The sequence below is a fragment of the Poecile atricapillus genome, chromosome 22 (assembly GCF_030490865.1).
Source record: "Poecile atricapillus isolate bPoeAtr1 chromosome 22, bPoeAtr1.hap1, whole genome shotgun sequence".
Lineage (NCBI taxonomy): Eukaryota > Metazoa > Chordata > Aves > Passeriformes > Paridae > Poecile > Poecile atricapillus.
The window spans coordinates 125,720-265,854 of record NC_081270.1 but is presented as its reverse complement, the minus strand read 5'-3'; the positions used below and the strand labels follow the sequence as shown (position 1 = coordinate 265,854).

Here is a 140,135-nt window from a genome sequence, read left to right as displayed (position 1 = left end):
CTGTGGCTTCCCCTGGGTGTAATGGTCTAATCTGTATCTTGTTGTGCACTGTAGAGGGGAGGGGGAATCAGTGCTACTTGGGAGAGATTCCTCTTCCCCTGTGTCCTCCTCTTATGCAAAACACCTTTATTCTTGCCAGTAATGGCAGCCCCAGATGTCCTGATGCCCTCCCTGTATCATCCGTATTCCTCCAGCCTCCTAATTTAATCCTTTCCTGGCTCGGACAGACTTTCCTCATTACAGTGAGCTGGATCCAATTCTACTCCCTCCCCTCCATCTCCCAGTCTCTCATTGTGAAACACTGGGAAGACCCCACAGAGCTTCTGTGGGTGGATGACCGCACCAGTGAACTGTTCTTGCAGCTACTGGAACGCTGCTCACGGTAACAGAACAGGAAAGCTCCAGACAGGTACAAAGTGGCAAAGGTATCTGTTCCGCCAGGGTTCTGGCAACATCAAGATGAAATTTAGTTCCAAGAAGTAATATCTAGTTCTTTTAATCTATGGCTCTCAAAGCCATTTATCTAAACCATCAGTGTTTTGCAGCTGGTGAAATAGCCTAAGAATATGTACAAGAGCAGTGGCAGAGCCCAGGAGTTTAATAGGTCTCTTGCACTCTCATTCATTAGGATCCTCTCTGTAGGAGGGCAGTACCCATGAGTGATGTTTCACTCATGCTAGGAACAATGCAGGGCAACATACACAGAACAAATTCTCTTTTTTTACTCTCACTCATCCACTGAAAATCTCAATACTGATGCAAAGAGTTCAGTCCTTTTCTTCACCTTGTTTATCACCTTATTTACCCTTTCTCCTCTTAATCTGAGCTACATTATCCCATGCTGCCCCTTATAGCACATAGTAATCAGCATTTTCTTTGCAGGCCCCATTCTGGAGCAATGCTCCAGTGTTACCACGCTTAAGATGACCCTGTAATACATTAAGTTGCACTAGTTCAGACACAGCATCACACTATACCTTGGGTTTGATACTTAAATTGTTTGTTCAAAGTTAGTTAACTTATTATATGAACTGCCTCAGGGTATGCAGGAACAGCCAGGCTTGTGTTGAGGCAAGTAAATTCAGGTAAACTGAGGTGCAAATCTATTAGGTGCATGGATTTCAAGGCAAGTTCTCATAAGTGCTAGGAGAAGACCCAGCACACCAAATTCCCCTAAGTGCCATCACTTTAACTACTAACCCACACTCTTCTGCTGCACTAAGTGCATCTGGATTCCATCAGAGCCTGAGTATTATTTTTTAAAATAATCAGATCTTTGGAAAACAAAATACCTCAAAGCACCAGAACAAATGCTCTGATCCAGAGGCTTTTCAGCATCTTAGGGAATGCGAGATGCTATTATTGTTACTAGAAAGGCAACAGTACAAGGAATGATCTACAGGGCACAAGTATGTTTGTTATGAAATGATTTGGATCCACAGAGAAATTCCATATGTGGTTTCCCCTCTGGTGACTAGAGGTTGCCACCTTGGCAGTGATCCTGGAGTCCCATGCCTACAGGCTCAGCAGCATGGAAAGGGAGGGTGGACGCTGGAGGAGTAATGGGATCATCAGGCGCTGAGGCTGCTGCTTGGCACGCCGACAATGTTTGTTTGCACCTCTTTGAAGATGAGAGATGAAAGTGGCGCCCACATGGGCTGCCTTTGATTAGCTTCTTATTTTTAACATTGCAGCTGCGATTATTTTTCTTTTTCTTGAAACATTTCTTCCCCAGCACCAGAAACTCTGAGGTTCCCTTCTCCAGGGAGGCTCAACTTCAAGGAAACATAACAAAGAGAAGTGTGAATGTAAAGGAGACTGGACAACTCAGGGCCAGTAGGGAATTATGTCATTTTATTTTTAATTTTACTTCCATTTTCCCCCCAATCCCCCATCCTCAGTGGGTCTCAGAAAGAAAATACTTGTTTACTTCTTTTTTTTTTTAATAGAGAAAATAAATGAGTCCTGGGATTGTACAGAGCTGTCATGAAGAGGGAAATGTCTAATGGTTCAATTCCCAGCTCTGTCACTGAACCACTCTGGGACTTGGGGAAAAGTCAGTTCGCCCATCTGTAAAATGGGATTTATAATGCGTTGCTTCTCAGGGGTATTGAAGGAGTATGAGTAGCATTGATGGAATGCTTCATGCACCTTGGATAGAAGGGGCAAGAGCCCTGTGAACTGGTGTCGTTAATAGATACTTAGAGGAGATTCCTTCACTGTGGTACTTATCTGACCACAGCAGCTGAGTGCCTCACAGCCACTGATGGATTTTTTTTTCTATTACCTCTCTGTATCATAGGATTGTTGCAGAGGAAAGCAAGGCAAATGGAAAATGGAATGGAATGGACCCCAGTCACACAGAGAATATCAGAACTAATAATTTATTTCCTAAATTTCTGCCACAGCCATTTCACTTTCATCCTAGTTGTATGGATTTTGTGATCTGAAGGCATGAGAGAAAGCCACCTTCCCACTTCCTCTGACATTGGCCAGTTACATCATGGCTGTTTTCCTGCTGGATGAGGGGCAAGTGGTCTGGAAAGGGAGTCACTGTGGCCCATTACTCTAGTCCTATAATTTTGGGGTTTGTTTCTTTCATCTGCTGGAGTAGTTTTCAGCCAAGAATTTAATGTTAATCCAGTCATCTGTAGCAAATGTTCTAGCTTTAAGAGGATGATGGCAGAAAAACATCTAGATTTGCTGTTCCTTATTTTCAGGACTAATTTCTAGGGATAGTAAAGAGTCATATATACACGTGAAATCAGAGAAAACTACTGGTAATGGATACTTCCTAAAAAATAGCTTCACAAACTGCTGCTGCTTGGTCAGTCAGAGGGCCTTAAAAATGCAAGGCAGAGCATGATAGCAACAATATCAATTAACATGATGTAAAAATCATGAGTGGAGATAAGAGGAACAGCTAAGGATAAGTAACAATCAAGCTCTCAATACTCACACACTTCAAAAGAAAAAATACAACTATGCGTGTTTATATTTATTTATTTATTTGTGCTATCTATCAAGATATTTACCAGCCAAAGAGAAATGGAGGCACACTAATTGAGTAAAAACTTGTAAGATGCTTATGCAAATCCAGCCAACTCTAAGAGTAAAATCTGGTTTTACCAAATATAATACCTGCTAAACCCTCTAAAAGACACTTCAGCCTTACTTTGATCAAATAAGTTTAGACTAATCCACATATATACCTTAACCAGGTTCCCTTGCGTTTATGGCATTTCTCCTGCTCCCCAGAAATGAGGCAGACAGCTGTTCCAGCTCAGTGCAACATCCAGGTAATCCCAATACCCAAACACGGTCCTGCTCAGCCCACCTCCTCATGAAGAAATTAACCAGTCTTGCAGGCTCCTCTCCAGGATATTTGGAAGAGATATACTGTACATGACAGCTTATAAAGTATACCTGCTACAGATTCACTCCAGAGAAAGAACATATTCCAGTCCTACTCCACCCACTCACCCAGACTCCAGGACATTAAATTAACCCCCTGTCAAATTTACTGCAGGCCATCTGACCATACCATTTAGCCCACAGTAAAGACAAGATCTATACCTAGCTACAGTGAGGAAAGCAGGCAACTCTGTGGAAAACCTAGTTATATCATTCAAGGAGATCAACAGAGAGCCCAAGCCTGGAGGCCAGTGACCTTGGATTAACACAAAACTTAAAGAAAAAAATTAATGGTCTCAGTTCAAGAGACCATAGCTGTTATTCCAGAGAATTCCAAAGCCAGCCCTGCAGCTTAATGCCCAAGGAAAAGTGCTTAATTTTGGAAATAGAGCAAATACTCACCCATTGCTGGTACAGGAACAGAGGTACAGAGCTGCTTTCCCAGGACTCCCAGGATGGCGGCCTGTGCAGCACAGACAGGTTCTTGGTGGCACCAGGTGTACACTTCGTAGTGGCTTTTCTGGAAGAAGCTACTACTCACCATAGAGAGCTTTCCATGGATTGTCTCCAGAAAGTGCTCCCTTGGGGGTCTCCCTCCCAGACCACTGTGAGGAGGTGGAAGGGGAGTGAGGCACCTGCTGAGGTCTCTGGAGGCCACACACACTGGCAAGATGAATTTTAAGGCCTCAGGTTCCTTCTTTTCTGCCTAAGCCTTTTCTCAACTTCCTCAACTGCCCCAGCTCCTCCTTAACCCCCTCAGGTCAGCCTAAACCACCTCAGATCAGCCTCAACTGCCACAGGTCAGCCTTAACGGCCCCAGCCCCGTCTCAACTGCCCCAGCTCAGAGCAGCAACAGCCCCTGAGGGCTGGTCAGGGGGCTCCGACCGTCACAATATGGAGGCATGGAGAGGGTGCCCAGTGCTCAGCTTCCTGAGGAACCAGCACAGCTCTATGTAGATGACACAGCCAGAGAGCACTGCATAGACCGTGATGAAAGGTAGCCATGGCAGGGCTATGCCATGGTCATCGTCATGGCAGGGTAGCCATGACTCCTGCGCCTCCTGAGGCACTGCATGATGGCCTAGGAAAAATGACAAAAAATGGCAGGAAATGGTGGCTGCCTCAGGGGCCCATAAACTGGCCTCAGTCTCCCACAGACATGGGCCCTGCTGACCCACCAGCCACAGCACTGGCTGCTTAAAACCTTCTCTCCAGTGTAAACTCCAGCCATACCCTCAGAACGCTCTCAGGAAGGGATTTCAGAGGTACAAAAAAGTCTTTACCCTGTCCCAGCTGACCATAACTTAGAGTGGACAGCTGAAAATGGGACCTGCCCTACCTGGCATGGCTGTGAGTTAAGTCCTAGAGAAAGTTAAGATCTGATTGTGTTTCATTATTTTTTAATTAAAATGGCCATAATTAGACCCTGGAAAGACCAGGTTATAGGGACAGTGAAGCTCAGTGGAAGTTGTGAAGTCAGGTTTTATTTTTGGAGTAGCTAGTGACTGCTGGTGCAGTGCTGGACATGTTAATGAACTTCTGCTGCCTTTAACTCCTTTTGCTTTGTTTCAATTTAACCACTTTTAGGCAAGAACATATTTTTGGGTGTACAGGTTATGCACAGTAGGGCTGTGTTCTGTCATGTGGCTATACAGGATACTGGTATGCAAGTCACAAGCCATAGTAATGCTGGCTATACTCATGATCTATAACTTTCCTGAGGATTTTTCTAATTTTTTTTTTTTTTTCTGGGTGAGAGATTCAGGAGGCTGACCCCTCAACTGGGAACTAGTAGGTCCCATTTGATGTCCAGCTTTTGCAGCAGAGCTGGCTGCCACATTGTGGCCTGTTTCACCGAACGTCACATCTGGCTGATGTAAAACACACATGTTTTGACTGAAGCTTTTTCTTTAAAATGCCAACATTAAAGGAAGGTTTGCTTTGTAAAACTGAAACTGTAAAACTCTTCTGAAACCCAGTCTGGGGGATTAAAAGAACCACATGAAAAGGGATAAATATGACCTGGACATTTACTTCCTGTGCAGAAGTTCGCTGAACATGTGCCTCCCAGCCTGTCAGTGCAAAAGAAGATCTTCTGCTTTTATTCTCAGAAGGAAAAGCAAAAAGGGAGAAGAGAGGAAGACATGACAACTCTTTTCTATGTCATGGCTTATGTCAGATACACTGATTTCTTTACAGTGGCATCTCCTGCATCTTAAAACCAGAAAGATGCACAACTAGTAATAAGAAATTAAGTATTAACAAACCATTCTTATTTGTACTATATGGTAAAATTGAACTTGATCCATTTTTAATTGGCCATCAGGGACAGAACTCCTTTGGGTTTCAGTGGGAGTAAGATCAGACCTAAAGATACAATGGACTGAGTCCAAGGATTCTCTGATGATGTACAGAAGATACACATGGATAGACAGAGCTTCAGTTAGTCAGAAAAGGGATCACTTTCAAGCAAACTAATGCAAGATGTCTATATTGGTATTGTCCATTTCAAGTATTAAAAGTAATTTTTGGGTTCCAAAAATAACTTTACTTAAATATTATGAGACTTGAAAGAAAAAAAAACAAAACAGTTATAGATTCTCTGTATTTCTTTCCTAGGTTTTGAATCTTCAAGAAGATATCACATTTTTTCTGGTTTCCTTTATCAATAATGAACTTCTAGAAGCTTGATTATTTTTAAAACTGAAACTGACATTGTGATTTATTATTGTATGATTTCAGAAGACAAGAGTCGAGAGGAAAAAGTCATATAAAAGCAGGCAATACATTAAAGTTACGACTGTTCTCAAAATAACTTTCTGATCTCAGGTCCCAGTACACTAATTGCAGAGGACAAAATGCAATAAAACGTAAAATTTGGCACTGCCATTCTGTTTTGGCAGAAAAAAGTCCCTTTATCCCAGTGAAGTTCCCTAAAAGCCAGTTACACATTAATTTGGGACTGTATTTCCCTCATGGTCAATGGTGTTAAATTACACTGAAAGTGGTGTTAGTTGCCCAGCAGTCATAATTTGGAGAAACACAACTTTATATACAGAGAGAAGACAGCACTTTCCATATAAAGACAGACTTCCAACAGAAAATGTTTGGCTCTGAACATGGAGTGTTGTGAATTACCTGCCTTGTAACTACTGCAATAGCTCACCCTGTGGATGCACAGATGGGATCCTAGTTGGAGCTGAGCTGAAAATTTGTCTGTTGTTTGGGGTACTTGAGTCTGTAGTTTGTCAGTACAGCCCTCCCATTGTTTTACTTCTTTGCTTGTTTATTTTGTTTGTTTTTTAATTTTAGGGTGATTAAGTTTGGATTGGCATTCTTGGATAATGTTCCCTGTCCCATATAGGAGATATAAACACCCAATAACCCCACACCATACTAGACTTTTCCCAAATGCTCTCCCAACTGGGCTTCATCTTTGAGACAGACTCATCTCTTCTACTTGCAGCCTTAGTTTCTAATTCCATGGAAGCCTTTCCCATTGTCTGCTACTGTATAGAGCTGTTAAAGAAATCTTCTTTCTGTCTAATCTTGACACAATTAAAAAAAAAACAAAAACAAAAACCAAGCAACAACAAACTTTTATTTTCAAGCCAGAACCAAGCAAAACAAAAATGTTTCAAAGTCACTGTTCAATGGAGAAAAATCCTTTCCCAATCCAAAGTGGACAGTTCCTCAGCCATTTCCAAGATGGAAAGAGGCCATTTTATGATCCAGAAAGCATCCATTTTCTGTCAGTCCTGAGCCAGGGAGGCTTGTGCCTGTGTCAGTTCTAGGCGGGGAATGGCTGGCATTTCTCCAAGCTTGGGAGTGTTGCTATCACAGCAATTGTTTGGTGATGCCATCCCAATAAAGCTTCATTATGGTGTTCCTCTTTCTATAAACCTCAGTGCCCTCCAGTGTCCCCAGCAATCACTTATCTAATATTAGGATATTAAAAAATATGGAAAGATTTTAAAGAGACTTATTAAAATGCAATTAGCAGCATGTACGACTTAAGCAGTGAGATTATTTTAAAAAATGACTTGATTGTGTGGAATGCCATGCACCTTATAGAGATAATAAAGCTGCCAATCAAGTCCATTTTCAAATTAGGAAATTTTCATTCTTTTTTTACAGCCCCCTAAGTGAATATTAAAACTGATTATTAACCTCGAAGTGTAGCAGCGGGCCCTGAGCCTGTGAGCTCTGAAAGGGAGGTTTCATAACCGACGGTAGCCTGGGTTTCAGTTCCCATTTGGACTGAGATCTCTGTGTTTATTTAAAGGGACAGTGCTCACCCTTTGAATAACGAAATCTGGTAAGCCTGCATGGGTTCCTTGTTTAGAAAGGGGCAAAGCTCCAGAGCTTGCCATGGGAGCCCAAAGCGCAACGGCTGCAGTGGCCCCGCGGTGCAAGGCTGTGATAACCTGCAGGTAAGGCTGCCCCCGTATGTCCGATCACAGTATCTCCACGAATCCTCCACTCCCAGCATAGAACCTGCCTTTTCTTCAAACAAAAATGTGTACGTTAAATGAATGTTTCTGTGGGAACACACCCCTTTGACATACTCAGGTTGCTGTGCATAGATTTTCAGTGGATGTTATTATTCTCAGTTTATTTTATTACTTCCCTCGTTAAATGTAAAACCCTGTCGTTTACCTTGCCTTCTTTTTATTTAATTTCTGTCCTACTGAGAGACAATCAAGTGTGACATTTCCTGCTATTTCACTTTGCTGGTATTTTTTTTTCATTTATAAAAAAAGGATCTTTCTCTAAGAATTAAGTCACGTTACCTTGACAGGTTACTCATTTTTCAGCTCTTTACTCCACTGTCAAAATAGATTTATTGGTGCTTCCTGGATTTCTCTTTTCAAACTGGAAATGATGAATTCTCTGGAAGGCAGCAAGTTATCCTTAAGTTGAACATTTTATTTCTGGAAAAATGCAAAGATTCAGAGGGAGTCACTTAGGAAGGGGTAGTCAAAGATTCCAACTCCAAAGCAAGAGAATGTCCTTAACTTTAAATATGTGCTTATATTTACCTTTGCTGATCTCTTTGGGAGCACACTCAGGTCTGAAGGTATGAATGGGGACACTTCCCCATACTGGTGCCAAGCTGCTTTGCAGGAATGAGAGTCCAGACAATATCTAAACAGAGAGAAAGTCACTGAGTTTGGAAGCATCTAGGATAGAAGTTATTTTATCAGCACACGTCTCGTGACTGTAACCCCCTATAGAATGTAGCTGTGGCAACTGGCTCTACTTAGAATTTGCATGGAAGCTATCTATACATCTTTTCAAAGTAAATAATCTGCCTGGGTTGGATAACAGGGGTTAGGAGGATGACAAATTGGGTTAATAAAATGTCAGCAAGAGCCAGGTTTTAAGTCTGGAATGAATCACAAGTGAAACAAGTTTAGTGGCCAGGGTTCACCCTTGATCTTGAATTGCTATTTGCCCACATCACTGAGTAACCACAAGTCATCCAGTGTAACTCAGCACAACTGACAATCCAGCACTGGCAATATTGTCTGGGTGGGGAGGGGAGAAAGATGTTACTGCCTAGTTAGTCATGGCACAGTTAATAAGAAGCACTGAAAAAACAGTATGCCACAGAGATGGCATTAGACCTCCACATCTCTGCTGAAAAGCAGCATCTCCAGCACACCCCATGTCCTGTGCTGCTCCTGAAGCTTTCAATGTGCCTCTCTTCTGCTCCCCAGAATGAAGCAAGTGTTTTCATGGCTCACCCTTTAGGCTAGTCTGGGTGGAGAATGTTTGTAGTGGTTTAGTATGCTCATCGGGATGAACTGAGCATCACTGATATTTTGGGAGTCAGAAGGCTAGAAGGGAAAGAAATGCAATCAGTCAGTATCGAGGTACACCAGAGAAGAGACGTGGAGACTTGGGGAGCTATACTGCAGGTGGAATAATAGAACTGCATAAAAGAGTTCTGAAAATAACTGTTGCTTGTTGCTTTTTGTTGGTTTATTTTTCCCATTTCCATAAGCAACTACTCACTGATAAGCGAATATTATGATTGGAACCACACTGGAAATGACAAAGAGAATAAAGGATATGCAATGGACATCTAATCTTTGAGTCCGTGAGCTACTAAATGTATGGTAATGCCAAACCAGTAAATAACTGAGTTATTAACATATTCTACAATTAGATCAAGCAAAACAAGCATTCACTAATACTGAGACATTTCCTGGCAGCAAGGAGAGATTACTCAAAAGATTTGAACAAGTGTTATGTATGAAAGCATGACTGCCAGGCTGGAAAGCCAACTTTGAAAAGCATGAAGACTTTGTCCCACAAACTACCTTGCTTTCCTTAATTAGGATCAGCTTCAGGAAGAGCTTTACCATGGATGCTGGCAGAACCAGACAGTGAAAAGAACAAACTTTACCTAATGCCAAATCTTCCAGCTGCAACTCGGACAGAAGCACTTGCTCTGCAAGTCTGTGTTTCAGAAACTCAACACAGAGTTAAACAAATGGCAAAGCAGTGGGAAGTCTGATATGTGGCAATTCAAATATATTAGACCAAACAACTGAAAAAATAACCCTGCATTATTTGTAGCAGCTTATTGACCATGATAAGTTTTGATCCAAGTGTATTTCTGAGCGTGGAATAATTGACACAGACACGGCTCCTGTGTTTCTTCTCTAGTCCTAAAAATAGGCATGGAAAATCTGAAATAGAAATCTGTATTTTTCTTTATTGTTGGAAATGGGGAGATAGAAAACACACTTTCAAATCCTGGGATCTGCCACCCCCTCAGAGCTTTCCCCTCTCAGCTGTGCTGCAGGATATGTGGGTGCTCCAGGCTCTCTGTCTGCCTTCTGCAGCCCCTCCAGGTGTCAGCCTTGCACTTTGCATGAGGCTTTCTTCCCTTAGCCATATCTGGAATGAAGCGCTGGGTTCAGTGGAGATTCCTGACAGAAGAGCATCAGAGATCTTAAAATATAGAATGCATTCCCTAATTTCATTTCAGAAAAAAGTGCTAAATTATCAGACTGCCACGAGGCCTCCCTCAGAATGGTCAAACTGATGCCATGGTGTATGGGAGAGGATCTAATTGGATCCATTATCTTTCAGCAGGATCTGCCTATAAAACTGTGAACATTTGCCAGCCCAGAAACAGTCCAGGAGCCAGGACTTTCACATGGATTTTCTTTTTTTAGGATGTAATTGACATGACTGGCCTCTCCTTGGCCTTAATCCCTAACTACTTCCCAAGATCCTAAAAGCTTTTGCTCTCCTCTGCACTCTTGCACATAAATCAGGACTACACTGAGATTTTCTCACTGGATCTCATCATGGTAAAGCCACTGGAAACTCGAATGCAGGAAAGCATATGCAGGCCCACCACAACATCTGACCCTGCTCTGACTTCAGGGTTAAGACTGCTGGCAGTGCTGGTTTTTGGTTAAGGACGAGCACTTTAGGAAAGACAGCAAAGAAACATAAATGGGCCTTGTCAGACACTCCTATACCTAGAGGACTACACATACAGCCTGGATGTCAGCAGTAGGATTCCCCTTAGGATGTTGCTGTAATTTATGATATGGCTCAGAATTACTACAATACTTCAGCAGGTCAAATTTCAGAGGTACACTTAAAACTACATGCATGAGTAATAATGCATGAAACTGTGAAAACAGAAATCCATCCTTTGAACAGAGCAGGAAGGGGGTCGTGTCAAGCCCAAGTGGTGTGGGAAGTTTGCAAAAATACAATGTTTGTTTCATATTTAAGTGTCTTTCAGTTTCACAAGTAGAAATTAGAGGCATGGCAGAGTCTTGATGTTATAGGTTTTGAGATGACATCCATGGATGAGAAACTGTGTTGAATTCAGGGTTTAATTCTTGTAGTGTAATCACTGCTTGAAGAAGAGCTGCTTGGTGCCAGCAATTTTCAGTAACCACTGAGTTGGGAAGACTTCAAATATAGACTGTGATGGATCCAAAGGTATACATTAACTGTCATAGGACAACTTGCAAACATGATAATGAATGTAGTTTTCACAAGGTCTTTCAGAAAGTCTGAGCATTTCAAAATTTTTATGGTTGTTAGGAGCAAGTTTGTCATGACAGCACAATTCTAGGTGTCAGGTGTCACTAAGATTTTTCACTATGGGCTTGCAGAATGACCTTGGGGAGCCTGGCTTATCCTAATACCTCAATCTTCCAAACAGTTACATGTAACATTACTGGCCAGAACTGGATTAATTAATTGCATTATAAATTCAATTTTATATATATATATATATATAAAATAAAAAGAATACATGTAAAAATTCAGAAAGAGAAGGATAGAAGTCGATCACCTCTGGCAGTTTCAACTACACAAAAAATCCATTTGGTCACGTTTGGTTGATCGGTAGCTCTCGCCACCCTCATCAAGGATGACTTTCACTTCTACGAACATTAGTTCTCCCCTTTCTGTGGATGTCAACTATTTCTCACGTAAAGGTCTTGCTCCTCTTTCAAAATTACCTGTATTAAGGCAAATTATGTGTTCCCTTCCTTTCCTTGTTGAAAATCATTTACATGAGGAATCACAGATCTGAGATTATAGATAGTGGGGCAGGGAATGCAGAAATACAGCTAAGGTTGGAAATTTGGGTGGGCCTCAATTTATAGTGGACAGCCAAAGAACAAAGGTCTGATGTCATCGTAAATCATTTATATTGTGAATGATTTAAAATAATGAAAACCCATATGCATTAAATTTTGACCTGTACATCCATTTTGAGATATTTTAAGTAGACAAAAGATAGATTTTACATAAATCTTCAGTAAATGTACTTCAAAGAAATATCACCAGGCAGTAAAGCCTAAGTATTTTAAAAACAGTCTTTGTCTTATCCTTCAGCTCTTGCTTCAATGTGCATCGTTGAAAACCAGCAAAAAAATACTCAGACTGTCTGCCCTGTCCTTGAGAGAAAAGCAGAAAAGATAAAAACATAGAAAGGGAACTAGACAAAACAGCTTGTGAACAGATCCTGGCAAAGCTGTCCTTCACACTATTCCAGGTGTTACAGGAATACTTAGTACACCTTACCCAAGCCACATGTGGTTTTTGAAGGAATCTATTTCCAACCTCCTGTGTAAATTCCAGTATTTGTATTCAGTATTTAGAACCTGTCACACACCAACACATGCTGTTTTATGAACCAGTTCCCAGTCTGTGGGTTTCATCCTTTTCATCACCAAAGGATGAACTTCCATCAGCATAGGTTGGCATTATGCCAACCTATGCTGATGGAAGTTCATGCTCTTCCATGCTAGGAGTTACTATAGAATCTAGCCAAAAGGACTCTGAATCCCAGCTCCAATACACTGCACAAGGCATCAAATTCCTTTGGAAGATGCCTGACACATCAGCACTGGGAACTGAACTCTGGGAACTGACTAGATATGTCTGTGAATCACAGGGAGAAATTCTTCCCAGTCTCTGCTATTGGATGCTCTAGAAAGGCAACAGACATGACTTGAAGATGGCTTGATCTCACTCTGCCAAACAAAACAGAGCAAAGTGAATTTTGCGCTCCCTGTGCAAGATGAAAATGTTTGACAACTCCCACAGGTACCACTCAAACAAGAGGGTGGAGATGGGCAGACAATCCCCACCGTTCTGAACTATTCACGGCTCGCAAAGGTAGGAGCCAGCAGGCCAATGCCAGCAGTGGCTTTGGAGCTCAGAGGGGCCTTTTTGTCACCATTTGGGTTTCCAGTAACTGCAGAAGATACTTAGTTCCCACCACAGCTCTCAGCCAGGCTAGTCCTTTTATATGCTGGGGCTGGGTTTGCAGAGTAGCAGCCAGGACACCACCACACCTGGCTAGTGAGCCCTGGAGTTCCAGTGACACGGACTCCAACCAGCCTCACCCAATAGCTACTAGGGCTGGAAGGACTCAGACTTAGCCACTGAGCTCTTCTGGAACTTTAGAAGAGCCAAATCTATAAAAAAATCTGAGTTTCATTGTGTTTGCTGAGAGATTAAAAAACACATCACCTCTTCTAATCAGTTTGGAAGACTTAAGTAAATAAGGATATGAACCAAAAGGAAAGCAAAAACTTCCTCTTTATGAAACAGGACTAAACTGTCTCAGGTGGATTAGAAATGAGATAATTGGAATAATCGTTTCATAGGGTCATGGTAAAGTTGCCTAAAATATTTCAGGCACTAAAGTGAAGCTTTAAGTGTTGTTTTAACTAAGGGAATTAGGAAGAGTGTAAGTACCATGGACTAAATCATCTTTCCAGGTACTTTATGTGGGTGAAAGCTACTTACTTTGTTTCAGGGAAACTTTAGTAATTGTTTTAGACTGCGGGGCATGAGTAAATTTTTATATTGTTAAATTGCTTGTGAGTAGAAAGCTCTAATCATGGCAGATATTTATTGAGAAACTGTTAATCCTCCTTATATTCCTGCATTACTCTGAGACACTTGATATTGTGGGGGAAAATAAAGACTCCCAGCAAGTAAAGAAGAAAGGTCGGATTTATTAACTAATGACAAAATCGGGCTCTCTACAATCTGATTACACTGATACACCATTATTTGTTAAATTCTCCTGTCTTTTACTGCTCTGTGATTAGAAATAAGCGTAGGCTCTTAACATTTTTCAGTACCCACAGTTGCGTGGGTTTTTTTTGTATCAAGAGCTTATATTTAGGTGCCTATTGATGTTGTTTTTCATCCCAAGTGCTTTTGGGAGGGTGAACAGCTGATCATTACACTGAGTTTGCTTGCACCCATGAGCACACTTAACCTAGAGCAGCAAATAGTTATTGTATTGCATTTTGTTTTGTGCCTGTGGGCACACTTAAGTCAATATACATGATGGCTAGTACCACATATTGTATTTGTCTGCACCCATGGGCCCTTGGAATCGCCAGTGTGAGGGAATTGGTGAATTAACTAGTGGTATGCCCACTGGTGTACTTACTTCAAGAGCAATGCTATTATTAATTGCTTAACTTAAACCTAATCATAATGCATAATAACAGAACAACAAAAGCGCTGCAAGAATCCCGATTCACACAGAAAGGGGATAGCGACATCTGCTAATTCTAAGCTTGTTTGTTGCCAAAACTGAGGAAGAAGTTTTTGGGGCAGAAGTCTCTTATGGCTAATTGTCCTTCTTTTCCTCCCTGTTTCACAGCCAGCACAGAGCTCCCTGCTCTTGTCAAGCTTTTACCTGCATGAAATCTAGTCCAAGGCTGGTGCTTATTCTGCTCATTAGTGAAATTACCACCAGATGCTGTGTGAGATGGAGGTTGCTCTGGCTCAGCACAACAGCTTTTTCAACAGTGCAACTGCTAAACTCTGAGTGGAAATGGTGCAGCAGGTAATGCTGACACACTGCAAACACCATTCCATCCTCACAGCATGTTCAAATAATAGTGGCTGTCTATTATTATAGTAAATAATGTTCAAATAATAGTGTCAGTCTAATGCTGACTTGGCAACACCACAAGTGGCTTTGGGATGTACACTGTGGATCACCAAAACATGTAGGCATTTCAGGAGCATTACCTTCTCTTGTTAGCCTGTGTCTCGTCAGGTCCTTCTTTCAACTATGTTAAAAAATTGTAATTCAGTGGTAAGACTGAGTCTCAAGTCACACTGTCATAGATGAGATGAGCTTCAGTGGTGCTGGAAGCCAATTTTTGCACTTGAAGAAATCTAAAGTGGGAGTCTTAAATACTCTCAGCAGAAGCCATTAATGCAAGGTATTGGATTAACCTTTTCTAGCTGTAGAGTCATCTGTCCTTACAAATAGCCCTTTATTTTTATGGGTTTTTGGGGGGTTTGTTTGTTTGTTTTAGGTTTTTTTGGTTGGTTGGTTTTTTGATTTTTATTTTTTTGGAGACCAGTGCAAAGAAGATCAAGCTAGAAGGATACCAGGTACACAGATTGGATGAGTGCCACAAAGGAGGAGAAAAAGGTGGTAAAATTATTTTCCTAATAGTAGTATGGTACAGTCCACAGGTTAAGCTGCTGAAGTGGTTAGAGAAAGCTCTGCAGTGCATTATTTTCTATGCACTTTTGCTATGATGATAGCAGGCAGGACTTCACAGCTCTGCTAATGCCAATCGTGTGTGGCTTCTTGATCATATAGATCTTGTAATAAATACTGATTGCATTACAGATGTCTCTGGTGTGACTCCTGGCTAATATGACTGACACACCAGACAAGTCCATTAGTAAAGCACCAGAATAAAGTAAGATGGAGATGTGGAATGGCAATCATCCAGATGGAAAATGACAGATTAAAACCATAGATCAGTTATTAATGTATAGCTTTTTAGTATTATCACTGCAAAGAAAAAAAAAAAAAATTAGTGTTTACCTAGAGGGTGATGCTACTGAAAGCAGATGGTTAACCTTATAAAAGAGACAAGACCAGATGGAAAATACGAGCAGGGCAGTAAATGGGGGAGTGGCACAAAAAACCCCCAAACACCCTGAGGAATTAATGAAGACATTGATTCTGGGCAATGAACCAGTTGTTGGGGACAGCATCAGACTAGACAAGTATGAGATACAGAAATGAGTGACCACGAAACTCTGCATTAGTCAGCCTGGTGAATCTAGTTCTTCCCAAGAAAAAGAGAATACCTGCATAAGATCTGCAGAGGCATGTTGGATCAATTCTTCCTACCCAGTGCAGACTGATGCTGTTCAAGGGCCAAGATGTCTCAGCCAGTATTGCTCACATGCCTCTGTTGGCAAGAGGGTTTTTGTCCTTTTCCAACTTACAGAGAACGTTCAACACCAGCACTGCCAGGGTGCTGCTGATAACAAATGACTGCATCTCTAATGTTTCCATGCTCTTCTGTCCAGTTCTGTGATAAAGGGATCTTCAAGTACATGTGGAGTCTCCTCCTGCACAACTGGAAGAGCCCTGGGTTCACTTCAGATGATTCACAGGAAAGTTCTCTCCAGGGGTGGAGACTCCTCATCTTCCCTGGAAACACAGCTCCACTACTCAGGCCTTGTTAGAAAAGTCTTTGGGGACTGTGATTGGTTTGTTTCTAGCCTTAAGTTATTGAAGGGGTTTTTGGTTATTTTTTGTTTGTTTGGGTTTTTGCTTGTTTTATTTAGTTAGTTTTTGCTGTTGTATTTTTCCAGAAATCACAGAATCTTCTGAGTAGGAGGGGACCCATAGTATCATCCAGTCCAAATCCTGCACAGCACACACCCCAACAATCCCACCCTGTCCCTAAGAGCCTTGTCTAAACACTCCTTGAGCTCTAGCAGCCTTGGTACCCTGACCACTGCCCTGGGAACCTGTTTAGTGCCCAACCATCCTCCGGGCTAAGCATCTTTTCCTGAGGTATTTGCCTAAATCTCCCCTGACACACCTCCAGCCGTTCCCTCGGGTCCTGTCACTGGTCGCAGAGAGCAGATATCGGAGCTACCCCTCCGCTGCCCCTCACGAGGAAGTTGTACGATGCGATGAGGTTTCCCCTCGTTCTTCTCCATGCTGAACACGCCAGATGACCAAGTTTGGGTTTTGGTGTTTTGTTTTTCAGTTTTGTTTTTTTTTTTAATGAGGTGCGCTTGTTCTTCCGGGTAGCGGAGACAGGAGAGAGGCATCGCGGAGCTTTGGCAAGGCTGTCTTTAACGGCTGCTCCGGGCGAGCTACTCCGGCCGCGCCCCGGGGTAAATTTCGACGTCGGAGCTCTTCCGTTACCGCCCTCACGGACAGCTCCCGGACGGCGCCGGCTCCGGGCAGCTCCCGCTGTCGCGCAGGCGCGGACAGGGCCGCACCATCGGCCCCGCGCTTGGGGGAGCACGGCTCGGATCGCCGCCGTCGCCGCCGGTTCCGAGAAAGCCGCCCGACCTTCGGCTGCGAGGAGGCGGCCGGCGCTGGGGCACGGCCGGGGCTCCACGCTCTCCCGCCTACGGAGCGCCCCGCCGCAGTACGCCCCCCCTCGGCCGCCTGGAATGGTTCGGCCCGCGGCCCGGCCCGGCCTCTGAGGGGCCGCGGCCGCCATTTTGTGCGGCGGCGAGTAGAGCGCGGTGGAGTTGTCGAGGGGTTCTTGGGACGTCGTTCCCTTCCCTGGCCGGTGAGCGGGGCGCGGGGCTGGGTGGGGCCCGGCCCGGCTGCCCGCGGTGCTGAGGCGGGTGGAGCCGCATTCGGAGGTTTCGGGCTCGGGCGGACCCGGCAGGCGGCGAGGCCGAGGGGGGCTGTGCTCCCGGCTCCGCGAGGGGAGCCTGTGGCGCTCCTGGGAATTTCCGCCGTGCTCGGGGACCGGTCGGTGTTGGTATCTCCATAGCTTCAGGACGGACCGAGGTGTACGGCAGGGCCGGAGGCTTAAAGGTTTATAAATGGCCCCTCTTGTGTAATAAACACAGAGATACCCGTGCCTCAGGGCGAAGAAGATGAAAGCTAAGTCAGGGGGTATAGGGTGATCGCTTACGCCTGCTCTATCCGTTTTGTACTTCAGTAACTTCCAGCGAAGATGTCGGAGTATATCCGGGTGACGGAGGACGAGAACGATGAGCCCATCGAAATCCCGTCGGAGGACGACGGCACGGTTCTGTTGTCCACGGTGACGGCGCAGTTCCCCGGGGCGTGCGGGCTGCGTTACCGGAACCCGGTGTCGCAGTGCATGCGGGGAGTCCGGCTGGTCGAGGGCATCCTGCACGCCCCCGAGGCCGGCTGGGGGAACCTCGTATACGTCGTGAATTACCCCAAAGGTTTGTCCTCGTGGCTTCGGTTCTCTGTACAAGCCTGTTTTCTTTAAGGTCCTAGTCGCTGCTGATCTAACATGGCAACACTGTTACTCTAACTCTCGGATTCACAAGAGATTACTGGTTTATTCAGGTGTCTGTTTTGCCCAGTTGATTTGACCCCATTGAGATTTTAATTTTTTTAATATTACCCAAACGAGTACTTTAATGACAAAGTCTTGTGTTATCCTTGAAGGATAGCCTCATATAGGCCTTGAAAGACTATAGTGCACTGTAATCTGTCTGTAGTCACAGACACTTCTCAAGGCATGGGTTGGTCAGAGGTACCATTTGGAAGTGCTCAGGAAAGGAGAAACCTGGCCACTCTGCTCCACCTCCAAAAAAAAGAGGGGAAGGAAGTGAATTGCTAGTGAAGTAATCTTGTTAAAAATTCATGTTTTCTCCACGTTATAGGACTCTGAGTGTTGCTAGATAACACTTAAACTAATGCAGAACTAACTGGGTCAAATTGCATTTTGGAGGAGGACTCTGTTGTGGACTGGCTTTGGTTCAGGGTAGTGAGATATGTGTTCCAGTCAGCTCTCAACAGCTGGTGTGTGTCTCTTGCAATCTGTACTCTTTCTCATCATGGGTTATAATTTAATACCATGAAGTTCATAGTCAGCGGGTCAATTTCCAGAGCTCGGGATGTCTAATGTACTTTTTTATATTCAGATAATAAGAGAAAAATGGATGAAACCGATGCGTCATCAGCTGTGAAAGTGAAGCGAGCAGTACAGAAGACTTCAGATTTAATAGTCCTGGGTCTTCCCTGGAAAACCACTGAACAAGACTTAAAGGAATATTTCAGTACCTTTGGAGAAGTTCTGATGGTGCAGGTAAAATCCATTTGCAGCTCAAGTAAGGAGGGACATTGAGTAGATATCAGGCTTCTGAGAAAACGAGTAGAAACAACGGAGCTTTATAAACTTGGACAAGATCAGAAGCTGTGTCTCATCCTAAGGGTGTCTTTTCTTTCAATGAGCCTGTTAATTTTGGGAGAAGATGTTAAGGAATTAGAGGTTGCTGTGATAAGAATGGTTATAAGACTGATGAACTCTCAGACAGATTTTTACCAAATTCATTCAGTAACAACACGCTTTATACTAGTGGTTACTTCTGGGTTTTGGGTTTTTTTTCCACCTAGGTTAAGAAGGATATTAAAACGGGCCATTCAAAAGGTTTTGGGTTTGTTCGGTTCACGGATTACGAAACCCAAGTGAAAGTAATGTCTCAGCGGCACATGATCGATGGAAGATGGTGTGACTGTAAACTTCCCAACTCTAAGGTACTTTGGGATTTACTACTTTTATTTGTAACAAACACTCCAAGTGCACCTCTTTGTCAGCTGTGTTAGGGCAGAGCAGCTGCACAGATTTAACTATCCACTCTGGGACGTGGCTTTACTGGGAATGAGCAGAACAAGTGAGAGTAAGGAAGTACAACAGGGGGGAGGTGGGTGAGCTGGAAGTAACTGAAATGTTGGGAAAATAGCTCATTGTGTGAGGGAATGAAATATAGATAGAAATCTGTGTTTGATGTCCAGCAGTACCTGCCTAACTTGCCTATTGCATGAATAAATGCAGAATAAAGCAGATGGAATAACTAATTTGGGGAAGAGCAGAACAGGTCTTTGAGTTCCAAACAGAACCTGTAGCTTCTATACTTGTCTATGTATGCAATTATTACAAAAAAGTGTTCTTCTGCAGTGTCCTTGTTGCCATCCCTGTGTGTTGCTCTTGTGCTCATTTTCTTGTGGCTCTTCTTCCCCGCCTGTACCAAGGTGCAGCTATGTTCTTGGAATAGAATTTTTTAAAATTTATTTATTTATTTTAAGTCTTAAATTTGCAATCTCAAAGTTTTTTCCGTCAGCACCCTTCAGAACAGGCTAGATTATAAGAGTGTCATTTACCTTGAGAACTCAGTTCTCAAGGACTATAGTTGTGATAGGTTTTTCTTTCAATTCTCCCCAGCAAAGTCCGGATGAACCTTTGCGCAGCAGGAAGGTGTTTGTTGGACGCTGCACTGAGGACATGACGGCAGATGAACTCCGACAGTTCTTTGCCCAGTATGGGGAAGTGGTAGATGTCTTCATTCCTAAACCCTTCCGAGCTTTTGCTTTTGTTACATTTGCAGATGATCAGGTAAGTCTTAAAATATTTTAACTTATGCTACATTTTTAGTAGCATGATAAATAGTAGCATCATTTCTGGAACTATACATGAAATGCTTACTTGTCCGCCGTCTTGAGAATTAGAGTGGTATCAGGTTGATCTGATTTATTGAACGGACTGAGATTACGCTTTTAGACGCAACTGTGCAGACAGGAGTTTGTAACCAGCAGTTAGTGTAGTGATGAATGCGAAGCTAAATCACTTCAAATTGAATTCAGTACATGCATATGTTTTCTTTACAGGATAAATATCTACCCAGAATCGTAGGGGATGTTTTGTGTTTTGCCTTGTACTTATAACATTTTTGAAAAAAAGGGCATCTAACATACATTTAATCAATCCCTTATTTCTTATAGGTTGCCCAGTCTCTTTGTGGAGAGGACTTGATCATTAAAGGAATCAGCGTACATATATCCAATGCTGAACCTAAGCACAATAGCAGTAGACAACTAGAGAGAGGTGGAAGATTTGGTGGTAACCCGGGAGGCTTTGGGAATCAGGGTGGGTTTGGTAACAGCAGAGGAGGTGGGGGAGGACTGGGCAACAACCAGGGCAGCAACATGGGCGGGGGTATGAACTTTGGGGCCTTTAGCATCAACCCTGCCATGATGGCAGCGGCTCAGGCGGCCCTGCAGAGCAGCTGGGGGATGATGGGCATGCTGGCCAGCCAGCAGAACCAGTCAGGGCCCTCGGGAAACAACCAGCCTCAAGGCAACATGCAGCGGGAACAGAACCAGGGTTTTAGTTCAGGCAACAACTCGTACGGAGGGTCCAACTCGGGGGCAGCGATAGGCTGGGGCTCGGCCTCAAACACAGGCTCCAGCAGTGGGTTTAATGGAGGCTTTGGTTCAAGCATGGATTCTAAGTCATCAGGCTGGGGAATGTAGACACAGTGGGCTCTGATAGTGACTCTATGGTGGGAAATCAAATTTTTCTAACTCATGGTAAGTATACTGTAAATTACGTATATACTAAAGTTTTCCAAATGAATTTGTTCAGTGTGCAGTATATTCAGCAGTATTTTTGACATTTTTCTTTTCTAAAAAAAAAAAAAAAAAAAAAGAAAAAGAAAAGAAAGGTAAAAGGAATTTTCTAAGTTTTGTTACATATCTAGTTGGAATTCTGAATGCTTGGAAGTGGACTGCTGTTTGCCTGATAGGTGAACTAACACTACAGTCGATAGGAAAGGTTTCTCCTGTAATACTTTATCCCTTGTTTCCCGGCTACCTGAATTCTTTGCATGTTCAAAATGGAACCATTGGTCAGAAACAGCATTCTCTCCCTCTTGTTTTTAATTTGATCCCACCATAAGACTCTCCAAGCGCCCCGTTGGACAACACAGTGTCGTTTTTGTTTGTGTTCGTTTTTTTCTTAACACTGTCTCCCCTCCATACTAAAGTACGATATGAAGGCTTCATTTAATCTCTGCAGTTCATCTCATTTCAAATGTGTATAGAAGAAGCACTTCATTGAAAGCAGTGCTGTAAATATTCTGCCTTAGGAATACTTCTGTCTACATGCTTTCTCATCCAAGAATACTTCATCACACCGCGCATGCTGCGTCTTAGACGGTGGGTGTTCCATTTTTATCCGCTACTCTTTATTTCATGGAGTCGTATCAACGCTGTGAACGCAAGGCTGTGAGATGGAACCAGAAGGCTGTTTGAACTTTTGAAACCATGTGTGGGATTGGTGGTGGTGCCGAGGCATGAGAGGGCTGGTATGTGCGAGATAAAGGAGCGAGCGCATGCAGAGACCTGGTGGTGCATTAATGGGATTTTATTTGACTTGGCGAGATGTCTCTCAATCCTGTGGCTTTGGTGAGAGAGTGTGCGGAGAGCAATGATAGCAGATAATGTACGAGTGTTTATTGCATTCAAAGGACATCCACATGTGGAAGACTTTAAGTGGGCTCTACTTAGTTAATCAATTAGTTGAATGTGTTACGTGAAATGGAATATTTGTATTTCTTTTCCCTTATGTCAACTGCTGTGAATGCTGTATGGTGTGTGGTTTTTTTTCTGTTAATGATCTGTAAGTGTGGTAATGTGACTTGAAGACGCTGGGGGTTTGTGATGAGAACATTGAGCTTGTGGTGTGCTTTGTAATACCTCTTTTAGCAGAGATCACTAGAGCTCAGTGTGCCTCTCCAGGGTGGAAGTTCCACTGTCTGTAAGATACCCATAAGAATGCTGTTTGCTGCAGTTTCGTGTTTGGATGCTTTTTATAAGATTTGTCACTGTAGGAAATTCTTAAATAAAACTGATTTAAGTAATATGTGTCTTTGTTTTGCAGCCCTGAATGCAAAGAATTCATAGCAGTTAATTAATTTTACCCTTTTGCGATGAACTTCTGTAAAGCTTTTTGCAGCCACTCGGTTTGTTTCAGATAAGCAGGTTCTAAAGGAGCCACCGCTCAGCACGTATCGATACCCGACACCCACCTCTAAGCCACTGTACCCTTGCACTGTGCAGTGACATAGATCTAAAATCCAGGTCCCACATCTTGGGGTGCCCGCACCTAGACTGGTAAGCAGTTCCCTCCAGATTTCATCTGTGCCAAGGAACATTACTTGTTCTTTTAGCAGTTGAAGTTCCTTATCAGAAGTGGGTTGGGGGAAACAGAACTGCTGTCGTGATGGATTTCTGTCCACAGCATCTCCTTTGGGGATGAATGTTTTTAACTCGTTTTTAGATCAGCCCACTCATGGGAAACAGGGTTCTGCCACACTTCCAGCCCCAAAGAATGCTGTTAACTCCTGTTAAAACTAGTAACAGGAAAGACTTTCCAGATGAATAAAGCATTATTAAATATACAGAGTCTGATAAAAGTTTGAACTAAGTTATGACAGCTGCAGATGTAGGAGGCAGCTTCTTAACAAAGTACACGGTGTTAGAGCAGAAGTTAGTGGATGGTTATTTCCACTTGTGGTACGAGCTTGGGGAATTGTGTTGTGTTCTTGGGGTTGCAACCCAATGAAGCTTCGATCTATGTTTTTCTATACACCATAATACTGCTATACCTGTGAGTAGTCTGAATATGGATATTTACACAGTTTTTAACCTATGTAATTTTCAAGGGAAACTTCCTTACTCTGTATCTCACTGAGGCTTGTGAATAGCAAAGCATCTGAACAGCAGACAGAACTGCATGGCTGAGTTTTCCACTGGCAGAATTTAAAAATCAGTTGTGCCTTAATGTGTTCGGTTTAAAGAGGATTTCTAAACACAGGCTGAGAAAGAAATCCCACACATTTGTTCATATTCCACTGCAAAAGTTGCTTACCTTTTTTTTTTCTGCACCTTAATCAGAATAATCTCCAAACTGTCCCATCTGTGAATTTTGCATTTTAGCACTTGCACTATTACCAGCTACTTCTGCTGAGTAACACTTTAAAATGGTATTCTTGGACCTCCAAAGACTAACTGTGACCCCCGCAAGGAACCTCATGGTAAGTTTTTGTAATTAGCATGGTTTTAATTCTGTCTAAATTGTTCAGGTTTAGGTTTAAGAGGCTGGTTGGCAGCACTGAGTAATTTTAGCCTTCCTTCACCTTCAAACAAAATCTTCTGAAAATTTTAGAATTTCAAGTTTCAGTAGCATTTTTAAACTGCTGTGCATACTTTAATGTTTATAAGTGAGTGAATAAACTGTCACTGAAAATACATTGAAGTGTTTCGAGTCTTCATTTTTTTTAAAGAGATACTTCATTTTCAGTTACATTACTCTAGAAAGTGAAATGCTAATGAAAGAGTCTGAGATACAAGAAAGAGGAAATTTATGTATACTGTAAGGGGGTCAATACAATAGAAAAACATGTTTTTTCTAACACTGCTAATCAGTTCCAAGTATCTGTTGTCCACTGTCCTTGGACCGAAACTCTGAATGTGAAAGCTTGTTCTTCAGAAAACTGCTCAGGAAAATACAATTTTTACAGCTGAGAGCAGGAACCTCTCAGGCATGGGCAGTGCAGCAGTAACCTGTAGGGGCACAGGGACAACAGGGCTGGTAAATGCCCCCCACGTACACCAAGGAGCTGGTACCACATACCGGAGCGGTGGGTGAAGGGATGTCGGTGCTCTGCAGGCAGCAGACCTGTGTTCAGTCAGAAGCTGCAGTCAAACAAGAATTCACAGCACTATTTATAAGAAAACAAAATACACTTCATGAAGAAATGAATAAAGCATGCTGTAGGCGGCAGGTGGCAGCTTTGTACTGCTGAATGACTTGTGAGAGCTGCTGGGATATTTCCCCACCCTATCATCTGCAGTCAATCACCCCGGTAACCAGGTACATGTAAGATTAATACTACTGCGTTCTCCTGCTTCAGTGTCACCAATACCATTAACAAAGGGGACCAAGATCATTTTTATGACCTTCATGAGTTAAATTTCCTCCCTGGCCACCTTCACAGTGTTTTCTCAAAATTCCCAATTTACTCTTCAAAGCTGCAGGTGTTTTTTGATCAGCTATATGGTAAGCAGCTGTTAGAACCCCACTGTCCTGCGCAGTTGAGCCACCTTCTAACTCTCCTTGCCCTGTAGTTAACACCACTTACCAGGGAAGCTCTCCAGGCTCATCTTCCTCCACGAACTCGCTCCACGAAGTGCAAAACAACACTGGCAGCAAAAGCTGTTGAACAGTTTGAGATCTAAGTACTGAATTATTGTGCTTCTATGGATTAAATTAAGTTAATGATTCTAAATGTAATTCCTGGATTCTTTTGGAGTGGTAAAATTGCTTGCAAATGAGTATTTGATTTAGAATACAATTTTCATTAGTATTGCATCCTTTGGAAAAGTTCTGTAATCAAGAGAGACAGCATTGAGGAGGAATTTGGGCAGGGACGAGGAAGTGCATTTGTTCTGAATGTAAATTAAAGTAATTGGAATATATGGATATTCTAATCTAAAAGATAAGAGGGACAGTTATGCTATTACATTATACAATGTTTCTCCCAAAACTCAGTCTTGGATCTTGACCAGTTTTATGGAGTAATTAATTTAGCAGTTCAGGCATTAAAAAAACAAAATCCACAACCTTCAGCAATGGGGGATTCTTTTCCCCTCACAAATACTGCTATAGCATGGTTCAATCTTCCTCTCAGAAACAATGCCAATCGGTTTAAAAGCAACAATTCAGTTTATTATGAAACTGTAGTCTCCAAAGAGCTGGAATACAGGAATATATTTACTGTCTTTTTACTCTCCTCACGGAGAACTGAATTGAGTCCTCGGAATTACTTTGCAGTAGGGAGCCGCAGGCATGACCAAGGCATGTTCAATAGTAAATGATTTAACAAATCTAAGGTCAATAATAGAAACTACAGTCATACTGTGGTGTTATCATAACATTATCAGTTTTGTTAGCATTCCATCCTGTTAAACAGCACCTGTAGCACTTGCCATTCTGAAAATCGGCATAATATAAAGGTAGAAATTGATTGTTAAAATAAATGAACATTCTGCATTTCACATTCTGTGAAACAGTTCTGCCTCACGAGCTTAAAGGTACTCCAGGAAAATCTAAGAAAGCCACAGGGCAGTACCTCCTCCATTACATAAATAGTGGAGTAGCCAAGCTGGGTAACTGTCCCCTTGCCTGCACAAAGATGTCACTGTAGGCTTGGTACGAGGCACAGGCTGGAATTTTTCCAGTATCCATCATCACATACGAATCTTCACCTGCATCCCAGAGAACACGAACGAGAGCCATCAATAGAACTGCTGGACATTGTTTAATACAGCAGAGTAGTGACACTCTATAGGCATCATCCGAGACCATATTTTAGGTGTCCTTTGAGTCACTGCAGGCATGTAAGAAGGTGACTGTCATTTTCCCAGCTTGTGCTATTCCCAAAAGCTAACCTATTAAATCCATTGATTGATGGGGGAACGGTAAGAAAGAATTATAAGAAAGCTATCAGCTGTAACTGGATTAAGGCTACTTAGCTACCTTTCACATTCTCACATGGCCTTAAATATGCAAGTACAGTAAAAATTCATTTGTGTCCAGATGTGCTGGTTGGCTGGAGCATTCCCTCTGCACAGCCCCGGAGCCAAGAACCACATTTCATTCCAGGTTCAGACCTTCCCATTATGATTTGCCTTTCTGGGTCAGAACAGGGCTTCATTCACACTGACACTGAATTTCAGCATTGCATTTCCATGCACACCTAGGTCTCCCAGTGTTTGTGTGGAATACATTAACTCTCACATCAGTTCAGTTATTCTGGGTTTCTACATAAACAGTGAATATGTGCATCAATTCAAACAGGCTATAAAGTAACTGCCTGAGGTAAGCCTGAGCCTCCCCAAACCACAATCGCCTAGCTGTGATTTTAAAATTTCATAGGCATACACAGACTGGAGTATCTCCCAAAACTGCCTGCTGAGAAGCTCAGCTCAGTTACTAAGAAGTAAGTCTGAAACACAGTATTCAGCAGGAATGTCCATGTATTACTGTTTTAACTTCCCTGGAGAGATCTGTAATGAAAGAACATTAAAAATTCTCACTACACTGATCTTAGGAAATCTTTTGTAAAATCATTCTTTTCTTTCAACATACTTAGAATCAAATCTCTAAGTAGCAGCATCCAGGGCATCAGCAAGGGCAGATGTACAGAAAGGCATGCACAGACAGGAACTATTTTTCGGCGAGTGTATCAAAGCACATTTACTGCCGAATTCAGTGCCCCGAACACACCTAATTCCAGTAAGTGAGCAACGGAAATTGGTAACGAGAAAGGGCATCTATGTGTTTAATGCCCTAGAAATGAAGTCGAACAGGGCTGACAGGATTCACCTACGTCGACCAGCGTTACCCTGTCACGAAGGAGCAGCACCCTAATGTGCCGCGCTTGCACCGTGCACTCTGACCACGGCGTGGTGCTTCAGGACCGCAAACCCGCACGGCTCACAGCGTCCTTCAGGGCGAATTTGTTACTTACTGCTAAAGGCTGTTGTGGGAAATCACGCCTTTTCTTTACACAATTTCACTCGCGCGGACACAACCTACAGTTGCTGAGAATTAAAACAAAAACAGTGACTGACGCCTGACAGTGTTCTCACACCAAAGAGGAGCGGTGACCTGCACGCAGCCTGGCTGCACTCGCAGGACCAGCCCAAGACATCTGTCGCCTCGACGTATAACTTGTAACTCTTGACAAGTTAGGAAAATTGTTCTATAAAATAAAATCGTATGCCTGGTTCCAAGCTGGACTGTAAGATCAGCTGGAATTCTGGAGTTCTCTTAAAGCTGTACTTTAGAAGTAAATTTCCTAGTAGCCACTTAGGAGTAGTACATGTTGTAGGTACACTACCAAAAATATACCCATGAAGCCACTGTTTCACGGTATCATTGTTTGGTTGATAATCAGGCCATTCCAGCCTGAAGCTGTGGGAATAGGGCAGAGGTTGTGATGCAATCTATCAAGTCATCACACATGAATGATTGGTTTCAGTCAATTTTCAAAGAAGAGGGTGTTGGGAGGAAAAACAAAACAAACCTAAAATGTAACAGAGAAGTGGACCAGGAAACATACAGAGTGACACAACTCTACATCAACATGGTGAAACATGGGCTGAAGAAGATGCAGTAAAAGAGCTGGGCCTGTCTCATGAAGTCTGTGATGAACTGCAATAAACCTCCCCTTACCTTAAGGGCAACACAGGGGCACGACACTCCTGGGTGTGTCTTCACATAAAAGGCCTCCATGAATTCCAGCATGATCAGGAAGCTCTGCTACCTGGATACTGTAGCTGCAGGAGCTGAGATAAGGTGTAGGATAGTCAGGGCCAGTGATTTCTCCTACGGTCTCCGTAAAAACCTGACTCTGACAGTGGCCTGGGTAAAAACCTTCAACCAAACAGCAGGAAATTATGATCATTGGTGTATTAACTGAGTTTGGATGCACTGGGTAAAGGTAGTGGATCGTTTTCTACACTTGTCTATGCCTTCATGAAAGTTCTGGAGCCACATACGTAGCTGTCTCTCTTCCTCTCTCACAGGGGGCCTAGGGCACCGGCACTACCCAGCACTCCTGCTTCAGGTGAGGGACAGGGAAGGACACTGGGAAAGTACCACTGATACAGCTGCAGGGCTGGACAGCAGAAAAAAGTGTGATAACTGGAAGCTCTTCAGAAACATTCCAAGGTATTAGATTTGTATCTTGTCTGCTGCCCCAGAGTGTGTGGAGTGGTAAGATAGGTATCAGCTCCTCAATTCCAGAAGCCTCTGAATGCATCTCTTTCTTTTTAATGCCTGTTTTGCCAGACATTTAGAATGTAACTGTATTCTTCCAGCAACACCAGCTGTGCCTCTTGCTGACACAATTGGAGCCACAAATGCTCCCCTCTGAAAAGAAGCAAGAAGGAGCAGCCACAACTGCCCGGAGGATCTCTGCTTGTTGACAGCATCTGATCACTGTGAAGTGGTGCTTTGATCAGCTGGGAACAAAGACTTTATGATGTGCTGCAAAAGCTGTATGAGCAACCCTGTAATTGATGAGGCATGCTGGACTGCCTGATAACACCACAGATTTTTTCACTATTCTGACACTGAATTAATTGTAAGAGGGAAATTGGTTGACTTCAAATTCAAAATTGAATCAAACACACCATGCTAACCTCCATGAGCAAAAATGCCATTATCCAGGCATTAATTACAGATTATCACCTAGAAACAGACCACACAGTTTAAGGTTGCCATTTTAATGGAAGGGAAACAAGTTGTGAATTAGTTAAGGGATGTTACTGTCCCTTAACTAACCATGGACTTTGTAAGCCAAGATCCTAAGCTTTCTTTTACTTCAGAGAGAGAAGCTTGTTTCTGCCCTATGCCTATGTCAGCCCTACTTGCTACTACAGGAAGTATTTGAGTTGCAAGCATTTACTGGGAAAGGAAAGAAGGAACAGGTAAAAAGGATAATATTTTGTTCTATGTTTGTGTGACTCAGCTCAACTGAAATATCCCAGTACAAGTCATAACGCCTTTGGGCACCAAGTGTTTCTTTAAGTACAAACTGTAATTTCAGAACAATGTCTCTATGACCATCTTCCCAGAAAGTAATGAGCAGCTGCTTTTATTTGACATGAACCTATTCATCACCCCAGTGACTGTGCACCACTGTGTGTCCCCCTGAATTCATTCTCATAGCTTTTCAAACACAACTTACATACATTCATATTACTTTAGCAAACACCTAGAACTCTGAGGCTTTGCTCACCAGAACACACTTCAGCCATGAATCCAGGTTCTGAATGGAGAAATGGTCAAAACTGGGATTAAAAGAAATTTAGACCTTTCCAAAGAGTGAATGGGCTCTGAACAGAAAGTTTCACTCTAGAAGTCTGGGTGCAGACAGGAGCATATCTAAAAGGAGCTTTAGGGAACAAAGGTATGGTGTGGTTCTGGTCTTCTTGCTGTTTAGGAACTAAGTAAGGTTAAGCAACAAGAGCTTAAAATTCACAACTCTTCAGGTAGCTGTGGTGCTCAGGGGCCTTTCACAATAGCTTCTCTCTTACCAGTTCCTGCCTGATCTACCTTCTTTTTTCTCGCGTGACACATGAGAACATGAGAAAATGAATGCCCCAGAGGCTGCATTCAGCTTTCAACCGGCAACAGCCTCTTTATTATGTGCAGCAGGCAAGTCTGAAAGGCAAGGAACCACATGGACAAGTCATGGAGCAAGAGAAGCCTGCAGGCCCTGGGCAGACTGCAACAGGCAGGTCACGAAGGAAGGAAACCAGCTCTTCCCAGCACATCTGTCTCCATCTCTGCCTAAGTGAGGAGACGCTTAATTATCTCCTGCTGGAAAATAAAGGAGAAAAAGAGCCTGTCAATACCAGCCAGCTCAAACAAGAGCCCAAAAGACACAAGGGAAGCTTTTGCCCTCAACTCCTGAAGGAGGTCTGCAGAGACCTTTGCCTTGCAGCCCAGTGGCTGAAGCAGCTGCCGTGCTAGTTTTAAGGGCTCTGAAATGGGAACAGGTTCCAGCACATCAGCTGCATCATAGCAATTCCCAATGTCTTCACCGTCAAGGTAGCTCAGCCCCTCACAATTGCTGAGCAGCTCCCTCTGCTGGAGCTCTTTCCAAGGAGGGGGCATAAAAGTGCACACATGAATGGTCATTGCAGAGCTGCTCGTCTGCTAGTTCAGTTTTCCATTTTGCACCTTCACATTAAGACTTTACAGCATCAGTAAATCCATATACTTGTGCTAAAAGGCATCACCTTAGGAATGACAGGTTGAATGAACATGGCTGTTCCAATACTCTGGAGACATGAGGAATTCGAATCTTGAATCAGACCCAGGCAGCCATGGATGGAGAGAGTTTGTAATAGTCTGTTGTTGGGAAGGCAAATGCCAAGGCAGCCTTAAGCACTGGAAGTTAGATCCAATTTTGCATTTCAGCATGGGGGAGCTCAAAGAAACTGTCTTTCACCCATGACAGCATTTATGAGCAGTATGTGTGTTGATTTTTTTCCAGACAGGATTTAGCTCCAGCTGGCAAAGCTGCACCCATAAGGGGTGAACCTCTTACCCCATGTAGGCACATGTTTCACTGCAAAGGGAATCCCGAGACGCTCATTACCATGTTGATCCAGACATCTCACCGCCTGACACCACAGAAGCTTTCCCTAGTTATGAACTGTGGAACAGAGCCAGACAGCAGCCAGTGAGATAGACCTCACACTGTCAGCCCTTCTGATCAAGAGATCCACGCCTGGCCATTTAACGTGTGGATTATGGTATCCGGTGTCAGTGATACGTCAACCATGCTCCTTCTTGGCCTGTGTCCTTACAGGGCAGCAATCTAATTATTTCCTCATTAAACTTCACAACTCAATTGGTAGTTTTCCCAACCTATCTACCAACTTGGGTCCAGAATACTCGGGATTTCAGTACCCAGGGAGCAAGATAAATTCAGTTTTACGAGACTGGCTGCACGGGCATACGTGAAGGCTTGTCTGTGGAAATGTCTGTGGTGGGAAGTGTGAGACATTACTTGATTTTCTATCCTGCTCACCTAAAGCTGAACAGAGGCGGAAAGAAGTAGCAAAAACCAAGCGGCAGTGGAGCATTTTCGCTACACAGAAATGTCCCTAACAGCAGCCACTAGCTCACAGCCCCTCTGCAAAGCAGGACCTCTGCTCACAGCCCTGACTAAGCCCGTGAACCTCCTCCCAGCTGCACCAGGCACATAGGGAATACTAAAAATGAAAACAAGACCCCACAGCTTTCACCTTGATATTATTGTCAGGACTGGATTTAAGTGGATGTTGTAGATAGGGAAGGATCTCCTCATCTAGAAAGAGCTCACCTGTACACGTCCTCTTGTTTTCATGCAGTTTGTAGCCAACCCTGCAGCTGCAATAGTAGCCTCCTATGTAGTTGTGACAGTGATGACTACAGAGGGCCTTAGTATCCAATGGCTGTTTGCACTCATCAATATCTAATGGGCAAAGCACAGAATCAGGAAAACAAGACATTTCAATGAAATGCTCTCTCAGTCTCAGCCACTCTGTATTTTGTGAGGTTGGTCTTTGGTTGCTGTGCCACTCTTCATCTGCTTCTGTACGATGAGACCACTTTCTCCCGCCCCACACCAGCAGCCTCAGGCTATGAGAGCACAGGGAAGCACCAGCCTCACCATAGCTGTGGCTCTTCCATCTACAAGAGGGGCCGTTCTCTCACCTTCAGCAGCATAAAAGGCCTCAAAGCCTGTGAATGGTTTCTCATTGGAGTAATCAGACCGAAACACTACCACGAGGTGGTTGTCAAGAGAGATGTATGTCCTGTTACCCGGAGCCTCCTCAGTGTCTGTACTGTCCTGTCCACACAGCATAGCCAAGGTTTTCCCACCAGAGCTCAGCTGCAAAACAGGCAGACAAATCCACATGGTGAGCACAGAGCATGGATCTTCCCAACCTGCTGCCGTGGCTGGAAATTAATGCATTTAACGATGTGAGGAAGGAAGCTTGGATGCTCTCAAAAGGTGCTTCTGAAGGTTAGTCCACATCCAAGGCCAGATAAGAGTGGATTTCCTCTGTTCTCTATGACTTAAGACCATAATTTTGTCTCCCTTTCTCCCTTCAGAAGTCCTCACAAAGCTCTGATGCCAGCCATGCTTTGTTTATAACATTCCTGTTAACTTGGCACTCTCAGTGACAATCAGGTCTTGACAGAGACAACTGGTGTAAAAAGGTTTCATATACTGACAAATTCAAATGTATAGAAAAAAGTGTCCTTAAGGAAGTGGCTCACTTGCTCTATGGTGCACGTATTAGAGTTCCAGCTCTTCGTTTATCTTTAACATAAAAGTTCTGATACACGGGGTTTTATGTTGGGCATGGTAAAGAGGGAGCTGCGTACTACACACCTACGAGAAATGGATATTCTGTCCTACACAAAGGAAAGCACATGAAGAACAGAAGACATTTGGGGGATGGGAGCAACTTGCCATATAAAACCATGGAAATGAGATTTTTCTCAGTAGGAACAAGGCTGTCTGGTTCGGTTCAATCAGATGCAAACTGAGTTTGCATACTCCCTGTGTACGCAGCTCCTACCTTATTGTACATCAGGCCCACAAAACAACAACAACAAAAGGAGTGCAGAGGTAGCATGGCCTCAAATCAGTGACAGGCCCCCTGGACCAGAGCACACACATCTTTCATGGACACTGCTGCTCCCCCAAACACTTCCCTAAGGCATTACCTTTGCTCCTCTTCCTGAGGCTGTTTCTCACACAAGCCAGCAACACAGCAACTGATGCTGTGAGTGCCTGCTCAGATGAACCGACAGGATCTTGTTTAGATGACCACTTACATTTTTTGGTCTCCCATTAGAACCTGTGTCAAGTACTACTTGTTAATTTAAAACACTGCAACATTAGCAAAATGCTCAAATATTGTTTTGGGCAAAATTTCAAACTTTTTGCTTCACAACAGAAGAGCATCAGAATTTTCTGAGCAAAAACATTTCATGTTTCAGATGTTCCACCGTGACAACCACATCTGCTTCCTGGTCCTGTAGGCCTCAATAAACATATAATTTAGAAACCACCTGAGCCTGAACTTTACAAACAGACTGAAATCAAGAGCTGACAAAGAGTTGATTCTGCATGTACCCAGGATAACATAAACAGAGCTTTTAACAGGTGCGTCCGCTACATGTTACCCCATCCTACACATACCTTCACATAATCATATTCACACAGGTAGGACAACTCCAGGTTGAAATGGGTGAAGTAAATGCGGACAGAATATCCTTTGGGGACAGTAATATTCCATATTTTCTCCTTATGATTTGGGTAGACCTTTGGGAAGTTTGGGGATGTGATCCTCCCATACATTTTCTGTGGCACAATGCTGCTCCTTACTCCACTATAGAGCACAGCCAGCAAAATAAACAGCCTGTGTCAAAGGGACAGAAATTATCAGAGAAAGAGTGAGCATTAACTTGGATCATACCCCAAAAGCCACATATCCTAGTTGCCCCTCTCGATACCAAATCAGGTCACTCAGCACTAGCTGCAAATTGCATGCCCAACACCTTCCTCACTTAACAATGAAAACAATCAGGAGTTATCAGTTGGGTCATTGTAGTAATAAGTAAACAGGATGAGCCTCATGCTCACGCCTTCCAGACCCTGCACAAAGCCAAGTGGACAGAGGAGCTGGAGGTGACTGTACTCACCTCATTCTGATGCCTTCCTGTTCTGCTCTGAGCCTTGGAGAAGGAATCCCTTATCGTGTATTTGCATTTGGGGATGGATGTATTTATTGTGTGTGCTCTGCTGTGTTTGTCTGGATGTTGAACCCTTATGTTTATCTCCCACCCCCTTCAGCCTGCTGAGTTCTGGGAACAGCAATCACTAAAAACCAGGCTCTGGTTCAGGTTTCAGTCAGTGACAGGGAGAGGCAGGCTGAGATGGAGAGGATGGGTTAGGAATGCTGCAGGCTCTTGGAGAGAGCCATAATATCACTGCTCTGTGGGAAGGCAGGCAGTGGGAGGAGGTGGCTCCAGACAGTATCTGTCCTGGTGAGCAAGGGGAGCTGGCAATGCTCTTTTCCTCTAAACAACTGATCCACATTTACTCTTAATGCAAACAGCATGTTACAGGAAGTGGCATATTGCATTATCAGAGCACGAAGATGTTGGAAACAATAATGGGGCACATTACAGGATTTTAGAATGGTGATGAGTCTGGTTGGATGGTTATTTGCAATGGGACAGGAATACTTAGGGGACATAACACTACAGTACACACAGGCACCAGTTTCAGAGATGCTGAAGTCTTCCAGTTCTCAGCTGCAGATTTAATCCAGCGTGTGCTTGCGGTGACAGAAACCTACTCCATGCCTTCTTCATACACATGGACTGCTTTTTAACCTGCCCATCCTGGAACACACACAAGGTAAAAAGTCACACTTAAAAAATAATCCAATTTTCTTTTAAACATTTGTGGATGCACACAGGGGTTTCATACCGCCCAGGGAATTCAGCTGGGAGAGCAAACACTATGGGAAACAAAGTTTTATTAATTCCCCTGCATGCAGACTGCTTCTTTCCAAATCAACATTTAGGTTTCCCACAAAACTTCTATTCCAGCACACATGGAGATAGGCCTAATAAATAGAGGGTGAAAACCCAGATATATTAAAGCTGAGCCTATGTCCATCTCTGGACATAGAATGGACAGAATTAGAAAACCGATCGGCAGCAGGGAACACACTGTTGGATTGCACACGCAGGAAATTTATCCTGAGATATCCTGTAATCAAAGGGGCACCTTTACAACAGCCAAAAATCATTACCCCAGGCAGTGAAGCTGGTGCTGGCAGGAAAGCAGGAGTTATATGAACAAAACTAAGGACAACAAACCATTCAGAAGACTGCGAGCAGAAAACACCATTTAATAAAAGTGAAGGGAAAAGTACTAGCAGTAGTAATTGTGTAGCAGCAATACCTATGAGCACAGCTAATGGACAAGAACCAAGAGGACACTGACTTTTCCCATGGCCCACTAGCTGCTAAAATGATCCTATCAACAAAGATAGATGTGGACTTTATACTATCTGGAAATGAGGGAAGAGCCAGAAAATTTTGAAAAAAAATCAGTCCATGCCTGACTGAGCTGCTGCCTGATTTCCATAGGCATAAATAATTCCAGAAGCATCCCACTTCAGGCTTCCTGCTCAGATCAGTAGCAGAGGAATGGAAAGTCAGTTCTGATCTTAGGTCTGAAAATTTTCTCGCAGCCCAGAATCTGCTGAGTGCCCTGAGGCTGATAGTTGCTGCTGAGCACTGAAACAGGACAGCTGAGTTAATAAACTGTTACGCTGGAGCCTGAGAAATTGAACACTTGGTGCACACATTGGCCTTCCTCTGGCATGGTCTCTGGAGAAGCACCTGAGGTAAACAAGGCCAAAAATATTGTTCCTGTTTTTTCGCCCAGAATTCTTTCACCTCCAAAATGCTGCTGGGGATTAGCTCACCGGGTGCATAAGCATTTTGGGAGCACCGATAGCTATTCAGGCCCTTTAGATGCTCTTCTAAAATTTCTCTGCCCAAAATTTCTCTTTGGCACAGCACTAAGCCAGCACAAAGGCTGAGTGGACTTCATCCACATCACTGCAGCTTCCAGTGCCCTGTTACTTGTTGAGTTACCAATCCACTTTAGGAAGTTTGGATGTTACCGGAAATGACAGATATCTCCCGATAAGTTTGCCGAGTTGTCTTGTGCTCCTGTCTCCTTCCATGCTGAGAGCTGACTGAGGTAGCCTCATTCTCAACAGAAACACCAAGCTGAGGTTTAGAGAAAGGACTTACCTTGAAAAAAACCCCAAGTTCTGTGGAACGGAGTAATATGGAGTGACACTGAGATGACCTCATCTGAGCCCATACTCATACTGAGGCCCTGTAGAGTCTCTCAAAATATGCTTTTACTACTCTACATTGAGGACTGTCAAGGAAAGGTTTCAAGTTGCTCCTTTGGAAACAGTGAGTGCAGACAGCCAAGTCAGACATATGAATAAATCAGCAAAAGCAGAGCTGCTCAGCCAGTACAGTGCCTCAAGCTGGTACCACTAAGATACAGAGACCTGAACTCCACTTTTCCTGCCAACCTAGACAGTAGCAGAAACTAACTGAAAAAATGAGAAGGCTAGGAAGCAGCTGTGCAGGGCTGTCACCAGCGTGCTGTGAGATTCAGGCTAAGTCACAAGGTAGCTCTTCAGTTCAGATTTCCCTCTGATCTCAAGTTTTCAAACTGCAAAAACGTTACCTGAGGTAGGTTCTGCCTAAGATGTGTTCCCACTGAAAGTTTAAGATGTGACAGACTCTGAGACATTCTAAATGTCTCATTCTCTGAGACATTTATTTTTTATTTAAAAATAAAATCAATATAGCCCCACTATTGATTTAATCAAAAAAGTCCCAGACCGCTCAATTCTCAAATGGACCACGTAAAGCCACAGCGCTTCTGAAAATCAGCTCGTGCAAGGTACAAAACCACCTCTGGGCCTTTGAAGGGCAGCTTCTGTATTCTGACAGCAATGCCACGAAAAGCATTGTAAAAACCGATCGGTATTTCAGGCGTGATGAACAGGAGAGCGAGCGTCTGGACATGCCTCCAGATCTGAAACACGGGTACAGTGCCAAAGAAAGAAGCTGGTTAATGAATGAAGGAAAATCACACACAGAGAAGTCATCTAGCAGAGCAGAACTGTCCCTGCATCAACCAGGAGAGCAAATGAGCACAATAGCCGTTTGCCGTGATCCCTGAAGACATTGCTTCTGACTGCCCCTTCTTTTTCAAATGCCAGCTGCCTCTGTAGAGCTCTAAGAGATTGCTCGGATGCTTGCTCTTGCCTGGCTAAATCCCATCCTTCTGCACTGAGGTGTTCAGAGGACGAGGGGAAGGAAATAAAGCGGAGGAAAAGATGTTCTGTTTCCTCATTACAAATCAAATAGCGTGACTCTCATCAAAAGACAAGCACACAGATGGAGGAAGCAGAGCTTAGAGTGGGACAGGGGGAAGAGCCTGGTTGCTATGAAACAGGAAAAAAATAGTCTTGCCAGGGGAAAAATAGCAGGCAGGGAAAACTACTGCAATGGGGGAAGATACTTTGCTCACTTAGGGCACGCCTTTCTCCTTCCCATGCTGTCTACTGTTATCTCATTGCTGCACATTCTGTTTGCAAAGACAGACTCCAGTTGCTACAGAGGGCTGGGGGACATTTCTCCAGCAGCAAAAAAACCACTGGCCTTGGCCTCTCTACTCTGCATGTGCTGGCTTTCAAAGGACAGCCCATGCAATTCTACAGCATCATCCTCATCGGAAAGCACTTGGACTTGAGCTCAGATTGTCAAGGAAGATCTACAATAATTCTGAGGCAAAGATACCGGTTGACAGTTTTACTCCTCTGGCATTAGCAGAGCTTGCAAAAGCAAAGATGACCATCATCAGTGTGGGACTGGTCTCAGGGTGGAAACGTGAACTCTCCAGGAGCACCACAGAGCTCAGAGTGCAAAGCACACACAAATTATACCATGAATATGTACATACTGAAAATGATAATGTGTAATTACATGCATAAGTTCTGTTCAACTGCAGAGCTGCAGAATCCAACATGTAATTTTCACCTGTGCCAGCCCATCTCAATCAACTGCATGGATGGCTGTCTGTGCATTTATGCATGTGATTATACAAACTCCAGGTGTTGTCAGCTCACAGCACAAGGTCTGCCTTTGGAAATCAGAATTTGGCTGACGTCTCTATTTCCATCTCCCTTTCATTCACTCCTTTTTTTCATGACTGGTCTTCCTGTGCATGGATATGCACTGATTAGCACTGTAAAGAACTGAATTCGCCTCCCAGACATCTAACTCGCTGAGACTGGAGGGAGCAGTAAGTTCCTGAGGCTCCCTCTCTTCTCAGGAATAGGGAGAAGCTGACAAACATGACGAAGAATAGGCTTGAACAGCATCAGGCTTAGCAAACTCATTAAACCAACTTCCAACAGGTTCCTTGTCCATATACACACACAAATGTATTTTCTACTGTCCCCTGTTCAAACCAAAAACATTCTTCCCCATTTCTCTTCCTCTGAAATTGTCCATAACCTCAACTTGTTGTAACAAAAAGGCTATTACCCCACTAATATAGACAAACAGCAAAGCCAGTCCAAAACATTTCCAAAAACAGTGCTACTGCTAAGACATTAAAGAGTTAGTATGATACACTGAAATGGAAAAATCTTCTGTCCAGCTACATCCCTCACTGAATACACACAACCTCATTCCTGCCTCGGAGAAAATAAAATGAAGGCGTGTTAGAGTCAACAGTCGCATCAGTCAGAGCCTGTACACTAAAATGCTGGTAGCACTCAACTGAAAAAAAAAACAATACTGCAAAGCAATCAGCTGTGCTAAGTTTTGCTGACCACCTCAGTGAAATAAAATGTTTTTCCCAACTATTTCTACTTGCTCCCCTTTCAAAGAAATCTGGGCTCACTGACTGTTCTCTCTTTTGAGGATAAATTAGGGAAACCTTCTAGGTACCTAGTACCTTCTAGATGCATTCTAGACATCCTTTCTGGACTAGGTATCTTCTAGGTGTCTCCTAGATGTTACAAAGACTGGCCTTATTTATCTTATTTTTAAGGCAGGAATGTCAAATCTATTCCAAAAGAACTGGAAGTATCAAAATCAAATGCTGTTTTTCAGTCTAGATGTAAGCTCATTTTTGCCAAAATTCCACCCTAAAGCTCTTGTTTCTTGCCCTAGAGACAAAAAAGAACCTCTAGGCCAACAACAAGCCCATCAAAATGCAGGGCAAGACTTCTGTGCTGCATGGACATCTTACTTCTCAGTTTCTCTGGCTGATTTTGCTTCTCTCACAGAAAACTCATCAGAGTCACACAAAACACCCTTTGATCCTGTGTCCTTTTGTTTTGGGTGATGTCAAACTCAAATGAATTTGAGTGGAGATTACTATTGTTTCACAGAGAAATTTAACTCTGTCTTTTAATTGCGTTGGACACTAACCCTGTTTCCTTCTCCTCACTTTTCAGGATTGTGAAACCATAGTGCTGATGTTTTGCCAAAAGTCATGACTAAAGCTTGAACAATAGAGGGAATATGCAAAAAGAAAATAGCAGGTTTTAAAAAGAGTTTTCAACTAAACACCATTAAACAGAAGTATCACAATGGAGGATGAGCTGCTGCCAACACAGCACTATATTCTGATTCAGAAAAATCTGCATTTCAGAGATAGGCAGAGCTATTACCTGTCTGTACAAAAAACAAATGTTCAGGTGCTGTCACTCAATCCGCTCCCTGGATTAAGAAGTTACCTGATTACAAATTAATTTGTAAATCACATTGCAAAAGTGACTCTTTCATACCTGTTGGTTGTACCTGCTTTTACTGACTAACACCTATTCCACAACTTGTTGAGTCTCAAAGCTGTATGCAGAAAAAGCCACTAGGAAGTGCTGACATACCCTGGGGGCCCTGGGCCTGCTGGCAAGCAAGGGAAGACTTGGCAGAGGCTATAGCCCTCTAATTTAAAATCAGGCACAGAGGCTACAAAAGAATGTCCTAATTTGCCCCAGCGATTGTCCGTGATTTCCAGCAGCCACCAGTCACTCCACTCCAGCACTGCTCAGCTCCACCGGAAAGGCAAACAAAATGATTCAGCTATATGATGAGTAAACTACGTACAAGGACATGGGATCTGATCCAAGTTCAATCTGTGTGCCAAGGCACAGTCAGCTGAGCTCCGAGCCCCCTTAGCTAACAGTTAAAACTAAAAGAAGAAACTCTTTGGGGTCAAAGTCAAACCATTTCAGATACACCCATGTGGGGCAGACAAAAGGGCAACAGCCTTGCTATGGCACTTGTTAATCTGACATGGTAAAAGCAATGCAGACCCACCAAGCTGCCAGCACATTAAAAGATCACTGCATGTAATTTAAATGTTTGGCTGGAGTACCCTGAGCCCCAGTAAAGAATCTCTGAGGAAGGGAAGATGCTCAGTTTGATGCATGTTAGAGAACTGAGGAGGGAGGGAACTGTGCCAGAGTGTTAGCACAACTGGAGGAATTGTTCTTGCTGAAGTCAGGTTACTCCAGCTTGCCTGTTAGCCTCTGCCTAGCAGCACTATAATGATGCAAAATTGCAGCTGACAGATTGGTGCTGAGAGTTTGTCTCACTGAGGCTACTGCATGTGGATGGGCCATTATTCTTTCTATTTTGGTCTGTGAGGCCTGTTAACATGAATTAGGCTTTTCCATATGGTGTGTTTTAGCTTGATGTTGAGAGCAGCTGCCTGGGCTGTCCCCACCTACATGCTCAGACCCTGGCTAATGAAAATGGATGATGGCCACAGCTCACTTATGAGACACAGATGGACTAAATGTTTTTTTGCTTTGAAACATATTTTTATTTAAGAAAGTCTCCACAGACAGTGAAGTTTTTATACTAGTATCACTGTAATATTCCTCCCTAATACATTGCAATCTTCAGACAGGCAAGGAATCCACAAGTTGCAAATTTTCAGTTTAACTGGATCTGCAAGGCTACAGACCAATGTCCTGTTCTAGTGCTGCTGTTCTGCTGATGGCCTTGAGGTGTTCTCTTACTTTGCCCTTCTCCCAGCTCACCTTCTCTACTCATACTGGAAGATCTTCAGTGTGAGAAGCTGCATTTTTTGAGGCAGCTTAAAAGAAGGTCTGACTGGCTGCTGAACTAGCCTCAGCAGGACTGTACTGCCTCTTGCAGCACAGATAGTAATGTTAAATCAAGCAACAGCTTTATTGTTACGAGAGCCTTGGTCAGACACAGGAAAGGAAGCCTCCACAGCCACACATGAGAACACATGACTGAGGGCACTGTGCAACAAGCATCAAAATCAGGGGTCATTTTCCCAGAGGACTCCTCATTCTCCAATTTATAAATCTTGTTAGTAATATCTCTATTCCAAGGACAAACTTGTGCAAGTAGAGTCCAAATTGCAAAGAGTCAAACACTTTCACAGAATTTGTAGAAAATAAAGCCTGTGGGAGCCATGGGTGTTTTAGGGCAAGTGTCCTGCATCTGTTGTCAGTGTGAGTGACAGTCTGATACTGTTTTGCAAACAGCATTTCACACACCTCCTAAGCTAACTTGCTCTTGGTGGGCAGCCTGGGACATCTCATACCCAATTCTACATAGACTGGACAGGACTCAGGTGTGGCCAGCCTGGCCACAGTGATCTGGGAAGCCACAGAGAATTAGCTCCCCTTTGCTGACTGCTCTGGTGGCTCATTTGTTCTGTGGTACATGATCCAAGAGATGGAGTTCCTTTGAGCTCTGTGTCTGTGCTCTGCACTGGGAAGTTCTCAAGGCTCATGAGGCTGCCTCCAACTTTCTAAAGTGTTCCTCAGTATTTATGGTTTCTGTCCTTGTGCTAAGTATTTTCAAATAATTTGGAAATAATCCCCTTAATGCTACAGCAGTGACAATGACATCTCATTTAACAGGCAGCTCATCTTCCCAGACAGGTGAAGACTACTTAAATATTTCTGAGGGACAGGGCAAAGGTCTGTATGTGCTCGGGTGAAAATGGGATGAGACTCAAGGAAATTATTCTCCTTGAATCTCTCAGCCTTCATTTAAAATTTCTCTTTTCGGTGCCAGCTCTGGTTCATGGGCTGTCATTCAGAGGCTGGGAAGCTCTGCAGCCAGAACTGACCAGCTGTCTGAACAGGGCTTCCAGAGCGGGAAACATATTAACCTATCTCCATGCCTGCACAGATCCTGTGACCGAGATGGGAGCTGACAATGATGGGCCACTCTTTGCACATCACACCCAGAGCATTGCCTGAGGCTGTGACTGGTCAGAGGTGGATGCACTCAGAACCAGGTGCAGAATTCGGACATAGTGCCTCAGGAGAGAGACTTCATGGATTGTGAATACCCTCCTCCTTGCTTCCTGCAGGATCTTTGATACATGGGCTGGCACTTTGGCAAAGGTGGATCATCTCATGAAAACTGCTAGATAAATATAAATGGAAGCAATTACTTTTCTGAAAAGAAGAATATGGAGATAGAAATGTGCACTGCCACTTTCTCTTTGCAGCGCTAATACTCAGTAACTTTCTGTTTTGTACCAAGCAATAACAGGACTGAAAAAATGCAAACCTGACTCTGAGCAAATGTTTAAAGGGAGGTAGGACATTCCCTTCCCTCACTCCACAGGGGAGAATGTACCATCTTGCACAGCACCTGGGTCATACACTATTTAGAGAGTTTTGCAATATAAATACAATACCATTTTTATTCTGGAATAGAGCAGAAGGTCACCAGTGCTGTTTATTCCCAATCATTCTGCTTCTAGCCCTCGCTGTCCCATGGAACAACAGGCTGCCTTCCAGCACTGGACAGCGCTCAGTCGTCCTTCTGGAAGAGCGATCATAAGGCACTTTCCAGCCTGCTGGCTCCCAGCAGTGGGTAAATTCATCAGTTCATGGATGAAAATGATCATTGTTTGCAAGCCAATATTTTAGAGCATGAAGACTGCTGTTTCCTCCCCATGCCTCTGGGCTCCTAAAGTACAAATCCATGGCTTTTTAGGCAGCTGCAGCTCTCTGTCTGTGCACCTGCACAGAAGCTGCTGGCAAGGAAGACAACTCTCACCATGGGACTGATTGGACTCTGACTAGATTAGCAGCACATGGCCAAGGACAAAGGCAGAGCTCTCAAGAAATAAAGTGCTTTTAAGGAGATGTGTCCTGACCTATGAGTTTCACTCTGAGCAGGGGAGTCCCTGCACAGAGCCTTGTCCCAACTGGAAGGGTTAAAAGCTCTGTATAAAACATTATCATAGAAATACTCTCCCTTTCTCTGTTAATTAAGCTGCTGCCCACACTAAGTCCACTAACTAATGCTGACCAGGACACCCAGCGCTAGCTGAACAATCTCCTTTTATTCGAATATATAAATAAAGTCACAGTGAAACCAACCAGATCTGAGGACTAACAGTGATCAAATATACCATGTGTCTAAAGTGATGGATTCTAAAGCCATCATCTGAGTGACCAGATGTCTTCCAGACAATTTCTGGAACGTACAAGCCAGAAGCAGGAAGCATTTCACAATCATAAGTCATTGGCTTATTCCCCTCTTCCAAGAAGAGATTCAAATACACCAGACAAACACAGCCCCAGTAAAACACTTTTAAAAGTGAACTTTCCTAACTTTAGTGGTCTTACAATAGAAAGTAGGCCTGACCTCAAGCCAAATTGAACAAAGTCTTAGCTGTAAAGATTGCTTGTCATTTATTTTTTTTTTGTTTTACACTAAACATTCATTGCTTTAAAACAAGAGTCCCACAGGTCCCCAAGGTACCGCTAGAACAGAAATTCCTCATTCCCAGCTGAATTCCCTGAGCCTAGGGAAAGAGTATGTTCTGTTACAGCTTATTCCCTTGTGCACTGTGGTCCTGCTAGACAACAACCATCACCTAGCCCAGCGAGCCACTCAGGACTAAGGCACACTCTGGGGAGGTGGAAGACATGCATTTGAATTGTTGATATTTCCTTCACCTTCCAAATGCTTCCTCTGAGACTTTCTATGATCCCTACATGATTTTCACAAGTGGGAAGTAGACATGCTGGAAGGTTCGAATCTAGATTCAAACAGCTCTCTCCAAAGCTTCTATCTTAAGGAACTGAAATGCTGGCATTTTTTCATCTGGCATGTCCCTCCCTTGGCTGCAAAATGAGATTCAAGTCTAAAAGTAAGAGCTGCATGAGCTCCAAGGGTGCTGGAGTTAGCAGAGAGGACCCCTTGGCTCAGACACAGCTGTTACAAGAAGGCTCACACAGGCTCAGCACAGGCATTACTGCTGTCCCTTTGCGTGGAGTATGGCTGCTCCTCAGCAGTCTGAGATACAAGCTGTTCTCCACTAGCTTACGTGACACAGGCTCTCTGACTCCCAGATATTCCCCGCTCTAAAGGCTGAGTGGTTATTATGAAATAAAAAGCAACTTTACCCACAGTTTGCTCTGTCCCAGTTTGCTCTGTGTCTCTGTATAACCTCTGGATAGCCTTTTACCTACCTGCACTCTATCATCTACTGCCTTTGTGGTAACTCCAACTGTAATTCCTTATGAATCCCTGAGGAAAAGTTACATCTCTTAAATCCTTGTTGATGCAGTAGAGAGCACCTTCTGATTCCCCATCTTCAGGCTTTTACAGCACACAGACCTTCACACTGCAGAGTCACCAAAAAGCACAACATGCTAGCACCCTGCCAGTCCTTCTGACCTAGTCTACAAAAACTACAGCTTTCTGCCGACTCCCTCTTGCTCCCTGGAATCCTCCTTGTCACTGAAAATTCACCTTGTTACATTCTCTCAAATCCCTGTAAGTTCCATCAGCGTTCAGCAAAGACAGGAAAAATGCACTGTGTCCAACATCGTCCCAATTCAGCAAGCCATTTGTACCCAGGATTTCCTGTGTTGTACATGTGTTACCTGAAGCTACTGCAACATTCTGAATGGTCCAGGTAACAGCTCCTTTCACTGAATTTTCACAGAATATAAAAGCCATTTACAGCCTGCTGTTGCTGTCAAAGGTTTTCTGAGCATAGGAGCTCAGAGAAGTAACTGAAGTTAAATCTTCAAAGCCAACTTCACAGGTAAAAGGGGCTTTCAGAGCTCAGAGAACAGGGTCACTGAACAAAGAGTAACAAATAGTGAACAAATATCTTATTTGACTCATGATATTCTTTCACTCAACAAAACCCCGTATGGCAAGCAGGTTGGCAGAGCCATGGGCAGAGGCTCAATGGTAGCACCATTGTTAGAACAAGACACAGCAATGCCTCTCAGATCAGCATCTCCCACCACCAAGCCCAAGTCTTAAGGCAAATCTAGCCCAAACTGCCAGGAAAGGTAAACAAAATAGCGCTTCTGTGTCCCAGGGATGTTGTCAAGTTTGTTGTTATCTAAACCACTTCTTAGATGAATGTTGTCAAAAACAAGCATCCCATAGGAACACATTCTGTGAGCCACTACATAAATCAATGAGCAAGGGCAACAGCAGAATTCACTCAAGAGCAGAGAGAAAATTCCCCTTTAGTGCAAACCTGGTTACTCTTTTCCCAGTTTGTATCTAATTGTTCATATGCCATCAACCTTAAATAAATATTTTCTTTTTAAGTAATTGGACTCACTGCCTTCCAAACACACATTTAGTGTTTCTGAGCAGACACAAATATAATAACAACATAAGACAAAAGACAGCCTGTGCAACCTTATACTTCATTCTCCCTGCATTACCTGGTTTAACCTCAATTTTCTGTAGCCGTAATTAACGCCAAAGGTGCCTCACGGGCCACATATCGCTTGAGAACGACAGGCACAGGACCACCAGACAGGCAGTAGCATTGTGCGCCCACTAAATTTAACTCCATTGCTGGCAACCTGCAGACCGACAGGATCTTTGTAAGTCTTGTCAGATTGCAGCTCTGTCCTTTGTCTGAAGCGGAAAACACACACAGTCTATTAAAACAAGATCTTCACTGTAAAAGCTTATACAAACAAATCACCATGGAGAGTACTAACTTTCAAATTAATACCTCCCTAATTCCTCCATCATATCTGTCCACATATGGACATATTTTAATCTCAGAATAAATGAGATCTATTCTGTTCTTGTAAGCTACTTTGGACTACTATACGTTTGTCAAGGGATAGGATATGCACCCACAGGTTACCCCTGGGTACCAATATGCTGTGGATTCACAGCTGAACTCATCCTCACGATAATTTCTTCACTTTTCTGCAATGCGATAAAGTAGCTTGAGGTTAAAATCATTTTAAAAAACCAAAAAAATGAAGTGAATACTACTATTGGACTACATACTGGATTAGGTGAGGAAAGCATTGTGCTAGATGATTTTAAAAGTTTGCCTTCTGGCACACTTTTTACTTTTTAATGTGTCTATTTAAAAAAATCCAGAGATAACTTAAGGTTATTTGCTCTTTCTCATACCCAGACACATTATTCTGAGCAGAGACGAGACCCTGAAGTTCATTGGCTACTGCATCTAAAAAAGACACAGCAGTCTCTCGCTCCCTTCTAACTTGATATATGCCATTTTAAGTCTCACAATGCTTTTGTGAAAATTCAAATAGAAAATAAGCCACTCACACTGGATCTGATTTATCCTGTCGCACTCACTAAATGCCGTCATCAGGCAGAAGCTTGCATTGCTTCAGTCTCAGCACATTGACTTACCAAGGAAAGTGCATGGTCAGATTCAACTCAAACACTGATTTCAGAGCTGATAAAAGAAGCTGTCCCCATGATGCTGGCCCCTGTCCACAGCAGGTGCACTGGCAACTCAGACTTCCCCTTGGTGCTCAGCCAGTGCCTCAGCCTATTATTTATCCTATGTTAGCAGGAACCATCTGTGGGGATGAAAGAGCAGCTCAACTTCCAAATTTACTTCCAGCCATGAGAGCAGCCAGATTTCTCTCTCCTGTGGGAGCCACTAGATGATCCAGCTCACAACTTGCTGAACAGGCAGGCTCTGTCTGGGGCAATCCCTACGCCCATGTACTCAGGAGTTTCTTGTTTTCACTATACGATTTCTTGAGCATTATGATCACACACAAGACGCAATGGTGGATAATAAGGCAGTTCCTATGAGAGCACTTCTAAGGTGTTTGCATCCTGGTTGGTCCCATGCTGCTACAGAGGTGCTAGTAATAATAATGGCCATATTTAGCTGTTATACAGCACTTGTCTTTTTAGAATTTTTCTTAAGAAACAAGGGCGGCGAGAGCTTTCCTCCCATTCTAAACACAGTGAAACGGAGGTAACAATGAAATGAAAATGCCAGCAGCAATGTGAGGCACAAAACCAGGCCCCCTGCGTCCTAGCTAGGCGCTTCAGGAAACACAGCCAGGAAGCTCCATATCCTGTTACCCATATATCGAGCCACTGAGTACCCCTGGCAAGGATCTTACTTTTCATTATGGAGTCAAAAATAAAACAAGCCACAGGGCTCTAATTCCTCCTGCAAGCCAGAAACACATGGCCAGAAATTTCTATGGCAAATGACACACTAAAAAAATGCACTGCAAGACAGAGCAAAGCAGCAGGCAGCCCACTGAGGTGCCAGAGCCATGGTGTCACTCATTACTCAGAGAGCTGGACAGTGGAAAGCATTACCTCAACTGCCACAAAACAGGTTGGCTTACTGATTAATCCAAAATGCTGCTGTTGAGTGACCTCCTGGTCACCGACCTCCAAAAGCAGAATAAAGGATTGTAAAGGCTCAAAACTAAGCCATTACAAATAGCTACCTTCAGTTCTCCTCAGGTCTGCAGAAAGGCTCAGTGATCTACAGTTGAAGCCTGCTATTTTGTGCAGCCATTCACAGCAACATAATACAGCTCTGAAATTCAACTTCTTAGTACTAAGAATTAAAGCATCTAAAGCACCTGAATTTCATACCTTTTTGTTTTGCCAGTATGAGAGACCAAGGACTCAACAGCCGTCTTCAGATGGAAATACCTATGAACTTAAACGTGCCTATTGTCCATAGCTCTGTACTACCTGTCAGTTCTAAAAATAAGACTCAAAAATCTCCTCAATAATCCCAAAGAAATAAAATTATATGCCCTGCTACCCAATAGGGTAGGTAAGAAAACCCAGGTGGTTTGGTTTTGGGTTTGTTAAAGCAATTTGAGAAGACACCAAGAGACCATGAGTGAACCAGAGCAGAGCCACAGCTGTTGAACCCAGAATTACAGCTCATTTATATAATTATTTTGGTTTTGGATGCAGCCCAAAAGCACCCTAGGAACTTCTCTGGAAACACCTGCTCGCAAACCAAAAGTAGGTCAAGCTCTGGGCATGTCTGCCTCTCCCCATATGCTGCCCCAGCACCCCACATCTGCACAGCACTGCCTGGGTGCTTCACTAAGCCAGCATGGAAAGGAACACGGGGCCCGCTCTCCCCCATGTCCAGAATCAAACCATCCGCTCCCCACTGTGGCATGGCACCTTATCCTGACCAGGGGCTGACACTGAGAACATTCCCCACGAGGCACAGCCCCAGCTGCCCAGCACCTCACTGCACACCCATGTGGTCCCTCAAAGGCTGAGGAGGCAGCTGCAGCAGCTTTAGAGACAGCTGTGCCCCCTCCACATGGCTCTCTCACAGCTACAAAGCCCTTTCCCAAAATGGCCATAGCTCCTCCTGGCTGCTCCAGAAAATGTGTGTCCCGTCACCCTCCACCACGGCTGCCCCATAGAGAGGCACAGACACATCCCCAAGAGGCGATATGCTTTATTCTGAGGGGTGCAGGGCACAGAAAGGGACCTAGGTGGACAAGGAAGATGAGCTGCTGGGAAGGTGTTTGCAGGCTGGCAAGGCCAGGCCGGGCAGCACTAGCAGGAGGTGAAGGTTTTCCAGAAGAAGTTCTTGCAGGGCGCCTTGCGGTCCCGCTGTGAGAGCTGGGAAAGCCGCCCCAGCAGTGCCTGCTCCTCCAGCTTGCCCTCCTCCTCCACATCCGGGAAGGCTGCCTCACGCCCCACATTCGTGCCATCCAGCAGGCCTGCCAGCATCTTCAGGATGACATCCTTGCGGAGGGTACTCTGTTCCTGTGGGCAGAGAGCAGGCAAAGTGAGGGATGGAAGGCTCATCCCCCATGGCTGTCGAGATTCAAAGCATGCAAACATCTCCCACGGGTGTCCCTTCTCATTCCCCTGCCGCATCTCAGAGCTAAGAGACAGAAGAACCATGCTAGAGCTGAGAGATCTGTGGCTGCAGAGGCCACTGCAGTCTCACATCCCAATCCAGCTCAACCAGTTGGACCTTCATGTGCCATATTAGAGCTGGAAATGAGCTGTTAATAAATAAGCTTGAATTGCTGTGAAGGCCTTCACTGCAGCAGTAATTAAATTTCAGTGTATGCCAAGCTGCCTCTGCTGCTCTGGCTGCCCAGCCTCCACCTTGGGAAGGTCAGGGAAGAGGCACAGTATTCTGGGCAATAGTAAATTAAGCTCATGGCAGGGGATTGTACCCCAAGGTAAGACGCTGAGAATTAAATGCAACAAGGAGAGGGCTGGGTTGATGGGGAGAGGGATATCCTAAATATCTGAAACAAAATGTTGCATCAGTGGACACAGGCAGCTGTACTTCAAGAACAAGAACCGGTAATTCCATAGCCTGACCCTGGGGGAAGATGGGACAGAAAAAGAGCTTTTGAGCACCATCCCTTTGCCGTAGCAACACACAGAGGAACAGAGCCTGTGGTTTGGAGCTTGAGGGAATTCCACCAGTACAAGCCATGAGCTACCACTTTTGTTTTAATTTTTCATCTGACAAATCTGAGGAATTACCCCTTGCCTGAGCATTCCTGGTCTCTGTGACTCATTAGCAGAGACAGCTGCTTCTGGCCAAGCTGAGACAAGATCTGTTCCTGTCAAACATCTATTTCCCATGCAGATGGGAATCTTGGAAGCAAATTTCCATGCCACTCCTAACAAATGCCACACACATACTTCTGGGGCTGCTTTATCTATCTGCTGAATTTGTCAGCACCAGCATTTGCCAAGGACCACCTTGTGAACAACTCAAAAGATGGATAAATACAGGCAGCAGAAATTGTCTTGAGTTTACCTTACAGAAGGTTTACGGATATTTTAAATCACTTTCTTAGCTCTAGTAATTACCCCTGTTATCACACAAAAGAAACAGGAGGAACAGAAAAAAATCCACACTATATCTCTGGCAGAAGAAAAGATAGGCAAACCAGTTTGTGCTCACCCCGATTCCTACTCCTGTGCTGCAAGTACAGAAATGTCTTGAGCCTTTGGGAGGGGGACTGGGACTGTGGAACCCAGCTACGCGTGTCTCCTAGGTCACATCTTTCTCGGAAGCACCTTTCCCAGCTTAACTGCCGTTTGGAAATTAACTGTTCCGAGCAGAACCGGTATCTTCGGACTCAGGGGTGGGGAAGGCACAGCACAGCCCACGTTAGGGGATGCTTCTTGTGCACGATTGACTGTGGCTGCCAGTGAAAACCAGCAGCTCTCCCCCTGGCACTAATCCACTGCTCGTATCCTTCCTGCTTAGAGCTAATTCTGAAAGTGATCAAGACTCTCTTGCACCAGAGAGATCTCAGCACAGTGGATTAGGGCAAATCTTCGGGCGGCTGCTTCACTCCCTGTGCTACATCCATCAGTGACTCAGAGTGAACAGATCTGCCTTTTGCATTGCAATGTATTTTATGGTGGTTTGTTTTGTAAAATCCTGACATTTTTCATACTTAAAATATTTGTCTGTTACAGCAGTGGTGACTGGTGTAATAGACAAATTGTTGGGATTGGTTCATCGGCATCCACAAGTTTTTCAGTTTGCAGAATGTTCTGTAATAGATATAATAAGTCTCTTCAATCATATCAAGATTTTGTAAGCAACAGTGTGTAAAAGACCAAGAGCCATTACACTTGAATTAATTTTTACCAAAGACTTATTTATCAATTTATTCCCTATAACTTGTTTCTCTTTTCCCCAGCAGCTAGGATTTGCACCAGGAATTTATTTTTTATGAAAAATGTATTTACTTTTTAAGCACTGGATTTGTATTGTAAGGATGCAGAGCTGAAAGTTTCCAGTTATACACAGAAGGGTTAATCCTAGGCAACTGCAGGAGCCCTGATCTCTAACAGAATGTCAGCTCCTCACACTGCGTATGGTTCTGTCCTGTGGCCAGTTGATTGTTAATGGGATGTGAGCCCGCTCCTGAAGTACTAACATGCCAATGGATGAGCTGGAGCCATCACTAAGACAGAAAAAAACAACGTGGATATGCACAAAGGAGAAGTTAGTGCCTGTGAAACCACCACGGGGATCCCTCATTTCTCTAGACTAACAGCAGCCTTACAGATATAGCCACATGCGGCACCTAACCAGAGCTTAGAGGAACATCAGGGGTAGCAGGGAATACGCAGGTGAGAGGACTGGAGGGCAAGGGCAAGCAAAACGGGGCTTATGATTAGGTTATGCTATGATTTCCTACCCCTTTGGCACTTTCGAGAAATAGCACATCAAAACAAAGTCATTCTAGACATCACAGTATTAGGGTTTTGCCAGTTGGTACAATAATTATATTACCATAAGCTCTACCACTGCATAGAGCTATGCTGCTGGTTCAGAGCATAATTATCCTAGCAGAGGTATGCCAGTGTAACTCCTCTTTACTCCAGAAAAAGCAAATTTATTTTGATGTAATTACTTCATTTATTATTCCTCTATTAATTTTCTACTGAACCCATCTTTTAAACATTTGTCTTTCCCATGAGACCTATTTCAAATACCATCTCCCTTGATCATTTTTACCAATTATGTATCTTCTCTCTCCCTCTCTAGTAGCTTGCGTTATTCTTTTATGCTCTACCCCTTCAATAATGTTTTCTCCTTTCCCCTCCAGTCTCCTTTTTGCCAGTTTTCACTTAGCTCAGACTTCACTTTTTCCAGCTCTCTGGCATCTCTCCTGGTACCTTTCTTAAATCAGCTGTCCAGCAAGCCGTAGTAACAGCTGAGGTTTTGCAGCACACAAAGCTGTAACACCTTGGAATACAGAGGAGTGGAAAAGCTGCATCAGGTACAGCCTACTTACCCTTATCGTCCTTTCCCTTGGCTCTATCCTGCTCCTACCCAAAGCATGTTCTACTCACCCTGGTGCTCTGCAGTCTCTCCTCCCCGGGCAGTGCCGTGGCTCTCACGCTCCACACCAAAAGCAGCACAGACACCAGGCTGGCTACCAGCTGCATGATGCACAGGCTGCCACTAGTGCTGAGTGAGAAACACTGGGAGAAGGAGCTATTCCTGGTGTATCTCTTCTGCCTCAGACAATGGTTGCAGTCCCTTTTATAGCCCTCTCACAGCCCCGTAGATGACGCAAACAATTAAGTCTATATCAAAGGCAAATCAGGCTTTGGAGAGGCTGATAACATTCAGCCGCTTGAGCGGGATACTTCAGTACTTCTGGGCTTTCCATATGCCAGATCTGCAGAGGCTAAGGAAGCAAAGGTCTGGGACTCCAGTAACAGGCTGTTTCTTCATGTCATGAAATTGTAGGCACTATCTGCGTCTCTTTTATTTAGCTGAGTTCTGTTTGGGAAATAACAATGGGTTATAGAAGAGGCCACCAGCTTGCACAAACCTCCGGCCAATGCCGGATGATTCAGAGTGAAGCGGTAAAACTTTTGGCCGCCGGTACTTATATATGGCTTGATTGATTTAAATGGAAACTAATGAGACTGAAAGCCCTTCCCCAGAAGTGCTCCCCGCTCAGCACAGGAGCCGTAACTGTGGGAGCAGGGCACAACATCTGCAGGAACACCGCAGCCATGGCATTAAAGCCAGCAAAAACAATTACTAAGTAGAAATAGTTACTCACCCAGTCTAACAAATGAATCTTCGTGGCTCATCCTCAAGGGGTGACCCCACTCCGGGCAGGGATCTCCACACAGCCCCCAAGCACTGGGGTCAGACACTGCCCAAACAGCAGAAGACAAGAGGTTAATGAAGCTTTTTGGAGACTGCCTTCAGAGTGGTTCCACAAAATGCCCATCAGTGCGGATCTTAAAATAAAGACAGCTTATATGTATGCTTGCAATAGACTTTTGTATGTTATTTCCTCAAATGCTTCTGCTTTGATATAGATTTATATTGGAAGTATTTAAACAAGCTTTAACATGAACTCTGCTCCCGGCCATGCCTCAAGTCCTAAGGAAGAGCTGGATATTCTCACACTCATCCAAGCTGAGACAGCTGTCACGTAGGGAGGAGGTACTGCTGCAGAGGAGCAGATATCAACAGCTACAGGAATTCAGGCAGGAAAAACTCTGTGCCTCCCACTCATGCCAGTTCAGCGAGCGTACAAGTCCTGCTCTCACCTGCACAAACTCCAAGACTCGGCATGGGTCTGTTTTACAGATAACCGGGATTGGTTTGGCACCCCTCCTCGCCTCAGAGCCGCCGCAGCTTGAAATCAGAACGAGTTAACTTGGGGACAGCACAGCTGTAGATCGTGGACATCGGGAGACTCAATAGAATTCCCCCATCCCTGGCTCAGGACAGCTCGTTCCCAGCGCAGCTACCCCCGGCACGGCAGGAACAGGGCGGCCGAAGGAGAGCGACCGCCGAGTTCTGCACCACCGAACACGCTCGGGCGGACACGGGGTGAGCAGGGGCGGAACCGCAGCCCGCGGTGCCGAGCCTGTCCCGGGGCCCCGGCCTTGCGGGTACCGCCCACAGCTCGCCCTCCATAATTCCCACAGCTGTTAGAGATATTAATTGCGAGGAAATTCCCATTTTCCATTATTTTCTAGATAAAATAGAAGGGGAAAACCCGGACAATGCTTTTTTATGGGTTTTAATTACAGGTAACTCCCTGCCTTTTCATCATCCTAAGGTTTTAATTGGGAGGGAAGCCCAGCTGTCCCTCTTCTTTAATAGTTTGAATTGAGGGGAAAAACCCCCCTTTTTCCACCACCGGAGAGATTTAAAGTGATGAAAACCCCTCTTTTCCCAGTATTTTAGGGGATTAAATGAAAGGAGAGAAGCCATTCATTTGACATTGTATCGATTTAAGTGGAGGTAATGCCCCGTTTCCTCATTTTAAGGGATTCACTTAAAGGAAGCTCTACCTTTTTCAGCATTTCAAGGGTTTAAAGCTGCATTTCAGAGCACTTCTACCCATGCCCCAGCACCCAGTCTTTCCAACGGGAGTGAGCCCAGCACATACTAACGCCGCCCAGCGGTCTATTATTTTTCTTATTTTCATTTATAATGTAGAGAGCCCTGATTAGAGGTCTCTATGAGACACCATTCTGATCACTACTATTCTTCTCCACCTTTATTAATCACAGGCGGAGTGCTACTTAGTAATCACTAAGTAAGGAATAATTATGCAAGTCCATAAATTATCCAACTTAGCTAGCATTATTTATTATAACACCGTAAGTTAATTATCCCACTATGGTGCTCGAAGACAAAGTTTTGCTTCTCACCGGTTTTTCGCTCCATCGCTCTAAGTGATCGTAGCAAAAAAAGAAAACGTTGTCCTTCCCCCAAAGAGTTTCCTTCTACATGGAATCCTTTACCTCAAATTTAACTCAGATGAGCCAAACAGCTACAGTTCCTCTGAGGGCTTTTATACTCGGTGGGATTTGCCGCGTCCCTTTTCCCAGGCACCGTGGGAAAAAGCGGCGGGCCCAATCAGGGGTATATTAAGCCCAGGCTGTGCTAAGGGGCATTATTTCCTCCTAGGGAGTCAGCTGGGGTTAAGAGCTTGTCTTGCATTTCAGCGAAGAGGATCTTTCAGCTTACTTCTGCCTGCTGTCAGTAGGTATCTTTTGGGTATCAAAAGCAGCAGAGGTTTTGAAGACACCTCGAAGAAAATAGCATTCAACACAGAGAGTATTTAAGTTCATGATTTTGGGTTGTGGGTTCAGTAGTGATAAGATGCTTTTATAATGGCTTTTATATTGACAGATATAGTTTTTATTCTTTTCATATATACTATATACAGACCCTAAATACCCCTGCATATCCATATTAACCGTACTGACCTATTGAGACACTGAAACCCACCCATATTAAAACCGCCCAAACTCTAACACCACCTAATACCCCAATTACCCCTACACAACCAGCTCCACCACCCATCACAGCACCCCACACCCAAGCACACCTCCCTCCTCTGCACCCCAGCCCCAAGCACATCCCCCTCCTCTGCAACCCCCCATGCCCAAGCGCACACCCCTCTGCTGAGCACAGTGCCCTGTGTACACACCCTGCGTTCCATCACTCCACCCCGCCCATGAGCACCAGCCCCCCATCACCACAGCACAACCCCCCCCCAGCACCGCCCCCATCACCACAGCACACCCCCCCCCCCAGCACCGCCCCCATCACCACAGCACACCCCCCCCCCAGCACCGCCCCCATCACCACAGCACACCCCCAAGCACCACTCCACCCCGACATCGCACCACCCCCCCACCACAACGTCACTGATGACAGCAACACTGCTGCCATGTTCACCAAAATCATATTACCAAAATTTCCAATAAATCACTCATGGATAAAAAAAAAAAACACCTTTTAAGAACACAAGCACAATACTTCCCACACATCCCCCAACAGCAGCACAACAAAAAACCCCTCACACAAACACACAATCAATCACAACCACCGGCAATCTGGCAGGCACAGCACCAGCGGGAACCCCTGTCACAGGCACCGCAATAGTGACCAGAAATATATCACGGCAGCCACCTTAATCCACCACACCTCATCAGCACATGCATACCGCCATACCAGCCGCTAACCAACCCACACAGCCCTCCAAATAAACCACACCTCATCAGCACATGCACACCGCCATACCAGCCGCTAACCAACCCACACAGCCCTCCAAATAAACCACACCTCATCAGCACATGCACACCGCCATACCAGCCGCTAACCAACCCACACAGCCCTCCAAATAAACCACACCTCATCAGCACATGCACACTGCCATACCAGCCGCTAACCAACCCACACAGCCCTCCAAATAAACCACACCTCATCAGCACATGCACACCGCCATACCAGCTGCTAACCAACCCACACAGCCCTCCAAATAAACCACACCTCATCAGCACATGCACACTGCCATACCATCCACTGACCAACCCACACAGCCCTCCAAATAAACCACACCTCATCAGCACATGCACACCGCCATACCATCCACTGACCAACCCACACAAACATCCAAAAAAGCCACACCACATGCGCCTGCCAAAACACGCGTGGCACAGCATCCAAAAACCACACAAATGTACAGCACCACATTTGACCAGAAATGCATGAGCATAACCATTTTTAACCACAAATAAATGCACATGACCATATTCAACCCAAAATGCATATGCAGAGCACCATATCAAACCAGACGTACACATGCACCACCATAGTTAACTAAAAATGAATTCACACCACCATGTCTGAACCAGAAGAACACAACCACCGCCATTTCAGGGGTCAGTTTTATGAATAAGGTCAGTGGGTCAAAGGTCAGGGGGGTCATGGATCAAAGGTCCATGGGTCAAAGGTCAGAGATCAAAAGTCAGGGGTCAACAGTCAAAGGTCACAGAGATCAAAGGCCAAAAGCCATGGGATCGAAGGTCATGGGGTCAAAGGTCACGGGATCAAAGGTCACGGGGTCAAAGGTCAAAGGTCACGGGGTCAAAGTCAAAGGTCACGGGTAAAAAGGTCAAAGCTCACGGGCCAAAAGTCATGGGGTAAAAGGTCAAAGGTTACGGGGTCAAAGATCACGGATCAAAGGTCACGAGGTCAAAGGTCACGGGGTCAAAAGTCACAGGTCGAAGGTAACGGGGTCAAAGTTCAAAGGTCAAAGGTCCAAAGGTCAAAGGTCAAAGGTCATGGGGTAAAAGCTCATGGGGTAAAAAGGTCAAAGGTCATGGGGTCAAGGGTCAAAGTCATGTGATCAAAGGTCAAATGTCATGGGGTCAAAGGTCACGGGGTCAGAGGTCATGGAGTCAAAGGTCAAAGGTCACGGGGTCAAGGGTCATGGGGTAAAAGGTCACGGGTCAAAGGTCAAAAGGTCAAAGGTCACAGGGCCACAGGTCAAAGGTCATGGAGTCAAGGGTCAAAGGTCACGGGGTCAAAGGTCAAATCTCACACATCAAAGGTCACAGTGTCAAAGGTCAAAATTCTCAGGGTCAAAGGTCAAGGGTCAAAGGGGTCAAGGGTCAAAGGTCAAGGGGTCAAAGGTCACGGGTCAAAGGTCACAGGGTCAAAAGGTCAAAGGTCATGGAGTCAAGGGTCAAAGGTAACGGGGTCAAAGGTCAAATCTCACATGTCAAAGGTCAAAGGTCATGGGGTCAAAAGTCACGGGTCAGAGGGTCAAAGGTCCTGGGGTCCGAGGTCATTGGTCACGGGTCAAGGGTCAAAGGTCATGAGGTCAAGGGTCTAAGGTCACGGGGTCAAAGGTCACAGGGTAAAAGTCACAGGTCAAAGGTCAAAGGTCACGGTGTCAAGGGTCACGGGTCAAAGGTCATGGGGTCAAAGGTCACGGGACAAAAGCTCAGAGGTCACGGGGTCAAAGGTCACACGGGTCAAAAGGTCAAAGGTCAAAGGTCACGAGGGCAAAAAGCAAAGGTCACCGCATCAAAGGTCAAAGGTAAAGGGGCCAAAGGTCATGGGGTCAAAGGTCAAAGGACACGGAGTCAAATGTCAAAGGTCTCGTGGCCGAATGTCAAAGGTCACAGGATCAAAGGTCAAAGGTCACGGGGGTCAAAAGGTCACTGGGGTAAAGGTAAAATTCAGGGTTCAAATGTAAAATGTCAGGGTTTCAAAGGTCTAAGGTCAGGGGTCAAAGGTCATGGGGTCACACGTCAAAGGTAACGGGGTCAAAGGTCAGGGTCGAGGGTCAGAGGGTCAGGAGGTCATGGGTCTGGGGTCACAAGGTGTGGGGTCAAAGGTCAGGGGTCAACATTCCAGGAAGGTATTTCTGGGACCTGCCCCCCCTTTTCTTGTTGCAGCAGAGCTCCTTTTTGGGAGGGGGTCTAGTCCTAGGAGGGCTTCCAATAAAGCAGGGTGCTGCTGTCCAGGGCAGTTGGAGTTGTTCTGTGCCTTCTTTGGGGGTGAGGAGCAAAGGCTGAGGGGGACGGGGTGGGCACTGGGGGGCTCCCGTGTCCCTTGGGGCACGCCGAGGTCCCCGGCAGAGGGAGGCAGGCGCTGCGCTGGAGGAGCAAGGTGAGCGGGGAATGGGGAGGACTCGTGCCGGGTACCCTTGCCCAGAGGGGACCCCGAGCTGCCAGGAAATTCCCTGCGAGGGCTGGATGCAGAATCCAAAAACCTGTGGAGCTGTTCTGGTTTTTTTATAGGTATCGGCCCTCCATTGTTATGATTTTGATTCGTCAGTAACAGAAATAGGTTTGGTTTTCACATGTATTAGTTGTGTGTAAATTAGTGTATAAAATACATGTATAAATCACATATTAAAGTCTACAGATTGAAATTTATATGTAAAAGTTGCAGAGATTAGTGTGTACTAGGTACCAGTGTTGACTAATGCTTTATATTTTTGTCATTCTGATGTGTTAGGTTAATGAATTTACATAGTTTAAAATAAAAACAAATAGAAATTTAAAGAAACCCATAAAAATAGAAAAATATAAAGAGAAATATATAAATTCATAATAAATTTATAAATTTAGAAATAGAAATACATATATCAATAGAAAATCTATAATATAGATTAGGGTTAGGGTTAGTAAATAAAAATTTAGTAAATAAATATGCACACAAAATATAAGTAATATTATGTATGTTATTGTAATATAATCTATATTATATATAAGAATATGTATAAAATATAAATAACTATATATAATAGTCAGATTTATAATACAGATTTATAATATAAATCTAAGATTTATAATATATATAATAAGATTTATAATTTATATATATTATAATTATAAATCTAAGTTTTAAAAAATTATTTAAATACAGTGCTTTAATATTAAAGGGCTGAGGTCAAGGGAGAAAGCTCAGCGATCAGGGGTCAATGGTTAAAGTGAAAAGTCAGGGATTCCAAGTTCAAGGGTCACATGTGAATGGTCAGGGTTCAAAGATCAAGAGTAAAGGGTCCAAGGTCCAATGTTATGGGTTAATTTTTCAAGGTTGTGTGGTCCAAGGTCAATTATCAGGGAATAAAACTTCAAAGAGCAGAAGTCAAGAGTCAAAGGTCAAAATTCAGAGGTTAAGAGTAAAAGGTCAAGGGTCAGGGTCAAAGGTGAAGGGTCACAAGTTGGAGGTCAATGACAGGGAGTTGCAGGGAAGAGGAGTATTTCTAAACTTTATCCATATTTCCCTGTAATTCTGGGTGTTTGGATTTCCTTTGTGCTCGTCAGGATAAGCCATAAACAAGCCCCTGAACTCCGCATCAATGTGTCAAACACTTCCACAGAAAGGCATGTCAGCAGTGATTCTAGAGGAAAAATTGGAGGTGATTGTGGGTACAGAGGAGGCTGCCGAGCCGGAGATCCTGGCTCTCTCCTGGAGGCAAGACACCTTCACTCAGAGAGAGACAATGTATCGCTCCCAGGGCTCTTTGAGTTAGTTTTGCTAAACTGTAGTGCCCCATTGGTGTTCCCCCCTGCTGTCCCACACCATACAGGTATCTCAGGCTTCCCCCCCGCCCCTCTCCTCTCCTATAAATATCCCGGGTTTTTCCCTGTTCGGGAGATTAGCTGTTGCTGGCTCCCTTCACCAAAACTCTGCCTGAATAAAGGTTTGTGCTTAGCGGAACGCTGGACCAGCTTTCTCGTCCCTGCTTCCCGTGTCGCCTGCACGCCGCTGCTGAGCTGAGCTGGAATCACTCGACTGCTGCTGAGCTGAGCTGGAATCACTCGACTGCTCGAAGTTGCTCACATGTGCTTCGGCCCAGCCCTTTTCAGGGCTGTCTCCAGAGAAGTCGCGGTGCTCTGGGCTTTCCGTCGCCACGGCAGGTGATGGCTTATGATCCATGGGGAATTACATTGGGAATTATGAAACTCAAACACATGGAATTGTGGAGGTGGAATTCCATTTTCAGCCTTGGGCACCTGGAGGAGGAGAGGTGTCCTCATCCATAGCAAGGAAAGCCTGGTGCCCCCGTGTGTCAGGTGCAGACAATGAGCTGTCCAGGGAATGAGCAATAAGTTCCTTCTGCCCCTGCCCTCACCTGTAGGATGGCAACAGCACAAACTGAACTGTGAGGATGATGAGGGCTCAGAACAGCCCCAGGTGTGAGCAGTGAGGATGATCAGGGCTCAGAGCAGCCCCAGGTGTGAGCAGTGAGGTTGATGAGGAGCGGGTGGGTCCTGCCCGGGGCTGTTTTAGGGGGAGGGTTTCCCTCAGTTCGCTCCGGCACGGAGCAGTTGGAGAAGAGGGGTTTATGGTGGGCTCCCCGGGGGTGTCTCATAGAACGATACCAGGAGCATCTCATATAGTCTGGGAGAACAGCTGGATGCACTTGGACACGGAGCATTGCTTAAAGGAGGTGCCCAGGGAAAAACCTTTGTGTCTGGAAGCAGCATCGGATCAAGTAAGCCAGTGCGGGTTCGCAGGGCAGACTTTTCTCCTTTTCCTTTTTGATTTCATCTTGCCGGGGAGCGACAGAGCCGTGCGGAGGTGAGGCGAGCTCTGCCGGGCCGGCAGGCGGGAGCCGCGGCGCGGAGCTGTGTCCATCCCGCCCGCTCCGGGCGCGGGGCTCGGGCACCGCGGGGGTCCCTTCGGGCCGGGCTCTCCCGGGGCTGGGGCCGCCCCCGCCCGCCGGAGGAGCCGCTTTCCTGCCGGGAGCCGCGCTCCGTCCGGGGGCCGGGAGCGCGGGGCCGCCCCCGGGTGCCGAGTGCCGCCGCTGCCGGGGCTCGCGTGGCTCCCCCGGTCCCCCCGCACCTGGAGCGGCGCCAGCCCGGGAGCGAGTCCCGGCGAGGGCCGCTGGGGGACACTCGTGGCTCGTCAGGTTCAGAGTGCGCTGGCCAAAGCCGCTGGGAGGAGGGGAGGGGGAAAAGCCCGACCTTCCGGCCTTTTTGTCTGGGGGCTTTGTCGGTGTTGCTCTTTAGCCGAGCCGCGCCTTTAAATAACGATGTGGCGCCTTCTAGAAACTGTGTCCAATACCTTTTGCACCCTCACATGGGGGCTTCGAGCTCAGGTTTTTCCATTGCCGAGTTAACTGCAGGTCCAAGCTGGCAGCGTCCCGTGCATCTGGTGTGCGTGAATCTGTTTGTGATGTTCATTTCCTCTGGATGCAGAGTTGGGCTTGTTGGGCAGACCGTATTTCTCAAACCTCGGAGCTTGTTTAAGGCTTGTACACGATTTTCTGGAGACGCGGGCTGGGGGAGAACTTTGTCTTGCTGCTGTACTAGGGAATGGAATGCAGGGGGTCCCCGCAATATCCCCGTGGAAGCTGGAATGTCCGAGGAAATGGATGTGACAATTCTCGGGGCTGAACCTGGCTCCCAGCGCTCTGCAGCGTAGGACGCGAGAGAGCAGGGCCGAGGGACAGCGGGGTAGGAGCGGCGAGGTGCTTCGTGCTCTGGGTTTGGTGTCGCTGATGTTTCCAGAGCCAGAGCAGGTTGATTTGGTTCTGGTGCACTGGAACGGGATCCAAACCTTGGAAAGGTCAGAGACCAATTGGGAGGAAATGTTTTAAAGTGAATGTGTTTCTTAATAGAGGTGAGGTTTCAGTCCGTTTTTTAATTGATTTTAAAGGAATTTTTTTTTTGAGGAAAAGTGAAAAAAATGTTTATTTTAATACGTAGGGCGTAGGTAAGAGGAAAAAAAGGATGAATAACGTTAGATATTTTTTTGTGGAGAAAACATTTTGTGTTGTGGAGAAAAGCTCAGCAGATTTAGAAGGGTTTTTCTGCACGTGTGGTTTGGATGTTTTTGGAGTTGGGCTGTGGCGTGGATCTTTTTGAGCCGTGGGGTGTTTTGGTGGTAGCCTGGGTTTTTGGATCGGAGTAAAGTTGAATAGTTTTAGAAGAAGTTGTTATGGTTTTGACAATTATTTTGTATTCACTAATCAATGAGAAGTTATTTTAAAAAAGTAAAAAATTGATTTCTTGTTGCCTTTGTTAGACAATAGATTTGAGAGAGAATTTGTGTGAGGCTGTATTAGTACTGTATGTAGATTGTGTGTTCAAAGAATTTTTTCTTTCTTAGTTTTGAAGTTACAGAACTTATGTTTGGGCATAAAGCAGATGGTGGGGATATAATATAATATAATGGAATTTTAGGACATTTTATTTTTTATTGTATATCTTTGCCTTAATGATTAAATTAATGCTTTTTAATTTTAGATATACTTTTATAGAAATACAGGTAAATATAAATAGTGGTTGTAATATTTAGTAAGCAGAGGTATTTATATGTGGTTTTTATTCAATATGAGGTTTTTTTTGGTGGTACACAGTGTGTTGCTTTATTTTTTTATGTTGTATACTAAGTGAAATTTCGTTTCTGAATAAAGATGATTTTATGAATGGGTTTGTTTGTATTTTAGGTAGAATCAATTAAAATAGGTTTTGATAGGTATTACTGGGATTTTAGTTCTCTATTGTATGTAGGGGTTCAGATGGGGTAGGGTTTGTTTGGTTAGCTGAGTTTTGGGTGTTAATTAGGTGGCTTTTGTTAGATGCAGTTTTCAATTTTTGAAAGTTTTTTATTGAGTGGTTTTAAGGTGATTTTTAGTAATTGATGGTCTAATTTTATTTTGTTTGTAGTTCTGTGTAATAACATATATGTTCTATTTATTTAATGTTGTCTTTTTTAGTTTAGGTGTTGATGATAAGTTTGGATTTCTTTCTGTTGTGGTGTTTCTTAGTTTCATTTCTAGGGACACAGGCATTTATATGGTGGATTTTTATAGGTATATTTTTGGGGGTGATGTTTTTTAATTTTTTAGTAGCTTAGATTGGTTTTTTATGTTTTCAATTAGCTATTACATTTTTTAATAGAGTATTGGTGAGTATTTATGTATTACTATAAATGTAGAGCTTTGGGGTTTTTTTGCTGATGTATAGGGTTAGTTGAATGGTTTTGAGTTCAGTGTGTTGGTCTGATTATTTTTGAATAGTTGGTGTGATTTGTTGTGTGGAGTTCAGTAGGGATGCTTTTTATTTACGTTTAACTTTGATGATGTGATAAGAACTGTTAGTGAAAGAGCATAGCATCTGTTTTTGCTGGTAGTTGGTTGTACAATGTTGGTTTTGTTTGTGTTACCTGTTTTGGGTTGTGTTCTTTTTTTTGTTAGTGAGATTAAAGTTTTTATTTTGGGGTTAATTTGTGATTATTTTAAAGATTTTAGGGCAATTTGGGTTTTTGATTCAGGGGTGCTGTGATGAGAGTACTTTATTTGTTTTATGTGGTATCGATGGTGTGCATAGAGGGAATATTTGTTTTGAAAATTTATTTTAGTATTGTTAGTTGAAGTGTTAGGATGAGTTCTGTTTCAGTGTTGAAACTTTTTGAGGCGGTTTGGGTTTTTTCTAGGTTAAGATTTTTTTCCCTTGGCTGGTGGAGGTTCTGTGATTTTATTGATGATATTGGTGGGAATTTGATGCTGTTTGGTTTTTGGTTATTTTATTTTTAGGAATTGGATTTTTGCAGTTGGATTGGAAGAATTCACTTTATTTCAAAACCTATTAGTTTAATGATGTAAAGGTTCCCATATTAACTCATCAGTCTTCTAGATTCTTTTTCTCATTTAGGTTTTCCAGAATTTACCGATAATTTAGCAATCAAGCAGGGATGGCACCCAGTTCTTGAAAAGATGGCTGTGGAAAAACCTGTGTCTAACAACACGTACCTGACGGAGGGCAACAATTTTGCCGTTATTACAGGGCCAAATACGAGTGGCAAATCAACATTGGCATGGATCTGCCGGAGGAGAGGAGTTTCTGCTGGGCTCCCAGTGGCATCTGATGGAGTGACGGTGAGAGCATCTCATAGGGTCTGGGGGAGCACCTGGATGCACTTGGACCCGGAGCACCGCTTAAAGGAGGTGGTGAGGGACAAAGCTTTTTGCCAGGAAGCAGCACCTGAACAGCTGAGCCGGTGTGGATTTGCAGGGGTGATCTTTCTCCTTTTCCCTTTTGATTTCACCTTGGCAGTCCCTCCCCGGTGCCCTCAATCTGTCACAAGAATTCCAAGAAAAAAAAAGGCTGAGCAAACAGTGAAAAGAAGGGGTATAGGTAAGGTGGAGTTCAGGTGTACCCCACCCCAAACCCTAAACAGCAGCCCTAACAGTGCCACCATTTCCCTGAGGCAGCTGCAGGCAGGAACCCTAAAGCAGCAGAGTGCCAGAACCCCTGGTACTGCAGACAGTACCCCTGGTGCTAGGGTCAGCCAGGAGATAGTGGGGGGACGATCCGTAGGGTTGGGGAAACAGGGGGTTTCCCGCCCCGCCCCACCCTGGGCTCTCGGTCCCTCCGCAGCCGGGGATTGCTCCCACCCCTCCTCGAGGCGGCGGTTGGCAGGGCTTCGTGCCTAGCCTCCGCAAAGAGTTCGGCTCTGTCAGCCTCTGCCCTGTCTCAGGGCCAAACTTAGGTAGGGTAGGGAGCAACTGTGGATTGCCTGGTCCGGGCTAATGGACATCTCTTGGGGCCTATGGATAAGGAGCATCCCCGGTTGCAAGCGTAGGGTTCTAACTAAGTTTGTAGGGTTCAGCGGGGGAGCTTGGCAGTGACACAGAGAGGCTGAGGGAGGGCTTCAGAGGTCGAGGGCTGGAGACAAACAGTGAAAATAAAAGGGGTACAGGTTGGGATATAAGGTAGAGTACAGGACTATTCAAACCCTAAACAGCAGCCCTAACAACACTCCCGTTTCCCTGAGACAGCTGCAGGCAGGAACCCTAAAGCAGCAGAGTGCCAGAACCCCCGAGAGCTGCAGGCAGTGCCCCTGGTGCTAGGGCCAGCCAGGAAGAGATAGTGGGTGCTAGGGCCTACTGCTGTCATATAAGCTGGGGTTTCCATCCTTGGGGTACCCTGGGCTCCCTGTCCCTCACTGACTGGAGAGTCTTCCTCCCCTCCTTGAGGTGGTGGTAATTTGGCTGTGTCAGCCAATACTGCTGTGAAGCAAGCCTCTGCCTCCCTGTGAGGTGAAGTGTGCAGCCCATGAACCTGGGCGTTCTCTAGAGAAGGTAAGTGCTGGGTTTTCACAGATGTGCCGCTAAGATCCTGCATTGATATTTGGTCTTCTAGATTGTAGCTGACCAGGAAACGACATCCTGGCGATGGCAGGAACTTCCCGGATAGCGCAACGGCCTTCCAGGGCGTCCTCGTGTGGATCCTCCCCGCCGGGCATCCGAGAGCTGAGTCGAAGGCTACAAATTGCAGAGGGGCTGAAAGCGGGGTGCCGGCTTGGGACTTGTGACCTGGGATTTTTGAGTCAGCTTTGGGGACGGGGAGGTCCAGGCTGTGGCCCCTTAGGCCACGTGAAGGGAGAGCCTCACTTTTGTTCACAGTGCTGAGGTGTGCAGGACAGAGCAGTTCCGGGGCATGTCGTGTCACTTGTCCATCGTGCCTTGTGTGTCTTTTGTGCTTCTTGTGTTGTACGTGCCTCGCCTTATCTCTTCTGGGGGCTTACCAGAAACCCCGGCGTCACTCCTCGCATCTCTGATCTCTGGGCTCCTCAGCCCGACACCATCGAAGCTTTGCCTCTGGAGCTCTCAGAGGCCTTGGAATCGCGTCTCTCTTTTAAAAGCATCCGATCGGATGTCTTTTAGAGGTCTTGTTCCGAGCTGTGTCAACAGCCGTGCGCCGCGAGGATCCATTGCTGCGGCTTAGGTCTTGAAGAAACGCAGAGATAGGTAGGGGACTGTGGCCCTCAGATTCTCGGGCATCCGTCTTGGCAGTTGCTGGAGTTTGTCATTCCGTCAGCATCTTCTTCCTCCCGGGTTCTGCGAGCTTCATCAGCTCGCCTTCATTCTCACCCGGCTCATCTCGTTCCGCGTTCTCTCGGTCCTTGTGGCCGTTCTTGTGGCCCAGAGTTTTGTCTCCCCATTGTGTCCCCTCGTCTGTTGTCTTGTGTGTCACGGGTGTCTGGGTGTAGTTGTCCCGGAGCTGCTCTGTCCTGCTGCCCAGCCTGGGTGCAGGTGTAAAAGGCCGAGTCCCAGGCCCCTGTAATTTGAAATTTGTGATGTAGGGTGTAGTTGGAGTCTAGAGGGTATTCCTAGATTGACACAAGACGTCTGGAGCTGTGAAGTTACTCTGCAGCACTTTGACTTTTGTCTCAGCTTTCTTTCAGATGCGGACGGATGAAATCGGTGGCAGAGCGCCCCATCCAGGGTAAGGGGGTTCCCCCAAGAAGGTAAGTCAATGTTTGTCTTTGCAGGGCAACTGGAACCGGTCACTGTGTGACAGGTCTCCTCTTTGTCTTTATTTTTAGGAAGTGAAGCCGGCTAGCAGCAGTCAAGGCGAAGCGGGCAAGGTGAGCATTGACCAGTGGAGGGAAGCTGTTGTTATTGCTGGGCTCTCAGTTTCTGGTGCAAATGCCAAGCGTCCCTTCTCGTTTGCGTGCTTTAGGCGGTCCAGTCGCATTTCGCCGAGATCCCCTCGCCAACCGGCCGGCACAGCTGCTTCACCGCTCCCGTGAGCCCTGCGGAAGCGTTATGGAACCATGTGATGGAGCCTTCTCCACGTAAAGGGGCCGTGTGGGTGGCCTTCAGGAACGGGCCGAGGGGTTGCCGTGAGTTGGGGATGTCAGGAGGAGGAGCGAGGGTCCCTTTGAGTTTCAGCAATGCCGCATCACTTTGTCTTCTCTTAACTCAGGCGCGCCCTGCGACGACGGCGTCCGGCTCCCGGCGTGGCCGAAGCGCGCGGCCTCAGGACATGGCCGTTCACAGGAGACCGTGAGTAGCGGAATTGTCGGGTTTTGGCTGATGCCCTGCAAAGATCAGCCGCTGATTTTCTGTTTTATTTATTGTAGCTGACCCAGAAGACAGCAGCCTGGCGATGGCAGGAACTTCCCAGATGGCGAGGCGCCCTTCCTTGGTGCTCCATGTGGATCCACCCTGCCGGGCATCCGCGAGCTGAGTCGGAGGCTGCGAATTGCAGAGGGGCTGAAAGTGGGGTGCCGGGTCGGGACTCTGGACCTGGGATTTTTAAGTCAGCTTTGGGGATGGGGAGGTCCAGGCTGTGGCCCCTTAGGCCACGTGAAGGGAGAGCCTCACTTTTGTTCACAGTGCTGAGGTGCGCAGGACAGAGCAGTCCCGGGGCGTGTTTTATCACTTGTCCGTCGTGCCTTCTGTGTCTTTTGTGCCTCTCCTGTTGTATGTGCCTTGCCTTATCTCTTCCGGGGGCTTACCAGAAACCCCGGCGTAACTCGTACCATCTCCGATCTCTGGGCTCTTCAGCCCGATGCCATCGAAGCTTTGCCTCAGGAGCTCGCAGAGGCCTTGGAATTGCATCTGTTTTGGAAAGCATCCGATCGGATGTCTTTTAGAGGTCTTGTTCCGAGCTGTGTCAACAGCCGTGCGCCGCGAGGATCCATTGCTGCGGCTTAGGTCTTGAAGAAACGCAGAGATAGGTAGAGGACTGTGGCCCTAAAATTCTCGGGCATCCGTCTTGGCAGTTGCTGGAGTTCGTCATTCCGTCAGCATCTTCTTCCTCCCGGGTTCTGCGAGCTTCATCAGCTCGCCTTCATTCTCACCCGGCTCATCTCGTTCCGCGTTCTCTCGGTTCTTGTGGCCATTCTTGTGGCCCAGAGTTTTGTCTCCCCATTGTGTCCCCTCGTCTGTTGTCTGGTGTGTCACGGGTGTCTGGGTGTAGTTGTCCCGGAGCTGCTCTGTCCTGCTGCCCAGCCTGGGTGTAGGTGTAAAAGGCCAAGTCCCAGGCCCCTGTAATTTGAAATTTGTCATGTAGGGTGTAGTTGGAGTCTAGCGGGTGTTCCTAGATTGACACAAGATGTCTGGAGCTGTGAAGTTACTCTGCAGCACTTTGACTTTTGTCTCAACTTTCTTTCAGATGCGGACGGATGAAATCGGTGGCAGAGCGCCCCATCCAGGGTAAGGGGGTTCCCCCGAGAAGGTAAGTCAATGTTTGTCTTTGCAGGGCAACTGGAACCGGTCACTGTGTGACAGGTCTCCTCTTTGTCTTTATTTTTAGGAAGTGAAGCCGGCTAGCAGCAGTCAAGGCGAAGTGGGCAAGGTGAGCATTTACTGGTGGAGGGAAGCTGTTGTTATTGCTGGGCTCTCAGTTTCTGGTGCTATGCCAAGCGTCCCTTCTCGTTTGCGTGCTTTAGGCGGTCCAGTCGCATTTCGCCGAGATCCCCTCGCCAACCGGCCGGCACAGCTGCTTCACCGCTCCCGTGAGCCCTGCGGAAGCGTTATGGAACCATGTGATGGAGCCTTCTCCACGTAAAGGGGCCGTGTGGGTGGCCTTCAGGAACGGGCCGAGGGGTTGCCGTGAGTTGGGGATGTCGGGAGGAGGAGCGAGGGTCCCTTTGAGTTTCAGCAATGCCGCATCACTTTGTCCTCTCTTAACTCAGGCGCGCCCTGCGACGACGGCGTCCGGCTCCCGGCGTGGCCGAAGCGTGCGGCCTCAGGACGTGGCCGTTCACAGGAGACCGTGAGTAGCGGAATTGTCGGGTTTTGGCTGATGCCCTGCAAAGATCAGCCTCTGATTTTGTGTTTTATTTATTGTAGCTGACCGAGAGACGGCAGCCTGGCGATGGCAGGAACTTCCCAGATGGCGAGGCGGCCTTCCTTGGTGCTCCATGTGGATCCTCCCCGCCGGGCATCCGAGAGCTGAGTCGGAGGCTGCGAATTGCAGAGGGGCTGAAAGTCGGGTGCCGGGTCGGGACTCTGGACCTGGGATATTTGAGTCAGCTTTGGGGACGGGGAGGTCCAGGCTGTGGCCCCTTAGGCCATGTGAAGGGAGAGCCTCACTTTTGTTCACAGTGCTGAGGTGTGCAGGACAGAGCAGTCCCGGGGCGTGTTGTATCACTTGTCCATCGTGCCTTCTGTGTCTTTTGTGCCGCTCCTGTTGTACGTGCCTCGCCTTATCTCTTCTGGGGGCTTACCAGAAACCCCGGCGTCACTCCTCGCATCTCTGATCTCTGGGCTCCTCAGCCCGATGCCATCGAAGCTTTGCCTCAGGATCTCTCAGAGGCCTTGGAATCGCGTCTCTCTTTTAAAAGCATCCGATCGGATGTCTTTTAGAGGTCTTGTTCCGAGCTGTGTCAACAGCCGTGCGCCGCGAGGATCCATTGCTGCGGCTTAGGTCTTGAAGAAACACAAAGATAGGTAGAGGATTGTGGCCCTAAAATTCTCGGGCATCCGTCTTGGCAGTTGCTGGAGTTCGTCATTCCATCAGCATCTTCTTCCTCCCGGGTTCTGCGAGCTTCATCAGCTCGCCTTCATTCTCACCCGGCTCATCTCGTTCCGCGTTCTCTCGGTCCTTGTGGCCGTTCTTGTGGCCCAGAGTTTTGTCTCCCCATTGTGTCCCCTCGTCTGTTGTCTTGTGTGTCACGGGTGTCTGGGTGTAGTTGTCCCGGAGCTGCTCTGTCCTGCTGCCCAGCCTGGGTGTAGGTGTAAAAGGCCGAGTCCCAGGCCCCTGTAATTTGGCATTTGTAATGTAGGGTGTAGTTGGAGTCTAGCGGGTGTTCCTAGATTGACACAAGATGTGTGGAGCTGTGAACTTATCCTGCAGCACTTTGACTTTTGTCTCAGCTTTCTAAGCATTTAATGATTTGCTGCCCAATGTCCGGTTCAAAAGAGTAAGAAAAACCTGTACTGATTACGTTATATTGGCACTTCTGTGTGTTGGGATATAGGACTTTGTAATGGTGTTCCTTAAGTTCATGTCTCTCAGGGTTGAGCCCATCATGTAGTTCTAGTCTCTGAGCTTTTTTTCAAGTTTTAATGCCTTTCTTGTCCCTAAGTTTATTTTCTTATCCAAAAATAACTCCAATATTGTCCTTAATACATAACTTTCACAGTAAAAGGGCAAAGATTAAAATAGCTGTTATGCTAAGCTCAGTAATAATGATTGATAAAACCTTTTTGAAAGTACTGACGCTTGTACCAAGTAGCTTTAGTTTTTAGTTTCTTTGTCCTCCCCTACGTCCCAATCCCAGTAACAGGTTTTAAAAGTGTATTAGTAATTATACCTAGTTTATAAGAAGAGCAGCAAAAAAACCCACTACTCTCTTTTTACTAATAATTCATACCACATCATAAAAGTAAAACAAAACACAAAAAAATATATACAACTTAACACAACCAAATCTACTTAAAAAAACTTAACAACTTACTAAACTCAAAACCATTCAATGAGCCCTAAACATTACTAAAAAAAACCTAACCAAATTGCTACCTTCTAATGCATAAATAATAATCAATGCTCTATAAGAATAATGGAAGACCTCATTAACAATAAAAAAGATTACTAAAAAATAAGAAATCACTACAAAAACAAACTCCCTGTAAAAATCCATCATATAAATATTCATATCCCCAAAAATACAACTAATAAAAACCGCCAAAGCAATAAACAGGTACATGCAACTACAAAAATAAAAAGATCAAAAGAAACCTGCAATTAACCATACGAAACAAAATTGTTCCTAACTCAATAATCTCATAATACCTCGAATCATCAAAATAAAAATACCACCTCCAAATAAACACAAAACCAAAAAATAAATTTAGCCATAAACAATATTTCTCACATTATCGATAAGTTTAAAACATATACTTCAATCAAACTCCCTATCACAATAATCTAAATAGAAATATAAAAAACCTAACAAATTAACTACATTACTGTACCCCAAACACACCAAAATAAACACTACATACTCACAATAATAAAAAACATCACTAAATAAATAAAAACCTACCCTATACCTCACACTGCTACTCAAAACATCATCCTAAACCTTAAAAAACAAGTCCTTTAACAACATAATACCCCTAAAAAATTAAAGCAAACCATAAAACTAATTTCAAAAAAACCTTATCAACACCTAAACTAAAAAACATTATATTCAGTAAATATACCGTATCCCCTACCATGCACCAAGTACAAATAAAAAAATACAATAAAATATTAAAAACCATCTTAAGAACATTAAATAAAAAATCTTTCAAATATTAAAAAACATCTAGCAAAAGCCACCTAATTCATTAACACCCCGAACTCCACCAAGCAAACTAACCCTACCCAATCTAAACCCTTACATATCATTAACAAAACCAAAATCCCAGTAACAAATATAAAAATGTATTTGAAAAAGCAATTAAAATCAATTCCACTTTAAATTGAAAAAATTCCATAAAATTGTCTTTACTCAAAAACCAAATGACACATAATAAATAATACAAAAAAATAACACAATATATATCTCAAAAAATATATACCTCAAAAAAATCTAATCATTAAATAAAAAATACATATAAACATCACTTTTTACTAAATATCACTACTCTTATCTGTGTATATATAACTAATTTCCAGAACAAACAGAACACCCCACACAAGTTATTTTCAAAAACAACACTCATTCCCCCACATCCTTCTCCAAACGATATTATCTACAACAAAACAAAAGTCTCCCTTATTTTGAATTGTTTCAACAAACTAAACCAAAAAAATTCTCCAAACTATATATATTTTTCCTTTCTCTTAAATCTATTCAAATGTACTCTAAACTAAAAACCCGAACACCAAAAACTCACACATCCAGCCCTCGGGGGTCTGGGCCTCAACACTTTCCAACACCAGAAAAACTAATATGTAACTAAACAAACAAAACTACACTTCCCAACAAGAACTCTCTAAATTGACCATCTCTTCAAACAACAACAAATTTTATTATTTATTATTATTCATTTGTTTATACTTATAAATACTTTACTCATTAAATAAACATTTTTTTTCAATTTTCCTCCAAAAAAATCTTTTCCCAAACCAATTAAACCAAACAAAAAAACACTTAAATTTACTGTCTTAAAAAACCCCATTCAAAACTTTTCTACCATCCACTAACCAACCCACACAACCATCCAAAAAAGCCACACCACACGTGCCTGCCAAAACACGCGTGGCACAGCATCCGAAAACCACACAAATGCACAGCGCCACGTTTGACCAGAAATGCATGAGCACAACCATTTTTAACCACAAATAAATGCACATCACCATATTCAACCCAAAATGCATCTGCAGACCCCCATATCAAACCAGACATACACATGCACCACCATAGTTAACTAAAAATGAATTCACACCACCATATCTGAACCAGAAGAACACAACCACCACCATTTCAGGGGTCAGGGTTATGAATGAGGTCAGCGGGTCAAAGGTCAGGGGGGTCATGGATCAAAGGTCAGGGGTCAAAGGTCACAGAGGTCAAAGGCCAAAAGCCATGGGATCGAAGGTCACAGGGTCACCGGTCACGAGGTCAAAGGTCACGAGGTCGAATGTCACAGGTCAAAGGTTGAAGGTCATGGGGTCAAAGGTCTTGGGGTCAACGCTCACAGAGTCAAAGGTCACAGGGGTTCAAGGTCAAAGGTCAGGGTTCAAATGTAAAAGGTCAGGGTTTCAAAGGTCTAAGGTCAGGGTTCAAAGATCATGAGGTCACATGTCAAAGGTCGGGGTCAAAGGTCGGGGTCAGGGGGTAAGGAGGTCATCGGTCTGGGGTCAAAAGGTCAGGGGTCAAAATTCCAAGAAGGTATTTCTGGCACCTGCCCCCCTTTTCTTGTTGCAGCACAGCTCCTTTTTGGGAGGGGGTCTAGTCCTAGAAGGGCTTCCAATAAAGCAGGGTGCTGCTGTCCAGGGCAGTTGGAGTTGTTCTGTGCCTTCTTTGGGGGTGAGGAGCAAAGGCTGAGGGGGACGGGGTGGGCACTGGGGGGCTCCCGTGTCCCTTGGGGCACGCCGAGGTCCCCGGCAGAGGGAGGCAGGCGCTGCGCTGGAGGAGCAAGGTGAGCGGGGAATGGGGAGGGCTCGTGCCGGGTACCCTTGCCCAGAGGGGACCCCGAGCTGCCAGGAAATTCCCTGCGAGGGCTGGATGCAGAATCCAAAAAGCTGTGGAGTTGTTCTGGTTTTTACGGTAGGCATTGGCAAGGAACAGGAATGGATCTCTCTAAATTCCCTTGGAAAGAAACCCCCTCTCTGTGCACGCCGTCTTTAGGGTTTTGTTATGTCAGGAATGGCTTAGGGTTAAGAAAGTGGCTTTTGTTTTTCCACCTCTTACTTCCCTGTAAAAAGTGAGTGTATAAAACACATCTGTGCAGCCATGAGGTACTAAAATGCACCGAGACAAATTTCTGTGCCTAAGTTCCATAGTGACGAGCGCGTTCTGCACTCGGGGTTCACCAGGGCTTTATATTTTTGTCATTCTGACCTGTCAGCTGAATGAATGGGTAGAGTTTCAAAGAGAAAGAAATGCAAATTTCAAAAAGCAGAACATTAGAAAGAGAAATATGTACCTGAAAAATAAATATAGGGGAGCTAGGTAGATATATATATAGAGAGAGAGAGAGATAAAAAAGAAATAAATACAAGAAATCCATATCTAGACAAGTAGATTAATATTCAGTATGAAAACTATATGGATAGATGCTAATATAATAAATTTTAATATCTGTTATGCAACATATCTATGTCTATAAATATAGAAGATCAGTATGATAGAAGTAAATATTAAAAATATTTTAAGGAAGGGACTTTTTGTTTATTATTTGGTTAGAGGCATGGCATTTAAATGAATAATATAGAAATGAAAATATACACATCTATAATAAAGAAATGTATATAGGGAGATAGATAGATAGATAGATAGATAGATAGATAGATAGATAGATAGATAGATAGATAGATATAGATATATACATAGCCATAAGAAAGAAATAAATACAAGTTATCTAAATCTAGAAAAGCAGGTTAATATTCAATATGAAAAATATACGGATAGATGGTAATGTATTTGAATACATGTTATGCATTGTATCTATATGTATAAATAAAGAAATCAGTATGATAGAAATAGATATTAAAAATATTTAAATCAAGGGACTTTTTGTTTATTATTTGGCTAGAGGCATGGCATTTAAATGAATAATATAGAAATGAAAATATACACATCTATACTAAAGAAATAAATAGAGGGAGATATATATATGTATATATATTTATATATGTATAGCCATAAAAAAGAAATAAATACATGTAATCCATATCTAGACAAGTAGATTAATATTCAGTATGAAAACTATATGGATAAATGGTAATATATTTTATATCTGTTATGCATTACATCTGTGTGTATAAATATAGAAGATCAATATTATAGTAATAGATATTAAAAATATTTAAATGAGGGACTTTTTGTTTTTGTTTGGTTAAAGGCATGGCATTTAAATGAATAATATAGAAATGAAAATATACACATCTATAATAAAGAAATGTATATAGGGAGATATATATATGTATATATATACATATACATATATAAATATAGCCATAAAAAAGAAATAAATACATGTAATCCAAATCTGGACAAGGATATTAATATTCAGTAAGCAAACTATATGGATAGATGCTAATATAATATGTTTTAATATCTGTTATGTATTATATCTATGTGTATAAATATAGAAGATCAATATGATAGAAATAGATATTAAAACTATTTAAATCAAGGGTCTTTTTATTTTTTATTTTGTTACAAGCAGGGCTTTTGAATAAATAATATAGAAAGGAAAGTATACACATCTATACTCCAAAAATGAATATAGGGTGGTACATATATATATATTAATATATATAGCAATAAAAAAGAAATAAATACAAGTAATTTAATCTAGACAAGTAGATTAATATTCAGTATAAAAACTATATGGATAGATGTTTATATAATAAATTTTAATATCTATTTAATATCTATTATGCTAATAGAATATATTTTAATATCTGTTATGTGTTATATCTATTAGTATAAATAAAGAAGTTCAATATGACAGAAATAGATATTAAAAATATTTAAATGAAGGGCCTTTTTGCTTTTTATTTGGTTAGAGGCAGGGCTTGCTAAGTTCCGATGGGGGGTTTTTTGGGCCGTTCCTTGGAGAAGGGTTTTTGGAAGGGGCTTGCACACCTTGTTTCTTGCCGGGCTTCTTTGCACGTGCGGGGGCGACCCCCGCCCAGCCCCGGGCTGAGCTCTGCGGCAGTGCTGCCACCTTGTGGCCACAGAGCGGTACTGCAGCTGTGCCCCGGCGCGGGCGGGGCCGAGCCGAGCCGAGCCGAGCCGAGCCGAGCCGAACCGAGCCGAACCGAGCCGAGCCGAGCCGAACCGAGCCGAGCCGAGCCGAGCCGAGCCGAACCGAGGCGTGCCGTGTCGAGCCGGGACCCCCCCCGCAGGAGCCGGGTCGGGCTGATTGCCACACTGAAGTTTGCGGCCGGCCGGTAGGACCCCGGCAGAGGCGTCGACTCCAATGCCTGCCGCCGCAGGCGCAGCCGCCGCCCAGCTCCGGAGCCGCTGAGCCCCGCCGCCACCGTCCTCGCCCCGGGAAAGGCGGCGGAAAATCGGGCGGAGTGCTCGGAGTCGGCCGGCTTCGTCGGGTTTTTCGTTCAGGCAAGTAAGGTAGACAGACGCGCTGAGAGCAGCGGGGGCCTCGATCGTGCCACAACAAAGATGGCCGCTCGGCCGAAAGTGGCTTCAGCCACAACAAAGATGGCGACGAGGAAGGGCGGAAGTGACGTCACGCCCCTCACAAGATGGCTGCCGAGTCGCGGCTGGCTTTGACCTTCCAAGCATGGCGGCCGAAAAGGCGGGAAAATGCAAGGACCCCGGGCGGTGCGTGTCTACTCGACTGCCTGACAAATACCCCGACGCCGACGCCGCTCCGGCGCAATTTTCCGCGGCTTTTCCGGCCGTGCCGACACGGGCTGTACGCTCAGCGGCGCCGGGGCCGGACGCGAGCCAGCCGGGCGCCGACAGGCAGCGGTGAGGACGCCTCTCTCTGACGGGGTCCTTGCCGCGGCCGCGTTTTTGGGGTTGGCCCTCGCGGCGACCCGTACCTTCCCGCCGCTCCTCTCGCTCCGTGCTCTCCCCCCGGCCCGGGGAAATGGAGGAACCCCCCGATGGCTTCGGCTCCCAACGGTCGCTCCCCGGCGCTGGGTCCAGAGCGGCCCGAGGAGGGGATGCTCTGTGTGCCGGAACGGTGAGAGGTGCGGGCGGGTCGGGGGCACTTTATCCACCGAGTATATACCTGGAAGTATAATGATGATCAAAATAGATACTAAAAAATATTGAAGATAAACGGGCTGCTTGGTTTTTATTTAGTTAGAGGCAGGGTTTTTAAATAAATAAGAAAAAAATAAATAAAATATTTCAAGAATGAATATGTAAAGGTATAGAGAAATATATATATATATATATGTAGGCATAAAAATAAGTAAAAATAAGTAATAGAAATATATACATATATATTGATTTATAATCTATAATATGATTTCTGTACGTATAGATGGTAATATGATATATTTTAGGATATGTTATGTGTTATGTATATCAACAAGGTATAGAAATCTGATAAAAAATATATATTAAAAGATTTTTAAATACCGTTTAAGATAAAGGGACTGTTTGGTTTTTATTAGGTTTGCTTCGGGGCTTTTAAATAAATACTACAAAAATAAAAACATAGAAATGTATATTAAATATATAAAGATATAGAGATATGTGCAACCAGAAAGGTAAAGAAGTAGAAGTAATGCAAATATATACAAACAGGTTTATGTTTAATCTATATATCTACATTATATTTATTTAATAGATGTATTATATATATAATAAATATATATATAATTAAAATGTATATAATATATTTAATATATAATAATATATGTATACATGTTAAAATAATATATTTTGATACTTTATATATTGTGTGTTATATATAAATGAATATAGTATATAAATTTAAACACATGTTGTGAAAATAGATGTTAATTTTTTTTTTTTTATTTTCATTGTTTTGGTAAGTTTCTCAGAGGCAATCCTCCCGTTGCAGCTGCTGACAGCACTGAAAACCTGTGTGCTTCGTGGTGTCCATCGCCCAGCTGGCAACGATTCCCTGGTGTTTGGTGCATTAAGTCACACCCAGCTGTGTGGGATGGCAGGTGAGCACATTGCCCGAGCCTTTTAGCTTTTCTGGCTCACACACAACTTCCTTTCCTTTTTTATATGGAAATCAGGGAAGAGGGTAGTGTATATTAGTATATTAGCATTTCTAGCAGATTTTTAACTGCCACTGATGATGCCCGTTCGTCTTTGCAGTGTGGGTTTTCATGCTGACAAATCCTCTGCTTTGCCTTCTGCTCAGAGTCAGGTGGGCCCTTTATTGAACAGATTTATCTGCTACAAGGCTATGCAGAAGGATGGAAAGGAGGAACACAGGGGGAAAAAAAAATAGATGAAAGGTCATGCATTGATCACCTGATGTACTCCAGAGACAAACATGGCTATTACAGGTAACATGGAGCAGCCCTTCTGGCCTTTTCAGTTGTATTCAGAGAGATGTTTGCCTGCTGTGAATATCTGGGTGCTTGGAGTTCACTCTGATTTTAACAAGCCCATCAATAATAAAACATTGTATTGATAGAGCAAGATCTAATTCTGTAAAGTTGTTGCTCCACAGAAAAGCAGCATAAAGAAGCTAGCTGGATTATTTGTATGATATGTAGCTTTTTTAGGATGTTTTGTTCTTTAGATGGTGTTCATTTCAAATACAAGCGTGTGAACTTTGTGTTCCCTTTTAGGGGCTGGTTCTGGGGTAACAAGGAAACACAAGGCCTAAACACCTCTGGCTTGTCTGTCCAAGGATCTGCCTCAATTGTGGCTCCCATCCTTCTGAAGAACTCTTCAGCACAGTGAGTTACCTTCTATAACTATTTATTGTTGTATTGTTGTTGTGAGACCTCATTGCTGGGTGAGAAGACCAGGGGAAATTAAAGGCTGTATGCCACTGTTACTTCACTGAATTCTTGTACTCTGTTAAAATCAAAACAAAAGGGATTTACACTGTAAGAAACACTTAAATGTAAGTTAAGGTAAAGGTCACAGTGCTAAAACCTAAGAGCAGATAGCCTTGAGCTCCTTTATATTCCTACTCCTGCCTCCAGGGTATCATCAGCTATCCCCTAGATCTTGCAGTGGAAGAGATGCTGAACCATCAGCTGTTCCATATTCTACACCACGTGTCTTTTTACCATGCTCCTCTGAGAAGCATCTCTCCCTTCTCTGTTTCTTTGCAGACAAGAAGGGAGAAATTGGGATTGCCTTTGTTCTTTTGCCTGTTCATAAAAAGGCCGCTTGTGGCTGTGTGCAGTGGCAACTGCATCACAGAATCTTAGAGGTGATTATTCGCAGGTTAAGGAAATAATTCCCTTTTTTGTCACTGCTGCGCTGAATTTCATAGGCGTGTGTGTGGCTCGATGCCTAAGATATTTAAAGCAGGTTTTATTCTTACAGGGGTTTTGCACACTAAATATGTGAGTGATAAAAAAGAGAGAGTTTTAATTAGACAATTTAAAAATTAGAAGCTTTATAAATTGTATTATTTATAAATTAGCAAATTGTTGTAATTAAAATTGAGATTTAAAAATAAGTTTTTATTGAAGTGCCTTTAAAAATAGATTAAAAAGTTTAAATGCTGTATTTTTGTATCCCAAGAAACTTAAAAGATTCTTGCTTTGTTTCAGTAATTTTAAAGTTATGTTAATTATATATTACCCATTTGCTGAGTTTTTGACAATTTTAATAAGGAAATTTTAATGTGAATTTTTTTTGGTAAATAAAACACATATAACAGCATAGATATCAATTTGGATTTTAGATTTTAATTTAAAAATTAGACTTGATGTTCCTGAAAAGTGCTACAAAAGCTAAATGACAACTTGCCCAATCCTGTGTTGTGGCTTTTTTTTAGAGAAGCTGCACTTTAGAATTTTAACTAATTTGAACATATATTAGGCAAATTCTTGTTGTGAATGAGTATTTTTAGTAATATTTGCAGTTATTGTGGGTTATTCTCAAAGCTAGATAACATAGAATTGTGATGTATTTGTTTTATTTTTATAATTTTTATAGTGAATCCATGTTATTGTTATATTGTGTTTAAGGAGTATATATCAGGCTTTTAGTTGCTTTTTGTAGGAACAGAATAAGATTGAGTTGTGTTTTTATTTGGTATAGATTGGGTGTTGGTAGAATTGAGGATAGTCAAGTTTTGTAATGTTTGGGCTTGAATGTTTTTGGGTTGAGTTTTCTAACTTGGATATTCTTTTAAGGTTAAGTTTGTTATTTCCTTTTGTTATAAATAATTATTGTTAAGTTTAAATGTTGTTTAATTTAAATTGTTTTATGTTTTATTAGAAACACTTGTTTAAATTGCAAAGTATAGTTATTTTCCTAGAAATATGAAGACAGCTACAACTGAAGCAACTGTGATAAACCACTGATGAACACCTGCTTGTGGACAGAAATGAATGCAGACTGTGACACCCTGGACTTCATTGGGAGTTCTATTTAGTTGTTGCAATTTTTGCAGTTTTGTTTGCTATAACTTTATTATTTTTCAGTGTTTCCAGAATTTTAAAAAGATATACCATTGCTAAGGATTAGCTGCCATAAAAGAAGCTTCAAATTAAACCAACTGCTGAATGATTTAATTAGTCTGGTACCTAAGACTTCTGATCATTTGCTTTGTACAAATGCATTTTAACAGTTTGCTGTGCTGTAAGCATCTCATAGCTGTTGCTATTGAAAACCTTGTTTTAAAAATGAGTTAAGAGGCATCTTTCCAGTTTAAAGTCTAAGGCCCTGGCCAAGTCTTAACTTTACCTGGACAGAATGTTTGCTAACAGATCCAGATGTTTTCTGTCCTAAATCAGTATTTGAGTCACTTTTTGACTTTGCAATTTGACCCTATTAATATAACAGCTGGATCAATTTTGAAGTGGGCTTGGAGAATCATTTTCCAGAGGTGATGATCCAATCCTTCACTGATTTTTTGTTTCTGTTTGTTTGTTAAATATGAGATGCTGGTGCAGTGTTTTAATAATTAACAGTATTTTTATATTGATTGATTTTTAACTGTTATAGGTTTTTACTGATTGTGTATAAGGTTTTGTGTTAATGTTGAACAGAAATACATTTCATTTTTATTTTTTTAAGAAAACGGGGGAAATTGATACCCTAAAAGCAATTTGATTAGTGTAATTCATTAACTTTAAGAGAGAAGTGCCTGTGTTTTGTTGGCAGGTTCAGAAAAGTCACCTGTCCATTTGACCAGACTGTCTGCCTCTGAACACACGAGATCCAGTGAACAGAGAAGTCATCACACAGCCTTGGTACTCCAGACTTGGATCAGAAGTGGACCTGTCAGGACACAGTTGTGTCTGAACAATACACAGACAGTTGCCAACAGAAATTTTATGTTGTTATTATGATGTGGTGTTTCTATTAATTTTTCAGTTGTCCTTTGTTTTAAGATTTAGAAGGGTTTGAGGAACAACTTGAACATCGAAGCCCTCAGTCACCGATCAGCTGCCAGCTGACATCACGGGAGCAGTGAACATTCCAGGACTGAATCGTGTTGGAGAAATTCTGTAGAAGATTTGGGAAGTGTAGAGACTCCATCTAACTATATATAAAGTAAATTGTAATTGTGTGTTTATCCTTTTAACAAATTGCTTTCACGCTTAGACTACATATATACCAGAACACGTGTGTTAAAAGCAGTTAGATAATAGTTTAAGATAAAGTGTTTAGTCTGTGTAGTAATTGTTATGTTAGTATAAAATATAAGTATTTTCCTTTAAGAGGTAGTGTAAGCATCTTTAAAGGTTCATTTAACGTTAAAAGTTTTAACTGTGAGTTTGTAAGCATGGTGTCATTTACATGGTAAACTGCTTATAGTAATTGTGCTGTTTATAGTTATAACACCTGAAGCAGTGAGCCCCAGTTTTGTGGTACAAGCTGAAAACCCATGATCTAATAGTCAAGCCCTTGCATTTACACCCAAAGCTTTAACTCCTCTGCTGACTTTCGTGTATTAGCTGTTATCATCCCCAGGGTCCTATACCACTCCAAAGAAGAAGTGGACCAGTACCTTGAGCGAGCAGGCCGCCTTCAGAAAAGAGAGCTGTTGACAGGACTGGCAATAGCAATGCTGCTCGGCTTGGGAGCAACTGGAGCAGCCACGGGTGTCTCCGCTCCGATAACCCAGAGTCAGAGTCTCTCTCAGCTACAGATGACTGTAGATGAAGATCTACAGAGAATTGAGAAATCCATATCCTTTTTAGAAAAGTCAGTCTCCTCCCTCTCTGAAGCTCTGAAGTTGTTTTGCAGAACAGGCGAGGTCTTGACCTTCTATTCATGCAGCAAGGAGGCCTCTGTATCGCCCTGAACGAAGAATGCTGCTTCTACGCTGACCACACCGGAGTAGTGAGAGACACCATGGCAGAGCTACGAGACAGGCTGTCTCAACGGAGAGCAGAGAGAGAAGCCCAGCAAAACTGGTTCCAGTCCTGGTTCAACCAATCTCTGTGGCTAACCACCCTGGTGTCTACCCTGATTGGACCAGTTGTGATGATTTTATTCGTGCTAATCTTTGGACCCTGTGTTTTAAATAAGCTTGTATCCTTTGTTAAAAGCTGACTAGAAAAAGTTAACATTTTGTTTATAGAAAGGCAACAGATGCTTTAAAAATATACTTAGTCACCGCTTGTGCCTCATATTTACTAATGAAAACTGTAGTATCCATTTTATAAGCTTTTAGCCTTTTAGTTAAGTATTTTATATTTTATTCAATTTTATATTATCCATTTTTAAAACTTTATAATATAGATAAGTTAGACAAAGTGTTTAGAAATACGTATAAAAAAATAACATTAGAATTTTTAAGACTAATATACCTTATATTTTAGCAAACTAATTATTCATAGAGAGAGGGGAATATGTTGTAGTCTAGGGCATTGCGCTGCGGAAGAATTCGGGATGTAACGAGAAGCTGCTAGACCCCCTCTCTGTTAGGATAGCAAAACCTGCAATTAGCCAATAGCACTTAGGTGTGACGTATGTAGATGGGAGTAACACAGTGACCCTAGGTTATAAATTGTCAAATTCCCCTGCAATAAACGCCATTGCTTCGCCATCCATCATATTGATGTATTGTGGGTAGATTGGCCAGGGTGGCCCGGGAGAGAGGCCACGGGGCTGGCTCCTGGACTAGGGTGTTTGCCTTGCTTGGAAAACCCACAAAGGTATGTAGTACCCGGTGCTTTTGGTAGCCCAAAATGGACTTCTCTGTCCAGGACCTCCCAAACACTTGGTGAATTGTAGACTCTGGGCCTTCAGAATTCACCTCTGATACAAGAAATGAAGATTAGGATGTTAGTCCCGTAATTTCATTTTTTTTTTTCCCTGAGGCACTCATCAGAAAGCTCTTTAAAAACACATTATTCGTGTTCCTGAAGGAATTAATGCCATCGCAAAGGCAGGACACCTCACTGCGTGGTCCGTGCTCCCGAGGAGCTCCCCTTGAACACCCGAGGTGGAGCTGCCCCGGGGCGCCGCGAAGGCGGCGGGCGGCCGCTGCTGCACCGTCAGGAACCTTCATCCACCGAGGGACGCGGCGGCCTCTGCCAGGGCCAGGGCAGGAAAGTGAAGCAGGTGCACATGGAAGTCAAAGTCCACGGCAATTTGCACGACGGCACGGAAGTTTCATGGAGCACACGCATTGGGTAAAGCTTTTTATAAACTGTAAAATAAAGATAATCCAAAACTGAAAAGCCACGTGGGTATTTTTTTAGTCTGGTGAGGAGGGGCAGCTGTCAATTCCCCCTGCTCCCGTCTTAGCGGCTGCACCGCTGCCCTCCCTCCGTGCTGCTCCAGCTCTCCCGGGCTTAAGTGGGCAGGGTGGGGAAGCCAGCTCCCACCGCTGGCATGTGGGAGCTCTGAGCCAGCCGAGGAGCAGCCGGGTTCCTCTTCCTGTCCTCCGGCAGAGAGTAAAGCTAAAATCACCCGCTGTGATCGGGGTGTCCCTTCTTGCGCCGCCCCGCCGGTCCCCCTCATTCCCCTGGGGCGCGGCGGGCCGGAGCCCCACGGAGCTGCTGGGCCGGGGCAGGGAAGGACGGAGACGAGGGCGCCCAGCGCGGCTCGGGCCCCGCCGCGGCCTCGGGGCTGGCGGAGCGGGGGGGGCCGGGCCGGGAGCGCTCCGGGGCTGCGGGACCGGCCCTGCCCAGGCCGGGGCGCCGCGTCCGCACCGGGACCCGCAGCGCTCCCGCAGCCGGAACCGCCCTCCCGCGGCGATCCCGGTACCGATCCCGATCCACCCCACGGGGGAGAGGCGGCACCGCCCGGGACCCCAGGGCGGACACCGGCAGGACCCGAACCCCCCATCCCAGCTCCGGTTGCGGGCTCCGTCACCCGCTTTCGGTCAGCCCCGTCCCGGCATCGCGGCAGGAGGGGGAGTCGAGTCCCGGCGAGGGAGTGCCCCGTCCCCAGCCTTGTCTCAGCCCCAATCCGGCCATGCTCCGCCACCCCCGAGACCCGCCACCCGGGGCCGGCCGGGGGAGAGGCGGCACCGCTCCGCCGGCGGACACCGGCAGGACTTTGCCCCGCTGCAGACCCCGTCCCGGGCCGCGGCCCCGCAGGGCTCGGAGCGGAGCCCGCCGGGAGCAGCCCCCGGGCCGGGGCTCGACCAGCGCCGAGCGAGAGTCGCGGGCCAGCGGCACGGGGGGCGGGGCCGCATGAGGAGCGGGGCCACGGGGCACAGCCCGAGCGCACCTGGGAACTGCCGGGGGGTCCCGGGCGGCGCCGCCTGTCCGCCATCGGGCGGATCGAGCCGGCACCGGGCCCGGGATCGGGATCGGGATCGGTTCCGGGCCCGGGATGGCGGCGGCGGTTCCCGTTGCGAACTCGGCGCCCCCGCCCGGCCCCGGGACCGCGGCACGCAGGGGGCGAGGCCAGGGAGAGGGGGGGGCCCGGCACAGCTGTGAGGGGCGGGGGCACGGAGCGCGTGCGCAGCTCGGGACAGCAGAGCGCGTGCGCGGCTCGGGGCCGCCTCAGGTGTGCGGGACGGGGTCGGCACAGGTGTGAGGGGCTCCAGAGCGGCTGCGCGGGGCGGGACCGAGGGCATTTAAACCCCGGAAGGGCGGCGGCCGCCATTTTCTCCAGTACCGGGTGGAGGCGGCTGCGGCCGCTCCGGTGAGGCGCTTCTCTCTCTTCTCCGCTTTTATCTCTCTTTTCTGCTTTTATCTCTCCTTTCTCTGCTTTTCTCTCCTGTTTCTCTCTCCCGTCTCCTTCTCTCCCCTCTCTGCTCTTGTCCCCCGTCTCCCCCTCACACCGCCCGCTCCCTCTCTCCCCTCACCTCCCCGCCCGCCCCCTCCTCCCCAACCTGACCCCCGCCTCTGTTCCTCCTCTGTCTCTTCCTCCCGCTCCCTCCTCACCCGGCCCAACCTGGCTCTGCCCTCCGTTCTCCTTCTGTCACCGCTCCCTTCCCCTGCTCCTTCTTTCTCCCCTCCGCCGTCCCTGCCCCGGCCGCCCCGGCCTCTCTTCTCCCTGTGTGCCGTACGCCCCTGTTTGTCCGTGTCCCCCTTCTCCTCTCCTTGGCGGCGCTGTCGCCCCTCTGTCTCTGCCGCCCCTTCCTTCTGTCCCTTGTCCCTTTCTGTCTTCCCCCGCAGCCGCGGGGCTCGGGGCGCCGGATAATAAAGCCCAGAGGGCCGGAGCCGGCGCCCCCGGCGGGAGTCCCCTCACGGGGCCGGAGCCCGCGGTGCGGGTCCCCCCACGCACAACACCGCCCCACACTGCCGGGTGTCCCCACATCACACTGGGGGCTGAGGGGGGCCGGGGCTGGGAGGGGGGCTTAGGGTGGGCCCCCTCCTCCGGAGGGGTCCTGGGGTGGGTTAGCGAGGGTTGGGGGGCCGGGGGAGGGGATTTGGGATGGGGGGGTTTGGGAAGGGCCCCCTCGTTAGGAGGGGGTCCCGGGTGGGGGGGGGTGGGTTAGGGGGGGTTTAGGGTGGGCCCCCTCCTCTGGAGGGGGTCCTGGGGGGGAGGGTTTGGGAAGGGCCCCCTCGTTAGGAGGGGGTCCCGGGTGGGGGGGGGGTGGGTTAGGGAGGGCCCCCTCCGGAGGAGGGGGTCCCGGGGAGGGGCGGGGGGCGGGGCCCCCTCCGGCGGAGGGGGCCGGGGTGGGAGGGGCTGGGGGGGTTCTGCCCCCCCCTAAGCCCCTCCCACTCTGGGCCCTCCCCTCCGGGCGGGGCCCTGCCCGGCCCCTCCCCAGGACCCCTCCTCCGGACAGGGGCCCGCGGGGGGGGGGGGGGGGGCGGGGTGGGTGGGGGGGGGGAATAGGAGGGGGAGTGCTGTCGTTTGACACAAATGTGCGATTATGGTGCAGAGTGACGTGACCCCGCCTGCTGCCCCCCCCCCCCCCCCGCGGGCCCCTGTCCGGAGGAGGGGTCCTGGGGAGGGGCCGGGCCGAGCCCCGCCCAGAGGGGAGGGCCCAGAGTGGGAGGGGCTTAGGGGGGGCAGAACCCCCCCAGCCCCTCCCACCCCGGCCCCCCCCGCCGGAGGGGGCCCCGCCCCCCGCCCCTCCCCGGGACCCCCTCCTCCGGAGGGGGCCCTCCCTAACCCACCCCCCCCACCCGGGACCCCCTCCTAACGAGGGGGGCCCTTCCCAAACCCTCCCCCCCAGGACCCCCTCCAGAGGAGGGGGCCCACCCTAAACCCCCCCTAACCCACCCCCCACCCGGGACCCCCTCCTAACGAGGGGGGCCCTTCCCAAACCCTCCCCCCCAGGACCCCCTCCAGAGGAGGGGGCCCACCCTAAACCCCCCCTAACCCACCCCCCACCCGGGACCCCCTCCTAACGAGGGGGCCCTTCCCAAATCCCCCCCCCGCAGCCCCCCAACCCTCGCTAACCCACCCCAGGACCCCTCCGGAGGAGGGGGCCCACCCTAAGCCCCCCTCCCAGCCCCGGCCCCCCTCAGCCCCCAGTGTGATGTGGGGACACCCGGCAGTGTGGGGCGGTGTTGTGCGTGGGGGGACCCGCACCGCGGGCTCCGGCCCCGTGAGGGGATTCCCGCCGGGGGCGCCGGCTCCGGCCCTCTGGGCTTTATTATCCGGCGCCCCGAGCCCCGCGGCTGCGGGGGAAGACAGAAAGGGACAAGGGACAGAGAAGGAAGGGGCGGCAGAGACAGAGGGGCGACAGCGCCGCCAAGGAGAGGAGAAGGGGGACACGGACAAACAGGGGCGTACGGCACACAGGGAGAAGAGAGGCCGGGGCGGCCGGGGCAGGGACGGCGGAGGGGAGAAAGAAGGAGCAGGGGAAGGGAGCGGTGACAGAAGGAGAACGGAGGGCAGAGCCAGGTTGGGCCGGGTGAGGAGGGAGCGGGAGGAAGAGACAGAGGAGGAACAGAGGCGGGGGTCAGGTTGGGGAGGAGGGGGCGGGCGGGGAGGTGAGGGGAGAGAGGGAGCGGGCGGTGTGAGGGGGAGACGGGGGACAAGAGCAGAGAGGGGAGAGAAGGAGACGGGAGAGAGAAACAGGAGAGAAAAGCAGAGAAAGGAGAGATAAAAGCAGAAAAGAGAGATAAAAGCGGAGAAGAGAAAGAAGCGCCTCACCGGAGCGGCCGCAGCCGCCTCCACCCGGTACTGGAGAAAATGGCGGCCGCCGCCCTTCCGGGGTTTAAATGCCCTCGGTCCCGCCCCGCGCAGCCGCTCTGGAGCCCCTCACACCTGTGCCGACCCCGTCCCGCACACCTGAGGCGGCCCCGAGCCGCGCACGCGCTCTGCTGTCCCGAGCTGCGCACGCGCTCCGTGCCCCCGCCCCTCACAGCTGTGCCGGGCCCCCCTCTCCCTGGCCTCGCCCCCTTCGTGCCGCGGTCCCGGGGCCGGGCGGGGGCGCCGAGTTCGCAACGGGAACCGCCGCCGCCATCCCGGGCCCGGAACCGATCCCGATCCCGATCCCGGGCCCGGTGCCGGCTCGATCCGCCCGATGGCGGACAGGCGGCGCCGCCCGGGACCCCCGGCAGTTCCCAGGTGCGGTCGGGCTGTGCCCCGTGGCCCCGCTCCTCATGCGGCCCCGCCCCCCGTGCCGCTGGCCCGCGACTCTCGCTCGGCGCTGGTCGAGCCCCGGCCCGGGGGCTGCTCCCGGCGGGCTCCGCTCCGAGCCCTGCGGGGCCGCGGCCCGGGACGGGGTCTGCAGCGGGGCAAAGTCCTGCCGGTGTCCGCCGGCGGAGCGGTGCCGCCTCTCCCCCGGCCGGCCCCGGGTGGCGGGTCTCGGGGGTGGCGGAGCATGGCCGGATTGGGGCTGAGACAAGGCTGGGGACGGGGCACTCCCTCGCCGGGACTCGACTCCCCCTCCTGCCGCGATGCCGGGACGGGGCTGACCGAAAGCGGGTGACGGAGCCCGCAACCGGAGCTGGGATGGGGGGTTCGGGTCCTGCCGGTGTCCGCCCTGGGGTCCCGGGCGGTGCCGCCTCTCCCCCGTGGGGTGGATCGGGATCGGTACCGGGATCGCCGCGGGAGGGCGGTTCCGGCTGCGGAAGCGCTGCGGGTCCCGGTGCGGACGCGGCGCCCCGGCCTGGGCAGGGCCGGTCCCGCAGCCCCGGAGCGCTCCCGGCCCGGCCCCCCCCGCTCCGCCAGCCCCGAGGCCGCGGCGGGGCCCGAGCCGCGCTGGGCGCCCTCGTCTCCGTCCTTCCCTGCCCCGGCCCAGCAGCTCCGTGGGGCTCCGGCCCGCCGCGCCCCAGGGGAATGAGGGGGACCGGCGGGGCGGCGCAAGAAGGGACACCCCGATCACAGCGGGTGATTTTAGCTTTACTCTCTGCCGGAGGACAGGAAGAGGAACCCGGCTGCTCCTCGGCTGGCTCAGAGCTCCCACATGCCAGCGGTGGGAGCTGGCTTCCCCACCCTGCCCACTTAAGCCCGGGAGAGCTGGAGCAGCACGGAGGGAGGGCAGCGGTGCAGCCGCTAAGACGGGAGCAGGGGGAATTGACAGCTGCCCCTCCTCACCAGACTAAAAAAATACCCACGTGGCTTTTCAGTTTTGGATTATCTTTATTTTACAGTTTATAAAAAGCTTTACCCAATGCGTGTGCTCCATGAAACTTCCGTGCCGTCGTGCAAATTGCCGTGGACTTTGACTTCCATGTGCACCTGCTTCACTTTCCTGCCCTGGCCCTGGCAGAGGCCGCCGCGTCCCTCGGTGGATGAAGGTTCCTGACGGTGCAGCAGCGGCCGCCCGCCGCCTTCGCGGCGCCCCGGGGCAGCTCCACCTCGGGTGTTCAAGGGGAGCTCCTCGGGAGCACGGACCACGCAGTGAGGTGTCCTGCCTTTGCGATGGCATTAATTCCTTCAGGAACACGAATAATGTGTTTTTAAAGAGCTTTCTGATGAGTGCCTCAGGGAAAAAAAAAAATGAAATTACGGGACTAACATCCTAATCTTCATTTCTTGTATCAGAGGTGAATTCTGAAGGCCCAGAGTCTACAATTCACCAAGTGTTTGGGAGGTCCTGGACAGAGAAGTCCATTTTGGGCTACCAAAAGCACCGGGTACTACATACCTTTGTGGGTTTTCCAAGCAAGGCAAACACCCTAGTCCAGGAGCCAGCCCCGTGGCCTCTCTCCCGGGCCACCCTGGCCAATCTACCCACAATACATCAATATGATGGATGGCGAAGCAATGGCGTTTATTGCAGGGAAATTTGACAATTTATAACCTAGGGTCATTGTGTTACTCCCATCTACATACGTCACACCTAAGTGCTATTGGCTAATTGCAGGTTTTGCTATCCTAACAGAGAGGGGGTCTAGCAGCTTCTCGTTACATCCCGAATTCTTCCGCAGCGCAATGCCCTAGACTACAACATATTCCCCTCTCTCTATGAATAATTAGTTTGCTAAAATATAAGGTATATTAGTCTTAAAAATTCTAATGTTATTTTTTTATACGTATTTCTAAACACTTTGTCTAACTTATCTATATTATAAAGTTTTAAAAATGGATAATATAAAATTGAATAAAATATAAAATACTTAACTAAAAGGCTAAAAGCTTATAAAATGGATACTACAGTTTTCATTAGTAAATATGAGGCACAAGCGGTGACTAAGTATATTTTTAAAGCATCTGTTGCCTTTCTATAAACAAAATGTTAACTTTTTCTAGTCAGCTTTTAACAAAGGATACAAGCTTATTTAAAACACAGGGTCCAAAGATTAGCACGAATAAAATCATCACAACTGGTCCAATCAGGGTAGACACCAGGGTGGTTAGCCACAGAGATTGGTTGAACCAGGACTGGAACCAGTTTTGCTGGGCTTCTCTCTCTGCTCTCCGTTGAGACAGCCTGTCTCGTAGCTCTGCCATGGTGTCTCTCACTACTCCGGTGTGGTCAGCGTAGAAGCAGCATTCTTTGCTCAGGGCGATGCAGAGGCCTCCTTGCTGCATGAATAGAAGGTCAAGACCTCGCCTGTTCTGCAAAACAACTTCAGAGCTTCAGAGAGGGAGGAGACTGACTTTTCTAAAAAGGATATGGATTTCTCAATTCTCTGTAGATCTTCATCTACAGTCACCTGTAGCTGAGAGAGACTCTGACTCTGGGTTATCGGAGCGGAGACACCCGTGGCTGCTCCAGTTGCTCCCAAGCCGAGCAGCATTGCTATTGCCAGTCCTGTCAACAGCTCTCTTTTCTGAAGGCGGCCTGCTCGCTCAAGGTACTGGTCCACTTCTTCTTTGGAGTGGTATAGGACCCTGGGGATGATAACAGCTAATACACGAAAGTCAGCAGAGGAGTTAAAGCTTTGGGTGTAAATGCAAGGGCTTGACTATTAGATCATGGGTTTTCAGCTTGTACCACAAAACTGGGGCTCACTGCTTCAGGTGTTATAACTATAAACAGCACAATTACTATAAGCAGTTTACCATGTAAATGACACCATGCTTACAAACTCACAGTTAAAACTTTTAACGTTAAATGAACCTTTAAAGATGCTTACACTACCTCTTAAAGGAAAATACTTATATTTTATACTAACATAACAATTACTACACAGACTAAACACTTTATCTTAAACTATTATCTAACTGCTTTTAACACACGTGTTCTGGTATATATGTAGTCTAAGCGTGAAAGCAATTTGTTAAAAGGATAAACACACAATTACAATTTACTTTATATATAGTTAGATGGAGTCTCTACACTTCCCAAATCTTCTACAGAATTTCTCCAACACGATTCAGTCCTGGAATGTTCACTGCTCCCGTGATGTCAGCTGGCAGCTGATCGGTGACTGAGGGCTTCGATGTTCAAGTTGTTCCTCAAACCCTTCTAAATCTTAAAACAAAGGACAACTGAAAAATTAATAGAAACACCACATCATAATAACAACATAAAATTTCTGTTGGCAACTGTCTGTGTATTGTTCAGACACAACTGTGTCCTGACAGGTCCACTTCTGATCCAAGTCTGGAGTACCAAGGCTGTGTGATGACTTCTCTGTTCACTGGATCTCGTGTGTTCAGAGGCAGACAGTCTGGTCAAATGGACAGGTGACTTTTCTGAACCTGCCAACAAAACACAGGCACTTCTCTCTTAAAGTTAATGAATTACACTAATCAAATTGCTTTTAGGGTATCAATTTCCCCCGTTTTCTTAAAAAAATAAAAATGAAATGTATTTCTGTTCAACATTAACACAAAACCTTATACACAATCAGTAAAAACCTATAACAGTTAAAAATCAATCAATATAAAAATACTGTTAATTATTAAAACACTGCACCAGCATCTCATATTTAACAAACAAACAGAAACAAAAAATCAGTGAAGGATTGGATCATCACCTCTGGAAAATGATTCTCCAAGCCCACTTCACAATTGATCCAGCTGTCATATTAATAGGGTCAAACTGCAAAGTCAAAAAGTGACTCAAATACTGATTTAGGACAGAAAACATCTGGATCTGTTAGCAAACATTCTGTCCAGGTAAAGTTAAGACTTGGCCAGGGCCTTAGACTTTAAACTGGAAAGATGCCTCTTAACTCATTTTTAAAACAAGGTTTTCAATAGCAACAGCTATGAGATGCTTACAGCACAGCAAACTGTTAAAATGCATTTGTACAAAGCAAATGATCAGAAGTCTTAGGTACCAGACTAATTAAATCATTCAGCAGTTGGTTTAATTTGAAGCTTCTTTTATGGCAGCTAATCCTTAGCAATGGTATATCTTTTTAAAATTCTGGAAACACTGAAAAATAATAAAGTTATAGCAAACAAAACTGCAAAAATTGCAACAACTAAATAGAACTCCCAATGAAGTCTAGGGTGTCACAGTCTGCATTCATTTCTGTCCACAAGCAGGTGTTCATCAGTGGTTTATCACAGTTGCTTCAGTTGTAGCTGTCTTCATATTTCTAGGAAAATAACTATACTTTGCAATTTAAACAAGTGTTTCCAATAAAACATAAAACAATTTAAATTAAACAACATTTAAACTTAACAATAATTATTTATAACAAAAGGAAATAACAAACTTAACCTTAAAAGAATATCCAAGTTAGAAAACTCAACCCAAAAACATTCAAGCCCAAACATTACAAAACTTGACTATCCTCAATTCTACCAACACCCAATCTATACCAAATAAAACCACAACTCAATCTTATTCTGTTACTACAAAAAGCAACTAAAAGCCTGATATATACTCCTTAAACACAATATAACAATAACATGGATTCACTATAAAAATTATAAAAATAAAACAAATACATCACAATTCTATGTTATCTAGCTTTGAGAATAACCCACAATAACTGCAAATATTACTAAAAATACTCATTCACAACAAGAATTTGCCTAATATATGTTGAAATTAGTTAAAATTCTAAAGTACAGCTTCTCTAAAAAAAAGCCACAACACAGGATTGGGCAAGTTGTCATTTAGCTTTTGTAGCACTTTTCAGGAACATCAAGTCTAATTTTTAAATTAAAATCTAAAATCCAAATTGATATCTATGCTGTTATATGTGTTTTATTTACCAAAAAAAATTCACATTAAAATTTCCTTATTAAAATTGTCAAAAACTCAGCAAATGGGTAATATATAATTAACATAACTTTAAAATTACTGAAACAAAGCAAGAATCTTTTAAGTTTCTTGGGATACAAAAATACAGCATTTAAACTTTTTAGTCTATTTTTAAAGGCACTTCAATAAAAACTTATTTTTAAATCTCAATTTTAATTACAACAATTTGCTAATTTATAAATAATACAATTTATAAAGCTTCTAATTTTTAAATTGTCTAATTAAAACTCTCTCTTTTTTATCACTCACATATTTAGTGTGCAAAACCCCTGTAAGAATAAAACCTGCTTTAAATATCTTAGGCATCGAGCCACACACACGCCTATGAAATTCAGCGCAGCAGTGACAAAAAAGGGAATTATTTCCTTAACCTGCGAATAATCACCTCTAAGATTCTGTGATGCAGTTGCCACTGCACACAGCCACAAGCGGCCTTTTTATGAACAGGCAAAAGAACAAAGGCAATCCCAATTTCTCCCTTCTTGTCTGCAAAGAAACAGAGAAGGGAGAGATGCTTCTCAGAGGAGCATGGTAAAAAGACACGTGGTGTAGAATATGGAACAGCTGATGGTTCAGCATCTCTTCCACTGCAAGATCTAGGGGATAGCTGATGATACCCTGGAGGCAGGAGTAGGAATATAAAGGAGCTCAAGGCTATCTGCTCTTAGGTTTTAGCACTGTGACCTTTACCTTAACTTACATTTAAGTGTTTCTTACAGTGTAAATCCCTTTTGTTTTGATTTTAACAGAGTACAAGAATTCAGTGAAGTAACAGTGGCATACAGCCTTTAATTTCCCCTGGTCTTCTCACCCAGCAATGAGGTCTCACAACAACAATACAACAATAAATAGTTATAGAAGGTAACTCACTGTGCTGAAGAGTTCTTCAGAAGGATGGGAGCCACAATTGAGGCAGATCCTTGGACAGACAAGCCAGAGGTGTTTAGGCCTTGTGTTTCCTTGTTACCCCAGAACCAGCCCCTAAAAGGGAACACAAAGTTCACACGCTTGTATTTGAAATGAACACCATCTAAAGAACAAAACATCCTAAAAAAGCTACATATCATACAAATAATCCAGCTAGCTTCTTTATGCTGCTTTTCTGTGGAGCAACAACTTTACAGAATTAGATCTTGCTCTATCAATACAATGTTTTATTATTGATGGGCTTGTTAAAATCAGAGTGAACTCCAAGCACCCAGATATTCACAGCAGGCAAACATCTCTCTGAATACAACTGAAAAGGCCAGAAGGGCTGCTCCATGTTACCTGTAATAGCCATGTTTGTCTCTGGAGTACATCAGGTGATCAATGCATGGCCTTTCATCTATTTTTTTTTCCCCCTGTGTTCCTCCTTTCCATCCTTCTGCGTAGCCTTGTAGCAGATAAATCTGTTCAATAAAGGGCCCACCTGACTCTGAGCAGAAGGCAAAGCAGAGGATTTGTCAGCATGAAAACCCACACTGCAAAGATGAACGGGCATCATCAGTGGCAGTTAAAAATCTGCTAGAAATGCTAATATACTAATATACACTACCCTCTTCCCTGATTTCCATATAAAAAAGGAAAGGAAGTTGTGTGTGAGCCAGAAAAGCTAAAAGGCTCGGGCAATGTGCTCACCTGCCATCCCACACAGCTGGGTGTGACTTAATGCACCAAACACCAGGGAATCGTTGCCAGCTGGGTGATGGACACCACGAAGCACACAGGTTTTCAGTGCTGTCAGCAGCTGCAACGGGAGGATTGCCTCTGAGAAACTTACCAAAACAATGAAAATAAAAAAAAAAAAAAATTAACATCTATTTTCACAACATGTGTTTAAATTTATATACTATATTCATTTATATATAACACACAATATATAAAGTATCAAAATATATTATTTTAACATGTATACATATATTATTATATATTAAATATATTATATACATTTTAATTATATATATATTTATTATATATATAATACATCTATTAAATAAATATAATGTAGATATATAGATTAAACATAAACCTGTTTGTATATATTTGCATTACTTCTATTTCTTTACCTTTCTGGTTGCACATATCTCTATATCTTTATATATTTAATATACATTTCTATGTTTTTATTTTTGTAGTATTTATTTAAAAGCCCCGAAGCAAACCTAATAAAAACCAAACAGTCCCTTTATCTTAAACGGTATTTAAAAATCTTTTAATATATATTTTTTATCAGATTTCTATACCTTGTTGATATACATAACACATAACATATCCTAAAATATATCATATTACCATCTATACGTACAGAAATCATATTATAGATTATAAATCAATATATATGTATATATTTCTTTTACTTATTTTTACTTATTTTTATGCCTACATATATATATATATATATATTTCTCTATACCTTTACATATTCATTCTTGAAATATTTTATTTATTTTTTTCTTATTTATTTAAAAAACCCTGCCTCTAACTAAATAAAAACCAAGCAGCCCGTTTATCTTCAATATTTTTTAGTATCTATTTTGATCATCATTATACTTCCAGGTATATACTCGGTGGATAAAGTGCCCCCGACCCGCCCGCACCTCTCACCGTTCCGGCACACAGAGCATCCCCTCCTCGGGCCGCTCTGGACCCAGCGCCGGGGAGCGACCGTTGGGAGCCGAAGCCATCGGGGGGTTCCTCCATTTCCCCGGGCCGGGGGGAGAGCACGGAGCGAGAGGAGCGGCGGGAAGGTACGGGTCGCCGCGAGGGCCAACCCCAAAAACGCGGCCGCGGCAAGGACCCCGTCAGAGAGAGGCGTCCTCACCGCTGCCTGTCGGCGCCCGGCTGGCTCGCGTCCGGCCCCGGCGCCGCTGAGCGTACAGCCCGTGTCGGCACGGCCGGAAAAGCCGCGGAAAATTGCGCCGGAGCGGCGTCGCCGTCGGGGTGTTTGTCAGGCAGTCGAGTAGACACCCACCGCCCGGGGTCCTTGTATTTTCCCGCCTTTTCGGCCACCATGCTTGGAAGGTCAAAGCCAGCCGCGACTCGGCAGCCATATTGAGAGGGGCGTGACGTCACTTCCGCCCTTCCTCGTCGCCATCTTTGTTGTGGCTGAAGCCACTTCCGGCCGAGCGGCCATCTTTGTTGTGGCACGATCGAGGCCCCCGCTGCTCTCAGCGCGTCTGTCTACCTTACTTGCCTGAACGAAAAACCCGACGAAGCCGGCCGACTCCGAGCACTCCGCCCGATTTTCCGCCGCCTTTCCCGGGGCGAGGCTCAGCGGCTCCGGAGCTGGGCTAGATCAGGACCCCCAAAATGGGCATTGGGACCCCCAAAATGGGGATCAGGACCCCCAAAATGGGCATTGGGACCCCCAAAATGGGGATCAGGACCCCCAAAAGTGGCACCGGGACCCCCAAAATGGGCACCGGGACCCCCAAAATGGGCATTGGGACCCCCAAAATGGGGATCAGGACCCCCAAAATGGGCACCGGGACCCCCAAAATGGGCATTGGGACCCCCAAAATGGGCACCGGGACCCCCAAAATGGGCATTGGGACCCCCAAAATGGGGATCAGGACCCCCAAAATGGGGATCAGGACCCCCAAAATGGGCACCGGGACCCCCCTGAACCTCCCAGGAGCTCTGCAAGGTCCCCCTGTCCCCGTTGAGACCCCCGAGATGTCCCCAAATGCCCCCAGATGTCCCCAAACACCCCCAGATGTCCCCAAACACCCCCCAGGTGTCCCTGAGCCCCCCCAGGAGCCCCCAAACGCCCCCCAGGTATCCCCAAACACCCCCAGATGTCCCCAAACGCCCCCCCAGACCCCCAGACCCCCCCAGGAGCCCCCAAACACCCCCCAGGACCCCCGGAGCCCCCAGCCCCACCTGCAGCACGGCGCGGGCGCGGCGCAGCCCCTGCACGGCGCGGTGATACTGCGGCAGGTCTGCCATGTCCCCACTGTCCCCATCTGTCCCCTCGGGGTCACCCAGAGCAGCCAGAGCCTCCTGCAGGGCGGCCACGCGGCGAGTCTGGGCCTGGGGGGGACATGGGGGGACATGGGGGGGACATGGGGGGGTCACAGGGGTCACAGGGGGGTCTAAGCCTGGGGGTGTCCCCAGTGTCCCCCACCCCTCAGGGGTGTCCCCAGAGCCCCCCAGCCCCTCATTGGGGTGTCCCCAGTGTCCCCCACCCCTCAGGGGTGTCCCCAGAGCCCCCCAGCCGTCCCCCAGCGCTGACCGTGGCGTCGCGGCGCAGCGGGAACTCGGCGAAGCTGCGGCGCATGAGGTCGTGGGGGCGCAGGGCGGGGGCGCGGAGCAGCAGCAGAATCATGGGGTACGTCAGGCGGAACCACGACTGCAGCGGGGACGGACGGCCCTGGGACGGGGGACAGGAGAGGGGACACGTGGGGACAGGAGAGGGGACACGGTGGGGACAGGAGAGGGGACACGGTGGGGACAGGAGAGGGGACACGGTGGGGACAGGAGAGGGGACACGGTGGGGACAGGAGAGGGGACACAGTGGGGACAGGAGAGGGGACACGTGGGGACACGGTGGGGACAGGAGAGGGGACATGGTGGGGACAGGAGAGGGGACACGGTGGGGACATGGCGGGGACATGGCAGGGACAGGAGAGGTGACACGGCGGGGACAGGAGAGGTGACATGGTGGGGAAACATGGCGCGGACATGTGGGGACACGGTGGGAACACGGTGGTGACACGGCGGTGACACGGTGGGAACATGGCGGTGACACTGGGGACACAGTGGGGACACAGCGGTGACACGGCAATGACACAGTGGTGACACTGTGGGGACACAGGGGGAACATGGCGGTGACACAGCGGTGACACAGTGGGGACACAGCAGGGACATGAGGGGAACATGGTGAGAACATGGCGGTGACACTGTGGGGACACACTGGGAACATGGCGGTGACACCGCGGGGACACGGTGGGAACATGGCAGTGACACTGTGGGGACACAGCAGTGACACAGTGGTGACATGGCGGGGACACAGCGGTGACACGGCGGGAACACGGGGGGAACATGGTGGTGACACTGTGGGGACACACTGGGAACATGGCAGTGACACTGTGGGGACACGGGGGGAACATGGCGGTGACACTGTGGGGACACGGGGGGAACACGAGGGGAACACAGTGAGAACATGGCAGTGACACTGTGGGGACACGGGGGGAACATGGCGGTGACACTGTGGGGACACACTGGGAACATGGCGGTGACACAGCGGTGACACAGTGGGGACACAGCGGGAACACGAGGGGAACACAGTGAGAACATGGCAGTGACACGGCGGTGACACGGTGGGAACATGGCAGTGACACTGTGGGGACACACTGGGAACATGGCAGTGACACCGCGGGGACACACGCCAGGCACTGACCAGCATCATGTGGTGCAGATCCGACAGCTCGGGCACGGCTCCCTTGCAGAGGATGATGACGGTGCCGGTGGCGTCCAGCCCGCGGCGGCCGGCGCGCCCCGACATCTGCGTGTACTCGCCTGTGGGGACGCAGAGCCGCCGGCGTCTTCTCCTCACGGATCCTCCCACTCTTCCCCTCACGGCTCCTGCCCTTCCTCCCCTCACCTTTCCCGTCGCTTTTCCCGCTGCTTTCCCCTCGTGTTTGCTGCTCTTTCTCCCTCAGATTTTCCGCCTTTTTGCTCTCTCATTTCCCACCATTTTTCCCCTCACGTTTTCCCGCTCTTTTCTCCCCTCAGGATTCCCGCTCTTTTCTCCCCTCAGGATTCCCGCTCTTTTCTCCCCTCAGTTTTCCCGCTCTTTTCTCCCCTCACGTTTTCCTGCTCTTTTCTCCCCTCACGTTTTCCCGCTCTTTTCTCCCCTCACGTTTTCCCGCTCTTTTCTCCCCTCAGGATTCCCGCTCTTTTCTCCCCTCACGTTTTCCCCCATTTTCTCCCCGTTTCCCCATTTTCTCTCTTCACATTTTCCTCCATTTTCCCCTCATGTTTCCCACTGTTTCCACCCTCACATTTCCTGCCCTTTTCCTCTCACGTTTCTGCCCTTTTTCCCTCACGTTTCCGCTCTTTTTTCCCCTCACGATTCCCGTCGCTTTTCCCGCTGCTTTCCCCTCGTGTTTGCTGCTCTTTCTCCCTCAGATTTTCCGCCTTTTTGCTCTCTCATTTCCCACCATTTTTCCCCTCACGTTTTCCCGCTCTTTTCTCCCCTCACATTTTCCCCCATTTTCTCCCCGTTTCTCCATTTTCTCCCCTCACGTTTTCCCCCATTTTCCCCTCACGTTTCCCACTCTTTCCACCCTCACATTTCCTGCCCTCTCCTGCCCGTGTTTCTTTTTCCCTCACGTTTCTGCTCTTTTTTCCCCACACCTTTCCCGATGCTTTCCCCTCATGTTTGCTGCTCTTTCTCCCTCAGATTTTCTGCCTTTTTACCCTCTCGTTTCCCCTCTCTTTTCCTCTCACGTTTCTCACTCTTTTCTCCCCTCACGTTTTCCCGCTCTTTTCTCCCCTCACGTTTTCCCTCACGATTGCAACTCTCCTCCCTCCATTTCTCCTCTTTCCTCCCATTTCTCCTCACTCTTTCCTCCCCTATTTCTACATTTTCCCAATTGCCTTTTCCCCCATTTTCCCTCTCAGCTTTCTCCCATTTTCCCTCTCCGCTTTCTCCCATTTTCCCTCTCAGCTTTCTCCCATTTCCCCTCTCAGCTTTCTCCCATTTCCCCTCTCAGCTTTCTCCCATTTTCCCCTCAGCTTTCTCCCATTTTCCCTCTCAGCTTTCTCCCATTTTCCCCTCAGCTTTCTCCCATTTTCCCTCTCAGCTTTCCCCCATTTTCCCTCTCCGCTTTCTCCCATTTCCCTCTCAGCTTTCTCCCATTTCCCTCTCAGCTTTCTCCCATTTCCCCTCTCAGCTTTCTCCCATTTTCCCTCTCCGCTTTCTCCCATTTTCACCTCAGCTTTCTCCCATTTCCCCTCTCCGCTTTCTCCCATTTTCCCTCTCCGCTTTCTCCCATTTTCCCTCTCAGCTTTCTCCCATTTCCCCTCTCAGCTTTCTCCCATTTTCCCTCTCCGCTTTCTCCCATTTTCCCCCTCAGCTTTCTCCCATTTCCCCTCTCCGCTTTCTCCCATTTTCCCCTCAGCTTTCTCCCATTTTCCCTCTCCGCTTTCTCCCATTTTCACCTCAGCTTTCTCCCATTTTCCCTCTCCGCTTTCCCCCATTTCCCCCTCACGTTCCCACCCGCTCTCCCCCCAGCCCCACATCCAGCCCCTCACTGGGCAGGAGATCCCGGAAGCCATTCCCGTCGTGTTTGTGGATGGAATCGAAGACGACGGTCCTCGCCGGCATGTTCACCCCCATGGCGAAGGTCTCGGTGGCAAACAGCACCTGGGCCAGGCGTGGGGCAGCCATGGGGTGGGATCCCCGTGCCCCACAGCCGGCTGTGCCGTTTTTCCCCGCTCACCTTCACCAGCCCCTGGCTGAAGAGCATCTCCACCACCTCCTTGAGCAGCGGCAGGACCCCGCCGTGGTGGACGCCGATGCCGCGCTGCAGCAGCTCCGACAGCTGCAGCACCTGCGGGGAGGAACGCGCTGGATCCCCTCCTCCAGGTACCAACCCTTCCCTCTTTACACCTCACACCCCAAAATCGCCCTCCCTGTCCCCGTGGGACCCTAAAATCACCCAAAATCGCCCTCCCCGTCCCTCACGCCCCAAAATTGCCCTCCCCGTCCCTGTGGGACCCCAAAATCGCCCTCCCTGTCCCCGTGGGACCCTAAAATCACCCAAAATCGCCCTCCCTGTCCCCTCACACCCCAAAATCCCCGTCCCTCACACCCCAAAATTGCCCTCCCCGTCCCCTCACGCCCCAAAATCGCCCTCCCCGTCCCCTCACACCCCAAAATTGCCCTCTCACACCTCAAAATCGCCCTCCCACACCCCAAAATCGCCTTCCCATGCCCCAAAATCTCCCTCCCCGTCCCCTCACACCCCAAAATCGCCCTCCCACACCCCAAAATCATCTTCCCACACCTCAAAATCGCCCTCCTTGTTCCCCTCACACCCCAAAATCACTGTCCCACACCCCAAAATTGCCCTCCCACGCCCCAAAATCTCCCTCCCGGTGCCCTCACACCCCAAAATCGCCCTCCCACACCCCAAAATCGCCTTCCCACACCCCAAAATCACCCTCCCACACCCCAAAATCGCCCTCCTTGTTCCCCTCACGCCCCAAAATCGCCCTCCCACGCCCCAAAATCGCCCTCCTTGTTCCCCTCACACACCAAAATCACTGTCCCACACCCCAAAATCACTGTCCCACACCCCAGAATCTCCCTCCTCATCCTCTCGGGGCCCCACCTGTGGCAGGCGCCGGTCGGAGCCGCGCAGCCGGGCCAGGCAGCGCGTCAGGAAGTGCCGGACCTGGGCGCGCTCGGCGCCGCTCAGCAGCTCCAGGGAGCCCAGGGCGGCCGCCTGCTCCTCGCAGCGGCCACGGGAGAAGGTGAAGGTGACGGCCGGGAGCAGCTCCCGCTCACGGAGGGTCTGCAGGAGGAACAGCCAGACACCACGCTCCTGGGGGGAGAGAAGGGTCAGGGGGACCCCCAAACTGCCCCATGGGACCCCCAAACAGCCCCCAGCCCCATGGAGGGTCTGCAGGAGGAACAGCCAGACCCCACACTCCTGGGGGGGGAGAAGGGTGAGGGGGACCCCCAAACTGCCCCATGGGACCCCCAAACAGCCCCCAGCCCCATGGAGGGTCTGCAGGAGGAACAGCCAGACCCCACACTCCTGGGGGGGGAGAACAGGGTCAGTGGGACCCCCAAACTGCCCCATGGGACCCACAAACTGACCCCAGCCCCATGGGACCCCCAGTACCTGCCCAGGGTTGGGGGTTTGGGGTCACTGGGACCCCCTGGGACCCCCAGTACCTGCCCAGGGTTGGGGGCTCCCATGGTGGGCTGCCGTGCCCCGAAGCTCTGCGCGTGTTTGCTGCTCTGCTCCTTCTTGGCCTCCACCACCGCGTAGTACCTGGGACAGGGGAGGGGCAGGTTTGGGACAGGTTTGGGGCAGAATTGGGTCAGAATTGAGGCAGAATTGGGTCAGGTTTGGGTCAGGTTTTGGGTCAGGTTTGGGTCAGGTTTTGGGGCAGGTTTGGGTCAGATTTGGGTCAGAATTGGGTCAGAATTGGGTCAGGTTTTGGGGCAGGTTTCGGGGTCAGATTTAGGCAGAGATTTTGGGTCTGATTTTGGGCAGGTTTTGGGTCAGGTTTTGGACACATTTTGGGGTCAGATTTTGGGTCAGCTTTGGGTCAGGTTTGGGTCAGCTTTGGGTCAGCTTTGGGTCAGGTTTGGGTCAGGTTTGGGGTCAGGTTTGGGGTCAGGTTTGGGGTCAGGTTTGGGTCAGAGTTTGGAGCAGGTTTTGGGGCAGGTTTTTGGGGCAGGTTTTGGGGCAGGTTCAGGGCAGGTTTTGGGTCAGATTTTGAGTTAGATTTGGGTCAGGTTTTGGGTCAGGTTTGGATCAGATTTGGGTCAGAATTGGGCAGGTTTTGGGTCAGGTTTGGGTCAGAATTGGGCAGGTTTTGGGTCAGGTTTTGGGTCTGATTTGGGTCAGGTTTGGGGTCAGGTTTGGGGTCAGGTTTGTGTAAGGTTTGGGTCAGATTTAGGCAGAGATTTTGGGGCAGATTTGGGTCAGGTTTTGGGGCAGGATTTGGGGTCAGTTTAGGGTCAGGTTTGGGTCAGATTTGGGTCAGAATTGGGCAGGTTTTGGGTCAGATTTGGGGCAGATTTGTGTCAGGTTTTGGGCAGGATTTGGGTCAGATTTAGGCAGTTTCAGCTCAGATTTATATCAGGTTTTGGGGTCAGATTTTGGGTCAGTTTCAGCTCAGGTTTGTGTCAGGTTTTGGGTCAGGTTTCAGGGCAGATTTTGGGTCAGATTCAGGCAGTTTCAGGTCAGATTTGGGTCAGGTTTTGGGGGTCTCACCCCTGGGTGCTGAAGGCCCCCCCTGGGCCCAGCAGCTGGAACAGCTGGTGCTGGTTCCGGGCGCTGTTCCCGGTGAACAGGAAATGCTCCAGCGGCACCGGGCGGCGCGGGGTGCTCAGAACACGGACACAGCGACGCTTGGTGCGACTGACGGGGTGAGAGACACCCTGAGAGCGCTCCCAGGGACCCCCAAACCACCCCTGGGACCCCCCAAAACCTCCCCAGGGACCCCCAAAACCCCCCAGGACCCCCCAAACCCCCCTGAGAACCCCCATAAACCCCTCAGAGATCACTAAAGCCCCTCCAAGATCCCCCAAAGCCCCCAGATCCCCCCCATGTCCCTCTCAGAGACCCCCAAAGATCCTCAGGACCCCCCCCCAAACCCCCCCAGGATCCCCAAACCCCCCTGAGAAGCCCCCAAACCCCCTGAGGACCCCCCAAAATCCCCCGAGAACCCCCCAAAGCCCTCTCAGGACACCCCAAACTCCTCCAAGACCCCCTCAAACCCCCTGAAGACCCCCCAAAACCCCCGGGATTCCCCCAAAGCCCCCCCAGGACCCCCCAAAGCCCCCCCCAGGACCCCCCAAAAGCCCCCCCAGGCCGTACCCGACCCACTGGGCGAACTCGAGGGCGTTGGGGACGGTGGCGCTGAGCAGCACCAGCTTCACGTGCTCGGGGCAGCAGGATCAGCACCTCTCCCACACCACACCCCTCTGGGGGGCACGGGGGGGGTCAGGGGGACCCCAAAACACCCCAAAAACACCCCCAGGAACCCCAAAACCCCCCAAAACCCCCCCAGGAACCCCCAGAGATCCCCTAAACCACCCCAGAACCCCCCAAAACCCCCAGACCACCCCAAAACCCCCCCAGGATCCTCCAGAGCTCCCCAAAACCCCCCAGGACCCCCCAGAACTCCCCTAAACCCCCCAGGACCCCCCCAGAGCCCCTCAGGACCCCCCAAAACCCCCCAGGACCCCCCAGACCACCCCTAAACCCTCCCAGGACCCCTCAGAGCCCCCCTAAACCACCCCAGACCCCTCCTAATCACTTCAGGACCCCCCAGGGCTCCCCAAAGCCCCCCAGAGCCCCCCCAGAGGCCCCCCAGAGCCCCCCCGAGCCCCCCCAGAGCCCCCCAAAGCCCCCCAGAGCCCCCCCAGAGCCCCCCCGAGCCCCCCCAGAGCCCCCCAGAGCCCCCAGGGCTCCCCAAAGCCCCCCAAAGCCCCCCAGAGCCCCCCCAAAGCCCCCCCAAAGCCCCCCAGAGCCCCCCCAGAGCCCCCCCGAGCCCCCCCAAAGCCCCCCAGAGCCCCCAGAGCCCCCCCAGAGCCCCCCCGAGCCCCCCCAGAGCCCCCCCAGAGCCCCCAGAGCCCCCAGCCCCACCTCATCGTCGTTGACGCAGTGAACCTCGTCGAAGATCACCCACTCCAGGTCCCGGATGGCGTCGGAGCCGTTGTACAGCATCGACCTGGGGGAGAGGAAATGGGGCTGGGGGGGGTCCCGGGGGTCCTGAACCCCTCCCCAGGACCCCCCAGGACACCCCAAAGCCCCCCCAGGACCCCCCAGGACCCCTCCCCAGCTGAGGATCTCGGTGCTCATCACCAGCCACGCGGCCTCGGGGCGCAGCCGCACGTCCCCCGTCAGCAGCCCCACGTCCCCGAAGGTGTCGCGGAAATCCCAAACTTCTGCTTGGACAAAGCCTTGATGGGGGAGGTGTAGATGGACCTGGGGGTACACGGGGGGGTCACCCCAAAAAAACTGTGGGGGTTTTGGGGTCCCCTCAACGGTTTTGGGGTCCCTGGGGGCAGTTTTAGGGTCCCTGGTGCAGTTTTAGGGTTCCCCCAGAGCAGTTTTGGGGTCCCTGGTGCAGTTTTGGGGTCTCACTGGGTCCTCCAGAACAGTTTTAAGGAGTCTGAGAGCACTTTTAGGGATCCCCAGAAGGGTTTTGGGGTCCCAGGGCGGTTTTGGAGTCCCTGAGGGCAGTTTTAGGGTCCCCCAGAGCAGTTTTGGGGCCCCCTGGTGCAGTTTTGGGGTCTCACCGGGTTCCCAGAGCAGTTTCAGGGACTCCTGGGGTGGTTTTGGGGTCCCTGGGGCAGTTTTAGGGACCCTCAGCCCAATTTTGGGACCCCCAGCCCCATTTTGGGGTCCCCCAGCCCCATTTTGGGACCCCCAGCCCCATTTTGGGACCCCCAGCCCCATTTTGGGGTCCCCCAGCCCCATTTTGGGGTCTCACCGTGTCATGTGGCGCCGGGCCAGCCCCATGGCGTACTCGGCCAGCGCGGTTTTGCCGGCCGAGGTGTGAGCGGCCACCGGCAGCAGTGACGGCGCTCCAGGCACAGCCGCGCGCTGCTGGAACGGATCCGGCTTCAACGGCCACTGGGGAGGGGGAAACGGGTCTGGGGGTCACTCTGAGCACCCCAAAAACCCCAAAATACCCCAAAACCCCCAAACCAACCCCAAGAATCCCCAAAACCACCTCAAGACCCCCCAAATCTCCCCCAAGCCCCCTCAAGACCCCCCAGGGCCCCCCAGGACCCCCCAAATCCCCCCCAGGACCCCCCAAATCCCACCCTGTGGGCGGGCTCCGGCAGCAGCTCCTCAAACCCCTCCAAACCCCCCCCCAAATCCCCCCAAGACCCCCCAGGACCCCCAAATCCTCCCCAAACCCCCTCAAATCCCCCCCAAGCCCCCTCAAGACTCCCCAAACCCCCCCCAAATCCCCCCCAGGACCCCCCAAATCCCACCCTGTGGGCGGGCTCCGGCAGCAGCTCCTCAAACCCCTCCACGGGGGTGGCGGCGTCGATGAGCTCGGCCCAAACCTCCTCGGGGGGCTCTGGGGGGGGCACCGGGGGAGGAGACCCCTCCCCATTCTGCTGGGGGGGGTGGGAAATGAGGGGAGGGGTCTCTGAACCCCCCTGAACCCCCCCAGAGACCCCTCCCCATTCTGCTGGGGGGGGTGGGAAATGAGGGGAGGGGTCTCTGAACCCCCCTGAACCCCCCCAGAGACCCCTCCCCATTCTGCTGCTGAGGGGGATGGGAATGTGGGGAGGGGTCTCTGAACCCCCCTGAACCCCCCCAGAGCCCCCCCAGAGCCCCCTCCTCACCCTGGGGGGGTGTTGGGAACGTGGGGAGAGGTCTCTGAACCCCCCCAGAGCCCCCTCCTCATCCTCACCCTCCTGGAGTGCTGGGAATGTGGGGAGGGGTCTCTCAACCCCCCCCAAGCCCCCTCCCCACATTTCCCACCTGCCCCAGCAGCTCCTCCAGGCTGTCCGAGCGCCGCGGGGGGGTCGGGGGGGGCGCAGACCCCTCCCCAATTCCTCCCGGGGGGGGTGGGGGAGACCCCCGGGCTGGGCCGGGACCCCCCCCCAGCTCCAGGGGCTCGAGGGTCTCCAGGAGCCCCGACAGGGACAGAGACCCCCCCGAGGCTGGAAATGGGGAGGGGGCGTTTGTGGGGGGGTCTGGGGGGGTGAAACGACCCCGAGACCCCCAAATCTGCCCCCCCAGAGGGGATAAAAACCCCCAGGGACCCCCCCAGACCCAAAAGACACCCCCAAAAGACCCCCAGACCCCAAATCTCCCCTAAAAGCCCCCCCAAACCCCCCCAAAACTCCCCCAGACCCCAAATCCCCCCCAAACTCCCCCCAAAGACCCCCAAGACCCCAAAGACCCCTCCCCAAAACCCCCCAGATCCCAAAACCCCCCCAAAACCCCCCAGATCCCAAAACCCCCCCAAAACCCCCCAGATCCCAAAACCCCCCAAAACCCACTCAAAGCCCCCCAAGACCCCTCCCCAAAACCCCCAGACCCCCTCAAAGTCCCCCCAGACCCCAAAACCCCCTCCCCAAAAGTCCCCAGACCCCAAAGCCCCCTCAAAAAGACCCCCAAAACCCCCCCAAAACCCCCCAGACCCCAAATCTCCCCCCAAACCCCCCCAGACCCCAAAGCCCCCTCCCCAAAACCCCCTAAACTTGAAAACCCCCCCCAAATCCCAAAAGCCCCCCCAAACCCCCCAAAATCACCCTCAAAGCCCCCCCAAAAACCCCCTCAGACCCCAAAGCCCCCCCAAAACTCCCTCAAAGCCCCCCCAGACCCCTCCACACCCCAAATCCTCCTCCCCAAAGCCCCCCCAGACCCCTCCCCTACCTCGGGGCTGGAACTGCACCCCCCGTTTCATCCCGGGGGGGGTCGTCAGCAGCTCTGGGGGGGGGAGGGGAGCGGGTGAGACCCCCCCCAGAACCCCAAAAATGAGGGGGAGGGGCTCCCTAGGGTGGGGGAGGGGCTTCCCGGAATTTGGGGAGGGGGCTCAGGAATTTGGGGAGGGGTCTCTGGAATTTGGGGAGGGGTCTGTGGAATTTGGGGAGGGGTCTCAGGAATTTGGGGAGGGGTCTCAGGAATTTGGGGAGGGGTCTCTGGAATTTGGGGAGGGGTCTCAGGAATTTGGGGAGGGGTCTCTGGAATTTGGGCAGGGGTCTCTGGAATTTGGGAAGTCTCAGGAATTTGGGGGTCTCAGGAATTTGGGGAGGGGTCTCTGGAATTTGGGGAGGGGTCTCAGGAATTTGGGGAGGGGATTCAGGAATTTGGGGAGGGGTCTCTGGAATTTGGGGAGGGGTCTCAGGAATTTGGGGAGGGGTCTCAGGAATTTGGGGGTCTCAGGAATTTGGGGAGGCGTCTCAGGAATTTGAAGGTCTCAGGAATTTGGGGAGGGGTCTCAGGAATTTGGGGGGGTCTCAGGAATTTGGGGAGGGGTCTCAGGAATTTGGGGGGTCTCAACAATTTGAGGAGGGGTCTCAGGAATTTGGGGAGGGGTCTCTGGAATTTGGGGGGGTCTCAGGAGTTTGGGGAGGGGTCTCAGGAATTTGGGGGGGTCTCAGGAATTTGGGGGTCTCAGGAATTTGGGGAGGGGTCTTAGGAATTTGGGGAGGGGTCTCAGGAATTTGGGGAGGGGTCTCTGGAATTTGGGGGGGTCTCAGGAATTTGGGGAGGGGTCTCAGGAATTTGGGGAGGGGTCTCTGGAATTTGGGGAGGGGTCTCAGGAATTTGGGGGGTCTCAGGAATTTGGGGGTCTCAGGAATTTGGGGAGGGGTCTCTGGAATTTGGGGAGGGGTCTCAGGAGTTTGGGGGGGTCTCAGGAATTTGGGGAGGGGTCTCTGGAATTTGGGGGTCTCAGGAATTTGGGGAGGGGTCTCAGGAATTTGGGGAGGGGTCTCAGGAATTTGGGGAGTCTGAACAATTTGAGGAGGGGTCTCAGGAATTTGGGGAGGGGTCTCTGGAATTTGGGGGGGTCTCAGGAGTTTGGGGAGGGGTCTCAGGAATTTGGGGAGGGGTCTCAGGAATTTCGGGGGGTCTCAAGAATTTGGGGAGGGGTCTCAGGAATTTGGGGAGGGGTCTCAGGAATTTGGGGAGGTGTCTGTGGAATTTGGGGAGGGGTCTCAGGAATTTGGGGAGGGGTCTCTGAAATTTGGGGAGGGGTCTGTGGAATTTGGGGAGGGGTCTGTGGAATTTCGGGGGGTCTCAAGAATTTGGGGAGGGGTCTCAGGAATTTGGGGAGGGGTCTCAGGAATTTGGGGAGGTGTCTGTGGAATTTGGGGAGGGGTCTCAGGAATTTGGGGAGGGGTCTCTGGAATTTGGGGAGGGGTCTCAGGAATTTGGGGGTCTCTGGAATTTGGGGGTCTCTGGAATTTGGGGAGGGGTCTCAGGAATTTGGGGGGTCTCAACAATTTGAGGAGGGGTCTCAGGAATTTGGGGGTCTCAGGAATTTGGGGAGGGGTCTCTGGAATTTGGGGGTCTCAGGAATTTGGGGAGGGGTCTCAGGAATTTGGGGAGGGGTCTCTGGAATTTGGGGAGGGGTCTGTACCTGTCTCAAAATCCAGGTCCTCCTCCTCTTCCTCTTCCTCCCCGGGCTGGGGGGTCCGGAGCTGCTCCAGGGTGGGCTCGTCCTCACCCCCTGGGGGGATTTGGGGGGTCCCTGAGGAGGTTTTGGGGGGTCCTGAGGAGGTTTTGGGGGGTCCCAGGGGGATTTGGGGGGTCCCAGGGAGGTTTTGGGGGGTCCCAGGGAGGTTTTGGGGGGTCCCGGGGGGGTTTTGGGGGTCCTGAGGAGGTTTTGGGGGTCCTGGGGAGGTTTTGGGGGGTCCCTGAGGAGGTTTTGGGGGGTCTCAGGGGTCCCATACCTGGCCAGAAGGGGACACTGCAGCCCCCTCCCCTCAGCCCCTCGCCGGGGGGGCCGGGGGGGCGCAGCAGGGAGGGGGAGGAGGAGGCCGAGAGCCCCACGGAGGGGAGCAGCTCCTGGGGGGGAGGGGAGAGCTGAGACCCCCAAAACCCCCTGAGACCCCCAGAGACCCCCAGACCCCCCCAGACGCCCCCAGCCCCCCCTGTGTCACCGGTGGCCGGGGGAGGGTCCCACGGGGCGCTCCAGCTCCAGCAGGGCCACGGCGAAGTCGTAGAACTCGGGGACCCCCCGGTGACGCCGAGAGCCGGGGCTGAACTTGGGGTGCAGGAACAGCCCCGAGACCCCCCGGTGGTCACGGGGACCTGGGGAGGGGACAGGGGGTGACACCGGGGACAGGGGAGGTGACACTAGGGACAGGGGGTGACACCAGGGACAGGGGAGGTGACACCAGGGACAGGGTAGGTGACACCGGGGACAGGGGGTGACACCGGGGACAGGGGGTGACACCGGGGACAGGGGGTGACACCAGGGACAGGGGAGGTGACACTGGGGACAGGGGGTGACACCGGGGACAGGGGGTGACACCGGGGACAGGGGAGGTGACACCAGGGACAGGAGGTGACACCGGGGACAGGAGGTGACACCGGGGACAGGAGGTGACACCGGGGACAGGGGGTGACACCAAGGTCAGGGGAGGTGACACCGAGGTCAGGGGGTGACACCAGGGTCAGGGAGTGACACTGGGGATGGGGTGACCCTGGGTGCTCCCCCGGGTGTCCCCCAGGTGTCCCCAGGTGTGTCCCCAGGTGTGTCCCCAGGTGTCCCCAGGTGTCCCCAGGTGTCCCCAGGTGTGTCCCCAGGTGTCCCCAGGTGTCTCCAGGTCCCCCCAGGTGTCCCCAGGTCCCCCCAGGTGTCCCCAGGTGTATTTCAGGTCCCCCCAGGTGTCCCCAGGTGTCCCCAGGTTCCCCCAGGTGTCCCCAGGTGTCTTTCAGGTCCCCCCAGGTGTATCCCCAGGTGTCCCCAGGTGTCCCCAGGTTCCCCCAGGTGTCCCCAGGTCCCCCAGGTGTATTTCAGGTCCCCCCAGGTGTCCCCAGGTGTCCCCTCACCGTCACTGTCACCGTCACCTCCCAGGGGTTTCTCTCTCTGTCCCCGGCACGGGCGAACTCGAGGCTGACCCCGCACAGCCCCAGCGTGGAGCTCTCGTCTGGGGGAGATTTTAAGGAAATTTTGGGCAATTTTGGGCAATTTTGGAGTTTTTTGGGTTTTTTGGGGGTTTTTGGGGTTTTTTTGGGGGGGAGTTCTGGGGTTTTTGGGTTTTTTTGGGGGAGGTTTTTTTGGGGGTTTTGGGGTGTTTTTTTGGTGTTTTCTGGCTGTTTTGGGGGTGTTTTTCTGCCTGTTTCCCCTGTGTTTCCTGTGCATTTTCTGGCTGTTTTTGGGGTGTTTTTCTGCCTGTTTTCTGGCTGTTTTTCTGCCTGTTTTCTGCCTGCTTTCTGGCTGTTTTTGGGGTGTTTTTCTGCCTGTTTTCTGGCTGTTTTTCTGCCTGTTTTCTGGCTGTTTTTCTGCCTGTTTTCTGCCTGCTTTCTGGCTGTTTTTGGGGTGTTTTTCTGGCTGTTTTCTGGCTGGTTTTGAGGTGTTTTTCTGGCTGTTTTCTGGCTGTTTTTGGGGTGTTTTCTGTGCATTTTCTGGCTGTTTTTGGGGTGTTTTTCCGCCTGTTTCGGGGCTCTCGGGTACCGATCATGCGGTGGAACACCTCCTGCAGGTCCTCGGTGTCCCTGAGGAAGAAGAGGTGCTGCTCCCCCGCCTTGTGCGACGCCAGCGCGTTCAGCGTCTCGGCGTGAGCGTCCTCGCCCAGCCCGAAGGCGTAAACGTCTGCGGGGAGGGGAAAAACGGGCTCAGGGCAGCCTGGGACACCCTGAAATGCACCAAAAACACCCAAAAACACCCAGAAACACCCCAAAAACATCCAGAAACACCCCAAAAACACCCAGACACCCCAAAACCACCTGGAAACACACCAAAATACCCTGAAAACACCCAGAAACACACCAAAACCACACCAAAATACCCCAAAAACACCCCAAAAACACCCAGAAACACACCGGAAACACCCAGAGACACCCCAAAAACACCTGGAAACACACCAAAATACCCCGAAAACACCTGGAAACACCCTGAAAACACTCTGAAATACACCAAAACACCCCAAAAACCCTAAGAACACCCCAAAACACACTAAAACCACATCAAAGTATCCCAGAAACACACCGAAACACACCGGAAACACCCAAAACCACCCCAAAACCACCACAAAACAGCCCAGAACACCCTAAAATACACCAAAAACACCCCAAAACCACACCAAAATACACAAAAACACCCCGAAACACCCCAGAACACCCTGAAACACCCCAAAAACACCCCAAAACACACCAAAACACCCCGAAATACACCAAAATACCCCAAAACCACCCCAAAACCCCCTGAAACTACACCAAAACACCCGAAACCCAACCAAAACCACCCCAAGACCCCCCAAACCCCCCCCAGACCCCCCCAAATCCCCCCCAGGACCCCCCAAAGCCCCCCAGGCTCACCCAGGACCCCCCTAAACCCCCCCCGGACCCCCCAAAGCCCCCCCAGGACCCCCCAAAGCGCCCCAGGACCCCCCAAGCCCCCCCAGCTCACCCAGGATCCCCCAAAGCCCCCCAGGACCCCCCAAAGCCCCCCCAGCTCACCCAGGACCCCCCAAAGCCCCCCAGCTCACCCAGGACCCCCCAAAGCCCCCCCAGGACCCCCCAAAGCCCCCCCAGCTCACCCAGGACCCCCCAAAGTCCCCCAGGACCCCCCAAAGCCCCCCAGGACCCCCCAAAGCCCCCCAGCTCACCCAGGACCCCCCAAAGCCCCCCCAGGACCCCCCAAAGCCCCCCAGCTCACCCAGGACCCCCCAAAGCCCCCCAGGACCCCCCAAACCCCTCCAGCTCACCCAGGAACTCCTCCCGGCTGTCCCGGGGGTCTCTCCCAATGCTCAGCAATTCCCGGATCTGCTGCAGCACCGGCACCGGAGACCCCCCATGTTGGCCCGGCCTGGGGGGCGGCAGGGGAGTCAGGGGGGTCCCCCGGGGGGGATTTGGGGGGTCCTGGGGGGGATTTGGGGGATCCCAGGGGGGTCCTGAGGGGTCCTGGGGGGGATTTGGGGGGTCCTGGGGGGCATTGGGGGGTCCCAGGGGGGATTTGAGGGGGGATTTGGGGGGGTCCCAGAGGGGTTTGGGGGATCCCAGAGGGGTTTGGGGGATCCCAGAGGGGTTTGGGGGGTCCCAGCAGATTCCAGGGAGGTGCTGGGGGGTCCTGGGGGGATTCGGGGGGATTTGGGGAGTCCCAGCAGATTCCAGGGCTCCCAGGGAGGATTTGGAGGGTCCCGGGGGGTCCTGAGGAGGATTTTGGGGGGTCTTGGGGAGGCTCTGGGGATTTTGGGGGGCTTTTGAGGGGTCCTGAAGAGTCCCGAGGAATTGGGGGGCGGGGGGGAATTCAGGGAGGTTCCAGGGGGTCCCGGGGAGGTTTTGGGGGGGTCCCAGGGTATTTTTTGGGGAGTCCCAGGTTATTTTGGGGGGGGGTCCCGGGTTTTTGAGGGTCCCGGGATATTTTGGGGGGGTCTCCTGGGATATTTTGGGGGGGTCCCGGGGGTCTCACCGTTGCTCATGATGACGATGACGTGTCGGGTGCTGTTGGTGACGGGCGGGGGTCGCAGCCCCCGGAGCTGCTCCGCCCGTTCCTGCTGCACCAGCTGAGCGTAAACGGCCCGGAGAGCCCCGGCCAGGTTGGTCCCGGGGGCCTGGGAGTGGGCTGGGGGGACACGGGGGGGTCAGGGGGACCCCAAAAAACAACTGGGGGACCCCAAAAACCCCCCAGAGACCCCCCAGAAAACACAGAGACCCCAAAAACCCCATGAAGAACAGAGAAACCCCCACATAGAGACCCCAAAACCCCACAGAAATCCCCCAGGAACCCACCCGGAATCCCTTCCAAACCCCCCATAAACCTCCTTAAATCCTCCCCAAACATCCCCAGATCCCCCCAAATCCCCTCCAGACCCCCTGGGATCCCCCCCAAATCCCCCCCAGATCCCCCAGATCCCATCAAACCCCCCAAATCTCCCCAAATCCCCCCAGCCCCTCACTGTCGCTCCGGAGCTCCCGCAGCCGCTGCCGGACCCCCCCAGACCACCCCAAATCCCTCATAAAACCCCCCATAAAACCCCCCCAAATTCCCCCAAATCCCCCCCAAACCCCCGCCAAATCCCCATAAACCCCCCCAAAACCCCCCAGACCCCCCAAATGACCCCCAAGACTCCTCAATCCCCCCTCACCATCGCTCCGGAGCTCCCTCAGCCGCTGCCGGACCCAGGCGCTCTTCCCCAAATACCCCCCAGACCCCCATAAAACCCCCCAAATCCCCCCAGACCCCATAAAAGCCCCCCAAATCCCTCATAAAACCCCCCAAATCCCTCCCAAATCCCCCCTCACCCTCGCTCCGGAGAGGAATCCAGGAGCAAAAACACCGAGAGAGCCGAGCCCGAATCCAAACGGATCCTTCTCTTGGCAGTGGAGCCTGAGACCCCCGGGAGACCCCCAGGACCACCATGAGACCCCCGGGAACACCGTGAGACCCCTGAGAGACCCTCAGGAACCCCCCGGACCCCCCAGACCCCTCCAGGACCCACTAGGACCCTTCCAGGACCCCTCAGGACCTCCCCAAAACCCTCCCAGGATCCCCCAAAACCCCCCCAGGACCCCCTGGGACCCCCACCGTGGGTGCTGTTGGCCTCGGCCGCCTCCACACTCTGGGTCAGGGACGCCAGGAACGCCTCGGCCGCTTCCTCGGGGGTGTTGAAGGAATTGGGGTCTGGGGGAGGCACAGGGGTCACTGCCGGGACCCCCCCGAGACCACCCACGACGCCCCAAAACCTCCGGGACCCCCTCCGGGACCCCCCAGCCCCCACCAGGACCCCTCAGGACCCCCCAGGACCCCTCCCCACCTCTGCAGCGGGGTTTGGTTCTGCTCCAGGCCTCCCCAGGACCCCCCAAAACGCCCTCAAGAGCCCCCAGAACGCCCCCAGGAGCCCTCAGGACCCCTCAGGACCCCCCAGGATCCCCCAAAACCCCCCCAGGACCCCTCAAGATCCTCCCAACCCCCCCCAGACCCCCCAGGACCCCCCAGGACCCCTCCCCACCTTTGCAGCGGGGCTCGGTTCTGCTCCAGACCTCCCTAGGACCCCCCAAAACCCCCACAAGAGCCCCCAAAACCCCCCTAGGACCCTCCCAGACCCCCCAGGACCCCCCAGGACCTCTCCCCACCTCTGCATCGCGGTTCGGTTCCGCTCCAGGACTCCCCAGGACCCCCCCCAGACCCCCCAGGATCCTTCAGGTCCCCCCTAGGACCCTCCCAGCCGCCCCAGGACCCCTCCCCACCTCTGCAGCGGGGTTTGGTTCCACTCCAAGACCCCCCAGGACCCCCCCAGACCCCCCAGGATCCTCCAGGACCCCCCCCAGGACCCCCCAGAGACCCCTCAAGACCCTCCCAGCCCCCCCCAGACCCCCCAGGACCCCCCCAGGACCTCCCGGGACCCCTCCCCACCTCTGCATCGCGGTTCAGTCCCACTCCAGGACCCCCCAGGACCCCCCCAGGACCCCCAAAACCCCCCCAGGACCCCCCAGGCCCCCCCAGAGACCCCTCAAGACCCTCCCAGCCCCCCCCCGACCCCCCGGGACCCCTCCCCACCTCTGCATCGCGGTTCAGTCCCGCTCCAGGACCCCCCAGCACCCCCCCAGGACCCCCAGAACCCACCCAGGACCCCCCAGGCCCCCCCCAGAGACCCCTCAAGACCCTCCCAGCCCCTCCAAACCCCCCAAAACCCACCCAAACCTGCCCAAAACCTCCCTGGGACCCCCCAAATCTGCCCCAAACCCACCCAAAACCTCCCAGGGATCCTCAAAACCTCCCCAAATCCCCCAAACCTGCCCAAAAACCTCCCTGGGACCCCTCAAACCCACCCGAACTCGCCCCAAAACCTCCCAGGGACCCCCCAAACCTCCCCAGGACCCCCCCAAACCCCCCCCAAGCCCCCCCAGCCTCACCAGTTTTTGGGGGTCGGGGAAGGGGGCCCGGCAGATGCTGGGGGGTGCGGGGTGGGGGCAGGGCAGGCGCTGCCACAGCTCCTCGGCCACGAAGGGGGCGAAGGGGGCCAGGAGCCGCAGCCCCAGCTCAGCCGCGGCCACCAGCGTGGCCAGGACAGCGGGACGGAGCTGCGGGGACTGCAGGGACACCTTGGCCACCTCCTGGGGACAGAGGAGGGGATTTGGGGTGAAAAACCTCAAAATTGGGATATTTGGGACACCTTGGCCACCTCCTGGAGACAGGTTTGGGGTAAAAAACCTCAGATTTGGGATGTTTGGGGACTCCTGGGGACAGGAGAGGGGATTTGGGGTGAAAAACCTCGAATTTGGGACACCTGAGACACCTCCTGGGGACAGAGGAGGGGATTTGGGGTGAAAAACCTCAAATCTGGGACATTGGGGACACCTTGGCCACATCCTGGGGACAGGAAAGGGGATTTGGGGTAAAACACCTCAAAATTGGGACGTTTGGGGACTCCTGGGCCAGAACAGGAGAGGGGTTTGGGGTGAAAAACCTCGGATTTGGGACACCTTGGCCACCTCCTGGGGACAGGTTTGGGGTGAAAAACCTCAGATTTGGGACATTGGGGACACCTTGGCCACCTCCTGGAGACAGGAAAGGGGATTTGGGGTAAAACACCTCAAAATTGGGACGTTTGGGGACTCCTGGGAACAGGAGAGGCGATTTGGGGTGAGAAACCTCAAATTTGGGACATTTGGGGACACCTGAAACACCTGAGGAACCTCTTGGGGACAGGAAAGGGGTTTTGGAGTGGAAAACCTCGGATTTGGGACACTGGGGACTCCTGGGGATGGGTTTAGGGTGAGAAATCCTAAATTTGGGACATTGGGGACTCCTGGGGACAGGTTTGGGGTAAAAAACGTCGAAATTGGGATATTTGGGACACCTCAGCCCCCTCCTGGGGACAGGGGAGGGGATTTGGGGTGAGAAAACTCAAATTTGGGACATTGGGGACACCTGAGTCACCTCCTGGGGACAGGGGAGGGGTTTTGGGGTAAAAAACTTTGAATTTGGGACATTGGGGACTCCTGGGGACAGGTCTGGGGTAAAAAACCCTGAAATTGGGATATTTGGGACTCCTGGGGGCAGATTTGAGGTGAGAAATCCCAAATTTGGGACATTGGGGACAGCTGAAACACCTGAGGAACCTCCTGGGGACAGGAAAGGGGATTTGGGGTGAAAAACCCCAAAAATGGGACATTGGGGACATCTCAGGAACCCCCCGGGGGACAAAGGGAGAGCGAAAGGTCTGAAATGGGGAGAGAGACCCCAAAATGGGGAAAAAAAACCCTAAAAATGGGGAAAAAAACCCAGAACAGGGAGGGGGGACCCCAAAATGGGGACAAGAACCCCAAAATTGAGTCAGGAATCCCAAAATGGGGACAAGAACCCCAAAATTGAGTCAGGAATCCCAAAATGGGGACAAGAACCCCAAAATGGGATCAGAAACCCCCCAAAAATGGAATTGAGAAACCAAAAAGGGATCAGGAACCCCAAAAATGGAGATGGAAAACCCCAAAAACTGAGACAGGAACCCCAAAAAATGAAGCTGGAGAACCCCCAAACCCCGACACCCAGAACCCCGAAACCCGAGTCTAAAACCCCGAGACCTAGAACTGGGTCTAGAACCCCAAAACCTAGAACCCAGTCTAGAACCCGGTCTAGAACCGAGCCTAGAACCCAGTCTAGAACCCAGTCTAGAACCGAGTCTAGAACCCAGTCTGGAACCGAAACCTAGGACCGAGTCTAGAACCGAGCCTAGAACCGAGTCTAGAACCCAGTCTAGAACCGAGCCTAGAACCCCGAAACCTAGAACCGAGTCTAGAACCCAGTCTAGAACCGAGTCTAGAACCTGGTCTAGAACCCCGAAACCTAGAACCGAGTCTAGAACCGAGCCTAGAACCGAGTCTAGAACCGAGCCTAGAACCGAGCCTAGAACCGAGTCTAGATCCGAGCCTAGAACCGAGTCTAGGACCGAGTCTAGGACCGAGTCTGGAACCCTGAGCCCAGACCCCCAAAAAGAAGCTAAACATAGAACCCCAAAAAAGTGTTTTTGGCAGTTTTTGGGGTGTTTTTGGCAGTTTTTGGGGTGTTTTTCGCGGGTTTTGGGGTGTTTTTGGCAGTTTTTGGGGTGTTTTGAGTGTTTTTTGGGGTGTTTCGGGGTGTTTTGAGGTGTTTTTGGGGTGTTTTTGGGGTCCCCACCAGGTAGACATCGCAGAAGCTCCTCAGCCAGAAGCTCTGGACTGCTGTTTTGGGGTGTCACCTGAGACATCTCTGAGGCACCTGAACTGTGTCACCTGAGACACCCCTGTGTCACCTGTGTCACCTGAGACACACCTGAGACACCTGAACTGTGTCACCTGTGTCACCTGCTGTCACTCCTTGCTCCCTTTTCTGTCCCAGACTGGTCCCAGTGCCCATCCCAGTCCCTCCCAGTCCCTGTTTAACCCCTCCCAGTCCATCCCAGTTCCTCCCAGTGTCCCTTTAACCCCTCCCAGTCCATCCCAGTCCCTCCCAGTTCCATCCCAGTCCCCCCCAGTCCCTGTTTAGTCCCTCCCAGTTTCCCCAGTACCGGTTCCGCGCTGGGGCTCCACGCTGGGGTCGCTCACCACGGGCAGCAGGGCCCCGCTGAACGGGTGCCTCACCTGCCGGCCCTGCAGGTGCTGAGGGGGCGTGGTCAGCCCTGGCCCCGCCCCTTTAAGAGCAAGCCCCGCCCCCTTTCCAGCTCTAGACCAATCCCAGCCAGGCCAGGCCCCCCCCAGCCCTTGGCCACACCCCCAGAGCCATTTCAGGCAGCGAAGCTCCGCCCCTTTAACACAAGCCCCGCCCCTTTACCTTTATATGGTCAAAGGGGAGGGGCCAAACCTGGACAGCCAATGGCTGCCCTGCAGGGAAAGCCACGCCCACACCAATTAAAGGGTCCCAAAGCCCTGCCCCCAGGTCAGGCCCCACCCATTCAAGCCCCACCCATGTGAGGCCCCACCTATTCAGGCCCCACCCAAATTCAAGCCCTGCCCCCTTTGAGGCCCCGCCCCCAGGCGAGGCCCCACCCATTCAAGCCCTGCCCCATTCAAGCCTCACCCCCAGGTGAGGCCCTGCCCCCCTTGAGGCCCCACCCATTCAAGCCCTGCCCCCAGGTAAGACCCCACCCCTTTGAGGCCCCGCCCCCTTGAGGCCCCACCCACTGAGGTACCACCCCTTTGAGGCCCTGCCCCTTTTGAGGCCCCGCCCCCTATTGAGGCCCCGCCCATCGAGGCCCCGCCCCTCACCAGGTAGCGCGGGTCCCGCGGGTGCACGGCCACGGCCACATCACCAAAAATGGTCTCGGGACGAGTGGTGGCCACCGGCAACTCCAGCCCTGGGGACATCAGGGGACAGCTCGGGGACACCGGGGGACACTTGGGGACAGCTTGGGGACACCAGGGGACACCAGGGGACATCAGGGGACACTCGGGGAAAGCTTGGGGACACTCGGGGACATCAGGGGACACTCAGGGACATCAGGGGACACCCGGGGACACTCGGGGACACCAGGGGACAGCTCAGGGACATCAGGGGACAGCTTGGGGACACCGGGGGACAGCTCGGGGACAGCTCGGGGACACCAGGGGACACCAGGGGACACCAGGGGACACTCGAGGGACATCAGGGACACTCAGGGGACACTTGGGGACATCAGGGACACTTGGGAACACACCACAAAACCCAGGATCCCATCCCCAGAGCCACCCCAATGTCCCCAGAGCCACCCCCAATGTCCCCAGTGCCACCCCAAGTTCCATCTAGGAACACCCGCTAGACTCCAACTACACCCTACACCACAAATTTCAAATTACAGGGGCCTGGGACTCGGCCTTTTACACCTACACCCAGGCTGGGCAGCAGGACAGAGCAGCTCCGAGACAGCGACACCCAGACACCCGTGACACACCAGACAACAGACGAGGGGACACAATGGGGAGACAAAACTCTGGGCCACAAGAACGGCCACAAGGACCGAGAGAACGCGGAACGAGATGAGCCGGGTGAGAATGAAGGCGAGCTGATGAAGCTCGCAGAACCCGGGAGGAAGAAGATGCTGATGGAATGACAAACTCCAGCAACTGCCAAGACGGATGCCCGAGAATCTGAGGGCCACAGTCCTCTACCTATCTCTGCGTTTCTTCAAGACCTAAGCCGCAACAATGGATCCTCGCGGCGCACGGCTGTTGACACAGCTCGGAACAAGACCTCTAAAAGACATCCGATCGGATGCTTTTAAAAGAGAGACGCGATTCCAAGGCCTCTGAGATATCCTGAGGCAAAGCTTCGATGGTGTCGGGCTGAGGAGCCCAGAGATCAGAGACGCGAGGAGTGACGCCGGAGTTTCTGGTAAGCCCCCAGAAGAGATAAGGCGAGGCACGTACAACACGAGAGGCACAAAAGACACACAAGGCACAATGGACAAGTGATACAACACGCCCCGGGACTGCTCTGTCCTGCGCACCTCAGCACTGTGAACAAAAGTGAGGCTCTCCCTTCACGTGGCCTAAGGGGCCACAGTCTGGACCTCCCCGTCCCCAAAGCTGACTCAAAAATCCCAGGTCCAGAGTCCCGACCCGGCACCCCGCTTTCAGCCCCTCTGCAATTTGTAGCCTTCGACTCAGCTCTCGGATGCCCGGCGGGGAGGATCCACACGAGGACGCCCTGGAAGGCCGTTGCGCTATCCGGGAAGTTCCTGCCATCGCCAGGATGTCGTCTCCTGGTCAGCTACAATCTAGAAGACCAAATATCAATGCAGGATCTTAGCGGCACATCTGTGAAAACCCAGCACTTACCTTCTCTAGAGAACGCCCAGGTTCATGGGCTGCACACTTCACCTCACAGGGAGGCAGAGGCTTGCTTCACAGCAGTATTGGCTGACACAGCCAAATTACCACCACCTCAAGGAGGGGAGGAAGACTCTCCAGTCAGTGAGGGACAGGGAGCCCAGGGTACCCCAAGGATGGAAACCCCAGCTTATATGACAGCAGTAGGCCCTAGCACCCACTATCTCTTCCTGGCTGGCCCTAGCACCAGGGGTACTGCCTGCAGCTCTCGGGGGTTCTGGCACTCTGCTGCTTTAGGGTTCCTGCCTGCAGCTGTCTCAGGGAAACGGGAGTGTTGTTAGGGCTGCTGTTTAGGGTTTGAATAGTCCTGTACTCTACCTTATATCCCAACCTGTACCCTTTTTATTTTCACTGTTTGTCTCCAGCCCTCGACCTCTGAAGCCCTCCCTCAGCCTCTCTGTGTCACTGCCAAGCTCCCGCGCTGAACCCTACAAACTTAGTTAGAACCCTACGCTTGGAACCGGGGATGCTCCTTATCCATAGGCCCCAAGAGATGTCCATTAGCCCGGACCAGGCAATCCACAGTTGCTCCCTACCCTACCTAAGTTTGGCCCTGAGACAGGGCAGAGGCTGACAGAGCCGAACTCTTTGCGGAGGCTAGGCACGAAGCCCTGCCAACCGCCGCCTCGAGGAGGGGTGGGAGCAATCCCCGGCTGCGGAGGGACCGAGAGCCCAGGGTGGGGCGGGGCGGGAAACCCCCTGTTTCCCCAACCCTACGGATCGTCCCCCCACTATCTCCTGGCTGGCCCTAGCACCAGGGGTACTGTCTGCAGTACCAGGGGTTCTGGCACTCTGCTGCTTTAGGGTTCCTGCCTGCAGCTGCCTCAGGGAAATGGTGGCACTGTTAGGGCTGCTGTTTGGGGTGGGGTACACCTGAACTCCACCTTACCTATACCCCTTCTTTTCACTGTTTGCACAGCCTTTTTTTTTCTTGGAATTCTTGTGACAGATTGAGGGCACCGGGGAGGGACTGCCAAAGTGAAATCAAAAGGGAAAAGGAGAAAGATCACCCCTGCAAATCCACACCGGCTCAGCTGTTCAGGTGCTGCTTCCTGGCAAAAAGCTTTGTCCCTCACCACCTCCTTTAAGCGGTGCTCCGGGTCCAAGTGCATCCAGGTGCTCCCCCAGACCCTATGAGATGCTCTCACCGTCACTCCATGAGATGGCACTGGGAGCCCACCAGAAACTCCTCTCCTCCGGCAGATCCATGCCAATGTTGTTTTGCCACTTGTATTTGGCCCTGTAATAACGGCAAAATTGTTGCCCTCCGTCAGGTACGTGTTGTTAGACACAGGTTTTTCCACAGCCATCTTTTCAAGAACTGGGTGCCATCCCTGCTTGATTGCTAAATTATCGGTAAATTCTGGAAAACCTAAATGAGAAAAAGAATCTAGAAGACTGATGAGTTAATATGGGAACCTTTACATCATTAAACTAATAGGTTTTGAAATAAAGTGAATTCTTCCAATCCAACTGCAAAAATCCAATTCCTAAAAATAAAATAACCAAAAAAACAGCATCAAATTCCCACCAATATCATCAATAAAATCACAGAACCTCCACCAGCCAAGGGAAAAAAATCTTAACCTAGAAAAAACCCAAACCGCCTCAAAAAGTTTCAACACTGAAACACAACTCATCCTAACACTTCAACTAACAATACTAAAATAAATTTTCAAAACAAATATTCCCTCTATGCACACCACCGATACCACATAAAACAAATAAAGTACTCTCATCACAGCACCCCTGAATCAAAAACCCAAATTGCCCTAAAATCTTTAAAATAATCACAAATTAACCCCAAAATAAAAACTTTAATCTCACTAACAAAAAAAAGAACACAACCCAAAACAGGTAACACAAACAAAACCAACATTGTACAACCAACTACCAGCAAAAAAAGATGCTATGCTCTTTCACTAACAGTTCTTATCACATCATCAAAGTTAAACGTAAATAAAAAGCATCCCTACTGAACTCCACACAACAAATCACACCAACTATTCAAAAATAATCAGACCAATGCACTGAACTCAAAACCATTCAACTAACCCTATACATCAGCAAAAAAACCCCAAAGCTCTACATTTATAGTAATACATAAATACTCACCAATACTCTATTAAAAAATGTAATAGCTAATTGAAAACATAAAAAACCAATCTAAGCTACTAAAAAATTAAAAAACATCACCCCCAAAAATATACCTATAAAAATCCACCATATAAATGCCTGTGTCCCTAGAAATGAAACTAAGAAATGCCACAACAGAAAGAAATCCAAACTTATCATCAACACCTAAACTAAAAAAGACAACATTAAATAAATAGAACATATATGTTATTACACAGAACTACAAACAAAATAAAATTAGACCATCAATTACTAAAAATCACCTTAAAACCACTCAATAAAAAACTTTCAAAAATTGAAAACTGCATCTAACAAAAGCCACCTAATTAACACCCAAAACTCCCCTAACCAAACAAACCCTACCCCATCTGAACCCCTACATACAATAGAGAACTAAAATCCCAGTAATACCTATCAAAACCTATTTTAATTGATTCTACCTAAAATACAAACAAACCCATTCATAAAATCATCTTTATTCAGAAACGAAATTTCACTTAGTATACAACATAAAAAAATAAAGCAACACACTGTGTACCACCAAAAAAAACCTCATATTGAATAAAAACCACATATAAATACCTCTGCTTACTAAATATTACAACCACTATTTATATTTACCTGTATTTCTATAAAAGTATATCTAAAATTAAAAAGCATTAATTTAATCATTAAGGCAAAGATATACAATAAAAAATAAAATGTCCTAAAATTCCATTATATTATATTATATCCCCACCATCTGCTTTATGCCCAAACATAAGTTCTGTAACTTCAAAACTAAGAAAGAAAAAATTCTTTGAACACACAATCTACATACAGTACTAATACAGCCTCACACAAATTCTCTCTCAAATCTATTGTCTAACAAAGGCAACAAGAAATCAATTTTTTACTTTTTTAAAATAACTTCTCATTGATTAGTGAATACAAAATAATTGTCAAAACCATAACAACTTCTTCTAAAACTATTCAACTTTACTCCGATCCAAAAACCCAGGCTACCACCAAAACACCCCACGGCTCAAAAAGATCCACGCCACAGCCCAACTCCAAAAACATCCAAACCACACGTGCAGAAAAACCCTTCTAAATCTGCTGAGCTTTTCTCCACAACACAAAATGTTTTCTCCACAAAAAAATATCTAACGTTATTCATCCTTTTTTTCCTCTTACCTACGCCCTACGTATTAAAATAAACATTTTTTTCACTTTTCCTCAAAAAAAAAATTCCTTTAAAATCAATTAAAAAACGGACTGAAACCTCACCTCTATTAAGAAACACATTCACTTTAAAACATTTCCTCCCAATTGGTCTCTGACCTTTCCAAGGTTTGGATCCCGTTCCAGTGCACCAGAACCAAATCAACCTGCTCTGGCTCTGGAAACATCAGCGACACCAAACCCAGAGCACGAAGCACCTCGCCGCTCCTACCCCGCTGTCCCTCGGCCCTGCTCTCTCGCGTCCTACGCTGCAGAGCGCTGGGAGCCAGGTTCAGCCCCGAGAATTGTCACATCCATTTCCTCGGACATTCCAGCTTCCACGGGGATATTGCGGGGACCCCCTGCATTCCATTCCCTAGTACAGCAGCAAGACAAAGTTCTCCCCCAGCCCGCGTCTCCAGAAAATCGTGTACAAGCCTTAAACAAGCTCCGAGGTGTGAGAAATACGGTCTGCCCAACAAGCCCAACTCTGCATCCAGAGGAAATGAACATCACAAACAGATTCACGCACACCAGATGCACGGGACGCTGCCAGCTTGGACCTGCAATTAACTCGGCAATGGAAAAACCTGAGCTCAAAGCCCTCACGTGAAGGTGCAAAAGGTATTGGACACAGTTTCTAGAAAGCGTCACATCGTTATTTAAAAGCGCGGCTCGGCTAAAGAGCAACACCGACAAAGCCCCGAGACAAAAAGGCCGGAAGGTCGGGCTTTTCCCCCTCCCCTCCTCCCAGCGGCTTTTGCCAGCGCACTCTGAACCTGACGAGCCACGAGTGTCCCCCAGCGGCCCTCGCCGGGACTCGCTCCCGGGCTGGCGCCGCTCCAGGTGCGGGGGGACCGGGGGAGCCACGCGAGCCCCGGCAGCGGCGGCACTCGGCACCCGGGGGCGGCCCCGCGCTCCCGGCCCGAAAGCGGCTCCTCCGGCGGGCGGGGGCGGCCCCGGCCCCGGGAGAGCCCGGCCCGAAGGGACCCCCGCGGTGCCCGAGCCCCGCGCCCGGAGCGGGCGGGATGGACACAGCTCCGCGCCGCGGCTCCCGCCTGCCGGCCCGGCAGAGCTCGCCTCACCTCCGCATGGCTCTGTCGCTCCCCGGCAAGAGGAAATGAAAAAGGAAAAGGAGAAAAGTCCCCCCTGCGAACCCACGCTGGCTCACCTGCTCAGATGCTGCTTCCAGACACAAAGGTTTGTCCCTCGGCACCTCCTTGAAGCAATGCTCCGTGTCCAAGTGCATCCAGCTGTTCTCCCAGACTATATGAGATGCTCCCGGTATCGTTCTATGAGACACCCCCGGGGAGCCCACCATAAACCCCTCTTCTCCAACTGCTCCGTGCCCAAGCGAACTGAGGGAAACCCTCTCCCTAAAACAGCCCCGGGCAGGACCCACCCGCTCCTCATCAACCTCACACCTGGGGCTGCCTCAAAACAAATCCAGCACCTTCTGGAATGAGCTCAGCACCTTCGGGAAGGCGCTCAGCACCCTCGGGACAGATCCAGCACCTCCTAAAAGGTGCTCAGCACCCTCGGGACGGATCCAGCACCTTCTGGAAGGCGCTCAGCACCCTCGGGATGGATCCAGCACCTTCTGGAAGGGGCTCAGCACCTTCTGGAAGAGCCTCAGCACCCTCGGGACGGATCCAGCATCTTCTGGAAGAGCCTCAGGACCCACCGGGCGATCACGAACCTCAGCACTGCTCAGCACCTGGTGGGCGGGGCCGCATGAGGAGCGGGGCCACGGGGCACAGCCCGAGAGCGCCTGGGAACTGCCGGGGGTCACGGGCGGTGCCGCCTCTCCCCCATCGGGCGGATCGAGGCGGCCTCGGGTCCGGGATCGGTCTCGGGATCGGTTCCGGGCCCGGGATGGCGGCGGCGGTTCCCGTTGCGAACTCGGCGCCCCCGCCCGGCCCCGGGACCGCGGCACGAAGGGGGCGAGGCCAGGGAGAGGGGGGGCCCGGCACAGCTGTGAGGGGCGAGGGCACGGAGCGCGTGCGCAGCTCGGGACAGCAGAGCGCGTGCGCGGCGCGGGGCCGCCTCAGGTGTGCGGGACGGGGCCGGCACAGGTGTGAGGGGCTCCAGAGCGGCTGCGCGGGGCGGGACCGAGGGCATTTAAACCCCGGAAGGGCGGCGGCCGCCATTTTCTCCAGTACCGGGTGGAGGCGGCTGCGGCCGCTCCGGTGAGGCGCTTCTCTCTCTTCTCCGCTTTTATCTCTCTTTTCTGCTTTTATCTCTCCTTTCTCTGCTTTTCTCTCCTGTTTCTCTCTCCCGTCTCCTTCTCTCCCCTCTCTGCTCTTGTCCCCCGTCTCCCCCTCACACCGCCCGCTCCCTCTCTCCCCTCACCTCCCCGCCCGCCCCCTCCTCCCCAACCTGACCCCCGCCTCTGTTCCTCCTCTGTCTCTTCCTCCCGCTCCCTCCTCACCCGGCCCAACCTGGCTCTGCCCTCCGTTCTCCTTCTGTCACCGCTCCCTTCCCCTGCTCCTTCTTTCTCCCCTCCGCCGTCCCTGCCGCCCCGGCCTCTCTTCTCCCTGTGTGCCGTACGCCCCTGTTTGTCCGTGTCCCCCTTCTCCTCTCCTTGGCGGCGCTGTCGCCCCTCTGTCTCTGCCGCCCCTTCCTTCTCTGTCCGTCGTCCCTTTCTGTCTTCCCCCGCAGCCGCGGGGCTCGGGGCGCCGGATAATAAAGCCCAGAGGGCCGGAGCCGGCGCCCCCGGCGGGAATCCCCTCACGGGGCCGGAGCCCGCGGTGCGGGTCCCCCCACGCACAACACCGCCCCACACTGCCGGGTGTCCCCACATCACACTGGGGGCTGAGGGGGGCCGGGGCTGGGAGGGGGGCTTAGGGTGGGCCCCCTCCTCCGGAGGGGTCCTGGGGTGGGTTAGCGAGGGTTGGGGGGCTGCGGGGGGGGGGATTTGGGATGGGGGGGTTTGGGAAGGGCCCCCTCGTTAGGAGGGGGTCCCGGGTGGGGGGGTGGGTTAGGGAGGGCCCCCTCCGGAGGAGGGGGTCCCGGGGAGGGGCGGGGGGCGGGGCCCCCTCCGGAGGGGGGGCCTGGGTGGGAGGGGCTGGGGGGGTTCTGCCCCTCCTAAGCCCCTCCCACTCTGGGCCCTCCCCTCCGGGCGGGGCCCGGCCCGGCCCCTCCCCAGGACCCCTCCTCCGGACAGGGGCCCGCGGGGGGGGGGGGGGGCGGGGGGGGAATAGGAGGGGGCGTGCTCTCGTTTGACACAAAAGTGCGATTACGGTGCAGAGTGACGTGACCCCGCCTGCTGCTCATTATAAACATATCCATGTGTATAAATATAGAAGATCAGTATGATAGAAGTAAATATTAAAAATATTTTAAGGAAGGGACTTTTTGTTTATTATTTGGTTAGAGGCATGGCATTTAAATGAATAATATAGAAATGAAAATATACACATCTAGAATAAAGAAATGTATATAGGGAGATAGATAGATAGATAGATATAGATATAGATATATACATAGCCATAAGAAAGAAATAAATACAAGTTATCTAAATCTAGAAAAGCAGGTTAATATTCAATATGAAAAATATACGGATAGATGGTAATGTATTTTAATACATGTTATGCATTGTATCTATATGTATAAATAAAGAAATCAGTATGATAGAAATAGATATTAAAAATATTTCAATCAAGGGACTTTTTGTTTATTATTTGGCTAGAGGCATGGCATTTAAATGAATAATATAGAAATGAAAATATACACATCTGTACTAAAGAAATAAATAGAGGGAGATATATATATGTATATATATTTATATATGTATAGCCATAAAAAAGAAATAAATACATGTAATCCATATCTAGACAAGTAGATTAATATTCAGTATGAAAACTATATGGATAAATGGTAATATATTTTATATCTGTTATGCATTACATCTGTGTGTATAAATATAGAAGATCAATATTATAGTAATAGATATTAAAAATATTTAAATGAGGGACTTTTTGGTTTTGTTTGGTTAAAGGCATGGCATTTAAATGAATAATATAGAAATGAAAATATACACATCTAGAAATGAAAATATACACATCTAGAATAAAGAAATGTATATAGGGAGATAGATAGATAGATAGATAGATAGATAGATAGATAGATAGATAGATAGATAGATAGATAGATAGATAGAGATATATACATAGCCATAAGAAAGAAATAAATACAAGTTATCTAAATCTAGAAAAGCAGGTTAATATTCAATATGAAAAATATACGGATAGATGGTAATGTATTTTAATACATGTTATGCATTGTATCTATATGTATAAATAAAGAAATCAGTATGATAGAAATAGATATTAAAAATATTTAAATGAAGGCACTTTTTATTTATTATTTGGTTAGGGGCATGGCATTTAAATGAATAATATAGAAATGAAAATATACTCATCTATACTAAAGAAATAAATAGAGGGAGATATATATATATGTATATATATTAATATATATAGCCATAAAAAAGAAATAAATACAAGTAATCCAAATCTAGACAAGTATATTAATATTCAGTATGCAAACTATATGGATAGATGCTAATATAATATGTTTTAATATCTGTTATGTATTATATCTATGTGTATAAATATAGAAGATCAATATGATAGAAATAGATATTAAAACTATTTAAATCAAGGGTCTTTTTATTTTTTATTTTGTTACAAGCAGGGCTTTTGAATAAATAATATAGAAAGGAAAGTATACACATCTATACTCCAAAAATGAATATAGGGTGGTACATATATATATATTAATATATATAGCCATAAAAAAGAAATAAATACAAGTAATTTAATCTAGACAAGTAGATTAATATTCAGTATGAAAACTATATGGATAGATGTTTATATAATGAATTTTAATATATATTTAATATCTATTATGCTAATAGAATATACTTTAATATCTGTTATGTATTATATCTATTACTATAAATAAAGAAGTTCAATATGACAGAAATAGATATTAAAAATATTTAAATGAAGGGCCTTTTTGCTTTTTATTTGGTTAGAGGCAGGGCTTGCTAAGTTCCGATGGGGGGTTTTTTGGGGCGTTCCTTGGAGAAGGGTTTTTGGAAGGGGCTTGCACACGTTCTTTCTTGCCGGGCTTCTTTGCACGTGGGGGGGCGACCCCCGCCCAGCCCCGGGCTGAGCTCTGCGGCAGTGCTGCCACCTTGTGGCCACAGAGCGGTACTGCAGCTGTGCCCCGGCGCGGGCGGGGCCGAGCCGAGCCGAGCCGAGCCGAGCCGAGCCGAGCCGAGCCGAACCGAGGCGTGCCGTGTCGAGCCGGGACCCCCCCCCGCAGGAGCCGGGTCGGGCTGATTGCCACACTGAAGTTTGCGGCCGGCCGGTAGGACCCCGGCAGAGGCGTCGACTCCAATGCCTGCCGCCGCAGGCGCAGCCGCCGCCCAGCTCCGGAGCCGCTGAGCCCCGCCGCCACCGTCCTCGCCCCGGGAAAGGCGGCGGAAAATCGGGCGGAGTGCTCGGAGTCGGCCGGCTTCGTCGGGTTTTTCGTTCAGGCAAGTAAGGTAGACAGACGCGCTGAGAGCAGCGGGGGCCTCGATCGTGCCACAACAAAGATGGCCGCTCGGCCGGAAGTGGCTTCAGCCACAACAAAGATGGCGACGAGGAAGGGCGGAAGTGACGTCACGCCACTCACAAGATGGCTGCCGAGTCGCGGCTGGCTTTGACCTTCCAAGCATGGCGGCCGAAAAGGCGGGAAAATACAAGGACCCCGGGCGGTGGGTGTTTTACTCGACTGCCTGACAAACACCCCGACGGCGACGCCGCTCCGGCGCAATTTTCCGCGGCTTTTCCGGCCGTGCCGACACGGGCTGTACGCTCAGTGGCGCCGGGGCCGGACGCGAGCCAGCCGGGCGCCGACAGGCAGCGGTGAGGACGCCTCTCTCTGACGGGGTCCTTGCCGCGGCCGCGTTTTTGGGGTTGGCCCTCGCGGCGACCCGTACCTTCCCGCCGCTCCTCTCGCTCCGTGCTCTCCCCCCGGCCCGGGGAAATGGAGGAACCCCCCGATGGCTTCGGCTCCCAACGGTCGCTCCCCGGCGCTGGGTCCAGAGCGGCCCGAGGAGGGGATGCTCTGTGTGCCGGAACGGTGAGAGGTGCGGGCGGGTCGGGGGGACTTTATCCACCGAGTATATACCTGGAAGTATAATGATGATCAAAATAGATACTAAAAAATATTGAAGATAAACGGGCTGCTTGGTTTTTGTTTAGTTAGAGGCAGGGTTTTTAAATAAATAAGAAAAAAATAAATAAAATATTTCAAGAATGAATATGTAAAGGTATAGAGAAATATATATATATATATATATATATATATATGTAGGCATAAAAATAAGTAAAAATAAGTAATAGAAATATATACATATATATTGATTTATAATCTATAATATGATTTCTGTACGTATAGATGGTAATATGATATATTTTAGGATATGTTATGTGTTATGTATATCAACAAGGTATATAAATCTGATAAAAAATATATATTAAAAGATTTTTAAATACCGTTTAAGATAAAGGGACTGTTTGGTTTTTATTAGGTTTGCTTCGGGGCTTTTAAATAAATACTACAAAAATAAAAACATAGAAATGTATATTAAATATATAAAGATATAGAGATATGTGCAACCAGAAAAGTAAAGAAATAGAAGTAATGCAAATATATACAAACAGGTTTATGTTTAATCTATATATCTACATTATATTTATTTAATAGATGTATTATATATATAATAAATATATATATAATTAAAATGTATATAATATATTTAATATATAATAATATATGTATACATGTTAAAATAATATATTTTGATACTTTATATATTGTGTGTTATATATAAATGAATATAGTATATAAATTTAAACACATGTTGTGAAAATAGATGTTAATTTTTTTTTTTTGTTTATTTTCATTGTTTTGGTAAGTTTCTCAGAGGCAATCCTCCCGTTGCAGCTGCTGACAGCACTGAAAACCTGTGTGCTTTGTGGTGTCCATCGCCCAGCTGGCAACGATTCCCTGGTGTTTGGTGCATTAAGTCACACCCAGCTGTGTGGGATGGCAGGTGAGCACATTGCCCGAGCCTTTTAGCTTTTCTGGCTCACACACAACTTCCTTTCCTTTTTTATATGGAAATCAGGGAAGAGGGTAGTGTATATTAGTATATTAGCATTTCTAGCAGATTTTTAACTGCCACTGATGCCCGTTCATCTTTGCAGTGTGGGTTTTCATGCTGACAAATCCTCTGCTTTGCCTTCTGCTCAGAGTCAGGTGGGCCCTTTATTGAACAGATTTATCTGCTACAAGGCTACGCAGAAGGATGGAAAGGAGGAACACAGGGGGAAAAAAAACAGATGAAAGGTCATGCATTGATCACCTGATGTACTCCAGAGACAAACATGGCTATTACAGGTAACATGGAGCAGCCCTTCTGGCCTTTTCAGTTGTATTCAGAGAGATGTTTGCCTGCTGTGAATATCTGGGTGCTTGGAGTTCACTCTGATTTTAACAAGCCCATCAATAATAAAACATTGTATTGATAGAGCAAGATCTACTTCTGTAAAGTTGTTGCTCCACAGAAAAGCAGCATAAAGAAGCTAGCTGGATTATTTGTATGATATGTAGCTTTTTTAGGATGTTTTGTTCTTTAGATGGTGTTAATTTCAAATACAAGCGTGTGAACTTTGTGTTCCCTTTTAGGGGCTGGTTCTGGGGTAACAAGGAAACACAAGGCCTAAACACCTCTGGCTTGTCTGTCCAAGGATCTGCCTCAATTGTGGCTCCCATCCTTCTGAAGAACTCTTCAGCACAGTGAGTTACCTTCTATAACTATTTATTGTTGTATTGTTGTTGTGAGACCTCATTGCTGGGTGAGAAGACCAGGGGAAATTAAAGGCTGTATGCCACTGTTACTTCACTGAATTCTTGTACTCTGTTAAAATCAAAACAAAAGGGATTTACACTGTAAGAAACACTTAAATGTAAGTTAAGGTAAAGGTCACAGTGCTAAAACCTAAGAGCAGATAGCCTTGAGCTCCTTTATATTCCTACTCCTGCCTCCAGGGTATCATCAGATATCCCCTAGATCTTGCAGTGGAAGAGATGCTGAACCATCAGCTGTTCCATATTCTACACCACGTGTCTTTTTACCATGCTCCTCTGAGAAGCATCTCTCCCTTCTCTGTTTCTTTGCAGACAAGAAGGGAGAAATTGGGATTGCCTTTGTTCTTTTGCCTGTTCATAAAAAGGCCGCTTGTGGCTGTGTGCAGTGGCAACTGCATCACAGAATCTTAGAGGTGATTATTCGCAGGTTAAGGAAATAATTCCCTTTTTTGTCACTGCTGCACTGAATTTCATAGGCGTGTGTGTGGCTCGATGCCTAAGATATTTAAAGCAGGTTTTATTCTTACAGGGGTTTTGCACACTAAATATGTGAGTGATAAAAAAGAGAGAGTTTTAATTAGACAATTTAAAAATTAGAAGCTTTATAAATTGTATTATTTATAAATTAGCAAATTGTTGTAATTAAAATTGAGATTTAAAAATAAGTTTTTATTGAAGTGCCTTTAAAAATAGATTAAAAAGTTTAAATGCTGTATTTTTGTATCCCAAGAAACTTAAAAGATTCTTGCTTTGTTTCAGTAATTTCAAAGTTATGTTAATTATATATTACCCATTTGCTGAGTTTTTGACAATTTTAATAAGGAAATTTTAATGTGAATTTTTTTTGGTAAATAAAACACATATAACAGCATAGATATCAATTTGGATTTTAGATTTTAATTTAAAAATTAGACTTGATGTTCCTGAAAAGTGCTACAAAAGCTAAATGACAACTTGCCCAATCCTGTGTTGTGGCTTTTTTTTAGAGAAGCTGCACTTTAGAATTTTAACTAATTTCAACATATATTAGGCAAATTCTTGTTGTGAATGAGTATTTTTAGTAATATTTGCAGTTATTGTGGGTTATTCTCAAAGCTAGATAACATAGAATTGTGATGTATTTGTTTTATTTTTATAATTTTTATAGTGAATCCATGTTATTGTTATATTGTGTTTAAGGAGTATATATCAGGCTTTTAGTTGCTTTTTGTAGTAACAGAATAAGATTGAGTTGTGTTTTTATTTGGTATAGATTGGGTGTTGGTAGAATTGAGGATAGTCAAGTTTTGTAATGTTTGGGCTTGAATGTTTTTGGGTTGAGTTTTCTAACTTGGATATTCTTTTAAGGTTAAGTTTGTTATTTCCTTTTGTTATAAATAATTATTGTTAAGTTTAAATGTTGTTTAATTTAAATTGTTTTATGTTTTATTAGAAACACTTGTTTAAATTGCAAAGTATAGTTATTTTCCTAGAAATATGAAGACAGCTACAACTGAAGCAACTGTGATAAACCACTGATGAACACCTGCTTGTGGACAGAAATGAATGCAGACTGTGACCCCCTAGACTTCATTGGGAGTTCTATTTAGTTGTTGCAATTTTTGCAGTTTTGTTTGCTATAACTTTATTATTTTTCAGTGTTTCCAGAATTTTAAAAAGATACACCATTGCTAAGGATTAGCTGCCATAAAAGAAGCTTCAAATTAAACCAACTGCTGAATGATTTAATTAGTCTGGTACCTAAGACTTCTGATCATTTGCTTTGTACAAATGCATTTTAACAGTTTGCTGTGCTGTAAGCATCTCATAGCTGTTGCTATTGAAAACCTTGTTTTAAAAATGAGTTAAGAGGCATCTTTCCAGTTTAAAGTCTAAGGCCCTGGCCAAGTCTTAACTTTACCTGGACAGAATGTTTGCTAACAGATCCAGATGTTTTCTGTCCTAAATCAGTATTTGAGTCACTTTTTGACTTTGCAATTTGACCCTATTAATATGACAGCTGGATCAATTTTGAAGTGGGCTTGGAGAATCATTTTCCAGAGGTGATGATCCAATCCTTCACTGATTTTTTGTTTCTGTTTGTTTGTTAAATATGAGATGCTGGTGCAGTGTTTTAATAATTAACAGTATTTTTATATTGATTGATTTTTAACTGTTATAGGTTTTTACTGATTGTGTATAAGGTTTTGTGTTAATGTTGAACAGAAATACATTTCATTTTTATTTTTTTAAGAAAACGGGGGAAATTGATACCCTAAAAGCAATTTGATTAGTGTAATTCATTAACTTTAAGAGAGAAGTGCCTGTGTTTTGTTGGCAGGTTCAGAAAAGTCACCTGTCCATTTGACCAGACTGTCTGCCTCTGAACACACGAGATCCAGTGAACAGAGAAGTCATCACACAGCCTTGGTACTCCAGACTTGGATCAGAAGTGGACCTGTCAGGACACAGTTGTGTCTGAACAATACACAGACAGTTGCCAACAGAAATTTTATGTTGTTATTATGATGTGGTGTTTCTATTAATTTTTCAGTTGTCCTTTGTTTTAAGATTTAGAAGGGTTTGAGGAACAACTTGAACATCGAAGCCCTCAGTCACCGATCAGCTGCCAGCTGACATCACAGGAGCAGTGAACATTCCAGGACTGAATCGTGTTGGAGAAATTCTGTAGAAGATTTGGGAAGTGTACAGACTCCATCTAACTATATATAAAGTAAATTGTAATTGTGTGTTTATCCTTTTAACAAATTGCTTTCACGCTTAGACTACATATATACCAGAACACGTGTGTTAAAAGTAGTTAGATAATAGTTTAAGGTAAAGTGTTTAGTCTGTGTAGTAATTGTTATGTTAGTATAAAATATAAGTATTTTCCTTTAAGAGGTAGTGTAAGCATCTTTAAAGGTTCATTTAACGTTAAAAGTTTTAACTGTGAGTTTGTAAGCATGGTGTCATTTACATGGTAAACTGCTTATAGTAATTGTGCTGTTTATAGTTATAACACCTGAAGCAGTGAGCCCCAGTTTTGTGGTACAAGCTGAAAACCCATGATCTAATAGTCAAGCCCTTGCATTTACACCCAAAGCTTTAACTCCTCTGCTGACTTTCGTGTATTAGCTGTTATCATCCCCAGGGTCCTATACCACTCCAAAGAAGAAGTGGACCAGTACCTTGAGCGAGCAGGCCGCCTTCAGAAAAGAGAGCTGTTGACAGGACTGTCAATAGCAATGCTGCTCGGCTTGGGAGCAACTGGAGCAGCCACGGGTGTCTCCGCTCCGATAACCCAGAGTCAGAGTCTCTCTCAGCTACAGGTGACTGTAGATGAAGATCTACAGAGAATTGAGAAATCCATATCCTTTTTAGAAAAGTCAGTCTCCTCCCTCTCTGAAGCTCTGAAGTTGTTTTGCAGAACAGGCGAGGTCTTGACCTTCTATTCATGCAGCAAGGAGGCCTCTGCATCGCCCTGAGCAAAGAATGCTGCTTCTACGCTGACCACACCGGAGTAGTGAGAGACACCATGGCAGAGCTACGAGACAGGCTGTCTCAACGGAGAGCAGAGAGAGAAGCCCAGCAAAACTGGTTCCAGTCCTGGTTCAACCAATCTCTGTGGCTAACCACCCTGGTGTCTACCCTGATTGGACCAGTTGTGATGATTTTACTCGTGCTAATCTTTGGACCCTGTGTTTTAAATAAGCTTGTATCCTTTGTTAAAAGCTGACTAGAAAAAGTTAACATTTTGTTTATAGAAAGGCAACAGATGCTTTAAAAATATACTTAGTCACCGCTTGTGCCTCATATTTACTAATGAAAACTGTAGTATCCATTTTATAAGCTTTTAGCCTTTTAGTTAAGTATTTTATATTTTATTCAATTTTATATTATCCATTTTTAAAACTTTATAATATAGATAAGTTAGACAAAGTGTTTAGAAATACGTATAAAAAAATAACATTAGAATTTTTAAGACTAATATACCTTATATTTTAGCAAACTAATTATTCATAGAGAGAGGGGAATATGTTGTAGTCTAGGGCATTGCGCTGCGGAAGAATTCGGGATGTAACGAGAAGCTGCTAGACCCCCTCTCTGTTAGGATAGCAAAACCTGCAATTAGCCAATAGCACTTAGGTGTGACGTATGTAGATGGGAGTAACACAGTGACCCTAGGTTATAAATTGTCAAATTTCCCTGCAATAAACGCCATTGCTTCGCCATCCATCATATTGATGTCTTGTGGGTAGATTGGCCAGGGTGGCCCGGGAGAGAGGCCACGGGGCTGGCTCCTGGACTAGGGTGTTTGCCTTGCTTGGAAAACCCACAAAGGTATGTAGTACCCAGTGCTTTTGGTAGCCCAAAATGGACTTCTCTGTCCAGGACCTCCCAAACACTTGGTGAATTGTAGACTCTGGGCCTTCAGAATTCACCTCTGATACAAGAAATGAAGATTAGGATGTTAGTCCCGTAATTTCATTTTTTTTTTTCCCTGAGGCACTCATGAGAAAGCTCTTTAAAAACACATTATTCGTGTTCCTGAAGGAATTAATGCCATCGCAAAGGCAGGACACCTCACTGCGTGGTCCGTGCTCCCGAGGAGCTCCCCTTGAACACCCGAGGTGGAGCTGCCCCGGGGCGCCCCGAAGGCGGCGGGCGGCCGCTGCTGCACCGTCAGGAACCTTCATCCACCGAGGGACGCGGCGGCCTCTGCCAGGGCCAGGGCAGGAAAGTGAAGCAGGTGCACATGGAAGCCAAAGTCCACGGCAATTTGCACGACGGCACGGAAGTTTCATGGAGCACACGCATTGGGTAAAGCTTTTTATAAACTGTAAAATAAAGATAATCCAAAACTGAAAAGCCACCTGGGTATTTTTTTAGTCTGGTGAGGAGGGGCAGCTGTCAATTCCCCCTGCTCCCGTCTTAGCGGCTGCACCGCTGCCCTCCCTCCGTGCTGCTCCAGCTCTCCCGGGCTTAAGTGGGCAGGGTGGGGAAGCCAGCTCCCACCGCTGGCATGTGGGAGCTCTGAGCCAGCCGAGGAGCAGCCGGGTTCCTCTTCCTGTCCTCCGGAAGAGAGTAAAGCTAAAATCACCCGCTGTGATCGGGGTGTCCCTTCTTGCGCCGCCCCGCCGGTCCCCCCTCATTCCCCTGGGGTGCGGCGGGCCGGAGCCCCACGGAGCTGCTGGGCCGGGGCAGGGAACGACGGAGACGGCAGCGCCCAGCGCGGCTCGGGCCCCGCCGCGGCCTCGGGGCTGGCGGAGCGGGGGGGGCCGGGCCGGGAGCGCTCCGGGGCTGCGGGACCGGCCCTGCCCAGGCCGGGGCGCCGCGTCCGCACCGGGACCCGCAGCGCTCCCGCAGCCGGAACCGCCCTCCCGCGGCGCTGCCGGTACCGATCCCGATCCACCCCACGGGGGAGAGGCGGCACCGCCCGGGACCCCAGGGCGGACACCGGCAGGACCCGAACCCCCCATCCCAGCTCCGGTTGCGGGCTCCGTCACCCGCTTTCGGTCAGCCCCGTCCCGGCATCGCGGCAGGAGGGGGAGTCGAGTCCCGGCGAGGGAGTGCCCCGTCCCCAGCCTTGTCTCAGCCCCAATCCGGCCATGCTCCGCCACCCCCGAGACCCGCCACCCGGGGCCGGCCGGGGGAGAGGCGGCACCGCTCCGCCGGCGGACACCGGCAGGACTTTGCCCCGCTGCAGACCCCGTCCCGAGCCGCGGCCCCGCAGGGCTCGGAGCGGAGCCCGCCGGGAGCAGCCCCCGGGCCGGGGCTCGACCAGCGCCGAGCGAGAGTCGCGGGCCAGCGGCACGGGGGGCGGGGCCGCATGAGGAGCGGGGCCACGGGGCACAGCCCGACCGCACCTGGGAACTGCCGGGGGTCCCGGGCGGCGCCGCCTGTCCGCCATCGGGCGGATCGAGGCGGCACCGGGCCCGGGATCGGGATCGGGATCGGGATCGGTTCCGGGCCCGGGATGGCGGCGGCGGTTCCCGTTGCGAACTCGGCCCCCCCCGGCGGCTCCGGGACCGCGGCACGAAGGGGGCGAGGCCAGGGAGAGGGGGGGCCCGGCACAGCTGTGAGGGGCGGGGGCACGGAGCGCGTGCGCAGCTCGGGACAGCAGAGCGCGTGCGCGGCTCGGGGCCGCCTCAGGTGTGCGGGACGGGGCCGGCACAGGTGTGAGGGGCTCCAGAGCGGCTGCGCGGGGCGGGACCGAGGGCATTTAAACCCCGGAAGGGGGGCGGCCGCCATTTTCTCCAGTACCGGGTGGAGGCGGCTGCGGCCGCTCCGGTGAGGCGCTTCTCTCTCTTCTCCGCTTTTATCTCTCTTTTCTGCTTTTATCTCTCCTTTCTCTGCTTTTCTCTCCTGTTTCTCTCTCCCGTCTCCTTCTCTCCCCTCTCTGCTCTTGTCCCCCGTCTCCCCCTCACACCGCCCGCTCCCTCTCTCCCCTCACCTCCCCGCCCGCCCCCCTCCTCCCCAACCTGACCCCCGCCTCTGTTCCTCCTCTGTCTCTTCCTCCCGCTCCCTCCTCACCCGGCCCAACCTGGCTCTGCCCTCCGTTCTCCTTCTGTCACCGCTCCCTTCCCCTGCTCCTTCTTTCTCCCCTCCGCCGTCCCTGCCCCGGCCGCCCCGGCCTCTCTTCTCCATGTCTGCCGTACGCCCCTGTTTGTCCGTGTCCCCCTTCTCCTCTCCTTGGCGGCGCTGTCGCCCCTCTGTCTCTGCCGCCCCTTCCTTCTCTGTCCCTTGTCCCTTTCTGTCTTCCCCTGCAGGCTCGGGGCGCCGGATAATAAAGCCCAGAGGGCCGGAGCCGGCGCCCCCGGCGGGAATCCCCTCACGGGGCCGGAGCCCGCGGTGCGGGTCCCCCCACGCACAACACCGCCCCACACTGCCGGGTGTCCCCACATCACACTGGGGGCTGAGGGGGGCCGGGGCTGGGAGGGGGGCTTAGGGTGGGCCCCCTCCTCCGGAGGGGTCCTGGGGTGGGTTAGCGAGGGTTGGGGGGCCGGGGGAGGGGATTTGGGATGGGGGGGTTTGGGAAGGGCCCCCTCGTTAGGAGGGGGTCCCGGGTGGGGGGTGGGTTAGGGGGGGTTTAGGGTGGGCCCCCTCCTCTGGAGGGGGTCCTGGGGGGGAGGGTTTGGGAAGGGCCCCCTCGTTAGGAGGGGGTCCCGGGTGGGGGGGGTGGGTTAGGGAGGGCCCCCTCCGGAGGAGGGGGTCCCGGGGAGGGGCGGGGGGCGGGGCCCCCTCCGGAGGGGGGGGCCTGGGTGGGAGGGGCTGGGGGGTTCTGCCCCCCCTAAGCCCCTCCCACTCTGGGCCCTCCCCTCCGGGCTGGGCCCAGCCCGGCCCCTCCCCAGGACCCCTCCTCCGGACAGGGGCCCGCGGGGGGGGGGGGGGGGGGCTGGGTGGGTGGGGGGGGGAATAGGAGGGGGAGTGCGGTCGTTTGACACAAAAGTGTGATTACGGTGCAGAGTGACGTGACCCCGCCTGCTGCCCCCCCCCGCGGGCCCCTGTCCGGAGGAGGGGTCCTGGGGAGGGGCCGGGCAGGGCCCCGCCCGGAGGGGAGGGCCCAGAGTGGGAGGGGCTTGGGGGGGCGGAACCCCCCAGCCCCTCCCACCCAGGCCCCCCCCTCCGGAGGGGGCCCCGCCCCCCGCCCCTCCCCGGGACCCCCTCCTCCGGAGGGGGCCCTCCCTAACCCACCCCCCCACCCGGGACCCCCTCCTAACGAGGGGGCCCTTCCCAAACCCTCCCCCCCAGGACCCCCTCCAGAGGAGGGGGCCCACCCTAAACCCCCCCTAACCCACCCCCCACCCGGGACCCCCCTCCTAACGAGGGGGCCCTTCCCAAACCCTCCCCCCCAGGACCCCTTCCAGAGGAGGGGGCCCACCCTAAACCCCCCCTAATCCACCCCCCCACCCGGGACCCCCTCCTAACGAGGGGGCCCTTCCCAAACCCCCCCATCCCAAATCCCCCCCCCCGGCCCCCCAACCCTCGCTAACCCACCCCAGGACCCCTCCGGAGGAGGGGGCCCACCCTAAGCCCCCCTCCCAGCCCCGGCCCCCCTCAGCCCCCAGTGTGATGTGGGGACACCCGGCAGTGTGGGGCGGTGTTGTGCGTGGGGGGACCCGCACCGCGGGCTCCGGCCCCGTGAGGGGATTCCCGCCAGGGGCGCCGGCTCCGGCCCTCTGGGCTTTATTATCCGGCGCCCCGAGCCCCGCGGCTGCGGGGGAAGACAGAAAGGGACAAGGGACAGAGAAGGAAGGGGCGGCAGAGACAGAGGGGCGACAGCGCCGCCAAGGAGGGGAGAAGGGGGACACGGACAAACAGGGGCGTACGGCACACAGGGAGAAGAGAGGCCGGGGCGGCCGGGGCAGGGACGGCGGAGGGGAGAAAGAAGGAGCAGGGGAAGGGAGCGGTGACAGAAGGAGAACGGAGGGCAGAGCCAGGTTGGGCCGGGTGAGGAGGGAGCGGGAGGAAGAGACAGAGGAGGAACAGAGGCGGGGGTCAGGTTGGGGAGGAGGGGGCGGGCGGGGAGGTGAGGGGAGAGAGGGAGCGGGCGGTGTGAGGGGGAGACGGGGGACAAGAGCAGAGAGGGGAGAGAAGGAGACGGGAGAGAGAAACAGGAGAGAAAAGCAGAGAAAGGAGAGATAAAAGCAGAAAAGAGAGATAAAAGCGGAGAAGAGAGAGAAGCGCCTCACCGGAGCGGCCGCAGCCGCCTCCACCCGGTACTGGAGAAAATGGCGGCCGCCCCCCTTCCGGGGTTTAAATGCCCTCGGTCCCGCCCCGCGCAGCCGCTCTGGAGCCCCTCACACCTGTGCCGGCCCCGTCCCGCACACCTGAGGCGGCCCCGCGCCGCGCACGCGCTCTGCTGTCCCGAGCTGCGCACGCGCTCCGTGCCCCCGCCCCTCACAGCTGTGCCGGGCCCCCCTCTCCCTGGCCTCGCCCCCTTCGTGCCGCGGTCCCGGGGCCGCCGGGGGGGGCCGAGTTCGCAACGGGAACCGCCGCCGCCATCCCGGGCCCGGAACCGATCCCGATCCCGATCCCGGACCCGAGGCCGCCTCGATCCGCCCGATGGCGGACAGGCGGCGCCGCCCGGGACCCCCGGCAGTTCCCAGGCGCTCTCGGGCTGTGCCCCGTGGCCCCGCTCCTCATGCGGCCCCGCCCCCCGTGCCGCTGGCCCGCGACTCTCGCTCGGCGCTGGTCGAGCCCCGGCCCGGGGGCTGCTCCCGGCGGGCTCCGCTCCGAGCCCTGCGGGGCCGCGGCTCGGGACGGGGTCTGCAGCGGGGCAAAGTCCTGCCGGTGTCCGCCTCTCCCCCGGCCGGCCCCGGGTGGCGGGTCTCGGGGGTGGCGGAGCATGGCCGGATTGGGGCTGAGACAAGGCTGGGGACGGGGCACTCCCTCGCCGGGACTCGACTCCCCCTCCTGCCGCGATGCCGGGACGGGGCTGACCGAAAGCGGGTGACGGAGCCCGCAACCGGAGCTGGGATGGGGGGTTCGGGTCCTGCCGGTGTCCGCCCTGGGGTCCCGGGCGGTGCCGCCTCTCCCCCGTGGGGTGGATCGGGATCGGTACCGGGATCGCCGCGGGAGGGCGGTTCCGGCTGCGGGAGCGCTGCGGGTCCCGGTGCGGA

The 140,135-nt window shown here is 49.0% G+C and overlaps 6 protein-coding genes and 3 long non-coding RNA genes across 25 annotated transcripts; 3 read left to right on the top strand and 6 right to left on the bottom strand.

The window, feature by feature from the left end:
- Positions 1–7,024: 7,024 nt before the first annotated feature.
- Positions 7,025–17,150, bottom strand: LOC131587275 (uncharacterized). 3 transcript variants are annotated; one of them, XR_009279331.1, is made up of 4 exons: positions 16,057–17,150; positions 8,457–8,562; positions 8,208–8,348; positions 7,025–7,352 (listed from the first exon to the last, which is right to left on the bottom strand). It is a non-coding gene; the product is annotated as an uncharacterized LOC131587275 (long non-coding RNA). The 3 variants fall into 3 exon arrangements; XR_009279332.1 differs by adding an exon at positions 9,165–9,257 and having other exon boundaries at positions 7,025–8,348; positions 16,057–17,004; XR_009279330.1 differs by having other exon boundaries at positions 7,025–8,348.
- Positions 17,151–17,355: 205 nt separating this feature from the next.
- Positions 17,356–22,626, top strand: TARDBP (TAR DNA binding protein). Of its 2 annotated transcripts, none has more exons than XM_058854935.1 (6): positions 17,356–17,510; positions 17,892–18,144; positions 18,853–19,016; positions 19,325–19,465; positions 20,151–20,321; positions 20,708–22,626. In XM_058854935.1, exons 2-6 carry the CDS (start codon positions 17,907–17,909, stop codon positions 21,236–21,238), a joined length of 1,245 nt encoding a protein of 414 aa, XP_058710918.1. In that variant the 5' UTR covers positions 17,356–17,510; positions 17,892–17,906; the 3' UTR covers positions 21,239–22,626. The 2 variants fall into 2 exon arrangements, with proteins under 2 accessions (XP_058710918.1, XP_058710919.1); XM_058854936.1 differs by lacking the exon at positions 17,356–17,510 and adding an exon at positions 17,526–17,764.
- Positions 22,627–28,042: 5,416 nt separating this feature from the next.
- Positions 28,043–34,155, bottom strand: MASP2 (MBL associated serine protease 2). 3 transcript variants are annotated; one of them, XM_058855172.1, is made up of 5 exons: positions 34,053–34,155; positions 33,550–33,769; positions 32,049–32,226; positions 31,675–31,806; positions 28,043–28,120 (listed from the first exon to the last, which is right to left on the bottom strand). In XM_058855172.1, the coding sequence occupies exons 1-5, from the start codon at positions 34,055–34,057 to the stop codon at positions 28,095–28,097; spliced, it is 561 nt and encodes a 186-aa protein (XP_058711155.1). In that variant the 5' UTR covers positions 34,058–34,155; the 3' UTR covers positions 28,043–28,094. The 3 variants fall into 3 exon arrangements, with proteins under 3 accessions (XP_058711155.1, XP_058711157.1, XP_058711158.1); XM_058855174.1 differs by lacking the exon at positions 28,043–28,120 and adding an exon at positions 29,933–30,161; XM_058855175.1 differs by lacking the exon at positions 28,043–28,120 and adding an exon at positions 29,933–30,158.
- A 14,536-nt stretch (positions 34,156–48,691) lies between these two features.
- Positions 48,692–54,561, bottom strand: CORT (cortistatin). Of its 4 annotated transcripts, XR_009279352.1 has the most exons (4): positions 53,331–53,602; positions 52,832–52,927; positions 50,994–51,211; positions 48,905–49,025 (listed from the first exon to the last, which is right to left on the bottom strand). XR_009279352.1 is itself a non-coding variant. In XM_058855170.1 (2 exons), exons 1-2 carry the CDS (start codon positions 52,200–52,202, stop codon positions 48,813–48,815), a joined length of 309 nt encoding a protein of 102 aa, XP_058711153.1. In that variant the 5' UTR covers positions 52,203–52,815; the 3' UTR covers positions 48,692–48,812. The 4 variants fall into 4 exon arrangements, 1 of the variants encoding a protein (XP_058711153.1); XR_009279353.1 differs by lacking the exons at positions 50,994–51,211; positions 53,331–53,602 and adding an exon at positions 54,447–54,561 and having other exon boundaries at positions 48,886–49,025; XR_009279351.1 differs by lacking the exon at positions 50,994–51,211 and having other exon boundaries at positions 48,886–49,025.
- A 12,372-nt stretch (positions 54,562–66,933) lies between these two features.
- Positions 66,934–68,782, top strand: LOC131587531 (uncharacterized). The gene is made up of 5 exons (XR_009279382.1): positions 66,934–68,027; positions 68,106–68,147; positions 68,242–68,404; positions 68,488–68,567; positions 68,645–68,782. It is a non-coding gene; the product is annotated as an uncharacterized LOC131587531 (long non-coding RNA).
- Positions 68,783–75,883: 7,101 nt separating this feature from the next.
- LOC131587524 (GDP-fucose protein O-fucosyltransferase 2-like) lies at positions 75,884–80,735 on the top strand. Of its 9 annotated transcripts, none has more exons than XM_058855463.1 (6): positions 75,884–76,168; positions 76,993–77,129; positions 77,333–77,480; positions 77,769–77,879; positions 80,252–80,360; positions 80,502–80,735. In XM_058855463.1, exons 1-6 carry the CDS (start codon positions 76,089–76,091, stop codon positions 80,505–80,507), a joined length of 591 nt encoding a protein of 196 aa, XP_058711446.1. In that variant the 5' UTR covers positions 75,884–76,088; the 3' UTR covers positions 80,508–80,735. The 9 variants fall into 9 exon arrangements, 4 of the variants coding, with proteins under 4 accessions (XP_058711446.1, XP_058711445.1, XP_058711448.1 ...); XM_058855465.1 differs by having other exon boundaries at positions 75,896–76,168; positions 80,272–80,360; XM_058855462.1 differs by having other exon boundaries at positions 75,885–76,168; positions 80,252–80,735.
- A 9,374-nt stretch (positions 80,736–90,109) lies between these two features.
- LOC131587527 (GDP-fucose protein O-fucosyltransferase 2-like) lies at positions 90,110–93,774 on the bottom strand. The gene is made up of 4 exons (XM_058855475.1): positions 93,716–93,774; positions 93,365–93,512; positions 92,966–93,076; positions 90,110–90,573 (listed from the first exon to the last, which is right to left on the bottom strand). Exons 1-4 carry the CDS (start codon positions 93,720–93,722, stop codon positions 90,528–90,530), a joined length of 312 nt encoding a protein of 103 aa, XP_058711458.1. The 5' UTR covers positions 93,723–93,774; the 3' UTR covers positions 90,110–90,527.
- A 1,325-nt stretch (positions 93,775–95,099) lies between these two features.
- On the bottom strand, positions 95,100–112,633 carry LOC131587505 (superkiller complex protein 2-like). The gene is given in 24 exon segments (XM_058855441.1): positions 95,100–95,156; positions 95,960–96,109; positions 96,312–96,449; positions 97,479–97,597; positions 99,338–99,449; positions 99,526–99,636; positions 100,420–100,632; positions 100,989–101,088; positions 102,040–102,186; positions 102,646–102,752; positions 103,417–103,504; positions 103,616–103,712; positions 103,715–103,758; positions 104,267–104,409; positions 105,277–105,458; positions 106,177–106,230; positions 107,888–107,977; positions 108,201–108,315; positions 108,434–108,514; positions 109,306–109,403; positions 109,931–110,068; positions 111,183–111,283; positions 111,887–112,039; positions 112,563–112,633. Coding segments are annotated over 24 exon segments (2,709 nt in total).
- Positions 112,634–112,728: 95 nt separating this feature from the next.
- Positions 112,729–113,589, bottom strand: LOC131587529 (uncharacterized). The gene is made up of 3 exons (XR_009279379.1): positions 113,551–113,589; positions 113,003–113,098; positions 112,729–112,804 (listed from the first exon to the last, which is right to left on the bottom strand). It is a non-coding gene; the product is annotated as an uncharacterized LOC131587529 (long non-coding RNA).
- Positions 113,590–140,135: the final 26,546 nt, after the last annotated feature.

What these genes read in the sequence shown, in the direction of transcription:
- TARDBP (XM_058854935.1), top strand. Translation starts at nt 17,907, where the DNA reads ATGTCGGAGTATATCCGGGTGACGGAGGACGAGAACGATGAGCCCATC. An exon ending in CGTCGTGAATTACCCCAAAG is followed by an intron (nt 18,145 to 18,852) that starts GTTTGTCCTCGT and finishes TTTTATATTCAG; the next exon opens with ATAATAAGAGAAAAATGGAT. An exon ending in GTAAACTTCCCAACTCTAAG is followed by an intron (nt 19,466 to 20,150) that starts GTACTTTGGGAT and finishes AATTCTCCCCAG; the next exon opens with CAAAGTCCGGATGAACCTTT.
- MASP2 (XM_058855172.1), bottom strand. An exon ending in GGCCTTTTATGCTGCTGAAG is followed by an intron (nt 31,807 to 32,048) that starts GTGAGAGAACGG and finishes TTTGCCCATTAG; the next exon opens with ATATTGATGAGTGCAAACAG. An exon ending in AAACAAGAGGACGTGTACAG is followed by an intron (nt 28,121 to 31,674) that starts GTGAGCTCTTTC and finishes ACCTTATCTCAG; the next exon opens with CTCCTGCAGCTACAGTATCC.
- CORT (XM_058855170.1), bottom strand. Translation starts at nt 52,202, where the DNA reads ATGCAGCTGGTAGCCAGCCTGGTGTCTGTGCTGCTTTTGGTGTGGAGC. An exon ending in AGAGACTGCAGAGCACCAGG is followed by an intron (nt 49,026 to 52,106) that starts GTGAGTAGAACA and finishes CTCTGCCCACAG; the next exon opens with GAACAGAGTACCCTCCGCAA.
- LOC131587524 (XM_058855462.1), top strand. Translation starts at nt 76,089, where the DNA reads ATGGCTTCGGCTCCCAACGGTCGCTCCCCGGCGCTGGGTCCAGAGCGG. An exon ending in ATGCTCTGTGTGCCGGAACG is followed by an intron (nt 76,169 to 76,992) that starts GTGAGAGGTGCG and finishes TGTTTTGGTAAG; the next exon opens with TTTCTCAGAGGCAATCCTCC. An exon ending in GACAAACATGGCTATTACAG is followed by an intron (nt 77,481 to 77,768) that starts GTAACATGGAGC and finishes GTTCCCTTTTAG; the next exon opens with GGGCTGGTTCTGGGGTAACA.
- LOC131587527 (XM_058855475.1), bottom strand. An exon ending in GACAAACATGGCTATTACAG is followed by an intron (nt 93,077 to 93,364) that starts GTAACATGGAGC and finishes GTTCCCTTTTAG; the next exon opens with GGGCTGGTTCTGGGGTAACA. An exon ending in CTGAAGAACTCTTCAGCACA is followed by an intron (nt 90,574 to 92,965) that starts GTGAGTTACCTT and finishes TTTTGTTGGCAG; the next exon opens with GTTCAGAAAAGTCACCTGTC.